Consider the following 124023-nt stretch of genomic DNA (forward strand, 5'->3'; position numbering starts at 1 on the left):
CAAAAATTAGCTGGGCGTGGTGGCACGTGCCTGTAATCCCAGCTACTCAGGAGGCTGAGGCAGTAGAGTCACTTGAACCCGGGAGGCGGAGATTGCAGTGAGCCGACATCGGGCCACTGCACTCCAGCCTGGCAACAGAGCGAGACTCCGTCTCAAAAAAACAAAAGAATGAAAAGTCCATGAAATCCATGGATTTCTGCCCTTAGTTCTCTCTAAATTGTATTTTGATTTTAAAAGGCCCAAAAAAAGATGCATGGTGTTAAAATTTCAGTTTCAGAACTTAGGATTTGGTATATTTTCAGGGGTAGGAATAGAACCCCATTTCCTAAGAGTTTATAAAGAGTTGAGTAACAGTATTTTTCTAGGATTAAGTGAAGTCCTGTTTGGAAGTAAGTTTGTGAATTAACTATGAATTAGGTATGGCTGGGTTTCAAATATAGGGTATTCTAGTCAATTGAGTCTATAAATCACTTGTACTTGTCAAGCCACAAGTCTCAATTTCTAGTTTGGAAAATATGGTCGCTATATTAGTTTACTAGGGTTGCCGTAACCAAAAACCACAAACTGTGTGGCTTAAGCAATAAAAATCTATTTCTCACAGTTATGGAGGTTGAAAGTCCAAGATTAAGGTGTTGGCAGGTTCGGTTTCTTCTGAAACTGCTCTTTGACTTACAGATCATTACATTTCCTCTGTGTCCTCACATGGTCTTCTGTGTCTCTGTCCTGATATTCTCTTCTTATACAAACACCAGGCATGTCAGATTAGAGCCCAAAATAAGACTTCATTTTACTTTAATTACTTCTTTTTTTTTTTTTTGAGATGGAGTCTTGCCCTGTCTCCAGGCTGGAGTGCAGTGGTGCGATCTCGGCTCACTGCAACCTCCACCTCCCGGATTCAAGCTATTCCCCTGCCTCAGCCTCCTGAGTAACTGGGACTACGGGTGTGCACCACCACACCTGGCTAATTTTTTTTGTATTTTTAGTAGAGATGGGGTTTCACCCTGTTGGCCAGGATGGTCTCAATCTCCTGACCTCGTGATCCGCCCGCCTCAGCCTCCCAAAGTGTTGGGATTACAGGCATGAGCCACCGCACCCGGCCTAATTACTTCTTTAAAGGCCTGTACTAGTCTGTTCTGTTGTCACATTGCCATAAAGAACTACCTGAGACTGGGTAACTTATAAAAAGAAGAAGTTTAATTGACTCACTGTTCTGCAGGCTATACAGCAGGCATGGCTGGGGAGGCCTCAGGAAGCTTACAGTCATGGTGGAAGGTGACAGGGAGGCAGGCACGTCTTCACATGGCTGGCAGGAGAGAGGGAGGGTGAAGGGAGAGGTGTTACACACTTTCAAGCAACTATATCTCCTGTGAACTCTGTCATGAGACAGCACTGGGGGGATGGTGCTAAACCATTAGAAGCCATCCACATAATCCAATCACCTCCCACCAGGCCCACCTCTAACACTGGGGATCACGATTCAGTGTGAGATTTGGGTGGAGACAGAGCCAAACCATATCAAGGCCCTATCTCCAAATACAGTTATAGTCTGCGGCACTGCAGGTTAGGGCTACAATATATGAATTGTGATGAGGGGGACATAATTCAGCCCGTAACAGTCCCTATGGGACTGGTCATATTATAACCTCCAGTGAACTTGAACTTTTTTGGGTCATTATGGCCCTACTCAATGTGGCTTAAGAACACTTAAGAACAATGACAACCTCAAGGGGTTGACACATTACTTGATACTGTGAAAGAATACTAAGTATTTTAATCCCAGAAAAAATATAAATAACTATAATAATATAAATAAAATAATATTATATAATAAATATAAGAAACCCAAGTGCCTCTAGATAATAAATAGCTTAGGCTAAAAACAGAATATTAGGTTACCAACTAGAATAAATGACATTTCACTACTTATTAATTAATTAAAGTTTGTTAAGTGATCCATTAATATTTTTTCATCACCCATTATAGGGCAAGCACTTTGCTTTGCTAGGAGAAATGAATATCTTCTGCCTCCTGTTTCTGAGGAGTTCCTAGTTCAGGATCTCATCCAGATGCAGCGGGATCACATATCTGAGGCAACCAGATGTCCACTGGGCTATCTGCCACTCCCTTCTCAGATCTAAATCATATCTGCTCACACTCCTTGTCCATCAGACAGTGAAAGTTCAATGAGTTTGCCAAAATTTCTGGATATTCCTATCACACTCCCAGTCACCTCTGTTTTCTGCTTCCAGCTTCTGCTGAATTTTTGTTCGCCACTCTCTGTCCTGCAGCTGTTCCTTTTTTCCATGGAGTCAACACAAATGTGGGACACAACCCTGGATTGTTTGCTCTTTCCATGAAAATACAATGCACATGATGCAGCTCTCTGTGGTAAAGTTTTGCTGGCAATTTGATGACAAGGAAGGCATACTGCAGAACCATAGAGCAATTCATCTAAACTTGAATAACAGACTCCCCTATGCTTCAGACTGTTACTTGGGGGTTTCCACCGACTCTAATTTCATTCTATCACTATTTTTTTTTTTTTTTTTGAGACAGAGTCTCGCTGTGTCACCCAGGCTCCAGTGCAGTGGCGTGATCTTGGCTCACTGCAACCTCCACCTCCTGGGTTCAAGTGATTCTTGTGCCTCAGCCTCCTGAGTAGCTGGTACTACAGGAGAATGGCACTGTGCCTGGCTCATTTTTGTATTTTTAATAGAGAGGGGTTTCACCATGCTGCCCAAGGCTGGTCTTGAACTCCTGACCTCAGGTGATCCACCTGCCTCGGCCCCCCAAAGTGCTGGGATTACAGGCATGAGCCGTGCCTGGCCTTCACCACTATTGTGATGAGGACTCTTTCTGCACTCCCTCTTCCTGCTCCTTTTTCTTCTCTCCTCTTTTTCCTCCGTTCTCTGCTTTCCCTTACCTCCCTCATTCCATCCATCAAATTCTCTTTTATTAAGCAAAGCTGCTGAATTCTATTTTGGTAGTTTGCTTCCAAATTCCATCCTTAAGACCTCATCTTCTGCCCCTTATACAGAGTTTCATCCCAAGGTGAAATGCTAGAGCTAGCTAGGAAAAATGAGCTTTCTGAACTAGATACTCATGCAAAGCCATGAAATGTTTGCATCTAAGCAACATAAACGAAAAAATTTGTACAAATTCTGTGGAAGTTTAGGATAAGATGTGAACGTCCTGTAGCCATTTCTGCAAATGTTTGAGCCTTGTCACATGAGGAGGTGACTCTTTCACAGGATCTTGAAGCATGAGAAGGAAGGAGGACCCCCACCCTCACCCATTCTACGTGGAGGGAGTAGCGTAAGGGGATGAAGAACAAATGGCTGGAGCGCAGAGTCCTAGTGGTAGAAGACTGGGAAGTAAAGGGAAGAAAGAGGCTGTGGCTAAATTTCTGATAGCCAGTGTGGGTTTGAATGGCAAAGCTTCAATTAGAGTTTTTATTTGTTTCACCTTTAACAGAATTTTCTGCAAAAGGCAGAGGCAGCTGACATCTTCAAAAGTTTAAGCCTTTCTACAGCAAAACTGCAGCAACTCTATTACATTGAAACAGAAGGATGATGGGAGGGAAATTCCTTTGGGTTCTTTGCTTGTCTATCAAGAGGACATGTAAGTCTCACAGGTTTTCCTGGATTCTTGGTCTAAAGAACGTATCTAAAGAAAAAGTGTATCTAAAGGATACGTTTTTATTAAAAAGGCAAAATCATGATTTTCATGAAAATGAACACGTGTAAAAAAAGCTTTTATTTACTCACCAATTAATGAGATAACTAGTAAGATGTTACAACTGATTCAAAGGAAAATTCAAATAACACACACATATTTAGGCAATCAGGAATGCTAAAATGAATCTTAAATATGGATGCAAAACTGGTCAGTGTTCATAGGGCAGTATTATTATTGGTTGTATTCCAGTGAAAAAAATTCATTTGCATTTCTGTGGACAAGAATCATTTGCATTATTTTTAGTTTTCTACAACTTAGAGAGTTGTAAAATAGCTCAAAGACAATGAAAACTGCAGGCCCTTGTAGAATCAGATAATCTTGAACGGCATGCTACCCAGGAGACACCCATAAGTTTATTTATAACATGCCCATTCAGCATCTTTCACAAGTTGTCCTTACCTTGGTAAATAGGCAGATCATATGGGCCTGCCTTGATGAAATTAGAATAATGAAGTTTTCTGGCTTTTCTCCACTTTGGGGTCAAGTAGTTTGCTCAAAGTTTTCAAGTGGTTGACACAGAATGATACTTTATCTGGGACAGGATCCATCCCATTCTCCCCTCCTGAACTTCCTTTTGTGAAGCTTCTCCTCCTCTATATTCTTAGTGTTCTGGGTACTTTGCTTTGATCAGAGATTTTTTTTTTTTTTTGAGACGGAGTCTCGCTCTGTAGCCCAGGCTGGAGTGCAGTGGTGTGATCTCGGCTCACTGCAACCTCCGCCTCCTGGGTTCAAACAATTCTCCTGCCTCAGCCTCCTGAGTAGCTGAGACTACAGGAAATTTTTATATTTTTAGTAGAGATGGGGTTTCACCGTGTTGGCCAGGATGGTCTTGATCTCTTGACCTCGTGATCCGCCCGCCTCGGCCTCCCAAAGTGCTGGGATTACAGGCGCCCAGCCTGATAGGTGATTTTTACTTAGAATTGCAAATATTTCTTCCCTGAATCTTATCACCATCAGCCCGTGCCTTTCTCTGTCATTATGTTGGGCCAGTCACAAAAGCAAATTTAGATCAATTACATGCTCTAGAAGAGTAACACAAACAACCTTCTTCTATTTTATAACAGTTATACACACTATGATTTATACTCACTATCAATATTTCCATAACGCCATGTAACTAGAAGTAGAATCATGACAAAATAGGTGAAAAAGCCTTTAATGATTTGAGGAATTTTTGCTACTTCTTTTACAATAGCAGTCAAAAATGCCAGTCTGAGGAGTTTGAATTTAATCCTGTGATCCAGTGATCCCAAATGGGCTGTGTCTTCTCAAAAGATGCAAAAGGTAATCCAGTTGGGAGCAGGCAACTATATTACAACTATTTGAATTTTATCTCATACTTTCATTAAAATTTAGTTTTTAAATTTATCTGCAGTAAAATTGAGTTTTTTTTAATTGGTATATAGTTTTCTGGATTTTAACACAAACATATAAGTTATTGCAACCTATTATAATAACATCACTATAATCAGGACATACAACAGTTTCATTACCCCCCTCAATGACGCAAGAGATCATGCCACACTTTTTTTTTTTTTTTTAGACGGAGTCTCGCTCTGTCGCCCAGGCTGGAGTGCAGTGGAGCAATCTCGGCTCACTGCAAGCTCTGCCTCCTGGGTTCACACCATTCTCTTGCCTCAGCCTCCCGAGTAGCTGGGACTATAGGCACGTGCCACCACGCCTGGCTAATTTTTTGTATTTTTAGTAGAGACAGGGTTTCACCATGTTAGCCAGGATGGTCTTGATCTCCTGACCTTGTGTTCCGCCCACTTCGACCTCCCAAAGTGCTGGGATTACAGGCGTGAGCCACCACGCCTGGCCCATGCCACACTTTTAAATTTATATTTGTATATATATAATTTTACAATATGCAAAATATATTAGCAAAGTAATGCATGTTTATAATTTTTAAATAATCCCGTTTTAGAGGTGTGTGCTCAAATGTTTTTACTAAGAGAGGCATATGGATATCAGCTAAACTTTTGTTTAAGAAGATAACTAGGCAACTGAGCTAAAACAGAACCTGGAGGTTGGTGGACAAAGTAGGAGATGATTGTAATTCCTCAGGCAAGATATGCTGAAGGCCTAGACGAATGAATGGCAGAAGAGGAAAAATGGATTTCAAAGACTTCTCTGAGGCGGGGTTGGGGAGGTGTTGGTAAATAGATGTGAGCATGAAGGAGAGGGAGAAATTGAGTTTAAATGTCAGGTTTGCTATATGGAAAGCAGGGTTGGTGGTGATAGCATTCATGGGGAACTTGACTGACTATAGATGGCAGAGCTGATTTATGAAGCTGGGGAGAAACCATGATGTCATGATTTACACGATTTCACGTAAATGATGTGGAATAGTTTAGGTGATGGGATGCGTATTGGAATTCCCTTTTGGATTTATGGTAGATTATTCTAGCCAGTTGGAGCAGGTAAAAGATGCCTAGGCTCGTTTCCTATCTGTCATATAATCACCTCACACTCTTGGAAATGGGCTTTAAAAGGGACATTTCTTAATCCTCCTGAAAAATTGTAGTTCAGACTTTGGCCAATTAAACCTCAGGGGTGCTCTCAACTGGAAAACCACTTGGCACAGGGCAGTCAAGAACTGCTGTTAGTGGGCAGTGCCTGTTCTATCTTAACTCATTCCCTGCTGAGAGGTCAGTGGGACTCCAGCAAAGGCCTGGATATGCGTGAAAAAGGATGAGGGGTGAGGATGGAGAGGTGCATCTGTTCATCTGAGCAGACCCCTGTTTAGCTCTATAGCCAGGTCCGAGGCTATCATGGGCAAAAAAGGAAACCCAGAAGGGCCTTGAGCTTATTTTAAAGTCAAAGTGAAAGACTATAGAGAGAGTCTTAATTATGAGTTGATATCATTTCAGAAACTTTCCTCTTGTAGCCCTTTTGAGCAGTGGTCTCTCATGTTACAGGGGAGGCCTGTACCCCTAGAAGTATGCAAGAAAATTGGATACAGATGTATTCTTTAATCTGAAAAAAAAATAAAGAAGACACTAAGCTTTACTGACACTTATACGTGACTGAGAGCAAGCAGTACACGTGTAGAGTTGATAAATAAGTGTCATACTGGGGATGCCTGGTCAGAAATCTTTAACTGATAAGGCCACATGACCCAAAAAGTTTGGACTTTAATGGCGTATCAGAGAGATGAGAAGCAGGCAGGCTAGATAGAAGCAGATAGGTTTTTGCAGATGAGAGCAGAGGGGGCAGTCGGGACAGTGAGATAAAGAGGAAGAAGTAGAGGGGATGGTATTTAGGAGGTAGATTCTACAGGATTTGGTGACTGATGATTGATGAATTTTGAGTGAATCCTTGATAAGACACCCCTCCATGAAAAACAATTTTGTCTTCTTAGTGCTTCTAGAGACCTGCCATCATTTCTGTGATGGCAAAATTATCTACCTAGTTATTTATCAGTCTTTTTCCTCTCTCCAAATGCCTTTGGAGTTGTATCTCCAGTAATTTAGTGGATACTAAATACATGTTGCTATGTGAATATTACATGAAATGTTTTAACAGCTCAAAAAATGGAAGATAAACTTTTTTGTTTTCCTGAGATAGAATCTTGATCTGTTGCCCAGGCTGTAGTGCAGTGGCACAATCTCAGCTCACAGCTCACTGCAATTTCTACCTCCCGGGGTCAAGCGATTCTCCTGCCTCAGCCTCCTGAGTAGCTGGGACTACAGGCATGTGCCACCATGCCTGGCTAATTTTTATATTTTTAGTAGAGATGGAGTTTCCCCATGTTGGCCAGGCTGCTCTCAAACTCCTGACCTCAGGTGATCCACCCACCTCGGTCCCAAAGTGCTGGGATTATAGGTGTGAGCCACTGCACCTGGCCTAAGAAACATTTTTGAATTAGAGAGTGTTCTTGGCTAGACTCTGTGGCTCACGCCTGTAATCTCAGCACTTTGGGAGGCCAAAGAGGCAGGATTGCTTGAGCCCAGGAGTTCAAGACCAGCCTGGGCAACATGGCAAGACTCTGTCCATACAAAAAATTTTAAGAATTAGCTGAGTGTGGTGGTGCATGTCTATGGTCCCAGCTCCTGGAAGCTGAGGCAGAAGGGTCACTTGAGCCTGGGAAGTTGAGGCTGCAGTGAGCCATGTTTGTGCTACTGTACTCCAGCCTGGGTGACAGAGCAAGACTCTGTCTAAAAAAAAAGAGAGAGAGAGAGTGTTTCATACAATTGTAGGTTTTTATTTCAATAAAATAATCATGCATTATGATATGATGTGGACTCAGGGATCTTAACACCAGCCTTAGGATTCTGTATTACAATTTGGAAATTACTAGGCATTTGTCAATGACTACTGTTTGAAATTTACATGGTGATAAAGGACATTATTTTACTACCTGCAAGTATAAGAGTCAACATTAACCATGGGAGTTATTTTCTCCTTACGAAAATATAAAAGTCAAAATTAGCCCTAAAAGTTATTTCCAAAGCATTTCCTTTTGAACATGCGAGGAATGCTGACTATTCAACAAACAGTAGTTGCATAAAGAAGATTTTTGGTCCCATGATCTGGCTGAAGCTTTGCACAAACAGCTGCTTATCTCATGAATGGAATTTCCTGTTGATATTCTTGCAGGCTAATTGTTCATCAAAAGTACAACAAATGTCAACAAACATCAGAAACGTGTTACATCTTAATATTTAAGAGACAGCAGAAATAGTTCAGATGTTTAACTTGGTTGAGCTTAAAAGGCAAGAGTGCAATCTTTAGTTCTTGTCACAAACTAGTCTTGACGGGATTAATGCTATTCGCATAAACCATTTGTTTTAAATGCCCTCTTCCCTGTTAATTCACAACAACATATGGCTTAAGATAGCACAGGATAAGGGAAGAAACAAAACTGTAACTTCAAACAGCATAGTTGAAAGCACCTTTGTTCTGAATGGATTTCGTAGACTTTTCATCCCAACTACATGTGGAAATAGATTTTTTTAGAATAAAAATGCTTCAAATGGACTCAGGCTGGGCGTGGTGGCTCACACCTGTAATCCCAGCCCTTTGGGAGGCCAAGGCAGGAGGATCACTTAAGGTCAGGAGATCAAGACCATCCTGGCCAACATAGTGAAACCCCGTCTCTACTGAAAATACAGAAATTAGCTGGGCATGGTGGTGCATGCCTGTAATCCCAGCTACTCAGGAGGCTGAGGCAGGAGAATTGCTTGAGCCCAGGAGGTGGGGGTTGCAGAGAGCTGAGATCACACCACTGCACTCCAGCTTGGGTGACAGAGCAAGACTCCGTATCAAAAAAAAAAAAGACTTTTAAATCCTGTGGCAGCAACCACAAAGACATCCACTTGTTTCAGTGAGAGGTGGGTTTCCTAGGGTGGAGGTCCCAGAAGTAGGAAGTAATATCACCAGACCACCAGGGTTCGGATCAGAGGTGAAATTTAGAATCAGTAGAAACTTCCTGAAACACAGACAACAGATTTTTTTTTTTTAAAGCATTTCCAGGTTTTTGTCTTTTTTTCTCTCAGTGAAAGTAGCATTTTGCACTGAGGTGCTGTTTCAGGAAGGTGCTCAGGGAAGATATTTTAGTACAGCACTCCGGACTCCTTCATAATACTAATCACGCCCTATTTTCCTTTCCTTAGCCCTAACAAACTCAGAATGCTGAAACACTGGAAGCCAGCTACAGGTCTTTTTCCTTTCTCTTCCAGATGGTATGCATCTTGTTCCTCTTTCAGACACAGGTGAAAATGGAAGTTTCTAGAAACTGGAGTTTCCTTCTCATCTTGTTGGCATCTTCCCCTGGGGAGAGGGATAATACCTTCACAGGTACTGGGAGCCACTTTTTGGGTGATAAGGAGGGAAGTTTAGTTAGCCCCGTCTCTGCTGTCTTGTCTATTCCTGTACAGTTTTAGGCAGGAGATGTCTTCATTGGATATTTGTGTTTAGTCTTTTTTTTTTTTGAGACACAGTCTGGCTCTGTTTCCTGGGCTGGAGTGCAGTGGCACAGTCTCAGCTCACTGCAGCCTCTGCCTCCTGGGTTCAAGTGGTTCTCCTGCCTTAGCCTCCCGTGTAGCTGGGACTACAGGCACGTGCCACTATGCCTGGCTAATGTTTGTATTTTTTTTAGTAGAGATGGGGTTTTGCCATGTTGCCCAGGCTGTCTCGAACTCCTGGGGCTCAAGCACTCTGCTCACCTCAGCCTCCCAAAGTGCTGGGATTACAAGTGTAAGCCACCATGCCTGGCCTGTTTAGTTTTTTTTTTGTTTTTTGTTTTTTTGAGACGGAGTCTCACTTTGTCGCCAGGCTGGAGTGCAGTGGCGCAATCTTGGCTCACTGCAGCCTCTGCCTCCTGGGTTCAAGCAATTCTCCTGCCTCAGCTTCCTGAGTAGCTGGGATTACAGGCGCCTGCCACTACGCTTGGCTAATTTTTTTGTATTTTTAATAGAGATGGGGTTTCACCACATTGGCAGGATGATCTTGATCTCCTGACCTTGTGATCCACCTGCCACGGCCTCCCAAAGTGCTGGGATTACAGGTGTGAGCCACTGTGCCTGGCCCTGGTTAGTTTTAAGAACCCCCAATTCTGTGATGATAAGTACTCATAAACCACCACTACCCTCTTCCCACCCCGGACAAAAGTAAGACAAGTGACTGAACGTGGAGGATGGCATTAGCTACAGGTTACTGTCTGTCAGTCATGCTCTGTGTTTACACATAGTGCTTTTATTCTTCAGTATAGCTGCATTTTCTGGAGTAATAACAAAGTCTTGTCAATCTGCGATACAGTCGTAATATATGTTCATGAGTTTAACAGACATTTAGTGAGCATCCTTCCTCATGTGCTCTGCTATAAGGGAGGTACAGGGTGAGTAACAGGTTTTTGCTGCCCGCAATGCACTTGAAATAGGAAGATGACATAAGGAAGGCGTTGGCAAACTATGGCTCAAGGGCTAGATCTCAGGACACCACCTGTTTCTACAGGCTCTGCTAGCTAAAGATATAAAGGGTTACAAACCAGAAGAGAGTATGCAGCAGCAATTTATATGATCTGCAAAGCCTAAAATATTCACCGTCTGACTCCTGACAGCCAAAGTTTGCCAACCCTTGACACGAGGACTGTAAAGCAAGGTAGAATATTTCAGGATCCCTATCAGGAGTGGCTAAAAGGCCACTGGAGTGCAGAGGAGAGAAACACTACTCTGAATGCATGGGATCAAAGAAAGGTCTGTGGATGGAAGGAGTGGGCCATAAAGGAAAGGAAAGGTGTGTTTCAGTGAAAGGATATGGAACAGAAGCTGTTCCTGAGTGAGGGAAACAGAAAAAAAGAGCAAATGACCAACTGAGTGCTTTACCGCACACTGGGATGCCCAGGAAAGCTCTTAAAATGTATTCACGGTCGGGCGCCATGGCTCACGCCTGTAAGCCCAGCACTTTGGGAGGCAGAGACGGGTGGATCGCCTGAGGTCAGGAGTTCGAGACCAGCCTGGCCAACGTAGTGAAACCCTGTCTCTACTAAAAATACAAAAAATTAGCTGGGTGTGGTGACGGGTGCCTATAATCCCAGCTACTTGGGAGGCTGAGGCAGAAGAATCGCTTGAACCTGGGAGGCAGAGGTTGCAATGAGCCAAGATTGTGCCATTGTACTCCAGGCTGGGCAACAAGAGCGAAGCTCTGTCTCAAAATTTAAAACAAAAAAATAAGTAAATAAAACAAAATAAAATAAAATGTATTCATGTTGGTCAGGCATGGTGGCTCACACCTGTAATCCCAGAACTTAGGGAAGCCAAGGCAGGAGAATTGCTCGAGGCCAGGAGTTCCAGACCAACCTGGGCAGCATAGTGAGACCCCATCTCTACAAAAAATTTAAAAAATTAGTCCAGTGTGGTGGTGTGTACCTGTGGTCCTAGCTACTCAGGAGACTGAGGTGAGAGGGCTGACTTGTGCCCAGGAGTGTGAGGCTGCAGTGAGACTCTTCCTGGGCAATAAAGCAAGACCTTATCTCTAAAAAAATAAAATAAAATAAAATATATTCATGCCAAATCCTAAAATTGAAAACAATGGAAACAAATCCACCTAGCTGTATACCAAGCTGGAAACATAGCCACACACAGAAATAATTATTTCATGTGACTTTTGACCTCAGTGCTCTGACTAGACACCCCTCATAGGAAGTATTGTGGGAGTAAAAAGAACTGCAAAGAAATCTTAAGCTTTCCTCAGTAGTTTTATTAGGAGTTGTAGGGCTGGCATGGTAATTTTGAAATTCGTTTGTTTGTATTAGGAGATCAAGCAAATTGGGTAAATATATTAATTGTATTAAAAATCAAGGTTTTGGGTATAAAAGAAAAGAAATACAAATTAAAAAATAAAAGGCGTGAAGAAGGTTAAATTTTAACTGGGAGTATTGGTACGAATCTGTAATTTCAGTGTATGCATAGCTCCTAGTTCTTGATTTAAAGTGTTCATCTGTGCATGTATTCCTAATCAAGGAACCTAGAGGTGATGGTGTCCAGTAGCCACGAGATACCTGCTGCCCAGAAAGGGTTTCTAAAGGCTATTAAAAGGAACCAGATCTCTCGGAGAGTGGCTGATCCTAGGCTTGATTCAAGGAAAGTTCAAGGTGAGAATGGGAATCTTACCGTGCCAGAAAGCAAAAAAGCGTCAAAAGCCAACGAAGTCATGTTGAAAGGTTAAGGACTAGCTTGACGGCCTTCCTACCAGGGAAGTATTTTAGAAGAATTTGAGCATTATTAAGAATGATAAGTGTTAGTGATTGTAAAATGTGGAGTAAATAAAAATACCTACGTCTGTAGTTATAAAAAAGAAAGGAAGAATGAGAAAAGGAGGAGGTCTGGAAGTGACTACTGTAAAACTCTTTCCTCTAGAAATGGGTAAGGAGGTGGAAAAATTAGCATTTACTCTGCCTTTATAAACCAATCAGTGGTTCATCTCAAGTTGATGAGGAAATGCTTTTCATCATGGGAGAATGCCAGCTAAGAAATATAAAGGATGACAGAATTTAAAAACAATTATTCAACTCTCATATGCTGTGGGGAGAAACACAAGATGGTCCAGCCACTGTGGAAAAGAATTTAGCAGTTTCTTATGAAGTTAAACACACATTTACTAAACAACTTAGTGATTCTACTTCTAAGTACCCAAGTGAAATGAAAACTTTAGTTCACACAAAGGCCTGGAAGAGAATGTTTCTACGACTTTATTTGGAATTGCTCCAAACTGAACACAAGCCATCTGTCCTTCAATTTGGGACTGAATAAACAAGCTGGAATACAATGGAACACAGTGGAATACGGTTCAGTAATAAAAAGGAAAAAACTGCTGATGCATAGAACAGCATGGAGGGATCTCAAATGCATTGTGCTAAGTGAAAAAAAAAGAACCAGACTCAAAAGGCTGGACAATGTATAATTCCAGGTGTGTGACATTCTGGAAAAAGCAAATCTAACGGGACAGAAAAAAGATCAGTGGCTGCCAGGGACTGGGGCTGGGCAAAAGTTGATATGGAGGAATTTGGAGGGGATAGTGGAACTGCTCTATATCTTTTTTTTTTTTTTTTTTTTTTTTTTGAGATGGAGTCTTGCTCTGTCGCCAGGCTGGAGTGCAGTGGCACGATCTTGGCTCACTGCAACCTCTGCCTCCCAGGTTCAAGTGATTCCCTTGCCTCAGCCTCTCAAGTAGCTGAAGCTACAGGCATGCACCACCACTCACGGCTAATTTTTTGCATTTTAGTAGACACAGGGTTTCACCATGTTGGCCAGGATGCTCTCGATCTCCTGACCTCGTGATCTGCCCACCTTGGCCTCCCAAAGTGCTGGGATTACAGGCATGAGTCACCCCCTCTGTATCTTAATGGTTGTGGTGGTTACATGAATGTATATATTTGTCAAGACCTGAAAAACTACAGAACAGAGGGTGAATTTTTACTGCCATTTAAGTTATTTCTTAATAAAAAAGTAAAAATATGATCATTTATTTCCATTTCCAACCAAATAATTATGTCAGACAAAGTCATCAATGGGTGGCAAAACTACTAGGTGAAATTTCATTGGGGAAACAGTATATTCATGTGCCAGACTATCACAGGTTCCTGGCTAATTGCAAATAAAAAAACGTATTGTAATGGAAAGATACGATGGCCATTACTTTCATCAAGGGATTAAGTTCAGCATCACTAATAGTATGACAAATGGACAACATGTATTATCTGGTGTAATGGGAAGTACCCATCTCCTATGAATTGTACTTGCCTCAAATGCTTAATCTGAATATAAATTCACTAGACTTAAACTTCAGTTTACAGGACCAAGTGGGAAAACACAAGTTAAATGCCACCATGAAGAGACAGTCAGACCAAGATAGATTGTCGACTATTCTATAAGAGAGCTGTCGGCCTGGGCGTGGTGGCTCATGCCTGTAATCCTAGCACTTTGGGAGGCCCAGGTGGGCAGATCACGAGGTCAGGAGATTAAGACCATCCTGGCCAACATGGTGAAACCCCGTCTCTACTAAAAATACAGAAATTAGCTGGGCATGGTGGCGGGTGCCTGTAGTCCCAGCTACTCGGGAGGCTGAGGCAGGAGAATCACTTGAACCTGAGAGGCAGAGGTTGCAGTGAGCCGAGATCTCACCACTGAACTCCAGCCTGGCAACAGAGCAGGACTCTGTCCAAAAAAAAAAAAAAAAGCTGGCTTGGCCTGTTTAAAAAGTCAAAACAAGAAGTAAATAAGGTCGGGTGCGGTGGCTCATGCCTGTTATCCCAGCACTTTGGGAGGCTGAGGCAGGCGGATCACCTGAGGTCACGAGTTTGAGACCAGCCTGGTCAATGTGGTGAAACCCCGTCTCTACTAAAAATAAAAAAGTAGTCGAGTGTGGTGGTGCATGCCTGTAATCTCTTCTCTTATTGTTAAATAGTTCCGTGCTTAAACTTAGGGGTCAAATGTCATGCCTGCAAATTATTTTCAAATAGTTCAGTTGTATCTGTCTTCTATGTGTCTATCTATCTATCTATCTATCTATCTATCTATCTATCTATCTATCATCTATCTACTTACCCATCTAGTGTATTGCAAAATATTCACAATTATAATGGATCTACAGATCTGCATGTATTATATGTCCAATTCTTGATATTAAAATTTTTTATAACAAAAACTAGGGAAAAAATTAATACCAGATGCCACTCCAGACTAAATAAATCAGGATGTACTGGGGACAGGACCTAAGCTGCAGCACTTTTAAAAAGATCTCCAGATGCGTTTTTTTAAAAAAAAAACAAAAACATAAAATGACCATTTTATTTGGCTCCTGGATTCTGTTGGTCGGGAATTGAGACAGGGCAAATAGGTGATGATTTGTCTTTGTTCCACGATGTCTGGGGCCTCAGTTGGGCTGTGGTGGTGCCTGGGGTCTGGGGTCGTCTTGGATGTATCTTCACACACATGTCTGGCAGTTGAGCCTGGCTGCTGGCTGGAACCTTAGCTGGGCTGCTGGCCAGAACACCTCCCTGTGGCCTCTGCATGAGGTCTCCCTGCAGAGCCTCCTGGTGATTTTAATGTGAAGTCAGAATTTTCCCAAACTTGAACAATCATTAGAATTACCTGAAGCATTTATTAAAATTCAGATTTCCTGGCCAGGTGTCATGGCTTACGCCTGTAATGCCAGCAATTTGGGAGGCCGAGGCGGGTGGATCACCTGAGGTCAGGAGTTCAAGACCAGCCTGGCCAACATGGTGAAACCCGTCTCTACTAAATATATAAAAATTAGCCAGTCTTGGTAGCGGGCGCCTGTAGTCCCAGGTACTCGGGAGGCTGAGGCAGGAGAATCACTGGAACCCTGGAGGCAGAGGTTGCAGTGAACTGAGATCGCGCCACTGCACTCCAGCCTGGGCGACAGAGTGAGACTGTATCTCAGAAAAAAAAAAAAAAAAATCAGATTTCCCGATATCTTTTCTGGGTCTGGGGTGAAGCCTGTTAAAGTTAAAACTCACCAAAGTGTTTCTAAGAGAAAGGGAAGTTTGAAAAGTGTTGACCTAGGGCGTCAGCCCCGCAGTTCTTTTAAGGTTCCAGATCTGTCCAGACATCATGTACCAACTACCACAGAAAATGGGAAATGTCACATAATGCTGTTCTATTTCTGAAACTTTGTCCCAGACTATTCCTTTGATTTCTAATATATCTTGCTGCCTACAGCGTTGTCTTTTCCTTTGCTATGAATATGATTCTCCTAAGGTTATTTATGTGGGTCTTGCTGCTCTAGTTAAAACACTTGTCTCACTTGACTATGCCTTTGGAACTTCCTTAGGCAAGACATGATTTTTTCTTTTCCCTTTTTTTTTTTTTTTTTTTGAGACGGAGTCTCACCTTGTTGCCCAGGCTGGAATGCAGTCATTGTAATCTCCACTCAGTGCAACCTCTACCTCCCAGGTTCAAGTGATTCTCCTGCCTCAGCCTCCCAAGTAGCTGGGGTTACAGGTTCTTGCCACTGTGCCTGGCTAATTTTTGTATTTTTAGTAGAGACGGGTTTCATCATGTTGGCCAGGCCAATGTTGAACTCCTGACCTCAAGTGATCTGCCTGCCTCGGCCTCCCAAAGTGCTGGGATTACAGGCATGAGCCACTGCGCTAGGCCAAGACATGATTTTCTAGGCATGGAAATTAAGATAGTTTTGAGGTAAAATGGGAGAGAGAAAAAGAAGCTAGGTCATATCAATTCTTGAATGCCAAGCTGGGGAGTTTGACCTTAAGTCAATATGCAGTGGTAATCCAGAGAGGATTGGTCATGAATTCAAAAGGATCAGGGATGTACATTCAGAAAGGTCATCAGGAGCAGTGAAAGCCTAGAGGCAGGGAGAACAGACTAGGGCCTAGGAGAAAAGTTATGGAGCATTTACCAAGATGGCGCCAATCTCAATATTAAGGAGAAGATGGATCTGGGACACGTTGTTTAAACATCCCTTACAGACCAGACCGTCATCACATTCCTTGGCATCATGTTGGTTTATAAAATAAAATGAATCAACACTTTAAGAAGAAAGACGACACTGCTGATTTCTAAGCTCCACTCTGACTGGGTTCTGGGCTCGTCAGTGTGTATTTGAGGTGATCAAATGAGATGAGACTCTTCTGCTTGCCTTGTTTCCTTTTTAGCCAACAGGACTCAAGCTAAGCTAAGCTTTGGATCTGTGGACATTTTCCTCAGTAGTGTGATTCCCCAGCCAACTGAGCCTCCTCTATAACCTAAAGCCAAGAAAGACCTTCTGTCCCCAGATTAGAATCAAGAGATGGACTGTCTTCCGGGGAGTTTCCCAGTGGTATCTGTTAAGTGATTACCTAGATATATGGGTGTTTTTTTTTTTTTTTTTTTTTTTTTTTCCTGAAACGAAGTCTCACTCTGTCGCCCAGCCTGGAGTGCAGTGGCACGATCTCGGCTCACTGCAGCCTCTGCCTTCTGGGTTCCAGTGATTCTCCTGCCTCAGCCTCCTAAGTAGCTGGGATTACAGGCACACGCCAGCACACCAGGCTAATTTTTGCATTTTTAGTAGGGACGGGTTTCACCGTGTTGGCCAGGCTGGTCTCAAATTCCTGACCTCAGGTGATCCACCCACCTCGGCCTCCCAAAGTGCTGGGATTACAGGAGTGAGCCACCGCTCCCAGCTGGGTGTTTGTTTATGTATTTGTTGTAAAGTTCTACCTACATTTAATGGAGGTACAGTTTCTGCTAGTTATTCAGAAATAAAGAGCAACTTCTAGATGAATCCAGGACAGGTCATCAAATTACAGCCCACAGCTGAATAAGGCCAATGCCTGCTTTTGTTAAAAAAAAAAAAGCTTTCCTGGGTATAGCTGTGTTCATTCTCATTCTCACGTATGGTCTATAAGCTGCTTTCAAACTACAAAGGCAGAGTGGAGTTGTTGCAATGAAGGCTGTACAGCCTGCAAAGCCAGAAATGTTTACTATCTTGTCTTTTATGGAAAACATTTGCTGACCCCTGATCCAGGAGACTGGCTTTCTCATCAACTGATGGTGTGGTCTCCTGCATGTTGATGATGCTGAAGGACAATGAGAGGATTGAAAACTTCTTTATCCATTTTCTTTTACGTCTTGAAAGTCCAGTTGGGAGAGACTTGGAAATTTAAATTCTCCTTTTTGTGTGTTTTCTTTTTCTTCTTTTAGTTCTTATTCTTCTTTTAGTTACTAGATTTTTATATTTGGCAGAACTACAGTCAGGTCTCATCTGTGATTTGTGGTGCAGCAGTTAAATCCATGGGCTCTGAAGCCAGATTGCTCATATTCACATCTTCACAACTCTGCTTACTCCCCGTATAATCTTGGGCAAGTTATTTGACTGCTCTATGCTTCAGCCCCAACTGTACTAGTAGAACCTGCTGTCTATGGTTCTTGGATGAAATGAGTTAATGCATGAAATGAGCAGGACAGTAAGTAGCTGGTGTACAGTCAATATTCTGTAAACATTAGCTCTTATTAGTATTGATTTGATATAGGGTCGTCTACAGCCAACATTCTTAGATGAAAGTGCTAGCATTCCTCTTGTCAATGATGACTTATGCTTTAGGCAGGAGGAAAAAATCTGTTGTATGTTGTCTGAAATCAGAGAGCCCTGAAATCAGACAACGGATTTCACGTCTTCCAAGTGTTTCTTAAAGTGTCCTCTCTGGACTAGCAGAATCAGCATTCCCTGGGAACTTGTTAGAAATGTAAACCATGAGGTCCCATCCAAGAGTTACTGAATCAGTTACTGAATCTAGGGATAGGAACTAGCAGGTGGTGTGCTGGTAAAGATTTAACAACCAGCTCTCCAGAAAGCACATACCCTCAAGTTGCTGATTCCAGTGGTTTAAATTCTCACACTGTGACTGATTGTAAGATATCAACCTGCTGTTATTGACTGCGGAGTTGGGAAGAGGTGTGCACAAGAAGCTCTCCTGAGCTGAGAGGAGGAGCTGGCTGCAGCACACCGCTGGCCCAGCCATCTGTGCTTCAATAAGCATTGAGCCTGTGGATCCCCAAAGAGCATGCTCACCTCGAGTCCTGAGAAGAGAGTACATCAGAACCTGGACTTTGGCACTAGAATTTCTGGGTGCAAATTCAACTCCAGCACTTCCTGACCTTGAGCAAATGCCTGACATATAGTTAAGCATAACTGCACATTGGTTGTTATTATTATTGCTCCAAATGCATGTTTGCCACAGCCAACCAACACCTTCTCAAATCCTAGGAGGGGCTCTAAGACCTTTACTGCTCCCCGGGGCCCCTAGGGAAGTGCGTGAGGCTGCATTTTGCAGTCAGATCTGTAGTACTACCCCAAGAGCTTTGGTGTGTTGTATATTGTGCCTCACAGTGAGTATGTATAGTGGAAAATGGTTTTTATTCTCTCGTTTTATATGTCAATAGTAAAAATAGGCAACATCAACAGGGGGATTTACAGAGTCTTATTCTCAGGCTGGGTTGGGGTCCAGGATGTAGGCAGGGTGGAGGCTCATTTTTGCACTTTAGTAACAGAAACTACTTAACTACTTTGTTTAAGAGGGGAGAGGGCATCTAACAAATTATTATTATTATTATTATTATTATTATTATTATTATTATTATTATTTTGAGATGGAGTCTCGCTCTGTTGCCAGGCTAGAGTGCAGTGGCATGATCTTGGCTCACTGCAACCTCTGCCTCCTGAGTTCCAGTGATTCTCCTGCCTCTGCCTCCCAAGTAGCTGGGACTACAGGCGCCCACCACCACGCCCGGCTGATTTTTTGTATTTTTAGTAGAGACGGGGTTTCACCATGTTAGCCAGGATGGTTTTGATCTCCTGACCTCGTGATCTGCCTTCCTCGGCCTCCCAAAGTGCTGGGATGACAGGTGTGAGCCACCGCACCCAGCCAACAAATTCTTATAATTCCAGTTTCCACCACAATAAAATAGCTAGACTGTGTGTGTCAGGTTGCCTTGCGGGCAGAGAGGCCAGGATGGTCAACATGAAATCTAATGAGGCTTCTTAAACCCTGCTGAGCTTCTCACCCAGTGGCCACACTCACACCCACAGTTCTGATCTCATCAGCATCTATGCTGGTCTTCCCTCCTGTGTCTCCTTCATTGCTGTTTACCAAACCAGCAGCCACTCCTCCTTCTTCCTTGTGAACACAGCCCTGATTTTGTTCAGACACCATGAGAAAATGTGCTCAGGGAAGGTTTACCTTCATCCAGTTGCAGGAGTGGGCTCTGATTCCAGCACTGTCTGACAGACCTTCCTGGGTGATGGAAACGGTCTAGGGCTGCACTGCCCATTATGGAGACCACTGGCCCCACGTGGCTACTGAGCACCTGAAATGTGGCTCGAGTGACTGGGCAGCTGAATTTAATTTAATTTAATTTTTATTTTGTTTTGAGCTGGAGCCTCGCTCTGTCACCCAGGCTGGAGTACGATGGCGCTATCTTGGCTCACTGCAACCTCTGTCTTCTGGGTTCAAGCGATTCTCCTGCCTCAGCCTCCTGAGTAGCTGGGATGACCGGCATGCACCACCATACCTGGATGATTTTTGTATTTTTAGTAGAGACAGAGTTTCACCAAGTTGGCTAGGCTGGTCTCAAACTCCTGACTTCAGGGGATCCACCCACCTCAGCCTCCAAAAGTGCCAGGATTACAGGCGTGAGCCACCACACCCAGCCTAAATTTTAAATTTTATTTAATTTTAATTTAAATCTAAATTGCTTTATGTGGTTAGGAGCTACCACGGAGATAGCACAGAGGCTCTAAACCATGATAATTTCACTCTCCTTTGCCAGGTATTGGCTCAGACATCACTGCGTGGCCCAATCCTGACCTATAGGCTCTGACAAAGGCATGAGGTCTGGGAAGGAGTTTTCTCCCTGCTACAGGAGAGAGATGCCCAGGAGAGGCCCAGGTCATTCTTATCCCTTGCCTTGTCCTCTCCAGCACTTTCCTTCCTGTCCTGCCTACTGTCACGTGTGGTGTGAAAGCCTGCTGCCTTGGGAACGAACTTGTGACAATGAGGGGATGATAAAAATAAATAAAGATGACAAGAACTAACACTCATAGTGCTTAATACATGCCAGCTTCTCCTTAAGCAGTTTATAGGTATTAACTAATTTAATTCTAACAGCAACTCTGGAAGGAGAACTACTGTTCTCTCCAATTGACAGAGGAGGGAGCCGAGGCTCAGCGAAGTTCAGTAATTTGGGGAGTTTCACAGAAAAGAAGCACCAAAGCTGGGATTTGAACTCAGGAAGAACCATGGCAGAGGCTGTACTCCTCACTGTTACGACATACTGCCTTTCTAGAACCAGGAGAATTGCAGAGAAACCGCATAACCCTGGAGCCATAAATCCCTAGACTTCTTGTTGCGTGAGATAAACACACATGGTTATGTTTGAAGTCACTATCAGTTGGATCTCCTGTGAGCTGCAGCCTCAGACATCCTGAGTGATACCAGTGTCTTTGAATGTATCTCCTTCAACCTGGGTACCCGACTACAGGAGTCCACTGAATCATTCCTCTATCAGGGGCTAATTCACTGCAGACGTGGGTTAGGAAATCATCCCAATGTCAAAGAGAAACAGTCCATCTAAGGCAGGGGAATGCCGATGTGGCAACACCCAGTGCTGACACCCACAGGAGGATCCCATCTGGGCCCCACCCCAGAACTTGCAGCAAAACTCAGCTCATTGGCATCTGCCCGTTATCTCTGATTCTGAAAAATAAAGTCTGTCCAAAGGCGTTGTGAGAATGAGAAGTTCAAAGGCACAGGGAAGCTTGAAAGCCATCTCTAGAAGCCTGTGGCACATACCTGTAATGTTTCAGCCCTCATTATTCATTATGTTCTCATCATGTAGTCAGCTCTGGGTTTCCCCAGTGCCCCAAATTCTCTCTTTGGTGACTAAGAATTTAGGATGACTTGCCATTGGATTTCACCGAGTAGGGTGTTCATCTTTCCAGGCTTAGGAAAATTTGGAAACATATAAATGCTTAATCCTTTCAATCAGATGCAAAAATGGGCTCAATAGAATAACGCTGAGGACCACCTGTCCAAGGTAGTGTGACACACTTTATATTGGGGACACAGCAGGCTCTCGTTAGAGGGCAGTTGCAGGAATTGCCCATAACTGTCCTTCTTCCTTGCGCCAGGGTGGCCCTTTCTTTCTCCCAGCTTCCCACTGCCCATCTCCCTCCCCGACCCTGGCGTTCCCTTCTTACCACATCCCAGGATTAAGTAGGACCTAGGCTGCAATGGCATGATGAATGGGATCATCTAAGAGGAAGGAAGAACAAATCTAAGTGGCAGAGGGTCCCAGGGCCCACCTCTCGCCACAGTCTTCATTTACCCCTTCACTCACTCAAAAAAGAAATACTGAGCACTTACTGTGTACAGCACTGGAAAGACAAGTAGAAAAACTATTTTTTTTTCACATGGAGTCTCACTCTGTCACCCAGGTTGGAGTGCAGTGGCACGACCTCGACTCACTGCAACCTCCACCTCCCAGGCTCGAGCAATCCTCCCACTTCAGCTTCCCGAGTAGCTGGGACCTCAGGCACACACCATCATGCTGGGCTAATTTTTTGTATTTTGGGTAGAGATGGTTTCACCATGTTGCCCAGGCTGGTCTTGAACTCCTGAACTTAGGAGATTCACTCACCTCGGCCTCCCAAAGTGCTGGAATTACAGGTGTGAGCCACCATGCCAGCCTGAAAAACTCTTCCTGGAAGAAAATGCAAACTGTTTGAGTATCCCTCTGGGGTTTTATTTCTTAATCTTATTTCAGTATTTGCTATATTCAAAGAGCTGGCATTATCTTTAGATCAAAGCTAGGAGACAAATAAGTTAGGCGTCATTGTCCCATTTTTCATAGGAGAACATGAAGACTGATGTCAAGCAACTTTTTCGTGGGATGTGAGTAATGGGTAGACTGAAGCCTCAAACTCACGTCTTCTGACTCATTTATTTTCCGCTGACATGTCTCACCCCAGAGGCTGGCCTGGGCAGGACCAACCACTGCAGGCGTTCACACTGTTCTGAAGTGGATTCTCCAAAGTTCTTTTCACCCAAGCCCCCTCATCGTGGGGAGAGGAGGGGTTCACTGGCAGCCCCCTGCATGATCCCGCTGGTTAGTCTTTGAAGTAAAAAGCCTTGAGATCAAAGGAAATATTTTGTTGAACTCAGCTATTCGTCCTTGATCTGCTAAAAACCTTAATTTAATTAGCAATATAAACTTTGTAAAGACTTCACTTTCTCAACTTGGTTCAACTTATACCTTTCTTTTATTTGGAAGTGAATAAGGAAGAAATAGGGAAGAAACAAATAAGGAAGAAAAAGTATCTAAAATATCTCACATAAGACATGGACTATGCAATACTTCTGTCTCATGAGTATTTTTCAGTGGTATTGACCTAAATGTTTATACTGATCCTCCAATGAGTAATAAGTTATAGTGGGAAATATTTTGGACAGAATTGTCTAGTTGTGCTTTAAAAAGGCAAACTTCCCAGATTCCTTGATGTTTGAAATCATAGCATTTTAAGAAGGAGGGTGCTAGCATTATGACATATTCCTTAAGTCAGGTGCTTTATATATGTTTGAAGAATTCAATTCTTACAGGAATCTGTGACATAGGTATTCTTTATAGTTTTCAAAAGAAAGCAAGCAACAGTCTCATGGTTGCACTGTTTAGAAGCATGGAGCAAAGATTTCAATCCACACTGGCAGACGCCAAGCCCTACTCTGTGTTAATAGTTCACTGTCCTTGTAGAGCTGCCTTTATTTATTATTATTTTTTTTAAGATGGGGTCTTGCTATGTTGCCCAGGCTGGTCTTGAACTCCTTGGCTCAAGCCATTCTCCCATCTTAACTTCCTGAGTAGCTGAGACTACAGGTGAGTGCCACTGCACCTGGCTGGAGCTGCCTTTAGAACTTCAAAAATCATCTGGCCTTTTTTCCCTTATGTCAGAGCAGAAGAAAATGAGGCCCCGGAACTTAAAGTACCTGTCCATTCCTGATGGAACAGAGAAAAAATTCAGGCCACTAAGTCTCCAGATGGTGTTCTTTTCCCTTGCACTTTTGTAGATGGTCAAGAAAGAGAAGGTTTGTCCCAGGTGGATGCAGGCTACTTCCAGGGTCCTTGAAAAAACTCATATTAGGTTGGTGCAAAGTAATTACCTTATGTAATTAATGTGGGTGTGTTTGTGTGTGTGTGTGTGAGAGAAAGCTGTGCATCCGCCTCTGTGTGTCTGCATTCATTTCAGACAAACATCTGCCCTAAGCATTTGTTCTAAGGAGGATTCCACGTGCAAGTCGGGAAGCCGCTGGCCAAGATTTCAGGCCCTCATCAATGTCATGCCAAACCTATGTTTGCTGTTATGTAGATGTGGTCAGTATTTTGGGGCAGTCATTTGAGTTCATCGAATCCCACAATGGGAGGTTTCAAATGACTCTGGTTATAAATGACATGGCTAGATGGGGAGCTAAAATTGGCTGCCACTGCCTGCATTTTCTCCTTTCAGTTTTCACCTGCTAACAGAAAACAGAAGACCCTGGCAAGTGACTGTATAATTGTTAATACTGATGATATAAATTCACTTTTTCTCCACTGGTCCTTGTGCTTCAAAAGAGAAAGAAAGGCCAGGCACAGTGGCTCATACCTCTAATCCCAATGCTTTGGGAGGCCGAGGTGGGAGGATTGCTTGAATCCAGGAGTTTGAGGTTAAAGTGAGCTGTGATTGCACCACTGCACTCCAGCTTGGGCGACAGAGCAAGACCCTGTCTCATAAAAAAAAAGGAAAGAAAAGAAAGGAAGGGAGGAAGAAAGTCATGCTATACTTGAGAAATTCTCAACCGATAAACCAACGTCTCCTCCCACCTCAAGAACAGGCCAGTTCTGACTTCCTCTAGAATTGTCTCCATTGATTCACCCAGAGATGATCTCCCATGATGCGCTTTTCTTTAAACAATCTGAAATGTAAACTTCCATGGCTTGTCTGGAGTTTCCAGAAATCAAATGTTATTTCCACCACCCCTCCCCCGTCTCCCACCACTCCTGCCACCACCAGCATTTCTTTAGCTGGGAAATTTTTAAGCTTCTTACTGGAAGTTGCTGCCATGTGGTTAAAATCCCCAACAAGTAAAATGTGAGCTTGGCATCAATAATCAGTTTTGTTTTAGAGTCACATTCATAATAGTAAGTTGCAATGAGACTGACTCCTTTTTAACTAGGCTTCTAGTGATTTCCCTGAAATCTAATTGAAATTTTGAATCAAGGAAGAATTTCATAAAACCAATTGTATGTAATTTGTACTGAGAACTGTTTTGAGTTCCAAAGTAAGAGGAAATATGGAGGAACATGCTCCAAATCTTGTGCAACACATTTTAACGTATCCTTCTTTTCTTTCTTCTTTTTATTTATTTTTTTAAAAATGAGGTCTTGCTCTGTTGCACAGGTGGGAGTGCAGTGGCACAATCGTGGCTCACTGTAGCCTTGAACTCCTGGGCTCCAGTGATCCTTCTGCCTCAGCTTCCTGGGAATGCAGACACCTTCTGGCAAGCCTGGCTAATATAAAAAATTTTTATAAAGATAGGATCTCACTATGTTGCCCAGGTGGGTCTCAAACTCCTGGTCTTAAGCAGTCCTCCAGCCTTGGCCTCCCAAAGCTCTGGGATTATACATAGGAGCCACCAGACCTAGCCCTTTTCTTCTCTTTTCTCTTTTCTTCTTTTATTTTTGTCTTTCCTTCCTTTCTTTCCCCTCTTTCCCTCCCTCTCTCCTTTCTTCCTTTCCTTCCTTCCTTCATCATCCACTGAATATAGTGGCCAAAATGAGTTGACAATTGTCGAATGTTGAGGCAAGGTGAGGGGTGTACAGGGCATCATCGTTCTTTTCTCTATATTTTTGCGTGTTTGAAACTTTCCGTAATAAAAAAGGAAAAATGGAACAGTGGCCAAGAGAAATGATCCTGGCTTGAGTATTAGGCTGTTCTTAGCTTGAAAGAACCATTGCAGAAAACTCAACAGAAGCAGAAATTACACACAGTTCAAACTCACTTTCCTAGGAGGCTTTTTTTTTTTTTTTTTTAAGAAGTATTTTGCTGGAACCTAAAAACCACACTCCCAAACTGTTTCAACATGATCCCTCCTGGCAGGAGTCAGAGATGGCTGGCGTACAAGACGGTTGAGAAAGCCCATGACATACAGTTAGTGGCTGGTTGAGATAGTTTCCAAATATAAATAAACGGTTGGAGGACTGGAAAAATAGGCAGAAAGCAGTGATTCTGACATTCGTCACATGGCTGCCATACATGACCTACTTTACCTGAGAACCAAAAATCATGTTTTAGGTTCTTCCACATTATAGTTCCTACATGTCTTGCTGCTTGTGGGGGAACTCCTTGCCTGGCTTCTTCAAATAAGCAGAATGTACAACCATGCTTAGAGCAGGCTGCTATTTCAGATTTTCCAGGGGAAAAGAGGAATGTACATTAGGCAGATTATTCTACCTCCCTAGTCATGCCAGGGTAAGCTTCCTAGACCAACTAATTCTCCTTCAAGGTCTGGCAGCTCCCAGCTCCCAGCTGCCAGGGGGCCAGGCAGAGCTCCTTCCTCCTCCACCATCTGTGGCCCCAAAGATTCCCCTTCCACCGGGGCTGGCGACCAACTGACCACAGGCTGAGTGCTCCAGGCCCTGGCAGCTCAGAGGACGGGGAAACAGCAGTACACTTGTGGCCCCCTGGAGTCTGTCCCATCTGGCCTACCATCCTGTCATCTCCAAGGATCACCCAAGCTCTGGCCAGGCTGGTAATCTGTCTCTTTTGCACGCCCTTGCTCCCTGCTGCTCTGTGGGGCTTTCCCACGGACTCCCGACTCCTCTTTTACTCCCATGGCAACCCTTTCCATCGGGCTGTCTGGGATTCCTGTTCTTCGGTGGATACTTCCTTCTGTGTCCTCAGTCTCAAAGAATGCGCACCCTAGCTGAAGTCCTACTCTCTCTAGAGTATCCTGGCTTCCCCCTTTTCACATTTCATCTACTGGGTTGGGGACTCATTTACACCAATACTCGATAATCGCTTGCAATCTATGACTCTTCCTCCTTTTGGAAAATACCCCTGCTCTGTAGACTGCTTGATATTTAAGATGTGTGTGTGTGTGTGTGTGTGTGCACGTGTGCTCGTGTGTGTGTACATAGTGTTAAGTGCTCCAGCTTCAATATCCAATGATGTGGGTTCCAATTTTGGTTTTGTACTCACTAGTCTGTGAGACTTTGGTCAAGTTACTTTTTTGAAGGCTTTTTAACTCTTCTATAAAATGAGGACGGCAGTACTTCTATAGCATGGGGTTGTTGTGAGGATTACATAAGAAGATCCATATGAAGTGTCTAGCACATTTTCTGGTGTAACTCAGTCGATGTTAACTATGATCACATTGGGCTGCTCACTTGCCTTTTCAAATCCCCCACCATTTGAGAAATGTCAATGTTCTTTGGCACCACACAGCCTGCTCCTGACAGTTCCCAGCTTCCTTAACTCTGGGGCATGCATTTCTACCACAGGTCTGCCCCACCTTCTGGCAACAACCTCCTAATGTATCTGCTCCTTCTCCCTGCCTGGGTCACCTCCTTCCTGTCCACCATGTCCTTGTCTCCCTGTAGCACTAGCCTGGGACCCTCCGACCTCAGCCAGATAGTCTACTTTCACTGAGACTTACACAGTTTGTGGTGTGTACCTGATTCATCTTGTGTGAATGTCATGTTTATCCTGTGGTTATATTTTTCATAATTCTTCCATTATAAGGATCCATATGGGGCTGAACCACTTCCTATACCCCACCCGCATTCCCACAAGCTGGATCGCATGTGAAGAACCTGATAATCTCCCTCTCATCTGGAGATTTGGTCTTAGTTCAGTAATGCCCCTGATCCAGGGAGTTAGTTGTCTAGGACACAGACTTGGCAGGGAGGTGAGGTGGCACTTTTCAGTGGCCATGACTCTGTAGCTGGGACGCAAGGAGGCCACAAGGTGATCTTGATCATGTGAATCAAGCCTGTGAGCTTGGGTGAGGGGTGGAACAGGGCCTGTGAGCGGTGGACACGCTCAGCCGTGTTTCCGTGCCTCTGAGTTTTAGGCTTGTTAAATTTTCTTGATTTTCTTTTGATTTCCCTTTCTCCTTTCTCTAGTACCTTTGGAAATTCCAGTCTGTTTCACTTCTGCTGAAACACAGCAAGGATAAGGGATTTTGCCCTGGTGCGGCTCTGTCTTTAAGATGACACTTATCTTTGGGAGGCAGAATGCCAAGGGCAGAGGTAGTCCGACCGAGGGCTGTCTATGGTGATCCCCCACCTGTGGCACACAGGATGCCCAAGTCAGCGAGCTGAGACCTTCCTGCCCCAGGGACGTGTAGAGCCAGGGAATTTGGGAGAGAAGATTTGGCTTGGCTTGTGCCTTATCTTCCCCATCATTCTGAGAGGTGAAGTGGCTCTTTCTCAGAATGTGGAATGGAGAGGAAGGAAGATTCTTGTGGTTACTGGAGAATTAGAACACGACAAGGTACTCGCTCCATTTTGTTTGAGGTTTTATGAATTCTCAAAACATCAGAGGCATTTCTATCAAAAAAAAAAAAAAAAAAAAAAGGTCCCCAAAAGGCAACCCTTGATTGACCACCATTTTGGAGGATTTATTCATTCTTGTCTTGTAGGTGAATAATAAAGAATAAAATATAATTGTGTAATACTTTAAAAAGACTATACAGGGAGTTGGGAGTCTGTCCACCAGGCTCTGCTCACTCGCTGAAAGGCAACATGATTTACTATAAGATGCTTAACTTTGCTCTATATTTCCTGAGGTTTAAAATAAGATTTGTACTTATCTTTTCCTTTAAACTGACATGAACAATAAGGGAACATTTATGTCAAATAATTTGAGCAACTCAAGGGAGCAAAGTGCTTTAAAAATGCCAACCGGACTGTGAAGTTTTTAGGTATTTGAGATCTACAAAATGGACTGGAAAAAATAATGGGCATGTCTCCAGAAATCACCAACAGCTGTGCGTTTAAAGATAAATAAAAATAATATTTCACATTGAGAAATTGGAATATCGGGGTTGAGTAGACAGGAAAATAGGGAAGAAAAGGAGAAGACACAGAAAAAAAAAGCCTTAAAACTTTGTGCTTCAGCAGTTGAACCTCTCTTGATTATCGTTCCCAGAATTCTGTTCTACTTTTTCCATTTGTTTTTTGTTTTTTTTAGATGGAGTTTTGCTCTGTTGCACAGGTTGGAGTGCAGTGGCACGATATTGGCTCACTGCCGCCTCTGTCTCCCGGGTTCAAGTGATTCTCCTGTCTCTGGCTCTGAGTAGCTGGGATTACAGGCGCCCGCCACCATGCCCGGCTAATTTCTGTATTTTTAGTAGAGACGGGGTTTTGCCATGTTGCCCAGGCTGGTCTCGAAATCCTGACCTCAGGTGATCCACCCACCTTGGCCTCCCAAAGTGCTGGGATTACAGGCGTGAGCCACCGTGCCCGGCCTACTTTTTCGAAATTTTGTCATGAGTTTCCTAGGGCTGCCATAATGATAGGACTACAAACTGGGTGGCCTAAAACAACAGAGATCTATTTTCTCCAATTCTGGAGAACAGGAGTCTGAAATCAAGGCAGGCCTGGTTCCTTCCGGAGCTCCTTCCATCTCTCCCAGCTGCTGACAGTCCTTGGTGTTCCTTGGCTTGTAGACGCATCACCCCCATCTCTGCCTCTGTTGTCCCGCAGCGTTCTCTCTGCATCTCAGTGTTCGAATCTCCTCTCCTTATAAAGACAGCAGTCATATTGGATTAGCGCCACCTAGTGACCGCAGTTTAACTTGAGGACAACTGCAAAGACCCTCCTTCCAATAATGTCACATTCTCATGTAAAGAGGGGTTAGGACTTCAACATATTTTTTCGGAGGAGACATACAATTCAACCCAAAACACTGACCAAAACTTCGCTTTCCCTGGGCGACCCCGGCATGGCAAGTTCTCTGTGTGAATAAGGCAGTGGTTGTTTAACAGGCGTGCCAGGAGGCTCAAGGAGCAGGGGCTACAGGGACCTGCATTGTATTGTAAGTGCCATGAGGGTGCCTTGTTGTAGTTTCTTTCCTGGGTCTCATCACGCCTTCTCCTAGCTCTCAGTTGCTCTTCAGCTTGCAATCCAAGAAATGTATTTGTAGTTTAATGAACAAATCAAATACTTCAAAAAATGGGTTAGTTTAATCTTAAAAAATCAAAGGCTTTAAAAAAGGGATCACAATGCATGTTTGTAGCTTCTTGCATTCACCTTTATCTTTCCTCCTCCATCTGCTACAGCCACAAGGAGAGCATCCGTTTGACCTGTAGTCAGGGAGCGCTGCTAAAGGTTATATCTTCACTCAGCTGCAGTCAGCTGGTGACTGCAGATGCATTATGAAATTAAATGTCCTCCTATTTTAAAGCTTCTACGAGTCATTAAAATTTTTTTGTTTATAGATATCATCAGGAGTGGCAGGGTGGGAGGAGGGTAAGGGAAAGAGAAGAGGATGTTTTCAGCTGAGCAGAGGAAGCAAAGTTTGACATTTACAAGACCCGCATGTTATCTCTGGCTTGACCGTCTTGGTTCACATTCTTGTGTGGGTTCAAGTTTCCTGAGCACATGCATATTGACCTTAGTAAGAGGCCAACTCTGGATTGCCACGAGTCAGCTAACTCCTGCTGCCAGAAAATTGATTTTTTTTCTTCAGCAAAAAGTGCCTTGTGCAATTTTTGCCTAATCAGGTCTGAAAAATAGTGACCTCTCATTTTGCAAAAACAGTTCACTATTGACAATATTAATAAAAACACGTGAGTTTACATAAAGGTTTTGAGTCTATTTCTGTGTGCTTTGACTGCAGTGCCTCCTAGTGGACACTTTTTATGCTATACAAGTTTCTCATGGTTGATCAATATTCACAGAAATGTTAAGAATGCATTTGAACAAACTCATTGTTTTCTACAGTATGTTCCTCTTTTGTTTCTTGTTAGGTTTTAATTTTTCCCCAGCTAAGGTTCACTTCAATACATGACCAAATTGTGTCTATGTATAATCCTCTGATTGTTCACAGGAAATTTTCTACACTCCCCTCTTCCTCATCTTAGGAGAGAATAGAGATAGAATAAAATGCGTGCATGAGGAAGTTGCCATAAGAGCTTTTGAACTGCGGTTGGTAACATGATATATGTATCTGGAAAACTAGAATGCTAAAAATACCGCAATAATGAGGCTTTAAAACTAAGATGATTATGACTTAAACATTTAAAAGCAGGGTAGGAATATGAACTCATTCAGCAAGAGTTTGACATCTATTCCATTCTAGCAGGCTTGTGGCAAGCATGTGGGGAGGAATGGCCAGTCCCCAGATAAAGGCCACCTGCTTGTTGCTTTGCATAGAGGTGTCCTGGCCTGTGACTTTATCCCCAGATGATTCAGTGAAGACAGGCTCTCCAGCCGCCCACATGTTCCCTCTCACTGTGGATGTAATTGGGGTTCAGGTGAAAGTCCTCACCTCACTTCCTGGTGTTGTAGCTTCAGGAGTCTGCCGGGCAGCAAAGTCAAGTGAGTTGAGCAAGGATTGTCTTGTGTGGGGCACAGCTTTGGAGGGTTCTGAAGGCTCCTTGAAAGTGACTGTAAAGCTATGGCAGAGATTCCCAGACTTTGAGATTTTACAAACAAGCCAAGAAATAAAGAAAGCTTTTAATGGGATTAAAAAAAGATGCCCAATTTAAAAAACAACAAACTTTTTTCCCTGTAATAGCATTAAAAATAAACTAATAATGGGCCGGGTGCAGTGGCTCATGCCTGTAATCCTGGCACTTTGGGAGGCCCAGGCGGGTGGATCACCTAAGGTCAGTAGTTTGAGACCAGCCTGGCCAACATGCCAAAACCCCGCCTCTACTAAAAATACAAAAATTACTGGGCGTGGTGGCGCACAGCTGTAATTCCAGCTACTCGGGAGGCTGAGGCAGGAGAATCGCTTGAACCCAGGAGGCAGAGATTGCAATGAGCCGGGATTGCGCCACTGCACTCCAGCCTGGGCGATGGAGCAAGGCTCCGTCTGGAAAAAAAAAAAAAAAAAAAGAAAAAAGAATAATGAAACAACTACCATCACCTACCATCATTGGTTCATAAAAGAAAGAATGCTTTAACACAAAAGACAAGGCATAATTTTAAAAGCAAGGACATTTCTTCCCAGGAGAACATGTTTTATGTGAAAGGTATATATGCATGTGTAATACATATGAATATGCATGTATATACACGTACACGCACACATTTGTCCTTTTCTTTCATTTCACCACGAAGCAAAGAATAGTTTCTTGTGAACTGGCAGTTGTCTGTGGACTGGCATTTGGGGACTGATGTGAGAACTTCGTCCCTGAACTTTGACGTTCTCTGGTGTGACTTGGAGAATGCCTCCACTAAGTTATTTCTTTGAAATCAGGACTCAGGACTAAATTGTTGCTTTAGGAGAGCTTTTGCCCTCTTGAGTTACAGAACTCATTCCCTGCTGGCCTCAGCTTGTGGTAGAGAACACGTGAGAAGGTCAAAGCTGAGAGGCTCTTGGGAGCCACAGGACCTAAGGGGTCTGCTGGTTAATCCTCCTAATTTTGTGCAGAACTGTACATGATTATTCCAGACAGATGGGAATGTGTCCGTATGTTCAGAACCTCAGAGGAAGGATTCCAAAGCCTCCCTAGACATTGCATTCTAATGCTCAGGAATGCTTGCTCTCACAGAGGAAATTTATGGACCTTAAGACAGCCATTTAGAGCCAGAACGGGCCTAACATGACTTGGTTTGAATTTCCTTTTATTACAAAGTTGATAATCAGCCTTGATGACACAAAGGACATGCAGGGGTTCACTCATTTTTGGGGAGACCAACACTATATGACCCACGCAGCCTAACACTGAAGGCTTGCACAGGGAGCCTAACACTGCAGCCTTGAACAGGGAGCCTAACACTGCAGCCTTGAACAGAGATGCACATCTCAGATGATGGGCGGGCCGGGTTCGGGTCTCCTAATGTAAAATCACACTTAACCCACTCCCTGAGATGATACAGTGATTCATCTCGCACCTAACCCCACTCCCTTGAGATACAGGGATGCATAATTTCACAGCTAATCCCACCCCCTGAGATGCAGTGCTAACTGGTGAATATCCCCCCTGCCCCACATTTGAGCTGAGGAAAAGTCAACATTTCCTTTCCCGAGCGCCTTCACCTGATGGGCTTGTACCATTATTTTATTTTCCAAGCTTTCTTTTAATCATGCTTGAACTTTTTTTTTTTTTTTTTTTTGAGACGGAGTCTTGCTCTCTCACCCAGGCTGGAGTGCAGTGGCGCGATCTCGGCTCGCTGCAAGCTCCGCCTCCCGGGTTCACGCCATTCTCCTGCCTCAGCCTCTCTGCGTAGCTGGGACTACAGGCGCCCGCCACCACGCCTGGCTAATTTTTTTGTATTTTTAGTAGAGACGGGGTTTCACCGTGGTCTGGATCTCCTGACCTCGTGATCCGCCGGCCTCGGCCTCCCAAAGTGCTGGGATTACAAGCGTGAGCCACCGCGCCCGGCTGAACTTTTAATCCTTTATTTAATGGCCTTATCTTTTTTTTTTTTGAGGTGGAGTCTTGCTCTGTCTCAACCAGGCTGGAGTGCAGTGGCGTGATCTCAGTTCACTGCCACCTCTGCCTCCCGGGTTCAAGAAATTCTCCTGCCTCAGCTTCCCGAGTAGCTGAGATTACAGGCGTGCATCACCACAACCAGCTAATTTTTGTATTTTTAGTAGAAATGGGGTTTTACCATGTTGACCAGGCTGGTCTTGAACTTCTGACCTCAGGTGATCCACCCGCCTCAGCTCCCAAAGTGCTGGGATTACAGGCATGAGCCACTAAGCCTGGCCTAAGGCCTTATCTTAATATTTAATTGTTTGATGTTTTTTCAACTTTAATTCCATTTTCATGTGTCATTCCAAATATGCACAATATTCTAATGCTCAGCTGATACTGAGCATTTACACAATGCATGCATTATCCTACTCTGCATGTTAAAAGTCTACACATCGTCTTACTTGTATATATTTGTTGTGTACCTTTCAATTTGCTTTGTTTTGTCTTCCTAACCTTTGAATTGTTATATATCTGGGCTATTTAACTTAGTTTGTTGGTTTTGGATAATGTCTTTATAGTGGGTTAAGTGACACCATTTCAAAAGATACGTCCAGATCCTAACCCCTGGAACATATGGATGGTACCTTATTTGGAAGAAGGCTCTTTGCAGATATAATTAAGGATCTTGAGATGAGGAAATCGCCATGGGTTATCCTGGCAGGCCCTAAATCCAATGACAGGTGTCTTTATGGGAGACACACGTAGGAGAGACAAGCCAAGGAGAAGGTGATGTGAAGACAAGGCAGAGATTGGAGCAATGCGGCCACAAGCCAACGAATGCTGACAACTGCTGGAAATGCTGGCAGCTACCAGAAGCTAGAAGAGGCAAGAGTTGGATCCTCCCCTAGAGCCTCTAGAGGCAGTGCAGCCTGCCAACACCTTGATTTTGGACATCAGAAGAGTACATTTCTGTTATTTTAAGCCATCAAGCTTGTATTACTTGGTTATGGGAGCCACAGAAAACTAATATGCTGAGTATCCAACATTCCAAGGCTGTGTTCAATACATTTCCTATAAGGTGCTAGTCAGTCATTACTCCATTATTTAATAACTTCTTCCCTGCCTTTGGGGTCACGGGTCTTGGTCATTTTGCATATTCTATTCATTACATTTTATTGGCCAGCTTATGGGCTATGTCTAGAATTAGAGACTTCTGTCTCTTTACCAATCAACAAAAAAAAATTGGTTTATTTACTTATTTTTTTTTTTTGCGATGGAGTCTTGCTCTGCCGCCCAGGCTGGAGTGCAGTGGCACGATCTCAGCTCACTGCAACTTCCTCCTCCCAGGTTCAAAAAATTCTCTGCCTCAGCCTCCCAAGTAGCTGGGATTACAGGCACCCACCATTACGCCCAGCTAATTTTTGTGTTTTTAGTAGAGGTGGGGTTTCACCATGTTGGCCAGGCTGGTCTTGAACTCTTGACCTCGTGATCCACCCGCCTTGGCCTCCCAAAGTGCTGGGATTACAGGCATGAGCCATGGCGCCTGGCCTAAGAAATTGGTTTATTTCTAATTCATACATTTTGAAGCAAAAGCCTAGAAAATGTATAGAACTGAAGAGTTTGACATCTCAGAAGGAAATGTGAGTCACGTGAGGGTGTTTTTGAGCATTTACACTCATTGTACTGTTGTCACAATTAGTGTGTGGTTGGGAGCTGGGCTTGCTGGGTGGGAATCCAGCTTTATCAATTGGCTGTGAGCAAGTTATTTATTTTCTCTGCCTTGATTTCCACATTTGTGAAATGGGTACAATATAATTGTACCAAATTGCAGGGTTATTTGGTGAGGATTAAGTGAAGTGATATATGTAAAGTTTTTAGAATGACACATGGGACATAGTGAACACTATAGAAGTGTTAACTAGTGTTCATGTGTTTATGCTTAAACATCTAATTAGTGTAAAAGCTCCTTAAAAATGGAAGGGTCTGAACTTTTATAACTTTAAATTATTTCCTTAGGCTAAAAGAATTAAGAAAGTGCTCCTAGGTACATAATCCTTGGTAACCCTGAAAATAGAGTTTTAAGTAGAATTATATATACTTGGATGAGTAAGAAATGACATGCCCATAAAGCCAGTATTAATTATGCTTTATGTTGTTGATAGCTATAGTTAGCAGGCAGTATGACAAATGTCCTCCCTTATTAAACCAGCTACCCTGTCTCATTCCTTAGTCCTTTGCAGTATTTCTCAAATCTATTCCATCATTTCAATTCAAAGGTGAATTGATTAATCTCATTTAGTCCATTATTACTTCATTCTAGCACTATTGTAAATCTTCATGGAACCCATCCCCATATAACTATTTTCCCTTCAGCAGAATTTTGAGCACAGCGTTCTGTAGTCCCCAAACCTTGTGAAATTCCCCAAGTCTACAGCAATGACCTCAAAACTTTTTCGATTCTGCATACATTCAGTGGGAAAAAATAGTGACATGCCATATAAATAATACACAAATGCTATTATACTAATCATACATACTTGATAAAACACATCACAATAGAAAGTTTGGGAAATGAGTTTAAGCTGAAATGGGAAGTATTTCCAAATGTCTCTAGTCGTGGTGCTAAGACCTATCATCAGCTACCCTTTCAAGGCACATTTTGCACTTAGGGTGGGTTTTCTCTTTAATAGCAGTGGATACAAATCTGATTACAGTGCATCTTCCTGGTAATTTAATTTTTTTCCAGTGTATTGTTAGAGGTGAGGTGATCACTGTTGCCTTTTTTTGAAATGGAGTCTCGCTCTGTCATCTAGGCTGGAGTGCAGTGGTGTGATCTCGGCTCACTGCAACCTCTGCCTCCCAGGTTCAAGCGATTCTCCTGCCTCAGCCTCCCGAGTAGGTGGCACTACAGGTGTGGGCCACTATGCCCAGCTAATTTTTGTACTGTTAGTAGAGATGGGGTTTCACCATGTTGGCTAGGCTGGTCTTGAACTCCTGACCTCAGGTGATTTGCCGACCTCAGCCTCCCAAAGTGTTGGGATTTTGGTTGGGAGCCACTGCACCCGGCCCATGTTGCTTTTAGCTCAGGCTGAAACGTAGGTGAGTCGGCTCTGCAAATTTCCTGTTGCTTCTCTGTTCTTGCTCTATTAGTACTAATATTAAGTTCAACGTGTAATTTATTTCCAGGAGTCTTTTTAAGCCACTTGTCCATTTTTTGAGGGTTAATTAAGCTAACACATGAGCCACGTATACTGCAAAACAGGACAATACATGGGAAGTAAGGGGTGGGAAAGCCTGTATGTGAGATGGTCAGTGAGTGTATAAACTTATCCCCACTCCCGTCACCCACACCACTTTGGGATAGATTCATACACTCGCTGACCATCTTACATACAGGCTGAGTGAAGATATAATGTCAATTGCTATAATTAATGTTGACAAAACAGAAGGCCCAACCTGCTCTTGCTGTCTGTCATTTTGTGCACCTTCAGTGTGGACCTGCATCTCTTTGGGGAACACTCAAAAACTTTTTAACCTGACTTCTAAGACCTTTGGAGCCTGGACTCCATCGACCCTTCCTGGTTGGATTGTTGAACAGCTCCTGTAGGACCCAAATTGGACAAAAGCAATTAGCGATTCAGTCCAAACAGATTGCTCACTGTCTTCCCTCTCAGCATGGCTTGTTTTTGCCTCTAAGAATTCTTTGGCCTGACCTTGCCGTGTGTAAGTAGAAAGTTCTGCCTTCCCAAGGAAACCCAGGGCCGATCCTCCCGCTCCACAAAGTCTTCCCCTGTAACCTCAAGGCGGCAATGAGCTCTTCTCTCTCTGACTCTGGAATTATTTTTTTTGGCAATTAGTCAAACTGCCTGGTGAATTGTGTTCTATTTTTGTCCTTAAAAGTTAAACTTTTATTATTCTTATTCCCTTTTTACATGCGGGTGTCTTATCTCCCCGGCTAGACTGGTAATTCCTTGATGATGAACCTATGTTTTCTCTTTCTTTTTAAAAAATTAGCTTAAAAAATCAAGGTAATATGTATATGTAATTTAAAACGTTATCAGTACAAAGGAGCTTATAATGGAAAACACCATTCCCCTACTCGTTCCTTCCCATCTTTCTTTTTGCTTTCCTTAGGGGTATGGCCTTGCAATACTTAGTTGGTTTTCCTGGCAAATTCCTCTATATTTTACTGCTCTTTTTCTAATTTTTGATTTGTCACTTGTAGACATTGTTTACTGAATTTCTGTTATGCGATATAAGCATAGGGTGTTCCGATAGCTCTCCCTCTCATCTCCCCTTCCCTGCTTTTCAGCCTTGCATTTTCCCAATATGTTGCAATTTGTTGTTAAATTACTAGTCAGGATTTACATTGTTATGACTATATAAATATGGTTTACCACTGAGCCAAGTAGGGTATATGAGCTGATTCCTTTTTACAAACTTTTGTTGTTCCTGAAGTTGCCACCTTTTCTCATGTGTTTTGTTGTCTCTGAAAGTGTAGTTACTTCTTATTTCCAAGTGTCTATCAGTATCAGTTTCCAAATTCTCAAATGCATCATAATCTTTTGGTTTAATTGATCTGACCTGGACCAGCTCTTGTCTGGACTGGCTGTGCTGTTGTTATGCTGGGACTTCCTTCTGATGCTCCCTTGTGTTGGACACCCTCCTTTTTGATTCTATGTCTCTCTTCTCCTTGGCTTTGACCCCCATTCTGACAGTCTTTAAAAGTCTGAATATGTCTATTCTATCCTTTCTTTGGATGGATAGATTGGTTGGGTATAAAATACTAGACTGGCTGGGTGCGATGGCTCATCCTTGTAATCCTAGCACTTTGGGAGACTGAAGTGGGCAGATCATTTGAGCGCAGGAGTTTGAGACCAGCATGGGTAACATAGCAAAACCCCATCTCTACAAAAAGTACAAAATATTATCCAGGCATGGTGGTATGCTACGGTCCCAGCTACTCAGGAGGCTGAGGGGGGAGGATCACCTAAGCCTGGGAGAGTCGAGGCTGCAGTGAGCCATGATCATGCCACTGCACTCCAGGCTGGGTGGCAGAGCAAGACCCTGTATCAAAAAAAAAATCTAGATTGAGAGCAATTTTCCTTTAGAATTTTGAAAGTCTTTATCTTTTTACATCTAGTATGGCCATTCTGATTCCTGATTCCATTTGTTTGTTTCCTCTCTGGAAGTCTTCTGCATCTTTTCTTTATCTCCAGGGTCCTGAGATTTCAAGATGGTGGGCTTTCTTATGATCTTTTTATCCATTCATTGGGCTTGGCACAGAGTGTGCCTTTGTAATTCAGAGACTTGTGATCCTCGGTTCTGGGAAAAGTTTGCTACAATCTCTTTGATAATTTCTTCTCTTCTGTTCTTTTTCTGGAATTTCAGAAGTGTTGGACCTCTTGTTTTGAATCTCTGCCTCTTCTTTTCACTCCTGTTTTCTATTTCTTGATATTTCCATTTTCCTTTCTAGCATTTCTTCCATATTATATTCTAATCCTCTACTGAAATTTATATCTTGGTTATCACATTGTTAATTTACAAAGAATTTCTCTTGCTTTCTGAACTTGTTTCATGTTTTCCTGTTCTTATTTTATAAGGATACGTTCTTCTTTAATAGCTCTGAGGGTATTGATATTATGTATATGTATCTCCAGTTCCTGTATTGTCTATTTCCTTTGGAGTCCTTCCCGCCAGACGTCTCTAGCTCAGGTTGCAAGTTTTCTTTTTTTTTTTTTTTTTTTGAGATGGAGTTTCACTCTTGTTGCCCAGGCTGGAGTGCAATGGTGCGATCTCGGCTCACTGCAACCTCCCCCTCTTGGGTTCAAGCCATCCTCCTGCCTCAGCCTCCTGAGTAGCTGGGATTACAAGCACCTGCCACCATGCCCGGCTAATTTTTTTTTTGTGTGTGTATGTGTGTGTTTTTAGTAGAGACGGGGTTTTGCCATGTTGGTCAGGTTGGTTTCGAACTCCTGACCTCAGGTGGTCCACCTGCCTTGGCCTCCCAAAGTACTAGGATTACATGTGTGAGCCACCGCACCCAGTTGTAAGTTTTCTTAAATGCCTGGTAATCCTTGGCTGTCCTTTTATAATTAAGACTAAAATACATAAAAGCAATTTGCAAGTTTGGGCAGAGCTTGTGAAAAAGTGGGTTTCCCAGTAGGTGCAAAACATGTTTTGGCTAGAGAGCCAGCTGGCCTCTTCATTAGGGAACCTGGTCTCCAGAGAAGGCTCCAGTATCCTATTGGTGGGTATTTTCCTGGTTATAGACTTCTGGGATCAGACTGTGGAAAATGGAATGGGCACTCTCGCATCAATAGGCTAAGGTTAATTTCCCCATTTTCAGGTCTGCGCCTCAATCTCCCTCCTCTGTGCTTATCAGTAACAAACAGTTGGACTGGTGCCACTTGGAGTCAGTTTCTCCAGACATGTTTCCAGACAAGGGTGGGAGTCAGGTTGGAGGTGCTTGCCTCTTGAACGATTTGGAGGGAACCCCTGCCTCTAAGTCCTGGACCTTGGAGGGCTTCTGTAGGTGACAGGCTTTCAGACCCTCCAGTGAAAGAATTACAGTGTAAACTGTCTTCTTCTTCACTCAAGGGCCCAAATGAAGGAATATTGCTGTGAATTATCTGAATGGGTGGAGTCTGTGGTGCTTGATCTGGGTGGAAAGAATCGGTGGGAACTGCAGCTCAGAATCGACATCACTCAGGACGTTTTTGTTAACATGCAAACATTCAAAACTGTATGAAAAGCACTAAGTTGACATCAATTTGAAAGTACATTTGCATTCTTTGGGACCTTAGAATGCATCTCCATTCTTGACATTCAGCTATGTCAAGGAGATTTCAAAATAATTCTAATTTGGCACCAAATAGGCCTGGCTCTGTTACCCTTCCCTAGCGCAGATAGGGCAGTGTGCATTTTCCTTTCCTAGGTGCCAAGAACTCACTATCATAAGTGGAAGAAGACAATCATTCAATATAATTGAATCAAAATTTAAGAATATCTTAGGTTGAGTAATTTCTTCTTACTGGTTGTATTGAGCAGTCAAAGAAATGTTTACCTTCTGAACTGTAAGAGGCCACAAAGGCAGAGTTGCAGTGCCAGGGAAATTAGTGCTAGTGGCCCCAGAAATATTCTGGAGCACATGCGTCCCATGAATTGGCACTTCATCCTCTGCACTTCTCACTGCCTTCCATGGAGAGGATATCGTAACCTCTTTATTGGACTCTAAATCTCATTTTAAATCTCTGAATTATGCCAATACCTTGTAAGGGAAATTAGATAGTTCTACATGGGCTTTTATCCTCAATGTGGCAGATAAATTGAATGAATGGTGATCAAGGATATTAATAACTTAATATGTATTCATTGCTTAATATATACCACACATGGGGCTAAGGATTTTAGAGATATGAGCTCACTTATTCTCACAGCCACCATATATTGTATCAGTTAACTTGGACTAAGTAATGCCTCAGTTAAAAAATAGTCCCCAGATCTCAGAGGCTCACAGCCGTTCATGTTTACCTCCCGCCCACATGCCATGTCCATCGTGGGGCTGTGTCACGGAAGGAAGCGCAGCATGTGGGTGGAGATTGGTAGTCTCAAGGCAAAAGGAAAGGAGTGATGGCAAGCTAGGAGTTAGTTCTTGAACTTCTGTTCAGACGTGAAACACATCACATATCCCCTCAATTCAATGGCCAAAGCAAGTCACAGGGTCCCTCCTGACCTCAATGGGCCAGGGAGGTTTTATCCTACTTCTTGGAAGGGCATCTCAAATCCCATGGCCACGTGTGGTATCAGTGGATGGGGAAAGCATAGTCCTCCACCAGGGAGGGGCAACAAATGTTTTGGGTAATACAACCCCCCACAGATAGATACTGTTATTCTCCCACTCTACTGGTGAGGAAAATGAAGCAGGGTAAGGATGGCGTCCAATTCTCAAACTCTATAAAGGAAGCAATTGATTTGAACACCTAAAAGACTGTATAGATTTTATCTAATTCAAATGCAAGCAAAGCAAAACAGAACAAAAATACAGTGTCAGGGACATAATCACACAGAAGCATCAGAATCAAACCCCATATATCACTTTTTTTTTTTTTTTTTGAGTCAGAGTCTTGCTCTGTCACCCAGGCTGGAGTGCAGTGGTGCAATCTCAGCTCACTGCAACCTCCGCCTCCTGGGTTCAAGCGATTCTCATGCCTCAGCCTCCCGAGTAGCTGGGATTATAGGCGCCCACCACCACACCCAGCTGATTTTTGTATTTTTAGTAGAGATGGGGTTTCACCATACTGGCCAATCTGGTCTTGAACTCCTGACCTCAGGTGATCCATCCGCCTCAGCCTCCCAAAGTGCTGAGCCACTTTGGGAGCCCGGCATATAGGCGTGAGCCACCACCCCCTGGCCTATATGCCACTTTTAAAAAAAGAACAAAAATTATTTTTCACCTGAATTTTCAATATCCCAGGGTGTAGTAAGGGGAAAAAAATCAAATATTAAGAAATTCTCTATAAGGAAAAACACCAAGGGATTTCTTTTCAAAAGAGCCAACCTAAGGCTGAGTGCGGTGGCTCATGCCTGTAATCCCAGCACTTTGGGAGGCTGAGGCTGGCGGATCGGTTGAGGTCAGGAGACTTGCCTGGACAACATGGTGAAACCCTGTCTCTACCAAAAATTACAAAAGTTAGCCAGGCATGGTGGCGCATGCCTGTAGTCCCAGCTACTCAGGAGGCTGAGGGCAGGAGAGTCACTTGAACCCCGGGAGGCGGAGGTTGCAGTGAGCCGAGATCGCACCACTGCACTCCAGCCTGGCGACAGAGCGAGACCCTGTCTAAAAAAAGAAACAAACAAAAAACGAAAACAGCCAATGGAATTTTATCTGACTTATACAAATGAAATTCAGATTCTAAAATCAAGAGTCCAGACACCTTAGGTGATCTCAGAGAAGATCCTGTTTCATATGGGGGATTCTCTAGTGTTTTACATTTCTCATGTGACTTTGAAATTTGCCAAATGTAAGAAATAGCTGAGAGGCAGTAAGTATTGTTATTTTAAGGGGAAATCTTTTCTACGAGAAAATAGGAACCCGGAATAAAAAGCTCGTGGAGTTTGGCAGGAAGAACAACCAAGAGGAAGGTGAAGATGCTGAGGTGGAACCCAAATAACTATGTCCGTTTAAGCAAGTTGAATTTACAGACTTCCCAGAAACTATGATCCTACCCTACATCCTTTTGCGGCCCCACGAGAATACGTAAGACATTTAAATGCTGTCAAACTGGAAAGAGTATTTGCAAAACCATTCCTTCTTCCCTGGATGGTCACTGAGACGGAGTCAATTGCTTGGCAAAGCATCCAAGGAGCCTGGCTCCTGTCCTTTCTGGGCCATGTGATGGAGAGGTTAGAATTTGGAACCTGACTCAACGGAAATGTGTCCGTACAATACAAGCACATGAAGGCTTTGTACGAGGAATATGTCCTCACTTTCGTGGGACTTTTTTTTTTTTTTTTGAGACGGAGTCTCGCTCTGTTGCCCAGGCTGGCGTGTAGTGGCGTGATCTCGGGTCACTGCAAGTTCCGCCTCCCAGGTTCACGCCATTCCCCTGCCTCAGCCTCCCGAGTAGCTGGGACTACAGGCGCCCGCCACCACGCCCGGCTAATTTTTTGTATTTTTAGCAGAGACGGGGTTTCACCGTGTTAGCCAGGATGGTCTCGATCTCCTGACCTCGTGATCTGCCTGCCTCGGCCTCCCAAAGTGCTGGGATTACAGGCGTGAGCCACCGCGCCCAGCCTGGACTTCTTTTTTTTACACTTGGTGATGACAGGACTGTGAAGCAGTGGGAATTGGAGGGACCAGGCTATGGAGAAGGGGAAGAGCTTTTGCATACGGTATTAGGGAGGCAGCGGACACTGAGATTGATCATCACTGGAAAGAAGCTGTTTTTGCCACATGTGGACAGCAAGTAAACATTTGGGATGAACAAAGAACTAATCCTGGCCAGGCGCGGTGGCTCACACCTGTAATCCCAGCACTTTAGGAGGCCAAGGTGGGTGGATCACGAGGTCAGCAGATCGAGACCATCCTGGCTAACACAGTGAAACCCCGTCTCTACTAAAAATACAAAAATTAGCCGGGCGTGGTGGCGCGCGCCTGTAGTCCCAGATACTTGGGAGGCTGAGGCAGGAGAATTGCTTGAACCCAGGAGGCAGAGGTTTCAGTGAGCCGAGATTGTGCCACTGCACTCCAGCCTGGCGACAGAGCGAGACTCCGTTTCAAAAAAAAAAAAAAAAAAAAAAAGTTCACTTAAAAGTCATCCTGGGCTTATTACTTATTACACAGTAGAAATTAGCCAAGCAGGCGACACTGTGTTTTTTTAACAAGTCTGCCACCTTGTGGTTATTTGGAAAACCAGACTGGCAAAACCAGAACTCTGCAGTGCCTTTGCTTCCACACATATTTAATGAGTGTCTAATATCACAGTCACCAAACCCTGTTCTAGGCCCTGAGCTTACAACAGTGAATGAAATGGACAAGGAGCCACACTATTCTGGAGTTTATATCTCATAGCAGAAGAACATGTGTGTCTAAGTTAGTATTTGGAAACATATCCCACCTTCATCAACCTCTTAACCTAATAGCCTACCTACGTGTGAGCCCCTCTTCCCTGTCATTCTTTCTCCTGTAGGTGGGCAAAATACCCCTGTTCCTATAAAGCCCATCCCTTCCCTGTTTCTATTCCCTGGACCCAAACACACCTTGCCTTTTCAAGGACTCAAGGACTTTGCATCTGTATCTGGCCCCTCTTCCTCCAACATTCAGCTCCCTGGCCCTTGCATACCCATCAGCATATACACACGCTCTCAAAGCCTTCATTACAAAACCTTTTCCTTAATCCAAAATTCTCTCTAGCTAATGCTGCATTTCTCTGCTTCCTGTCACAATCAATAAAACTTCTGGAAAGTTTCGTCTGTGTTCACTGTCTCCATTCCCCTCCACTCGCCTTAGCCCAGGGCGTCTGTTATCACCACTCCCGTGGAACCTGTCCAGCGGGGACCACACACCATCCCCATCCCCAAAGCACCCCTCAGTCCTCACCCCACTCTGTCCCTCAGCACTGAACACAGCAGACTGCTGCCCTTGCCTCCTTCCAGCAAGCCTTTGTGGCTCTCAACTAGCAGCACCCTGTACCCACTACCATCCTCTCCTCATGATCGCAGGGCTGGCTGTCATGGTTCAGCTCTCCTCCTCCTACACGCCTTCCACAAGCATTCTAGAAAACGGCCCCTCCTGAGAGAAAGCGCTATCTGGAGTGACCTTACTCTTTTTACCCCTTATGCCGGCAAGCCCTGCATCTGCCCTGTTTGTTGCTGAATTCCCAGCACTCAGGAATAGTTTCCAGCGTTTAGTAGGTGACCCAAATTATGTTTAGTTGGCATATGTTTAAAATTCATGTTGCAGTAGTGGCCACCCCATCCCATCCTGGTGTAGGGGTAATCTGGTATTTCAAAAACAGAAGCAGAAAGGCGTTGAACTAACTGGAGCAGCATCTTTGGCACTGAGAAGATCCTTTAACCTCAACGTGTCTTAGATTCTCAATTTATAATATGAAGAAATTGGACTACAGTGGAGATGACAATGACGTATCAGCTTTGGGGTGAGATCAGATTAACTGGCAGTAGAATCTGGGGCATAGTATTACGAAAAACTTTTTAGCCACAGAAAGAATGCTTTGATTGATTGATATTGATTGGTTATCAATACCTACCCCGAATGTGGGAGGGGACTTGGCTGTGTATTTTTGGACATAGTTTCTTTCAGTTCTAAATTTTAAAGAGTGTTTTAAAAAGCTTTTCAAAACGTTGTTTCAACTGAATTTAATTTAATTTAATTTTTTTTGAGATGGAATCTTGCTCTGTCACCCAGGCTTGAGTGCAGTGGTGTGATCTCTGCTCACCGCAACTACTGCCCCTGGATTTCAGCGATTCTCCTGCCTCAGCCTCCCAAGTAGCTGGGACTACAGGTATGTGCTACCATGCCTGGCTAATTTTTGTATTTTTAGTACAGACAGGGTATCACCATGTTGACCAGGCTGGTCTCGAACTCCTGACCTCAGGTGATCCGCCCGCCTCGGTCTCCCAAATTGCTGAGATTACAGGCATGAGCCACTGTGCCCAGCCTCAGTTGAATTTTAGAATTGAACTAGACAAACTTTTGAAGGGTTCTCAACATGTAGTGATATAATAAAAATGAAATCCAGACTCAAAATTATTAAACTGCAGTCTTCAGGAATTAATCTAAGATAATTGAAAATAGATCGGCATCTATTCATTTAGCCAGGATTCATCTGCTATCCTATATCATGAGGCAAAAGTATTATATTGTAGAATATTAAAAAATGTCCCATTCAGAAAAATGTCGTGCACTAAACCTGGCATTTATTCTGCTTCCTATTTCATTTCCTTTTATCTCTATGCCTTTTAGTTGACTGACATTACTTGCTTTCTTTCCCCCATTTTGCTTCTCTACAAGGAGATAATTCCAGATTACATTGGCAGATATTTCAAGCTATATTTCAATTACTAGGATATTGTGAAATTCATGAGATTAAAATAAAATAAACCTCAGAAGGGAGTATAAGCCTCTCCTAATGGAAATCGGGATTAAATTCAAATGTCATCACCGTATGTCACAAATGTTTTGAGTGGATGAAAAAAACAATGAAATGTATTTAAATACATGAAAAAATGTACAGAGTTAACCTTAGTGAAAAGAAAAAATAATGATTTCAGAATGTGGAAATATTCACATGAAATTCTGCATATGACCTGTTAAAAAATTAGAGAACTCTGTTTTCTCCATTTATTTGTTGCTCCCAGATAATTTCCTGAGGTAGATAAGATAATACATATTAAAGCAATTTGAGTTATTTGAAAGGAACCTTCAAACTCACATTATTATAGTTTAGGAGTGATTTTAGCAGGAGCAAATTATTAATGATACAGATCAGGAATGGGCAAACTGCTTCCCTTGTGTCAAGAGTGACCTGCTAGGTGTTATGTAAATAAAGTTTTATTGGAACATAGCCATGTCCATTTGTTGACACATTGTCTATGGCTGCATCCTGATACAGTGGCAGTGGTGGGTAGTGTCAACAGAAATCTCATGGCTTGCAAAGCAAAATATATTCACTATTTGACCCTTTATGAAAAATTTTGCTGACTTCTGCTCTAGATTATCAGCATCTCTATCGGACTCTGTATTTCTGAAGGCATGGACTCTGTGCTTAAACTTAGTTTTCAAGTGCTCTTAAAAAAATATGTGCCATGGCTCATGCCTGTAATCCCAGCACTTTGGGAGCCCAAAGCAGGAGGATCACCTGAGGAGTTTGAGACCAGCCTGGGCAACACAGTGAAACCCCATCTCTACTAAAATACAAAAAATTAGCTGGGTGTGGTGGCAGACGCCTGTAATCCCAGCTGCTTGGGAGGCTGAGGCAGGAGAATTGCTAGAACCCGGGAGGCGGAAGTTGCAGTGAGCTGAGATCCATCACTGCACTCTAGCCCGGGCGACAGAGCAAGACTCTGTCTCAAAAAAAAAAAAAAAAAAAAAAAAAAAAAAGTTAGAGGTCAGGCGTGGTGGCTGCTCACACCTGTAATACCAGCACTTTCGGAGGCCAAGGCGGGTGGTTCACCTGAGGTCAGGAGTTTCAGATCAGCCTGGCCAACATGGCGAAACCGTGTCTCTACTAAAAGTGATTCCAGTTACTTGGGAGACTGAGGCATGAGACTCGATTGAACCTGGGAGGTGGAGGTTGCAGTGAGACAAGATCGAGCAACTGTACTCCAACCTGGGCAACAGAGAGAGACTCTGTCCAAAAAAAAAAAGTCAGTACTTTTGAGATTATCAGTTAAAGACAACATTAAGAAATATAATGACATGGCTGGGCCTGGTGGCTCACACCTGTAATCCCAGCACTTTGGGAAGCTGGGGCGGGTGGATCACCTGAGGTCAAGAGTTTGAGACCAGCCTGGCCAACATAGCGAAACTTCATCTCTACTAAAAATACAAAAAAATCAGCCAGGCGTGGTGGTGGGCACCTGTAATCCCAGCTGCTTCAGAGGCTGAGGCAGAAGGGTCGCTGAAACCCAGGAGGCGGAGACTGCAGTGAGCCAAGATTGCACCACTGCACTCCAGCCTGGGCGACAGAGTGAGACTCTGTCCCCCTCCAACCCACCAAAAGAAAAAAAAAAAAGAAATATAGTGACAAACACAAGTTTATGCAGTGGGTGGCATTTTTTATACCAGTAGTTACATATGTCCTTTAGGCTCGTTCCACTTCCCCACCCTCAGGTGGGGTTTTCAGCATCCTCATCCCAGAAGGAGCTCTGGAGGCTGAGGCAGGAGAATTGCTAGAACCTGGGAGGTGAAGGTTGCAGTGAGCTGAGATCGCGCCACTGCACTCCAGCCTGGGCTACAGAGTGAGACTCTGTCTCACAAAAAAAAAAAAAAAAAAAAAAAAAAAGAAGTCAGGGCCGGGCGTGGTGGCTCATACCTGTAATCCCAGCACTTTGGGAAGCCAAGGTGGGTGGATCACCTGAGGTCAGGTGCAGGTGTCAGGTCCCTGGTCTTCCAGTTCAGATCTCCTCCCAGTGTTCCCCAGGAGCCACTTGGGGTGCTTCTGCATGGATCCAGGGGGTTGCTGGGGAACAATTGCCCTCCTCCTGGCCCAGGGTGCCTCTTCCTTTCTCTGTGCTTCCTGCCTCTTGTGCTTCCCCCCAGCAGTTTGCAGGCCCTTGAACAGGTTTTTTTAAATAGGATTTTTAATTTTATTATTAATTTTTAAAATTGACAAGTAAAATGTGTATATTTATGATGTATACAACATGATGTTTTTGATGGATGTATACAGAAAATGTGAAATGGCTACATCAAACTATTTAACACAGGCATGGCCTCACATAGTGACTATAGTTAGTAACAATATATTGCATACTTGAAAATTGCTAAAAGAATAGATTTTAAGTCTTCTTATCCTTCAGAAGATTTGAAACAGCTACTAACAAGACGTGGGGTGTCCATTGTTAGAGTCCCACCGTGCCCTTCCAGGCAGAAATGGTAGCCATGATGCTGTGGTTCATGACTATAATTCCAGCACTTTAGGAGGCTGATGGGGGTGGATCACCTGAAGTCAGGGGTTTGTGACCAGTCTGGCCAACATGGCGAAACCCTGTCTCTACTAAAAATACAAAAATTAGCCAGGCATGGTGATGCCGGTAGTCCCAGCTACTTGGGAGGCTGAGGCAGAAGAATTGCTTGAACGCAGGAGGTGGAGGTTGCAGTGAGCCAAGATCGCACCACTGCACTCCAGCCTGGGTGACAGAGAGAGAGAGAGACTCTGTCTCAAAAAAAAAAAAAAAAAAAAAAAAAAAAAAAGAAATGGTGGCCAAATATAAACCAGGGTCTTAAACTCAGAAGCTGGAGGAGGAAGAGGACGAGGCCCTTAAAATACAAGTATTTCTTATTGTTTTTCTGCCAACACAATACTTGAAAAGTCATTTTTTGTTCTGCAGTGTTTGGTTAAAGTTCAACCCAAAATGTCTGGCATTTAGTGAAAGGAATCTGGGTGGAGGGGTCAAGAACTCCCTAATATCCATTCCAAAATCCTCCAGGAGACTGGGGTCCCCAGGTTGAAAAGCTCTGCTTGAGATGCAAGAAGGGAGGCAGAATCAGAAACTGAGATGTGTATGTTTTGAAGAAACCTTCCTTCCCCAGTGGAAAGGCTGACACTGACCAAGGACAAGCTTCTAGCTCCTTCCTTTCACCCTCCACCCCATGGAGGGAGAATCTCACTGTCAACTCCAGCACAAAGTTGCCTGTCTGGACAACATTATTTTTACCTTCTTAGAAAAATGCTTTAGAAGAATTATATGATGGTCTCTGCCCTTTGAAGGTTGATATATGTATTAGTTCATTTTCACACTGCTATAAAGAACTTCCCTGAGACTGGGCAATTTATCAAAAGAGGTTTAATTGACTCACACCACTGCATGGCTGGGGAGGCCTCAGGAAACGTGTCATCATGATGGAAGGGGAAGCAGGCACGTTTTCCATGGCAGCAGTCGAGAGAGAGAGCAAGAGAGGAACTACCAAACACTTATAAAACCATCAGATCTCATGAGAACTCACTCGCTATCACAAGAACAGCATGGGGGGAACCGCCCCATGATTCAGTCACCTCCCACCAGATCCCTCCCTCAACACCTGGGGATTACAATTCTAGATGACATTTGGATGGGGACACAAAGCCAAACCACATCAATATAATATGTGGCCTGCCGAGAAGATTTATTTATCTCTAGTAAAAATATTCACAAAAAAATTGACTTTAAGAAATTTAGGCTGGGCGTGGTGGCTCACCGCCTGTAATCCCAGCACTTTGGGAGGCCGAGGCAGGTGGATCAACTGAGGTCAGGAGCCGAGACCAGCCTGACCAACATGGTGAAACCCTGTCTCTACTAAAAATACAAAAAATTAGCCTGGCGTGGTGGTGGTCGCCTATAATCCCAGCTACTTGGGAGGCTGAGGCAGGAGAATTGCTTGAACCCAGGAGGCGGAGGTTGCAGTGAGCCGAGATCACGCCACTGCACTCCAGCCTGGGTGACATAGCCAAACTTTGTCTCAAAAAAAAAAAAAAAGAAAAAGAAAAAGAAATTCAGTATCCCTTACAAAAAGGGATACATCAATACATCCCTCTTAAAGTTAACTGGTAAGATTTGCCCTTCCTGACACATTGGAAATATTTTCTTTTATTATAGGAGCTAAATAGTGCACATTTTAATTTTTTTCTCTTGACTGCCAGGAAGCTGAGAGCTAAATTCCTTGCACAAACATGGCAATATACTTCATGTTTTCCACGATAACTCTCTATACCTTCTATCTTTTCAGATTCAGTACTTAAGTTTTTTTTTTTTTTTTGAGGCGGAGTCTCATTCTGTCTCCAGGCTGGAGTTGCAGTGGTGATCTCTGCTCACTGCAACCTCTGCCTCCCAGGTTCAAGTGATTCTCCTGCCTCAGCCTCCCGAATAGCTGGGATTACAGGCGCCAGCCACCATGCCCAGCTAATTTCTGTATTTTCAGTAGAGACGAGGTTTCGTCATATTGGCCAGGCTGGTCTAAGAACTTCTGACCTCAGGTGATCCTCCAGCCTCGGCCCTACAAAGTGCTAGCATTACCGGTGTGGGCCACCGTGCTGGCCTCAGATTCAAAACTTAGTTCTTGTTTTATCCTTCCCTTAATGGTCCTATTGGTGGTGCTATAGAATCAGCTTCAGGGCACCATTTTCTGAGTGTGTTATATGAGTTGGCTAAGGGCTTTACATACTTTTCTTATATAATCCTTAGAACAGCCCAAGAAAGCTGGTAATATTCTTGATTTCCAGATGAAAAGATTAAGGTAAGAGAGATGAAGGAATTTGCTCAAACTCAGGAAGATAGAAAATGGAGGATTTTAACTTCCATTAAAAGGTTAGGAGTTTAACCCCTTACTGTCCTCTAGCCAAGGTTGTCCACTTAAGCACTAAGATGTACTATCTCCCTAGTCTTGTTCCAATGGAGTTCAACGTGTGTGGAAGAGAACTGATCTGTAAGAACCAAATCAATTTTCCCATTTAAAAAATGATTGTTAAAAAGATGGACAGTTTGGCCAGGTGCAGTGACTCACACACTTTGGGAGGCTGAGGAGGGTGGATCACAAGGTCAAGAGATCGAGACCATCCTGGCCAACACGATGAAACCCCGTCTGTACTAAAAATACAAAAATTAGCTGGGTGTGGTGGTGGGTGCCTGTAGTCCCAGCTACTTGGGAGGCTGAGGCAGGAGAATTGCTTGAACCTGGGAGGCGGAGGTTGCTGTGAGCTGAGGTCACGCCATTGCACTCCAGCCTGGTGACAGAGAGACTCCATTTCAAAAAGAAAAGGAAAAAAAAAAGATGGACAGTTAGAGGACTTTTATCCATAGAACTGATATTAACCCCTTTATAGGAGACTGAGACGGTTACAGTAGACCAAACCTAAACAGTGTACCAACAATGGCAAAATAAAGTCTAATCTTATCAGCAATTAAATATATGCACCTTAAAACCATTTTATACCTATAAAAAGTTGTAATGGGGCTGGGTGCAGTGGCTCACGTCTGTAATCCCTGCACTTTGGGAGGCTGAGGCGGGTGGATCACCTGAGGTCAAGAGTTCAAGACCAGCCTGGCCAATATGACAAAACACTACCTCTACTAAAAATACAAAAATCAGCTGGGTGTGGTGGTGGGCACCTGTAATCCCAGCTACTCAGGAGGCTGAGGCATGAGAATCGCTTGAACCCAGGAGGCGGAGGTTGCAGTGAGCCGAGATCTCGCCACTGCACTCCAGCCTGGTGACAGAGAGAGACTTCGTCTCAAAAAAAAAAAAAAAAAAGTTGTAATGGTCAGGCATGGTGGCTCAAGCCTGCAATCTCAGCACCTTGGGAGGCTGAGCCAGGGGGATTGCTTGAAGCCAGGAGTTTGAGACCATCCTGCGCAATAAAGTGAGACCCCATCTCTACCAAAAAAAAAAAAAAAAAAAAAGTTTTAGGATGCTTTGCTGTTGAGGCTCTTGGTTGCACTGAATTTGTTTGATTTTATTGAAGAGCAAAAGTCATAAAAATCAGCATAGCCCTGATTCAGCAGCAATGCTGTGTCATAGAAGATCATTCAGAGATACTGAACACACAAAAAAATGTCATATGAAAAACAACTTTGTATTAGTGTTATGGGCTCATCAATACAAAAAGTAGGTTAATATATGAACAGAGAAGGTAGGGGCTAACTATAGGCTAAAACGTTCTTTTCCTGTAAGCGTTAGTCATTTGATCAATTACCTCAACATGAATAAAGCTAGAGAGGGGTTTCCTTTGCACTAGAAGTAGACTGGAGACCTGCACCAGGGGTGGAATATCTTTCTATTTGCTCTGAGGTCAGAATGAGTGGAAATAATGCAACAAAGTCAAAGGAGAAGTGCTAGGGTTTTGGCCTCATTCTTGACTCACGTGATGTCACTCGTTGTAAGATGAAGAAGCAGAAAGACGTGGAAAGCAGATGTATGTTGTTAAAAAGAGTCCAGGGGGTCCGGGCTTGGTGGCTCACGCCCATAATCCCAGCACTTTGGGAGGCCGAGGCAGGCGGATCACCTGAGGTCAGGAGTTCGAGACCAGCCTGGCCAATATAGTGAAACCCAGTCTCTACTAAAAACACAAAAATTAGCTGGGTGTGGTGGTGAGTGCCTGTAATCCCAACTACTCGGGAGGCTGAGGCAGGAGAATTGTTTAACCAGGGAGGTGGAGGTATCAGTGAGCCAAGATAGTGCCACTGCACTCCAGCCTGAGCTACAGAGTGAGACTCCATCTCAAAACAAAACAAGACAAAACAAACAAACAAACACAAAGCCCAAAAAACAGCCCAGGGAAGGTTGATAAGAAGGCAGGCTTCAACCAGTGATTTCTTAGCCCTGAAGAGGAATCCTGAGCAACTCCTAAAATTGTATATTCTGATTACCAAAGTAACAAATGGTCATTGCAAAAACATTTGTTCAACATAAAATGTTATAACATGGAATGAAAGCTCAGCTGTCCTCTATCCCACCTCTGAAATGACGCCATTGCCTAGCGAGATCCACTCTTAGCAGTCTGGCGTATTTTCCCATGTTTTTGTTTATAACATCAATGGGACAGTCTCTACATACTGTTGGGCAACTTGCTAGAGGCATCTAAGAAGTTGGTTTTGACAACTTCCCTTGTGTTTGATTTTGATAAAACTAATACCTTAATTACCATGAAATTGCTTTTCTTTTTCTGTCCAAGTTTTTCCAGGAACACTGAGGCTTCAAGACGGTGACCATGATTTTCTTGTCGCGTCAAGTACCCTGCTACATCATATGTTCATCTACCACATTTTCGTATATGCCATTCCGTTTCCCTTAAAACTACTGACACAGTAGCTGGGTTTTGCTTGTTTGTTCAAACCTGGCTCTCTTATTTCTTATCATTTACTTTCTTCCTTTGGAGAGAAATCATTCTGAGTTGAACTTATCTGAGTAGGAGATTCCTAGGCTTGAAATGCAAGAGGATTATGGTATCTGTTTGGGAGTCTTAGGGAGTTTATCAAAAGAGCAGAGTTAGGTAGACACTGGAATTTGGTCCGTATTTGCACTTTAGAGAAGTACGCAAAGCAGCATCCCTTAATTTATTTACTTATAGTAAAAATGTGCATCCTTTGCATTCTGGTTAGCAACTTGCTTTTGCACTTACCAATTTATTTCGGGCACCATTCCTTGCACTGAAGTTAAAGTAGAAATATTCTAATTATGGTAAGGGCTGATCTGAGAGTAGAAGCAGGTGGTGCTGAGGAGTGGACGCGGCACACATTATTTAACACTAGGATCTCTACGGGTCTCCATTATTCAAAGGTGGAGCCAGGTGAATAATTGTTCTACAACATTCTTTATGCCATTGTAAGGTAACTTGTTCTCTGACTGGTTTAATGGGTGATTGTGGGGGAAGGGTAGCCAAGGAATTAAGGACTGTTTTCCCAAGACTGAGCTTGCTATGCCATAATCGCCTCCCTGGTGTCTGTAGGAACAGGTAGGCGCTGCATGGAAAAAGCCCTCACTGCTTAGGAGGCTATCACCTTTTTACCATTGGTTTGTTACAGGGAAGGGTCCCAATCCAGACCCCAAGGGAGGGTTCTTGGATCTCGTGCAAGAAAGAATTCAGGGCGAGTCCATATAGTACATTGAAAGCAAGTTTATTAAGAAAGTAAAGAAATAGGCCGGGCGCGGTGGCTCACGGCTGTAATCCTAGCACTTTGGGAGGCCGAGGCGGGCGGATCACAAGGTCAGGAGATCGAGACCATCCTGGCTAACACGGTGAAACCCCGTCTCTACTAAAAATACAAAAAATTCCCTCGTAGTGGCAGGCGCCTGTAGTCCCAGCTACTCGGGAGGCTGAGGCAGGAGGTCAGGAGAATGGCGTGAACCCGGGAGGCAGAACTCGCGCCACTGCACTCCAGCCTGGGTGACAAAGCAAGACTCTGCCTCAAAAAAAAAAAAAAAAAAAAAGAAAGTAAAGAAATAAAGATGACTACTCTGTAGGCAGAGCAGCGGCATGGGCTGCTTGGCTGAGGATACTTATAGCTATTTTTTGATCATATTTTAAACAAGAGGTGGATTATTCATGAGTTTTCTGGGAAAAATGTGGGCAAGTCCCGGAACTGAGGGTTTTTCCCCTTTTTTGACCATATAGGGTAACTTCCTGATGTTGCCATGGCATTTGTAAATTGTCATGGCGCTGGTGGGAGCAATGAGGACAATCAGAGGTCACTTTCGTTGTCATCTTGGTTTTGGTGGGCTTTGGCCAGCTTCTATACCACAACCTGTTTTATCAGCAAGGTCTCCAAGACCTTGCTGTATCTCATGCTGTGACTCGGAATGCTTAATCTCCTGGGAACGCAGCCCAGTAGGTCTCAGCCTTACTTCACCCAGCTCCTATTCAAGATGGAGTCGCGGTAGTTTAAATGCCTCTGACAATTTTATGTATTTTCTTAATAGAAAATGCTGGGCCAGGCGCGGTGGCTCACGCCTGTAATCCCAGCACTTTGGGAGGCCGAGGCGGGCGGATCACGAGGTCAGGAGGTCGAGACCATCCTGGCTAACACGGTGAAACCCCATCTCTACTAAAAAAAAAAAAAAAAATTAGCTGGGCATGGTGGCAGGCGCCTGTAGTCCCAGCTACTTGGGAGGCTGAGGCATGAGAATCTCTTGAACCCGGGAGACGGAGGTTGCAGTGAGCCAAGATCGCACCACTGCACTCCAGCCTCGGCAACAGACAGAGTGAGACTTGTCTCCAAAAAAAAAAAAAGAAAGAAAAGAAAATGCTGGTGACTAGAAATGTACTTTGGGACTGAAAGGATAGGCAGAGGAATTACAGTCTATGAAAGGGAGAAGGGTTGGGAATGAGAGCTATTCAGGTAGACAGGATTGTTTTTATCTGCCTCTCATCTTGGGCAAATGTTCCTAATGTAGCATCAAGGCCAGGCCGTCCCTTCCATTTCAAGTCCGATGCTTCGTAGTAAACAAATGTTTGCTCAGGTTTCCCAGCTATCCTTTTACAGTACATGAAGAGGAAATTAAATAGGGAAGCAAGGTTAAGTCATTTTCTTCCAGTTACTTGGTGTGCAGTAACAGGGAATGCAATTCAAAATCACTGCTTTTAATCTTTGACATACCTCTTGAAACTATTGCCTCAATTTGTGTTATAGTGGAGAATGTGGTTAATGAAGGGCTTGGCGCGCATTGTGCGCCGCAGGCCCTTGTTAAAATTTCTCCATTAAATTTTGTGCCTCCAAGCCTTTTGCCCTGCTGAAGATACCTTAAGCCACAGGAAGAGGCAGCTTCCCTCTGCAGCATGCGCTCTTAGAAAAAAAAAAAAGATCAGGCATTTTCCAACTGGGCAGCAACTTTATGCTCATTTAAACCTGGGTTTCTCAACCTTGCCATTATTGACATATTGGCCCAGAATGACTGTCGTGGGGTTGTCCTGTGTGCATTGTGGGATGTTTAGCAGCATCCCTGGCTTCTACCCACTAGATGCCAGTAGCATTTTTTCCTCCTCACCCTTTCACCTACCATAGTGACAACCAAAAATACCTCCAGATATTGCCAGTTGTCCTCTGGATAGCAAAATAGCCCCTGATTGGGAATCACTGATTTAAACAAAGGAAGTCCTTTCACTTGGCTGTGTGAAAGGTGAGGTTGTAATAATGGGTAGGGTTGGGGTAGAAAGGAAGAAAGACGAATATATAGATTACAATATTTCTTTTGGTTAAAAAATTATAAATATATTTAAGAGAAAAAAAGCTGTACACTTTCATCTGTAATACTGTCTGGCCTTTTGCTTGCAATTTGCAGATAAGATTCTGTAAACAAATTGCAGCAAGTTGGTCCTCCACCAAAAACTTACCAGTAGAGCTGAATTTACTTTCAAATTCTCTAAATGGGTTTCTGAGGGTTTGGATTAATGCAGTGGCCTTGAACAGGAAATATCCAGAAAGATGTCAAGCAAAGGTGGCTAGAGTAACACTTGGGTGACACTACTGTCACCATGCTTCTGATTCATTCTTGTTCTACATCTTTTATTTGAGATTTTAATCCTCTTTTTACTATTTAAGAGGAAAGGATGGGGAACTGAGAAAGATGCTAGGCCTTGGTGGGTGATGTGGGAGGTGGGGAGAGGGAAGATAAGAGTGAGGTTTTGAGGCTTGATGAGGTCTGTATAATAATCTATTGTAGGTGTCTTAGTTGACACAATAGATATGATTTGAAAAGCTGAACGCACATGGAAGTTTTTGTAAACTGACTAGTAATTTCAGTGACAATGAGTCCATTATATTGCAAGCAATGACAAATCTTTTAGAAAAAAATTAGTTATCATAGAATAATTTATCTTTTGGATAATGATTTTCATAATGCAGGTTATGCTTCCCTGGAGAAAGTTATGCAGGCAATTAAAAATGACAATGGAATTCAGTTTATAACCGATGAACTCCAGCTTTGTCAAAAATAAATGCATTCGTTCCATTTGGAGAGTAAAGCAGTCTTTTTTTCATGAGCGTAATAGTGAAGGCTAATTAAATTTACCATAAATTACACCCTTAACATTTGTTCCCAAGATCATTAGTCTATAATCTAAACAGACACATTCACAATAGTTAATGTTAACAGTTTTCTAAAATTCAGAACTTTAAAGGTTTATTCATTTATTCCCTAAGCATGTGTTTAAAAATATGTTTTAAAAGCATACACATTAAAAATGTATGATGTTAGATGAACAACTAAAAATTAGACTAAAAACATCGCCAAATTGGATTTTATATAGTAATATAGTTACATTGAGAGGTAACATTTTGGCAACCATTTGCTGCAAACCTACAAATTCTGTAAAAGCTTCTAAAGATTAATAGCACTATCAGTCAGTTGCATCATTATGTCATTGAAGATGAATTCTCACCCTCCTTTAAAAAAATTTAAAAAAATGTTTTAAGAGAACAACTAAATCTGATGGAAGACAAAATTAAGGAGACCTGCAGTTCTCCTTGTTGGTGTAAGCTTTTGCCTCTGGTTTCTATGGTAACCCGTGATCTGTATTCCAATCACACCTTTGAAAGGTTTGTTTTCTCCATCATGAAAATTTAGCTGGAAGCACTTAAGGTACTGAACATTAATTTTTATGTTGTCTTTTTTTTTTTGAAAAATTGGAAAAAGAGAATAGAGAAGGAAGATAACACCCATAGGCTTATACTGCAAATACAATGAGGAAATCTATTTGCTAATTTTAAGATGTTTTACATGCCTGGAAGATCACAAGGATAAAAACCCTGAATGCTAAATGAACAAGTACACAGCTCCTCTAACTCAGGAAATGTCTTGAGCATAACAGTGCAAATATTCATCTAATTCGATAGGGTAAAAACCTAGAGACTTGCTCGTAGAGGTTGAAAGAAAATTTAGCTCAGTGGTTTTCAGCCTGGAGTGATTTTGCCTCCCAGGAGACATTTGGCGATATCTGGAGACATTTTTGGTTGTCACAACTGGTGCTGGTGCTGGTGGTGTGTGTGGAGGGTGGTACTGGCTGCTAGTAGAGGCCAGCAATGAATGCCAGACATCCTACAGTGCATAGGACAGCCTCCCACAACAAAGAAATATCTGGCCCCAAAAGAAGGTGGGAAAACCTGCATCCTCCATTTAGCTTTATAGATGGTGTTGGTGTGAGGGAAATAAATATTCAAAAGAATTAAAATGCTTTGGAGGCAACCTCATTTGTAATTTGCTTCCCTGGTATTTTACTACACTAACTTTTTATTTCACTTTAAATGGCAGAAAGAGAAACAGGAAAAAACAAACAGTTCCCGCTTTTTTCTTACCTTTGGTTTAAATTTGAACATTTCCAGCTGGCATGCATTAATCTTATTTGGTGCTGCCTCTTATGACCTGTAAATGTGTACAGTAGGGTCGTCAAGTGTTTCCACTGCAAAATCGCTAGTGCAGTTGAGTAGATATTGCCACTTTGCTTAATTCAAATATGTAAGTTAAAGTTATAATTAGTTAATTTTCCTGTTAAGTGAAAATGCACTTACCTTTCCCCAGTTGAATACAGATGTACTTGCCTTTGACGTCTGCCTCCCTAAGTATGGTTACAGTTTGTCACTCCGGTTCTGGAGGGCCACCCTGTCCCTGAATTCGCGCCCAGGTCATGAGGGCAAAACCATCCTGAGGACAACCTGCAACTCAATCGATTTTTTCTTGGCTGGGACGCAGGCGAGTATGAAAGCGATCCAAACACAGCCAGAGGGCGCCAAAATGCCGCAAATAAAAGTTCCAAAGGCGTCAACTGGCTTTTGCGGGAAGGTAAAATTGGCTTTTGTCTAATCAGAGAGCTACCGTTGTCAACGATGTCACGTTACGTTATTTTTGTATGTCCCTCTTGCCAACAGGTAAGCAAAGTGAACGCATCTTCCTACCCCGGTGGCTATTCTGTGTCCCGGTGCTAAACCAAGTGTCCGCCCCCCAGGGCACCCGGACAAGCCGCAGTTGGCCCTAGATTTGACTCGAGCGCTCGCGAGCAGCAGCGTGCGGGCTGCCTCGGCCAACCCCGTCTTCTTAATATTGGTGGCCTCCATTAAAGCACAGACATCAAAAACATCGACGGCCCTTTTACCCTCTTCTCTTCCCTCCTTCCTCTCCCAAGTTCCGAGTGCATCCTCCGAGGGGCGACGTCTCTCGCCCCACCAGCTGGACCTCGGCGACCGCGCCTGCCCCGAAGCTGCAGCCTTCGGGGCTCAGCCCCGCGGGTGCGGGTGCAGGTGCGGAGCCGCCCAAGGTGCGCAACTCGTTTGCAGTGGCGCAGCCGAGACGCGCCTGCAGCTGGGGCTCACCCCAACCTCGCTGCCCGCCGAGGTAGCGGAATCGTAGTCGATGTCGGGAGCGGGCTGGACTGGGGTCTGAGAAGGGTAGCTGGTGCCAGGGGGTGTCATTCATCACCTCGAGGCAGCTCCCTAAGTCTGAGCGAGAGCCCGAGCACTTCTTATCCAACGGTTCCAAATAAATGAGGGGGGAGAGAGAGAGAGACAGAGAGAGAGAGAGAGAAGCCCACGGACAGCCCAGGCGGCGCGGCGGGGGAAGGGGGATACAGGAATGGAGGAGAGGAGAGGGGAGGCGGAGGGGGGATCTGAATAGAGGGCAGTTAGGAAACGTTGGCGGGACACAGAGTTGGAGGGGAGGGGAAGGGAGGTGGGGGGAAGGGAGAGACCAGGATGGAGGATAGGAGAGAAATGGGGGTGACTGTGCTGGAGGGGAGGGGAGGTGGGGGCCCAGAGCTGGGGGGAGTCAAGGGGAGGCGGGCGTGTCCGGGCTGGAGGGGAGAGGGGAGGGTCTGCGCCGGAGGGAGGGGAGGGGAGGGGAGCAGAGAGAGTGCAGGGGGTGGGAGCACGGAGCTGGAGGGAGTGGAGGGGAGGCGGGCGGGGCGCGGTGCTGGAGGGAGGGGAGAGAGGCGGGCGGGGAGCGCGGGAGGAGGGAGGCTGGGCGGGCGGACGCGCGGGGGGAGGGCACTGGGCAGGAAGGGGAGGGGGAGCGAGCGCGAGAAATGCAGAGGCTGCAGCGGCGGCGGCGGCGGCAGTAGCGGCAGCGGCGACGACGGCGGCGGCAGCGCTCCAACTGGCTCCTCGCTCCGGGCTCCGCCGTCGAGCCGGGAGAGAGCCTCCGCCAGCGGCCAGGCACCAGCCAGACGACGCCAGCGACCCCGGCCTCTCGGCGGCACCGCGCTAAACCAGGGGCTGCGCAGGCACCCAGAGCCGGTAAGGAGGCGCGCCCGGTGGCCCCGCGCCGCCGCGGACCCGGGGGCCTCCGTCCCCCACCGCGCTGGGCCCCGCCCCGCAGCCCACAGGCTCTCCCTTCGTGCAGCGGGCAGCGGGAATGTGGGCCTGGATTGGACGGCAAGGGCCTGGGTCCCTCTGTGAGGGCTCCGTCGCACTTCGGGGATCCCGGGTGATGGGGGGCCCAGAAGTGGGAGGCTTCAGCCGCTCGCGTGGTGGAGGGGTGAGGGGGGTGGCGAGGTTGGTAAACGGAGCTGGGGGGAGGGGGCTGTCGGGGAGAGAAGCTGCGGGTGACTGGAGGAATTGCCGAATGCGAAACCCCCTCAGTACGTTGAGTCCCGGGGAGACGGTTCTGTGGGCTGAAGGGAGTGCTTCCGTCATCGGAGCCCTTACCAGCCTTGGAGAAAGCGCTCGGGGCGAGGGGCGCAGCAGCCAAAGATGGAGGGTGGGGGTGGGGTGGGGCGGGCGGGAGTCCGGGGAGAAAGAAGATGGGGAATCTGGCCCGATCAGAAGGAAGTGGGTGGCTTTTTGCTTTGGCAAACGAGTTTTCTGGACCCATGGGACTCCTGGATCTTGATTCTGGGGCCAAGGAATACGAGGTTCACAGGGCGACGAGCACTCAGAAGCACCTCCCGAGCAGATCGGAGCCCCAGGCTCGTCCGTGGCGGAATTGCCTTCCCACGAACCCGTGGGCTGCCTCGGAGCGGTTTGTTTTTTCGAGCCTTTGGTTCCAAGAATGCGCCAGGCGCCTCCGCCCTGGGCCCCGGCCCCGGCCCGGGGGGTGTGGGCTTGAACCTGACAGCGCGCGGCCCTTAACTGGGCTCAGCCGCGCTGGGAGCGCAGGGTTGGGGTTGAGCAGCTTTTGCCCAAAGCGCTAAAGCTGAAACCCGGCGCCCGGTTCCTGCTCCCCCCGCCCCCCGTCCCCCCTCCATTTCCAGAAAAATAAAAATTGCGGAATCCTGGATCCGATCGCACGCACAATGCGCGGCTGCAAACCGCATTCTTTTCATGAATATTCATCGAACGCTTGGCCAGGCTCCTTATCTGCTTCCCCAGAGACATTTCCGCCTTGAAACGAACTCGGTGGACAGCCCTTGCCCGTGTAATTCTCACTCTGCTGAAATTAGCACAGCGCACATGGGTGCATTTTTTAGTACCTTGTACAGGGTTGACACACCTCTGTCTCCCCCGCGACCACTCGCACTGTGGGGCGGGCTAAAACCCAACACTAGCATTGAAATGGCCTTCTGCTATAGGGTTGTGGACCGACCCCCCCCCCCCCCCACCACCTCCCGGGATTACAGCCCGGGCCAACAGACCCCCAGTATACTGCAGGCAAAATGAATGAATCGGGACTGTAATTACCTATTCCTTTGTCTTGGCCTCGCGCATGCGCCGGAGAGCAGGGTGTGGAGGGCCCGGCAGCCCCATCCCATCTCCATCATCAAGCCACCCACTCCCCTCCCGAGCCGAGGAACAAAGGCGTTTGCCCTAAATGTTGCGGGAAACCCTTGGACACCAATGACAGTTTTTCCCGCCTGTGTGTATGTTTCTTCTTTTCCAGGCTGTCTCTCATCTTTTGCTTTCTTGCTGATTTCAACTGACCAAAATTAAGATTTGCCTTGATGATGATGAAGGCAAATTGTGGATTAAATATTTTGTACCCGCACATTGCTATTTTCCTTTCTAGTACTGTTCATTGTTCTATTTCCTGTAACATATCTTACTGCAGTGAGGGTGGCTTTCTTAATTTGCATCAATTAACCGTTTGACAGATCTTTTTCGGTCATTTGATTAAGGGACGATGGCCTCAAAACTCAGTGGGCGTTGCCTCCAGTGACACCACTTGGGGAAAATTAAGACATCTTAGCGTTTATTCGAACAAGATGGCCTACAAAAACCGGAGAGAAGAAAATGATTACCTTGTCAGGATCCTAATCCTTTCTGTTTTCTCTGGACTCCGACCTCATTGTTTCATTAAGGATTCCAAAAGGCGAATGGCGTCCAGATGGAAATCTACTGATGGGGGGAGAAAGAAGGCAGTCGCTGGGGTGAAGCTGGTTGATTAGGTTCGCAATGATTCCTTTTTCCCCATTACCTAACAGAAGCCATGATATACCTTTGATGGCTGATTTTCTTTCAGATGATCTGTTTTCCAGGTTATGGCCATTTAGATTTATTTTCAGGCTAGTTTGTTTTTACCACACAAAAAGGGACTTATCGTGTATATCAAATAGCCAAATATGATATTTTTTGCAGTGGTAGGTTATGTTTAACAGGGTTTTATGCTTAAGTACTGTCAGTACATCCTGGTGGAATAACACGTGGCAGCAATGGAAATCATCTCTTTTGTCCTTTTTGATAAGAACTTGATATTGACCACGTTCAATATATCAGGGCCCATCCACTGGCTTGGGTGGCTGTCTAGCTGTCTTCTAGGTGGCATGGATTGTACCCTCTGTACTCCTTAGTATTGAGTAGTTTATTATGATTTAGAGAGCTACGTTCTTTTTTCTTTTCCTTTAGGTTGTGTTTTTGGCGAGGGGTATGTTGGAATATAGAACAAATTCAATAGCAAATATATACCAGCATGTCCCAAATTCAGTAAATCTTAGGTTTTTGAGTGAGATAATATTTAAATCGATTTTTAAAAATTATTACAGAATTAAAAAATTTCTATCAGTTCGCTTATTCTTTTAGCCAGCTAGCTTTTTTGCCAAGCTTTAGCAGGTAGAGAAATTGAGCCTTTTGATAAAATGCACCAACAATGACAGTGGCATTTCTGTTCTTTAACTGGTACTCAGTCTGCCATTGTGACGTGTAGAAGAGAACCTTATCTCCCCACATCACCCTAGTTTAAAGGTCCAATGGGAGAGCACTAAACATTTAGGCTGTCTATCCTTGGAGGCCTCTTCATAATCCTGAATTTACTAGGATCCATAATCCTCCTGGATCTTACGGTGCAAGAGGTGATGCGTTCTGTCTCCTTATTTTTTAATTTCACAATTAAGAACAATTTGAAGCCATTTTCATTCCATGGTCAAGCGGAGTATGACATCAGAGAGAAACTTTCATTTGGAGGAGATTTGATCACTCTAAAATGGAAGACTATGATATTCATGGTAGTTTTGTAAAAATTGCAAAATCCACACCCATTTTTAAAAACAAGGTGTCATGTATATACACATGCACACATATACATACTTGTTTATACACACTCTAAAATCTTATGAATAACTTGAAATCACACTGGTTGGTATAGAATATTATTTTATAGTGCTTTGATACTGGTCTTTGGAACAATCAATTTCTGTCTTTCTAAATATGTGTTTGAAAGGGAAAGCCTAGCAAGTCTATTAATAAGCTCACTTCCCATTTATCCCAGTGTACCTGGAGCATTAAGCTAAGACGTTCATCCACAGGCTTAAAAACTTACATCAAGCACTACTGAACTTTACAAGCTGGAATAAACAATGCCTACTAAATAAAAGATTTATAAAATTGTTCTGTCTTATTTTTGTGATCTCTTGTAAATGTTTTTTTTTTAAATATCCAAAGAAGACCTGTGAACTATTATTTGTCAGAAGCAATTGCCCTTGATATCTGATTCTGTTGAAAAGAAATGCTTTGATTTGTCCAGACCTTTATCTTAATGTAGTTTGTACCTACTTATTTCACACCTTCTTTCTCTTCTTAATGATGGTCTTAGCTGGTACCCTGGAAACCAGGTAACTGCTGGGGAAGAACGCTGAGTAGGTATATAGACAACTTGAATATTCTCTGAAAAAGGGTATGGAATCTTTATTGTTATAGCAAATTTTCTCTATATCTAATCCTTTAGATTTATTGTATCTCTTAAGACGTTAGATAAGCCAGTGAACACGAGCTTTTCTGTTTGGCTTAATTACAGTGGACAAAGATTAGGAAGTAACTGTGAGGTTGCAAATAGAATATTTTGAAAGATAAAGTACTCTTTATGTGTTTTGGGGCAATGTTTTTGGAGTGGTTTCTCAGGAAATAGTGTAAAGACACTGGATTTGAAGAATCTAATAATTCCTATTTTGGGGTTATAATAAGAACTACATATGATATCTAAAAATGACTAAGTGTGGAATGGCTGGCTCTTAAGGGCTCCTCAACCTTTCAGTCTCAATTAGCTAGTGATATCAATTACACTGAAAGTGTTTTCAACAACTGAAAGTGTCAATCAACACTTTCAGTGCAATTGACATCACTAATTTCAGTATATTCAGCTGTATTTTTGTTCCAGCTTGATTAATGAAGCCCGGGGGACCCCAGGAGTATTAAGTTAGAAGTAGGATGTCTCAATCCTAAAGGGGACCAAATATCATGGTTCCTGTTTTCTGTCCTTGTGTTTGTAGATATTTGAAATTATGTATTGTACGGGAATTAGCCTGAAAGTGTATTTCATGATATCAAGATGGCCACCTTCCTTGATTCCCCAGGTCTGCTTATACTTATGTAACTTAAGAGGTGGCATTTAAGTTCTCTTGAGAAAATACAAGGGTAGTCTTGAAACCACAGCAGTGCCCAGCCTGCCAAAGGAAGGCTTTTGTGAAATGCCTTTCCAGCCACAGCCTTTGAGGCAGACATCTAGGTAAGTGTCACATGAGAACAGATGTCTGGTAAATGCTCTCAAGAGTAAAAATGAACCATACAGAGTCCATTTCTCACCAGAATATAGTTCAATTGTAATTTTGAGGAGCCACAAGCCTAAGAAGGAAGCAGTGTGATTAAAACAGCATTCTCCTTTTCCCTCTAGAAGTCAGAAATGGGATGAAATAGGAGGCAGAGAGAATGAAATAGTGTGTTTTTCTTCTGCACCCTAAGGATTTAAATAACATAAAAAATTATTTCTTAATGTTTTACAGACTTTCCATACTCAGTACATTTTTGAACAGAAACAGGGAAAGCTGAGATTTTTTGACTCAACAAGGCCGTCAGTGCTGAGAGGTGGTGATTGAGCAGGCTTGGAAGTCTAGGAATACATTCCTGAAAGCTTTAGAGATTTAGAAATAGAAACCATCTGCAAGCACCACAGGGGCCCAGGGCGTAAGGAAACACTTCAGGATAATATAGGAAAATGGTGTGCAGTGGAGAAGCAAAGCATTTACATAATATTTTCCCCTTATCACTTAAGCATTTTGTGAACTCTTTTTTTTTTTTTTTTTTTTTTGGTTCATTTTGAAGGAGGCAGGACTGGACTTCATTGGTTTGTGTTTTGAACTTCTGTTTGAAGTAGATATTTCAGCAATTTGTACGTTTGTAGGGAGTATGATATTTAGAAAGCATGATTTGGAGGGTTAGGCGTGGTGGGGATGGACTTTGGAGCCACAGCACTGGTTCGAATCTTCTCTCAGCCATTTACTGGTTGTATGATCAAGGTAAATTGCTTACCTGCCTCAATTTTATTTAGAAAATGGGGATTGTGATACATGGTTACTGTAAGTATTAAACAAAATTGTCACGCCCTTAGGACAATGCCTCCTTATATTCAGTGCATCTTTTTAACCACAGTCACTATAAAGGAGTGAGAATATCAGTTTTCTTTACTGCATCCTCCATCTATAGCTATTCATATGTTTGTTTCAAAGAGACCATTATTGCAAGACAGGCTAATGGTGGTGCCTTGCTCAGTAGGTAGAATATAGAAGTCTGTGGTTTAGAAAAGTCCTCCAGGTGTGGTTAGGAATACCCTAAATCCGTCAGCAGTTCATGTGGACTAAGTTTCCAAAGTCCACAGCGGGTAGGTTAATACAACCCAGCCTCCATACTGAATTTGTATTTTTTTAATTGAAGGAAAAAAATGAAAGTCCTTGGAACTTCAGAGACAGGATTACTGCTTTGATATGTTGAGACCTGGACTCACCCTGATGAGCTGTATGACCTTGGGTGTAGATATAATTCATTTAGATTCCTGAAAATCCTTAGCTTTGTTGTATCTTGAATCAGATGTATCATTAGCATTTGAAAGAAGTCTAAGTCATTAGTACTGAGGTTGATAAGCCAACTTAGGTATTTTACATTCCATATTAGTCCCACTACCTCCACCCCGCCCCTGCCAAACAGGCATCACCTGCCCACCGCCTCCATACCTGGAATAAAACTGAAGGTTGTATTATGTAGGAATGTAAAGATGTTGTGATCTATTGACAAATCTTTGGAAGGAATTATCCCTGTGGGGACCTTAGTAATCAGGAACTCTGAACAACAAAACAAAAAAGTCTTCGGAATTTCAGATATTTGGGGTGGATAAATTCTGGAACTGGCCTTAACATTTCAGACATTTACTTCAGGGATATGCCGAAGGGATTTGCTTTTGTCCTTCTGGACACTTTGTAGTTGAGCAAAGGTAAATTCACTCTCATTTTGGGTAAATTGTTGTTTAACAGCTTCCTTAAACAGGTTTTTGTATCTTATGGATTCTGGAGGGAAATCATATATTTTACTTTATCTGTCAGGTGTTCACTGTAAGGAAGGGGATTTTAGATATAGTGGTTATGTCTTTTAAAAAGTTTCCTAGGATTTCAATCCATGTCTGATGGAGCTACACTGTACTTCCCCTAAGCCTTGGCCATTTTATCTTAGGTAATATGGACTCTTGAGGAGGGGAAAAAAAGGGGAAGGGGGCTCTTGAATAAAATGGATAACCTTTTCACATATTGACATCTTCAGTATTAATTTAGAGAGAGCGATACTAACTTCTTCAATGAAAAATTACTTATGGAAGAGATCCAGTGTATAATTTTAATATTTCATCAGTATTACGCTAAATTGCTTGTAGATTAGAGGTGCTTCTTGTCATAGTGAATGGAGGCTAATACCTTAAGTCATTCCTTTCTAGTATGATGATTGTGCTTGCTCTCACTAAGGACTATAAATGTAGATTTGGTTGATACCTTCATGTTTCTCCTTGTACATTGCAGATGGAAATCATAACCCCAAATGTCTTACTTACCTGCAATTTTGCTCTGAGATATGGACCAGGTTCTAGTAGACCCTCTGCCACTGGGTAGTTAGTGTTGCCTGATTAGAAATAAACCAAGTCCTGCCTAAATTTGTCAATCTGTTTTGTTCTGCGTCCACGCAGGATTCATTTACAGAAAGCCAGTGGCTGCTTTTAACCACTGTCGAAACCTCAGTCCTTTGTAAATGCTTTCCTTGGAGCAGAAGGTTTAAAAGCTCATGACTAAACACTCATTTTGGAACTCAAAAGAATCTTAGAGAAGTTAGTGGGTTGCTCAAGGTCCCACAAGCTGCTTATGGGCTGCGTGGAAACCTAGGTTATTTCCCCATAAAGCCTCACTCCTGCTGCCCCTCTCTTCTGAGAGAGAAGCAGAGAATGTCTAATTGAGTCACTCTTACTCACTGTCTGCAACGTAAACATTTTTTTCTACTATTTTTTTTTTGTACCCTAGAACCATTAAAAAAAAAAAAAAACAAAAAACAGTCTGGATCCTATATCCGTCTCATGATCTCCCTCAGAGGAGACCTCTTCGGCCTTTTAATACACCACACATGGCCTTTTAATACAGCACACATGCCCCAGGGGGCTGCTGCAGTCACTACTTGCTGCCACTTCATCCACAGGCCATCTTCCCCTCAAGTTACCCCTCTCTGCTTCTTACATTATGTGCACGTGGTTTCCTTTATATGCCAAAAAGTATATGGCATGCACTAAAATAACTTTCTTCATAAAACTAAACTTTAGTTTTTCTAAAATTTAAATTAAATCCTTGTTTTTCTCCCAAAATGCACAGTGGTTGGGGGTTGGGGAGCTGGCGATGGTGGGTATGTGTTTGAAAAGAACGCCAGCTGGCTTTAGACTTATTTGGGGGCTATAGAGCAAGCGGAGCAGTCAGGCATCCCACCCACCCCTGAAATGCTCGGGGCCCTCTTGGCAGATCCAGTGTGACGTTGTTGTGGCAGGTGGTGGATGGAGAGCTTTTATGCCGATTTCTAGCGTTATCTGGCTTATTGGTTTGAGAGCTGCATACAATGGGATGTTTAATCTTTTTGATTTAAAATTACCATTTATAGTATTTGGGGTGATTTAGAGGATTTAAAAAATCTGTTAGATTCTGAAGTAGTCCTTAAAATATGGAACTTAAGTGCTCAAGATGCTAAAACACTTTCTAAAGCATGCTATTGGGATGTTTGAAACTGATGTTAGTAAATGTAAACTGTGTGCATTTGTGTTTGGATAATCTGATAAGTTTAGTTTTTGATGAGATACAATTTTAATTTCACATTGAAAATGATATATTGAGGGCAATAAGGGGAGCTTTGAATTTACATTTTCCAGAGAAACCCACAATTAATAGGTAACTTTTGTTTTCATAATGCTTTTAATTATTACACTTATGTAGGTTCAGAAATGGATATATTCCTAAAATAAACCCAAATTAAAACTTCTTTGTCTTTTTAAAGAAAAGCTGTGGTTCTATTAGAGAAAAATACTTCTTTTTTAAGTTTATGAAGAAATACATGTTAGATAAAAACTTTTCCTGGTTGAACTTTCTAAATTACAAGTTTCCTGAATTGCTTGGCAAAGTGATTTTGAAAAGACCCACTTCATTTTTCCTTTGACAGTCTATTCAAAACACCATTACCACATAGACTAATACAATAACCAAGGTAAATAGTAACAAGATCTAATGGGGGAAATAGTGTATCAAAAGGGGGAAAACAGTATCCACTGACAGAGAGAACTAGCTGTTTCTTAAAGAGACAGAGAAGAAAGGTTTCCTCAGAGTTGTTGGGTCTTCATAGGATGCTCTCCTGTCCTTCTCTGAGCTTGCCTTGGAAACTGTAGAGGCTGTAGGAATATTTTCTGTCTTTAACGCTTACTAATGTTCTCAGCTATTTCAGCAGAGATCACAGTGTCTGTATTTTCCTTAGGTGTAAGATGATTGGAGAAAAGGAAAATGTAGAGAAATCAGATTGACTTTAGGTGGACAGGCAGAGAGTCCTGGAGTGACTTCCCACTCCTTAATTCTGCAATGCACCCAGAAGGCAGGGTGAGGTTAGGTGATCACCTGGGTGATCTACAGCCACTGTTACTATGATTAGATAAATCATATTTAATCAAATGATTAAATAATTACTATAGCCATTATTACTATGATTAGAAAAAGTGTCCTGGAATCTTCTCTGAATAACTCATTTTTCTTTTTTTTTTCTTTTTTCATTTCGCTCTGTCGCCCAGGCTGGAGTGCAGTGGCGCAATCTCAGCTCACTGCAACCTCTGCCTCCTGGGTTCGAGCGATTCTCCTGCCTCAGCCTCCCGAATAGCTGGGATTACTGGTACCCGCCACCATGCCCAGCTAATTTTTTTGTACTTTTAGTAGAGACGAGGTTTCACCATGTTGGTCAGGCTGGTCTCAAACTCCTGACTTCGTGGTCCACCTGCCTTGGCCTCCCAAAGTGCTAGGATTAGAGGCGTGAGCCACCGCGCCCGTCCTTTTTTCTTTTTTTTTTTTTAGACAGTCTCACTCTATCGCCCAGGCTGGAGTGCAGTGGCGCAATTTCTGCTCACCACAAACTCTGCCTCCTGGGTTCAAGCGATTCTCGTGCCTCAGCCTCCCTAGTAGCTGGGACTACAGATGTACACCACCAAGCTCGGCTAATTTATATATATATATATATATATATATATATATATATATAATTTTTTTTGACAGAGTCCCGCCATGTCGCCCAGGCTGGAGTGCAGTGGCACGATCTCGGCTCACTGCAACCTCCGCCTCCCAGGTTCAAGCAATTCTCTTGCCTCACCCTCCAAAGTAGCTGGGACTACAGGTGCCGCCACCACGCCTGGCTAATTTTTTTGTATTTTTTAGTAGAGACGGGGTTTAAGTATATTGGCCAGGCTGGTCACAAACGCCTAACCTCAAGTGATCTGCTCGCCTTGGCCTCCCAACGTGCTGGGATTACAGGCGTGAACTACCATGCCCGGCCAATAACTCGTTTTTCTAAGGAAGAAAGAAAGAATCTCAATTAACAATTGGTGATGACAGTGCCTCCCAAGGCTTCTCATAATCACCCAACCTCAGGTAAACAGGGTGAATGCCACTCTATTGACAGGAGGTTTATTGTGGCACTGGGTTTTCCTCAGTAGCCCTGGTGATCTGTTGTTGAGAACCCAAGCTCAGATTTCCCAAGGCTCACCCAACTGGACTTTAGAAACCTGGTTCCAGAATTTTCAAATGTTTGGTTTTCAGACAAATAGTAACAAGTGTTTGTACCAATGTTCTCCAGAAGGTTGTTAAGACAAGATTGATAATGCTTCCCAGGTATGTGTTTCTTTTTCTGACTCACAGCTGCATGTTACTAGTTTTCCTCATCTGACCTGATGATTGACTGATGGAAAGTCTCATTGAAGGTTTGGTTATCCTTTCATTGGTAGAAGAGAAAAAAAACAGGACATAAGTGGCTTATTCCATTCACCTCTACTTTTCTATTGTAACTGGATTTATTTCTGCCATCCAGACAGAGAGCCTGGGCTTTGATTTCATCTGTACCAAAGTTTTCTGGGTGGGCAGGTACAGGGAGTCACCATAAGAACTCAACTGACCACAATGCAGAGAGAGGTAACTATCCAATGGAATGGTAACATGGTTCCACTACGACAAGAACTGTAGTATTAAATGAAATGAGTTCTTAATGGGAAAGGAGTCCTGTGAATATTTCTAAGTTGTTATGTTTGACTTAATTAACTCTTAAATGCAGGGAATTTAACTAAAAAGTGAATTTAACAAAGAAGTGAATTTAAAAGCCAACAAGCTTCATATCTCTCCACCTCACCCCAAACCCGTGTTAATTAGCCCTTCTTGCTTAAATCAGATCGCTTTGTTGAACTTTAATGCTGTGACTAGCAATGTATTCTTTGACCATATCCTTGTTTCCAGCAAAAAATACTGCCATGTTAAGGGGAGAAGGAAGTGATGGATAGAGGGACCAGTTGGCAGATTGGGACACATGTACACACACTATTCCTTTAACCTGCTTTCTTTAGACCCGTAGTTCCTACCTGTGAGTCTCATTTCTGTATTGATCCGCATTGGCTAAGCATACAACTAAAGGGGAATTCTTTGTCTTTTCTTCAGTGAGCTAGCCAGGAATCTCAGAAAAAGGGCAAAGAAGTCCAGAATGATGTAATGCTGCAAAAAATGTTACTGCTGTTTCTAAGGGGAGTGGAAGAAACCCAAGCCAGTTTTGAGTTGAGTAAGGGGGTGAGAATTCAGGGATGTATACCTATTTAAAAAAAAACCAAAACTCTTAGGATATCACACAGTGTGGCAAACCAGCAAGCCCTGACCTGTTAGCAGTTGTTTGCATAGTTTACCAGGTAGAGAAAGCATCCACAGATAGAACCAAATGTTTGAGGACACTAACATGCACTGTAGTTAGTGTGAGGTTTAATTGGCTGGGGACACATTTCCATTTAAATCTGACTCTGATAACACATTTAACTACTTCCCTAGCTAATTACACAGTTCCAGGCTCGAGAGAGGAAAAGGCACCTGTAAGCAGTGGGATGTCTTGTTAAATAAGGTTTGAAAACCCTTCCGAAAAGGAAGAAATGGCTGTACTTGGGGACGTTTGAGCATAGTAATTGTGCAGCCTTGCTCCTGGCTGAGGGGAGGGGAAAGAAAGCCCTTCGTTTCTGCTCCAAGAAGTGTTCAAATTCCCCTTATGTGGGCAGAATTTTTGGTAAGTACAATACAGGAAGCAAAACTGCATTGTTCTAGGTCAGCAGTCAATGACCTCTTTTTTCTGAGCCCCTCTGTTCCCTCCTCACTGTGTGTTCAGGGGACAAAAGCACAGAGCAGGAGAAGAGGAAGGGAAGTCTGGGAGAGGCTGGGAAGATGCACCCGCATTAACACAAGTTGGGGAGGCACCAATGCTCTGCTCCTCTGTCTACTCAGGCTGCCATAACAAAATAACAGATGGGATAACTTAACCAAAATATATTTTTTCATAGTTCTGGAGGCTGGAAGTCCAAGACCAACATGTTGGTAGGGTTGGGGTTTTTTTTGTTTTTTGTTTTTTTTTTTGATGGAATCTTGCTCTGTCACCCAGGCTGGAGTGCAGTGGCACTATCTTAGCTCACTGCAACCTCTGCCTCCCGGGTTCAAGCAATTCTCTGCCTCAGCCTCCCAAGTAGGTGGGATTATAGGCGTGTGCCACCACGCCTGGCTAATTTTTTTTGTATTTTTAGTAGAGATAGGGTTTCACCATCTTGGCCAGGCTGGTCTTGAACTCCAAAGTGCTGGGATTACAGGCGTGAGCCACCGCACCTGGCCCAGACTTGAGTTTTCTAAATCAGAATGGAATGATCCTGGGGAAGCTCATTTTAAAATCTCCTACCCAGAGCGGCAATGGTAGAGAGCCCTTCTTGTTCTAGACAGAAGAGTTGACCAGATGCCACTTTAAAGTCCTATTCTAGCATCTGTGCTTTCTGTTAGCGATTCATCAGACAGACTGTTAACGGTGGAACCGATTTTACTGGATAGAGACTTGGGGTTGAAGACAGAAGGCAGGGGCTTGAATAGAAGCAAGTGCAGGAAGAGTGGTGGGGGTTTTGACAGAAAGTTTATGAATCAGTGGGACACCAAGGAAAGGGAAGTGTGTGTCGGGAATCATGGGAATCCTCCATGACTGTAGAAAGCAAGGCTAATGAATTTTGGGGCCTTTCCAAGCAACAAAACAAGTAGTGATACTTACAGGGATTCTTTCGAGGGGCATTCTCAGCAAGTGTGGATGTGGGTATGTCTACACTTAACCCTTTTGAGAGGGTCTTTTTTATTATTATTTTATTTTATTTTTTGAGACAGGGGCTCACTCTGTGATGCAGGCTGCAGTGCAGTGGTGCCATCTCAGCTCACTGCAACCTCCACCTCCCGAGTTCAAGTGATTCTCCTGCCTCAGCCTCCCGAGTAGCTGGGATTACAGGTGTATGCCACCATGCCCGCCTAATTTTTGTCTTTTGTTTTAGGGGAGATGGGGTTTCATCATGTTGGCCAGGCTGGTCTCCAACTCCTGACCTCAAATGATCCACCCGCCTTGGCCTCCCAAAGTGCTGGGATTACAGGTCACTGTGACCAGCCCGAGAGGGTCTTTTTAAAACAGTTGACGACTTTTAGGTGTACCCTGTCAAGTAATTCAGTTATTGCTTTCCTGGCTCAAATTTAAGGTCACATTACGTAACTCTGGCAATACAAATATTGCCTCACGAATCCCCAGTGAAATTGGGAATAACAATTTAATTTTACTACACTAGATAAACAAACCACCGGTCTTAAAAATAATTGAAACTTGATGCTATTTAATGTCTTCTATAAAAACTTTCACTGGTTAATTGTTTTCTACATAAAACATAGGATGTAAGTTATTGTAGAATTTAAAAATTTTAACTCTTAAAATTTATGCAGTGTCTATTTTCAACGCAATGTCAGTGAGGACCTTTAGCACTCACTTTCCTGGTAGATAGCACCTTCTTCCAATCATGCCAGAAAACTAGGCTTGTCTCCTGGAATTCCCCATATGGCCTCCTTCCTGGGTAGTGAAACTCACATATGTCCATTTCCCTCTACTTGAAGCCTTGAATCTAGTGGAAGCTTCTATCCTCTCCTGGATCACTGCCATAATACTCTCCTAAATCCAAGCATGGCATTCCTCTGCTTAAGATTTTAGACCTAACTCTCCATTAAACCTGGAATAAAATGCCAGCTCTCAGCATGTTCACCTTCTATTTTCGTCTCTTACCTCCATTCCTACACACTCTCTCACCCACCCTCTTCAGCCATACCGACAGCCTCTCAGGTCTCCCAGGGCTCCAAGCCCATGCCTATTGTTTCTTCTGACTGGAATATTCTTTTCCCCACTGTTAAAGTTACTCCTAGTTCAGGTCTCAGCTTAAATGTCACTCTTGCAAAGATGCTCCCACACCTCCTGGCACTGGGCATTTTTGTCCCTGCATTTGCCAGAATTGATGAGATTATGTAATGTCTCTGCTCCTCTAGATTAAAACATCCAGGAGGCAGGGATGTGTCTGTTTTGTGGACCCATAACAGTGCCCTATAACAATTTCTGATCCATACCAAGCACCCCATGTCTGTTCAGTGTTGAAGGTTGTCTACAGTACATTATGTTCATGGAGAACACGTGTTTGGCAGCTGAGTTGACTTCCATAAATGGGCCAAAATGTCACCTCATCAGTTGTGCTTACTATGAAGATGAATAGCTGATGAACTCCAATTACAGTAATTATTCTGTTTCCAGGCAATAACCTTAGTAGTAATTGTTCTAAAGCCCTGAGACATTACAAGTAATGAGCACTAATGGCTCATGCATCTGAGCGTCCTCCCAAGGTAGAGTCTGAAATGAAAAATGAAGCTGTGTATTATTTGAGGGAGACAAATAGTATTACATTGTGGGAACCTTTCAGAAACACAACACGATGAGTGAAAGCTGAGGATATTGTGGTTACACTCCTCGTGTGTCCTTCCAGGTTATTGAATGCTGTCGGTCTGCTTTGGATCAATCATTATTGAACAACTTAACTGAATGCATTTTAGTAACAGCCTTTGTGAAGTTGCGAACATCAGGCCCCTAGAAAAGCAGGTGGCTTGAAATCTTTACACATTAGTCAATTATAAACCTAACGAAGTAAAACTGAATTTAGCTCTAATTCTGCGCTGTGACTACTTACTCTGCATCGTGAGTTCTGCGAGGTTGGGACCTTGCTTTGTTCATCTTTGGATGTCAGTTTGTAGCACCTAACTGAACCTGTGGTCCAGTAAAGGGCTGGATACGTGGAAGGGCATGTTTCATGGCCATGTGGCATCATGCTGTGCAAATAAGGCACATTTCAGAATGCTGTCCTTTTCTTTACTTTCACATCTAGGAACCAGCTTGTAAGGAACCTTTGGCAAATATCACCGTGGATTTTTCTTTTTCTTTTTTTTTGGAGGAGGAGGTAGGGGCACAACTAAGACATCATTTGTGATTTACTCCCCCTCCTCTTCCATGTCACATACCTCTTAGTTGGTCAATATTCACCTTCTGCTGTCTCATTTCTGAGACATGAGACAGCCATCGGCCTTAGTTTTAACTAGGATTATTAGAAATATTTTTGTGTCCATCTTGAGATCTCTCATCAGATCAGTGTCTAGTTTTCTTTTGCTGATTCTTATTGATGGAATTCTTATTAAATAAAAAAAGTTTGTAGCTTTTCACAATGGTATGAAATTGATTTCTAAAGTAACCTGTAGTTAAATAATAATGCAGGGTTCCAGTAAGCATGTCTAGTTCTAGCAATACAATTTACTCATTCCAAAACATTTCTGGATGTTGATCCTTTATTTGCAAAATTTTTATTTTCATAGGCTTCTGGTTTGCACATTAAAACTATAGTTGTAGTTGAGGTGATGGTAGGGGTCTTTATTGTCTATACCTGTGAGCTGGGTTGAAATATAAGACATTCTCATACCATCTCTATAATCTATGCCATAAACACTTGGCACTTTATTAAATCAATACTTGGTCTGAAGATTGTCTCATTTTAAATGAATTCAGCTCATGAATTGGCCAGTGGCAACCTCTTCAGCTGAAACTCCTATATCTCCTTCCCCTTCTTCATGTTCCTCCCCTTACATACAGCAGATACTCCCTGGGTAAGATCTGAAGGAGGTGGCTGTGGGTCATCTAGTCCAGAGGGCCATGTCAGTGTTATTTAAGTCAGGTAGTAGAATGGGAAGGGCAGTTTGCAATTAATTTTTTAATGTTTCGAGTCTCTAATGCACCATACTGCCTCCTGATTTCTCACAGACTTACTGTATGTTTTGTTTGGAAGCCTTGGCTCATCTAGTAGGTTGTGTACTTAGCTGGAATGACACGGTATCGATGGTTGAGCAGCAATTTATGACACAGATGAGTAACTAGGTGACTGATACGCCTTTTGATGTGTATTTCCAAGTAGATGATATTTTCTTTTTTTTTTTCAACCTTCTGATACGATTTGCTAGTTATGGTGATGGTGTCATTTTGGTTTTAAAACTGGAAAATACAGGCCAGGCTCAGTGGCTCACACCTGTAATGCCAGCACTTTGGGAGGCCGAGGCGGACGGATTGCCTGAGTTCAGGAGTTCTACACCAGCCTGGCTAACATGGTGAAACCCCGTCTCTACTAAAAATACAAAAAAATTAGCTGGGCATGGTGGCGCATGCCTGTTGTCTCAGCTATTTGGGAGGCTGAGGCAGGAGAATTGCTTCAACCCAGGAGGTGGAGGTTGTAGTGAGTTGAGATCGCGCCACTACACTCCAGCCTGCATGACAGAGTGAGACTCAGTCTCAAAAACAAACAAACAAACAAACAAAACAAAAAAAACTGGGAAATACAAACAAGCCCAAGGAGTGATTGGTAGATGTTTAGATTCTACCATTTCTCAACTTTAGGAAATGTCTGTGTGGGTCTCAGTCTTCTGCTATTGTAGGCACACACCATACTTCAACTGTATGAAGATTATTCTATTCCTGCTCTATAAATATGTTATTGGATTGGATGAGCAAGATATACACTTATGCATTTGAAACCATAAGTAAAAAAATATATATATAGTTAAAAGGTACAAATAATTGCTTTTGTGATGAATTTGTTCTTTAAATGAAAGATCAGTGGCATTTGTAAACGTATTTCTCAGATAAAACTTCCTAAAAGTGGTCCAAGTGGCTTCAAAATGCCAAGAATATGTTGCAAACTTGTTTTTCTGTATACAAAGGAACAGCTGACATGAGGTTTTTCTACCTTGTGAATGCAACGTGGGAACGTACAAACCACATTAAAATATTGCCAGAATTAATGTTTGTTTATTGATGGAGTTGGGAGACACAACTCCTTTAAGTAGCTTACAATGGGTGAAGGCAAACAAGGAAATCAGTAATTACAGCGATGCAAATGTTGGTCTGTAGATACATGGGGTAGAGATATAAACAGCAGGTAGTCATTAAGTTTACTACTCTGATCAATTATATTCTTTTTCTTCAATGTGTCCCTAGATCCACCTCTTTTGCCTGACTAAGCCATGTGAGATATTCCAGTTCAATTGGCTATTATTTAAAGAGTTTTATGTGACTATCACTGTAGAGGATATGGAAGAATTCAGCATCGATTACATTTAGTTCAAAGGTCTTAATCACTAGATAGAAAAGAGATTCACACATCTTAAATTTCCATCAAAAAGCAGGTATTTGGGGATTAGAAACTGAAGGAAAAGATTTCCAAGAGTAGCTAGTTCTTAAAACCCAGTAAGACTATGCTTTAGCTCTTGAACACGGTGTTTGTAGTTACTGTCGGACTCCTTGGGGAAGTGTCTTCTGCTGGGGCTCTCACCTGACAGGCTAACTGCATTAAGATGGGCCACTCAGCTTGAGAAACAGGAAGAGTTGCTGTTGCTCCCGTCTGCTGTTTATATTTTTCTTTTTTTTTTTTTTTTTTCCGAGACTGAGTCCGCTCTGTCACCCAGGCTGGAGTGCAGTGGTGTGATCTTGGCTCACTGAAAGCTTCGCCTCCCAGGTTCACGCCATTCTCCTGCCTCAGCCTCCCGAGTAGCTGGGATTACAGGCGCCCGCCACCAGGCCGGGCTAATTTTTTTTGTATTTTTAGTAGAGACGGGGTTTCACCGTGTTAGCCAGGATGGTCTCGATCTCACGACCTCGTGATCAGCCTGCCTCGGCCTCCCAAAGTGCTAGGATTACAGGTGTGAGCCACCGCACCCGGCCTACTCTTTATGTTTTTTCATATGAATTACATTTCCTTACATGCCTATTCAGATGTTGATGTTACTTTTGCTCAAAAGTGCTCCTTTCTCTTGACTCCTGAGTTGCAAATAGCTTACCAAGGTAGCTGGGACTCTTGACCATGATGTTTTTTAAAATGAAATCTGTCAACAAACGAAGGGCAGGATTGGTTAACTAGTATTTTATCATTCCTCTAGCCTTCCTCCTCCAGCTTGATTTATACTAACCACCAGCTGAAATTGATGATCATTTCTCATGACCCCACAGGGAGATTCCTTGGATGTAGGAACTCTGCCTGATTTTTGTTTTCCTAGACTTTCAGACACTACTTGGCCCAGAGTAATTGCTCTTTATGAATCACTGCTTTAGTCCAAGCTTGTCCGGTCCTCTGCCCAGGACTGCTTTGAATGTGGCCCAACACCAGTTTGTAAACTTTCTTAAAACATGAGACTTTTTTTTCTTTTTTAGCTCATTAGCTATTGTTAGTGTATTTTATGTGTGGCCCAAGACAATTCTTCTTCCAGTGTGGCCCAGGGAAGCCAAAAGATTGGACACCCCCACCCTTGCGTTTAGTCTTGAAGACTATTCTACCTTGGGGGAGAAAAGCAAAAATGATTTCTTATTACATGTATTTAAACCAGCATTTACATTTGTAGGGATCTTGGGCAGGTTATCCGGAGAGCGAGTTTCTTTTCTTTTCTTTTTTTTTTTTTTTTGAGACGGAGTTTCACTCTTGTTGCCCAGGCTGGAGTATAATGGCGTGATCTCGGCTCACTGCAGCCTCTGCCTCCTGGGTTCAAGCAATTCTCCTGCCTCAGCCTCTGGAGTAGCTGGGATTACAGGCACCTGCCACCATGCCCGGCTAATTTTTTGTATTTTTAGCAGAGATGGGGTTTCGCCTTCTTGGTCAGGCTGGTCTCCAACTCCTGACCTTAGATGATCCGCCTGCCTCTGCCTCCCAAAGTGCTGGGATTACAGGCGTGAGCTACCGTGCTCGGCCGAGAGCTAGTTTCCTGATTGATAAAATGTTCACTCCTTGTTGATATCCTCTCCTGTGTAGTTAGATGGCTACTGAATATATCCTGAGAGCAGGTCCTAAGAGTTTATTTTTCATGTTATTGTTGGAAAAAAAACCCAGAAATATTTTAATAATAGGAATTAAAGATATGAAGACCCTGATATCTGAAAGCTGAGTGGTTCAAATATGGTGAGCAATGCACTCTTAACTAGACCCATATCTTAAGGGAAAAAAATGTTTTTAGTAGTTTTCTTGGTATCTTCTAATCTTCAGAAAAAAATTCTTAATAGGCAGTCTTGATGTAAATAAATCACAATTCTGTATATTTAAAAAGCTGCTTGTGCTACTGTGTCATTCCTCTGGAATTTTCAAAAGCTGAGATCTTTCTGTATACTTTGAAAGCTAATGAAATCTACCAGCCCACCGGGTAGCAAACAACCAAGAATTCTTGATGGAGGTATTGTAAAGAAAGGTGGTAAGGCGGCTGGGCGGGTGGCTCACGCCTGTAATTGCAGCACTTTGGGAGGTCGAGGCGGGCGGATCACGAGGTTAGGAGATCCAGACCATCCTGGCTAACACGTGAAACCCTGTCTCTACTAAAAATACAAAAAATTAGCCGGGCGCAGTGGCGGGCGCCAGTAGCCCCAGCTTCTCGGGAGGCTGAGGCAGGAGAATGGCGTGAACCCGGGAGGCGGAGCTTGCAGTGAGCCGAGATCGTGCCACTGCACTCCAGCCTGGGCGACAGAGCGAGACTCCGTCTCAAAACAACACAAAACCAAACAAAACAAAAAAGAAAGAAAGGTGATAAGGCTATCTAATGAAGGACCCAAAGAACTCTCACTGAGCTCACCCAGAATGCTTTTCTGGATTGAAGCACAGACTGAGAACCTGTTCTTAACGTCAGTGACTTCGGTATGGCTCATTTTGAAGAAAGAAAACTGCCTATATCTATGGTTGACTTGCACACATTACAGGTCTCTGGAAATAAGATGCTTAAACAGGTTCTACAATCTGGTTCTTGCTAGGTGCCCTGACATTGCTTTCTTTTTTTTTTTTTGGGGTGATGGAGTCTCGCTCTGCCACTCAGGCTGTAGTGCAGTGGCTTACTGCAACCTCCACCTCCTGGGTTCAAGTGATTCTCCTGCCTCAGCCTCCCAAGTAGCTGGGACTTGCAGGCATGCGCCACCATGCCTGGCTAATTTTTGAATTTTTAGTAGAGACAGGGTTTCACCATGTTGGCCAGGCTTGTCTTGAATTCCTCACCTCAAGTGATCCACCCACCTCGGCCTCCCAAAGTGCTGGGATTACAGGCATGGTGTAATCTGGCCTGTGTCCGGCCCCTGACATTGCTTTCTAAAGTAAGATTACCTGTAGTTCTCAGTGTTCGCCAAGCATGTATGAAACACAACGTATGTTCAGAGGCTGTTTAATTACATAAATGCTTATTTGGGGGATTCTTGTTCTCAGTGGCCTTCTCTCTTTTGGATGGATATACACAGTTTGATTGGCACTGGTATTGACACTTTATTTGGTTTGTGACTTGTTTGTCTGGGTGCCTATTAATATATTTTTTCTATTTAAACTGCCCTCTTTTTTTCAGTACAGCACTGGACATTTTCTTTGAAATCTTGCAGAATCATTTGGTTGTCTTCCTCATCTCAGCTGTCTTATGCAGGAAAAGTGGTCACTGTTCAGTCAATTCAGTCTGCATAGCTGGCTATCTGAGTTTTTTTTTATTGAAACCAAAATAAAACTTCAAAGAAACAGAAGAAGCTGAGCCTCATTCCCCTCCCTTTCAACTAACACCTACTGATGTTTAACTTGGAAATAATTTGATGTTTATTTGATGAAACCTGTAGTTAAGTGTTAATGGAGACTAACGTCAAGCTTCAGAACAGTGAGGCGAAACCTTTAGTATTGTGTGTCTAGCATTTGATGCAAGTGCTCTGTGGAACCCATGGAAGCTGGGATAAAAATGCTCGCCTGATCCCCAAATAGTCTCATCTGAATGTACTGAGGCATCACCGCATTCATTCCAAATGTGAACCTGACCTACTTTTCCCCTTCATCTCCTGCCATCTCTTCCCTAGTTTGTCATCTTTTCCAGCACCACAAATGGTTCATACTTTCTGATAAATATCTGATGTATGGCATCAATTATATGACTATTTAAACATGACTCATAGTGAACTGTATTTAAATATTGATATGACTACATGCGTTTTCAAAGAATATGTGGAATGTTCTTTTTGAGTGTCAGTTATTAATCACCTGTTTTCTGTTCAACTTTGGTTATCTTCAGTAAATTTTAATATCTTTCCCTTCATGAGGACTTCCCAGCTGTCTGATCAATGGGTAGGAAAGGACAGTTGGTTCAGTGCTTGCTCATGTTAGCCCTGTAAGAAGACAGCTCAGTTTAGTTCATCCAATAGTTGGGGAATAAAACCACACAATTCCCTTCCTTACTTGATATCAATCAACACTTGACTAAATCTTATACCCTGTCTTCAGCTGTTTTTTTTTCTTTTTTTGAGATGGAGTCTTGCTCTGTCACCCAGGCTGGAGTGCAGTGGCATGATCTCAGCTCACTGCAACCTCTGCCTCCTGGGTTCAAGCGATTCTCCTGCCTCAGCCTCCCGAGTAGCTGGGACTACAGGCCCCCGCCACCATGCCCGGCTAATTTTTTGTATTTTCAGTAGAGACGGGGTTTCACCGTGTTAGTCAGGACGATCTCGATCTCCTGACCTCGTGATCCGCCCGCCTCAGCCTTCCAAAGTGCTGGGATTACAGGCGTGAACCACTGCGCCCGGCCCAGCTCTTTTGTAAAGAAAGCCTTGGCAAATGTGGAAATTCTCCCTATTCACTACGGTAAATAATTCTTGAGGTCACTAAACTCAGGATCTAAATAAAACAGATCAATGTGTTAGTACATGGAACAGAAGGCCATATTTTTGGTGATAACCGTTGACCCCACACTCACCCTGGGGTCTTGGTGTCAATGTCAGGATGTGTTTAAATACCCTAGGCTGTCAATCTTGTAATACAACTTTGGTTATCTTTCTTCTAGAGCCTTGCAAAGTAAAGCTGATCCTAGTTAGGATCCAGTTAGGAATTTGGATATATGTGTTGTATTTGCATGTGATACTGCCCTTCATTTGAAAACACAGGCTTAAATTAGTGAAGTAAAACTCTTCTAGTCTGGATTACCCCCAAAATCTGTGAATTTGTACTAATTTAAAATCCTCTTTGCTAGTAACTGTTGTAATGAGGTCTTTGGAAATTTTATCCTGGTAGCAGGGAGGTGTTGCTTCTTTTCATTTGTCTAGTTTTGTAGTCAGAACTTTTTATAGAGATGTAATTTTAAAGTGACCCTGTGCTATGGTTTGAATATATGTGTTCCACCAAAATTCCTATGTTGGAACCTAATGCCCAGTGTGATAGTATTAAGTAAGAGCTGGGGCCTTTGGGAAATGTCGAGGTCATGATTATTCCACCTTCACTAATGGGATTAGTGGTCTTATAAAACATGTTGGGAAAAAAATAAAAATAAATAAATAAATAAAGAACAGGTTGGAGCCCAGGAGTTTGAAGCTGGGGTGAGCCGTGATCATGCCATTGCACTCCATCCTGGGCAACAGAGTGAGGCTCTGGCCGGGCGTGATGGCTCACGCCTGTAATCCCAGCACTTTGGGAGGCCGATGTAGGCAGATCACCTGAGGTCAGAAGTTTGAAACCAGCCTGGCCAACATGGTGAAATCCTGTCTCTACTGAAAAATACAAAAATTAGCCAGGCATGGTGGTGGGCACCTGTGATTGCAGCTCCTCAGGAGGCTGAGGCAGGAGAATCACTTGAATCTGGGAGGTGGAGGTTGAAGTGAGCCGAGATTGCGCCATTGCACTCCAGCCTGGGTGACAGAGTGAGACTCCTCTCAATAAAATAAAGTAAAATAAAATAATAAAAAACAAAGTGAGGCTCTGACTCTTTAAAAAAAGAGAAATAATGTGCCCACTTCATCAGCACATATACTAAAATTGGAACCATATAGAGATGAACATGGCTGCTATGCAAGAATGACAGTGCAAGTTTGTGAAGCGTTCCATATATTTTGAAAAATAAAAAAGGTTGAAAGGAGTGCCCTAGTCTGCTTTTGTCTTTGATCTTGGACTTCCCAACCTACAGAACTGTGAGAAGTAGGTATTGATTCTTTATAAATCACCCAATCTAAGGTATTTTGTTAGGGCAGCAGGAATGGACTAAGACACCTACTAAACAAAAAGACAAAACTGTTGTGATTTTGATCTTAAGTTGGAAACATAAAACCATCGTTACAGAGAAGGCAAAACTAGGCAAAGATTTATTTTTTCAATGGCATTGTAAAATATTTCATAATCTCTTTTAATTGTAACATTACAAAATAACACCTTTTAGTCTGCTGAGCACAGGCTTGCCTAGTGCTTACCATGTGCCAGGCAGGCCACATTCTAAGCTTTACACAGATTGACATTTTACTTTTTTTTTTTTTTATCTTGAGGGAGAGTTTTGCTCTGTTGCCCAGGCTGGAGTGCAGTGATGTGATCTCGCCTCACTGCAACTCCCGCGTCTCAGATTCAAGCGATTTTTGTGCCTCAGCCTCCTGAGTAGCTGGGATTCTAGACATGTACCACCAGGCCCGGCTAATTTTTGTGTTTTTAGTGGAGATGGGGTTTCGCCATGTTGGCCAGGATGGTCTTGAACTCCAGGCCTCAAGTGATCTGCCTGCCTCAGCCTCCCAAAGTGTTGCAGTTACAGGAGTGAACCACTGCGCCCGGCCCAAAGATTGACATTTTAAAATACAGCAGCTAGATGAGGTGGATTCTATTATTATCCCATTGTACAAATGAAGAAACTGTGGCACAGAGAAATAAATAATAGGTTACGTAGCCAGTGTGACCCAGAACATCTTAGTTCATGTTGCATGTCTCTCATTTGCTGGAAGCATATCAGTCAACAAGAAAATTATTGTTTTGCTTCCAGTTTGAGTAAGGTTCCTGTGACTTCTTTAAGTGCTGTATATTTGCTGCATTTGCTGGGAGTGAACGAGGCCCCGAAGCTTTCGTAGATCTGTGCAGGAACTGGAGTGAGCCAGTGTGTGCCACCATGGGTGTCCATCGATGTTCTCTCCTCCTGTCCCTTCAACTGTGCTCTGCGGGAGTCAGGCCTGTGGGGACAGTCAGGCCTGTGGGGACAAAACAGAAGCTCCAACCAAGAGCTGCAGGATTTAAGGACAAGGCTGCAAAACAAGTACATGGAGCTGGCACACAAACTCAGGGCTTTCTGAAACGCAAACTTCAGCGTTTAATTAAATGGGGGTAGGAAGGGACTCTCAACCGAGATACTGAACTGCACTGTGTCTCTACAAAATGCGAGTGTCCCACATTTTAAGGGTGAATGGATGTCTCTAAAAGAAAACACCTCTCTCATTCATGTCTATTCTGTATGCTTTTTTGATTGGCTGAGAAAGGAGTGAAATCATGCTCTCCTTTCATTCCCCTCCTTCGACTAGGAAGGCGTTCTTTGATGCACCATTAATAGTGTTAGCAATTACTCTCAACCATAGTGAATGTGTAACTCTTGTTTTCATTTAAATTTGATCAATGACTCAGTTGTTATTAAAATGCGAGAAATAGTAGAAGTTTTTGTATATATACACCTGTGATGAGTGCGGGTGAGAATGGTCCTGTGGCTTTATTTCTCTTTTTTGTTCGACTTTATTTTTTAGATCAGTTTCATGTTCACACGAAATCGCGTGGAAGGTACGGAGGTTTCCCATACAAGTCTTGCGCCCCCCCATGCATAGTTTCCCTCATTATCAACATCCCCCAGCAGAGTACATCTGTCACAATTGATAAACTTGCATTGACACATCATTGTCACCCAAAGTCCTTTGTTTACATTAGGGTTCCCTCTTGGTGTTGTACCTTCTATGAATTTGGACAAATTTATAATGACACGTATCTCCAATTAGAGTAGCATAATTTTATCTCTTTATAAATGCTCAAGTTAGGGCTTCTTATTTTAATTTAAGGGGGATTAAATGATCGTAAGTGCATTTGTTACGTCATTGTGCTTATTAATAATCTGTTTAAAGTATCTGTAATGCTTTGTGTTATACCTTTAAACAACAGAAAAGGTTGTTATTTGTAACAGTACATCCTTGCTCTGCGTGCTAATGTCCTTGAGGAGTCGAAGTAAATCTAGGGAAAAAAAAGTCAATTCAGTTTTTAAAAAAAAAAAAGGTAATCGTAAGCATTTTTTTTCCTTCTGAAAGGATTTCTTTGTGTTTGGGGGCAGGGAGGACATGTCTTGAAATAAGTGAACATGTGCTTGTGAAATGTTTTTTAAGCGCTCTCGTCCCTGTAAGTCTGTGCCTTTCTGAAAATCTGGGTATGAAACCAGATCATGTGTGTAAAGGGAAAGGGAACATTCTGGAACACCTGTAGTCTGTTGCCCCCAGCAGGTCGACATGCTAACATGCTCGGTGACAAAAGGGCATCATGATAAAGCCACTGAGACTTAAATTCTTGCTTTTTTTTTTTTTTTTTTTTTTTTTTTTTGAGAGAGAATCTCATTCTGTCGCCCAGGCTGGAGTGCAGGGCTGCGATCTTGACTCACTGCAACTTCCATCTCCTGGGTTCAAGCAGTTCTCGTGCCTCAGCCTCCTAAGTAGCTGGGACTATAGGCGTGGTGCGTACCACCACGTCCAGCTGATTTTTGTATTTTTAGTAGAGACAGGGCTTCGCCACATTGGCCAGGCCAGTCTCGAAGTCCTGACCTCAGGTGATTTGCCTGCCTTGGCCTCCCAAAGTGCTGGGGTTACAAGCATGAGCCACCACGCCCGGCCCCTTCCAACCTTCTTAACTTCAGTTTCCAGTGTCTAACTTGACACTATTGATGTCTGCCTCTTGCTATGAATTAGCAGAAGGTGAGGACTGGCCAGGCACAGAGTAATGCCTCCATAAAGATTGGCCGTTCCTGCCATTCTCCTGCCTGTTCTAATCGAGATCTCTGTTTCCTTTATAGCATTCACAACACATAGTCATGATTTTATTTGTGAATTTGTCTTACTTGTTTTTGGATTGTGTCTTACCATATGATCTTGTTGTTGATGAACTTGTCTTATTTATGTGTGACTCTCACCATTTCCCTTCCTAGTCTGTCATGGAAGCTCTATGCCTCCAGACCTTGTGTCTGTCTCCCTAACACCCTGCACCTTGGTTCTCACCGAATGCTTGTCCACTGCCAGCAGAAAACAAAGCACTGCTGTGTCCCTGCAAAGCACTGCAGCTCTTGCCAGAATGTTCATCGTGTGTGACTTTTCAAGTGCAATAAGTCCGGGGTACTATGTGAAATTGGATAAAGATAATTTTTTTGCAAATATATCCTTACATTGTAAACTATCAGCTAGAGTCGAAGTTTTCTAATTGACATTTTAGGTTCTTAAATATTGGAAGATAACTTAATTTCGTGAGAGTCTATACACGAACATATTTCCAATGTATACCTTCTTGATAAGATTATACGCATTGTACATTCTCAGAATCTGGAGGACACAATAATTAAGTGAAAGGTGGCTTTAACACCATGTGTGCTTTTTCAGAGAAGTCAATCAGTCCATGCCAGTGTAATGGGATCTGCTTATAAGTGATCTACTTTAACATCAGACTTGATTCTCTATGGTGTCACTTTTTGTTTGATTTGTTTTGTGTATATAGGCAACAATGATATCAAACCTCAAACATAAATAAAACATAATAGTGTTTTCCAGTATCAGGAAAACAGATTCCTTAAGGATCCCTAATGCATGAGTGTCTAGGGGCCTAGGTTCTAGTTAGTAAACTCCACTAAGTTGAGGATCTGAGACTGGGCACGGCCAGAGGAATCCTGGGAGTCATCGTTTACAACTCTGCATTTTAGGGGTGAGGGAGCTCATGACAGAGGGTCTGGGTGTGACCCATGAGCACACTGCCGTTGTTTACATCGTCAGACTTAAGAGTTCTATTTTAACCTTCATGGGACTTGATAGGAGGGAAGGCATTGAATATATATTTGTGTTTATGTGTATCAAGATACTATAATTATAGTTTTTTTTTTTTTTTTGAAATGGAGTCTTGCTCTGTTGCCAGGCTGTAGTGCGGTGGTGCGATCTTGGCTAACTGCAACCTCCACCTCCCGGGTTCAAGCGATTCTCCTGCCTCAGCCTCCTGAGTAGCTGGGACTACAGATGTGTGCCACCATGCCCAGCTAATTTTGTATTTTTAGTAGAGATGGGGTTTCACCATGTTGGCCAGGCTGGTCTCATGATCCACCCGCCTCGGCCTCCTAAAGTGCTGGGATTACAGGCGTGAGCCACCATGCCCGGCTGATACTGTAATTATAATTTTAAGAAATGTCCTTAAACATCAGTGTTGAACTGGGACATTTTTTTCCCTATAGTGGCTGTCAAATAATTTATATTTAAAATTATTTTTGCTTTCTCCCATTTTGAAGATGGAGTTTTATGTTATAGTTGTTGATATGACAACATCTTATAAATGCTAAATCTAAATGCCAAATGTATGATATAATTGTATTCAGGAGACCAAATCTATCAATACCACTTTGTTGTTAATTTATTTTTAAAAATAAGCACTCTTACCTCAGCAATTTAATAAGAGATTAATGATAATAAATTTTATAGGCCTTTAAAAATTAGTAGGCTCTGTGTAGAAAGTTACTTTTTTTTTCTCTTGGCAGAAAATCTCAGTTTTTACTGTTTGGGTCACTTTTTTAAAAAACAAAAACATACAGAGAAAAATTGCTGGAGTGGCCGAAGGAAAAATATAGAAAGGGATAAAAGAAAGATGGAAGAAGAAATTGAGGTCACAGTGAATAAATACATTGCTCAGGATAACTCAGGGGTTAGCAGAAGCCCCAGGATTCAGAACCAAGTCTGTATAATGCCTGAGCTTGTGTGCTGGATTTCATGGAGTCAAAACCTAAAACTAGGGGACAGTAGGGCATTGCTACTAATAAGTCGAATAATATCAACGCATGGATAGAGAAAAAAAATCAAGAGAATTCCAGGAAAAAAAAAACCACCATGGTTAGATGTTTTCTAGAATTTTCTATAATTATTGGAGAAGGCTTCTCTGGGGTATTTGGAGGAGGTCTTTCAGCCAGAAACAATAGCCACAACTTGTCCCAGCTGTGGGATGTGCTTGGCCTCTTTAAAGGACAGTTGAGATTCTCGACAAGAACCCAACACTGTAAAACAAAAGACCTGGCCGGGCGCGGAGGCTCACGCCTGTAATCCCAGCACTTTGAGAGTCCAAGGCGGGTGGATCATGAGGTCAGGAGTTCGAGACCTGTCTGGCCAACATGGTGAAACCCTGTCTCTACTAAAGATAAAAAAAAAAAAAAAAAAAAAAAAAAAAAATCAGCTGGGCGTGGTGGTGCGTGCCTGTTATCTCAGCTACTCGGGATGCTGAGGCAGGAGAATCACTTGAACCCGGGAGGCAGAGGTTGTGGTGAGCCAAGATCGCACCATTGCACTCCATCCTGGGTGACAGGGCGAGACTGCGTCTCAATAAATAAATAAAAGACCTTTGGAAATGTGGAGACTCTAGACTGCAGGAGATGTGGCCGCCCTGAAAACTGGCTGAACTTTGTTAAATACAACTCATGATTAGAGGAATGAATAGTGCTGTGTTTTGTGCCAACTCACATCTCTGTGACTAGAAGCAGGCTTCTTAGGATATTTGTAACTTGAAGAAATCTGGAAGGACCTCATTCTCTAATTGCCCATTTTCCCAATTTGCTTTACAAATCCTTCTGTGGAAAGTCTTTTTGAAAATAGCATTTTTGCTCCCTCTTAGCCTCTGGGGTTCTGAACACTTTGGCAGTGACCATTGAGAATCAGCCTGCCTTCCATCAGTTACCTTGTATCACCTTATAAAAGTCATTTGGCTGTTGCAGTGTCTCACACCTGTAATCCCAGCACTTTGTGAGGCTGAGGCCAGCGGATTGCCTGAGTACAGAAGTTGAAGACCAGCCTGGATAACATGGCGAAACCCTGTATCTACAAAAAATACAAAAAATAGCTGGGCATGGTGGCACACCTGTAGTCCCAGCTACTCCGGAAGCTGAGGTGGGAGGATTGCTTGTGTCAAGGAGGTAGAGGCTGCAGTGAGCCGAGATGGCGCTGTTGCACTCCAGCCTGGGCGACAGAGCCAGACCCTGTCTCTAAATAAATAAATAAATAAATAAATAAGTAGATAGATAAATGCCATTTGGATTTCTGAAAGCAAGGTTTATCTTTTAAATGTCAGTTGGATTTCTGAATCTTGGATTCTTAAAGTTCTGAACATGTAAAGTATAGGCCACTGGATCTCGGAGCTTTTTATCCAGGTGCCCAGAGGCTGAGAAAATGCCCCATAGGTTCTATAAAGGATGTGGATCCTGACTTCATACAGGTCAGCAACTACGTTACTGTGTTTTTATCTGGTTTAGAGGATGGGAAACCATCAGTGTTATTATTATGCCTTCATTCAATTACGGAAGAAATCGGTTGAATACCACACTGCCCAATGAAGGTAGTTTCTGTATATTTTCAGGCTTTGAGACTGATCTGAAGTTGTGCCTCTAACCACGAATGCTGCTTCTTCAGAAGGTGCCAGTGGTTGGGGGTCAGTTTTGATGTGGCCTATGAAGTTCCTGGCCCAGCACTTAGGCCTGCCTTTCAGGACATAACCCCTCCCCTGGATTTAAGAAATAGAATCTCTTTCAGTGTGAGACAGCGGCAGGAATGAAGTGTGTTTGTATCCGTGTGCTGGTGCTTCGTATGTACATTTATGTTGCGTCTTTAACTTAGAAAATCAGTAGACTTTATGTTATGAGAATCAGAGGATAGATGCACTGCAGAAGATGAGAAAATATTTAGCATTTTTGTGGTCTCTCTTCAGCAGTGCTTCCCCCTTTCCTGGAAAAGGACATTGGTGGCCAGAGAAATTATGATTCTGTTTGCATCCTAGGCCACCATGGAGTTGTCTTATGTGTAGACTGGCCATAGCCCAGGGTCATCCCTCCTCTCTCCGTCTTGTTCTCAGTTGCTTATCATCATTTCCATTCAAACACTTAAATATTCCAGATCTGGGATAGTGGGCAGATGGTTTCATGCTATTCAATATTCTAGTAACTATCTTTTCAATGGTTACCTGTAGTCAGTCACATTGTCAGAATTCTCCCTTCAGCTATAAATGTGACAGTCCCTTGGCTCACACTTAAATTTAGTCCAGTGCTTGTAAACTGTTGAAATTAAAGGACCTGGTTGATACCTAATGTCTGTTATCTGTAGTAGCCTCTGTCGGTAGCTGGATGTGTTCATTTGATGTGAAAACAATTACGTCATAGTTGAGAATAAAAGAACTTTTTTCAGCATGTGCTGTTGCTGTGTGCTGGATAAGACTTTTGTAACTAAAAATTTCCCCAAATGTCAATACATACATGGTATTAATTTTCTAGTGGACTATGCTGTGTTACTTTAGATAGAGAGGCTACTGCTGCAGAACCATCAGAAAATATCTGTTTCAGCCCCAATTGGACATGACTCTCGGGTATGCCGTTGTTTAATAATCATTACATTAGACGGTTCAATGTTTATCCAAAGATTGGACATTCTCATTGCATACATTTGAGGGTTAATAAAACCAAGTTCAGACATTTCAGTATTCTTTTAAACTCTGAATGATGTCCCCTGTAGAATGTGAATTATTTCCAGCCCGAACTATAGCACCATGTCCTAAAACATGCATATTTATGGGTGCCTACAAGATGGCACAGAATGAGTCAACACCATAATCTCTTAAAAAATACGTACCACACTGCAGTTGCGCTTGTTGATAATTTAAAAAGCACATTTACATGTGGTGCGCCTGTTCTAGCGCTCCTTGATTTCCTTCTTCCCTTTGTACCACCATTCCACGGGCTGTAGCGTCCTTTAAGTATGGAGGCCCTGCTCCATGTCATAGTAACCATCAACACACACTCTCATCCCCAATTAACTGTAGTTTGCAAAATTATATATGTGTTGCATTGTAGAGGCTCATTGGCATAAGTATTACTGTAGGCAAACACTTATTAAAATCTAGAGGTCTTTTTTGTATTTTGGTGGCACTATTTTATTTTCTAAGATCTCAAACTTTTACACTTTCAGGGCCCTTGTGAGCTCAGATCCCCTTATTCTGTGCCTGCAGGGCCCAACGCAGGAACCATCCCTGTTGTTGGCCTTGCGTTGATGGTGGGCCTGTCCTGTGTGGGGTGCAGTAAATGTGAGTCTTCCTGCAGCCTTCTTGCTTTCATCCAGAAGCAAATTTGGTCAAAACAAGAAGCCATCTGCTCCTCTCTTGGGGATGCCTGTAGCAGCAAGTCAGGATTTTTATCTCCTTGGATTGCAACATTCAGGGCCTTCTGCGTGGTAGATCCGTACTGAGCTTTGGGGCCAGCAAAAGTCTAGATGGGTATGATTAACTGGTGAGGAATTTCAGAAGCCAGATGCAGTTACTGTTCACACCATGAGGCTTTTCCAGTCACATTCAGTCAATGCTAAGGCATTTTCCTGGCATACTCTTTTTTTTAACCCTACCTAAAATCACGTTTTAGGTAGGGTTAAAACCCTTTGAGTTTTAACCTTTTGAGTTTGAGATCTCAGAAAATAAAATAGTGCCACCAAAATACAAAAAAGAAGACCTCTAGATTTTAATAAGTGACCACACCTTTTTACCTTTTTTAAACTTCAATTTAGACTGTGTTTTTTTCTATAAATGATTTTTTTTTCTGTAGTAACATTTATCTATCTTTGCATCTTCCGACTTTATTAATTTTTCTTCAACCCACAACTTGATCTAACTCTTTTTCTTGACCATTTGTAAGGCTTCTCATTCTAATACGTTTTAAGGATTTCCTTATATTTTTACCTATTGCTGACACCCTTCTTGTTGGTGCTGTTTTGTCCACCTATACTGAGGTACACCATTGATTTTAATTTTTTTTCTTATTCTTGTTTTTAAGACTGGAGTCTTGGTCTGTCTTCCAGGCTGGAGTGCAGTGGCATGATCTCAGCTCACTGTAACCTCCGCCTCTTGGATTCAAGCAATTCTCGTGCCTCAGCCTCTCAAGTAGCTGGGGTTACAGACATGTACCACCACGCCGAGCTAATTTTTGTATTTTTTTTTAGTAGAGATGAGATTTCACCATGTTGGCCAGTCTGGTCTCAAACTCCTGACCTCAAGTGATCCGCCTGCCTTGGTCTCCCAAAGTGCTGGGATGATAGGCGTAAGCCACCACACCCGGCCCTGATTTTAATTTGAGGCATATTCCACTTGACTTTAAAAGGTCACTTTGTTCTTTACAAAACTTTGCACTTCATAAAAAGTGTGTTCTTTGATGAACTTGTCTATTCTGAAATTTTTAGCATTGACTTTATGGTAACTATTAACAATCAGTCTAATTTTTTGTTACTATTTATTTTTTACAGCATCAATATATAATTTATGTGGAGAAGTCAATGAGCAGACTTGGCATTTTTAAGTGATCCTATTCTCCAAATACTGGTCATTGAGAAAAGTTTGAGAGATGATCATAGGGGAAGGGGTCACATAAATATTGTATCGTCAAATGTATTGAAATTTATTTTTATTTTTATTTTTATTTTAGTTTTTTGAGACGGAGTCTAGCTTTGTTGCCCAGGCTGGAGTGCAGTGGCCTGATCTCAGCTCACTGTAAGCTCCATCTCCTGGGTTCACGCCATTCTCCTGCCTCAGCCTCCCAATTAGCTGGGACGACAGGCGCCCACCACCATGCCCGGCTAAGTTTTTGTATTTTTAGTAGAGATGGGGTTTCACCGCGTTAGCCAGGATGGTCTCGATGGACTGACCTCGTGATCCGAAAGTGTTGGGATTACAGGCGTGAGCCACTGCGCCCAGCCGAAATATTTTAACCTGAATTTTTGATGTTTGAAGAGTGGTTTTGAGAAATCTACATGCTGTTAGATTTAGATTTTGCTGCATAGAACAGAAAACCTAAAACTATAATGGCTTACGTGAGAGAAAAGGTTAACTCTTCTTATGTTAAATTCCAGAAATGGGTTCTAGGGCTGATCTGGTAGTTGAGGAGTGTGATCAAGTTTCCAGATTTCGGATATCTGAAATACCCTGATTTTATCATTATACATTGTATACAAGTATCAAAATGTCACATGTACCCCCAAAATATATATCATGATTATACATCAATACAAAACCATTAAATACTCCAAATACCCTGATTTTATCATTACACGTTGTATACAAGTATCAAAATATCACATGTACCCCTAAAATATATAAAATGATTATACATCAGGCCAGGTGCGGTGGCTCACGCCTGTAATCCTGCCACTTTGGGAGGCCGAGGCGGGCGGATCACGAGGTCAGGAGATCGAGACCATCCTGACTAACACGATGAAACCCTGTCTCTACTAAAAAATACAAAAAAAATTAGCCGGGCATGGTGGCGGGTGCCTGTAGTCCCAGCTACTCGAGAGGCTGAGGCAGGAGAATGGCGGGAACCCGGGAGGCGGATTTTGCAGTGAGCAGAGATCGCGCCACTGCACTCCAGCTTGGGAGACAGAGCGAGACTCCATCTCAAAAAATAAATAAATAAATAAAAACTAAAAGTAAAATAAACTAAAAAAATAAGATTATACATCAATACAAAACTATTAAATATCCCAAATACCCTGATTTTATTATTACACATTGTATACAAGTATCAACATATCACATGTACCCCCAAAATATGTAAAATGATTTTACATCAATACAAAACCATTAAATATGTGTTAAAAAGATTTCAGACTCATCTCTCAGCTCTTCCTTCCACAGTGTGGGTTTCTGTGGAAGGGTCCAAACAGCGGCTGGAGCTCCAACTATCTTTATGTAGCAGCAGGAGGAGGTAGGGAAGAACAAAAGCTTTCTCAGAAGGCCATGCAGTATTTCAGCCCATATTTTGTTTTCTAGCACCTAGCAGTGGAGTTATGAACATATTTTAGTGGAGCATAAGCATTGGATGTGAGGGTAGCGGTGGTGGTGGTGAAAGTTGGTCCAGAAAGACTCCCACGTTTCTGGCCGGGCAATGGGTTGGATGTGGTTCTAATCTCTTGGGAGGGAGCACAGGAGAAAGAAGGTTCGGGTAGGTGAGAAAGGTAGTGATGAGCTCACCTGGGGAAATGTTGAGTTCGAAAGACATCCTGTTGGGTCAATTGTAGACCACTGTGTGCATGAGTCTGAAGCTCAGGAAATAACCCAGTGGGCTCTAGAGTGTGGACAAAGAGTGCTCAGCCGCCCAGAGGGCTTTCAAAACCCTTCAACTGGATGGGTCTCCCAGCAAGTGCACCGAGACTGAATTGATGAGCGCCAAGGATGACAGCCTCTTGAACCTTTGGAGGAAGTCATGGACAGAGGGCAGAGGAGAGGAGCTTAGGTTGGGACTTGGAGATGAGAAAGCTAGGTCTAGGGAGAATTAAAGGGAAGCTGTGACTGGGGAGTAAGCTCATGATAAGAAACAGCTGTGTTTTCTTTAGCTTCATTTTTGCCATTTGGCTATTATTTTTTGGTATTATGGAAACGTCGCAAAGATGAACATTCTAACTTTAGAGATGGGCAGGCAGGATGTAATCAGAAGGGCGCCACAAGACCATGTCATCTGCTCAAGAGGGAGCATTTAAGTCTTTATTGTCTTATTTAATTTTTATAAATCCCCTGTCATGTAAAGGTATTATTATCCCTATTTTGTGCTTGTGAAAAAACAGGCTCAGAGGTTAGGTGACTTGCTGTGTGCCATGCAGCAGAAAGGGATGGAACTCTTGCTTGACACCCAAGCACGTTTCTTGGAGCTGTTCTCTGTGGATGTTGTGCCTTGGCACCACACCTCCTGGGGAGTTTAACCTGAGTGTCCAGAGTTTTTGACCTGGTACGTGCTGTGTAGCAACCTGTCTCTTTGCTCTCAGGCAGAATACATAGAAGAAGGAATTAGAGTTAAGAAACAAAAAGACTATCTTGTTTCCCAATCTTAAAAAGTTCCCATGTGACATTGTTTTTCACTGATAATACTGTTGCAAACCAAAAAGTGCCTGATTAATCTTTGCAGTATCCTTTAGACCTGAATCACACTCTCATCTGATTATAGGAACTGAGTCACTGGTGAAGTACGTTCATCTAAGACTCTGGGTAGGGGTCAGTCAAGTTTTTCTTAAAGGGCCAGATAATAACAAATACTTTAGACTTTCCCAGCCATGCAGTTTCTGTTGCAGCTCCTCAACTCTGCTCTTGCAGTGTGAAAGCACTTACTGATAATAGGTCAATGAATGGCTGTGGCTGTGTTCCAATAAAACTTTATTTTCAAAAACAATCAGGCAGCCCAGTGTACCGACCTCTCCTCTAGAAGAAAAGACGAATTCTAGAATTTCTAGCGCATAATCTGGCAAGTAAAATCATCTGACAAAATCATAAAATAATCAATTGGTTTTTTTTCGTTATTTTCAAAGTTCAAAATATTTAGTTACTTTAAAAAGGACTTATCTCTATAATGATTATTTATTTATTTATTTATTTGTATTTACTTTTTTAAGACTGGATCTTGCTCTGTCACTCAGGCTGGAGTGCAGTGGCGTGATAATGGCTCACTACAGCCTCACCCTCCTGGCCCCTCCCAGTAGCTGAGACTACAGGCGTACGCCACCATGCCCAGCTAATTCTTTGTGTTTTTTGCAGAGATGGGGGTCTCACTGTGTTTCCCAGGCTGGTCTGCAACCCCTGGACTGAAGTGATCCTCCTACCTTGGCCTCCCAAAGTGCTGGGATTATAGGCATGAGCTACCATGTCTGGCTTATAATGATCTTTTACAAGTGTAATGATGGTTTTAGGAGAACAGATGCAAAGTATGACATTAGATTCCCCACTTTCTTCTCTATTGTTTTTTTTCTGTGAAGTCTTGCTGGAATTCTGATTAATCATGGTCCTTCCCAATCTCTCAGAATGACGCATATCTTTCAAAACTATTGTCTTAATCATGAAGACCCTCAATTACCAAATTGAGAAGTTTATGTTGCTTTGACCACCGTCTGTGTGCATCCAGATGAATGGGGTTACAGACTGGAATCTGTGATCAAGGGAGAGCGTGGATACTCGCTTTATTAACAAATTTACATGTGTTTTACTCACCAGTAATGAGAAGACTACCAACACATTCAGGAGGCTTTATGGAACAGAAATCCTTAAACATTAATTACTATATCTAGTGTTTTTATTTGTGTTATGCAGAAGATGTACGTAGCTATTTTGGAAAACCATTATAAGTAGAACTTGCATGTTGATAGCTTTAGGATGTGTTCAGATTACAAATCTCCATTTGTACTATACTCGAGAGTTTTTGGTAATTTGAACTAGACTAGATCTTTAAGGGAAAAGATATATATATTTTTTTCTCAGGGAACAAACCAGGAAAACTTTAGCAGCTTGAAGGTAAATTAGTGTCGATTATGACAAATGAGAATAATTAATTTGCAAATAATCAAAAGCAGATTCTCTTCTTTTTAGCAGTTAGTTCTCATTTATTTGTAATTGAAAAAACAAATATCTGCTAACATAATTGTAATTCATCTTTTGTGTTCATTTTTAAAGTGCCTTTTCCTTTCCAGACAAGCTGCACTCGTGCATGGCAGTGTTACAAGGGTGGGCTTGTAGACTGAGTTTGGGAAGTGCTATGAATCTCTTAGGATCACCTACCACAATCAAGATTGAATAATTCCAAGTAAAGGAAGACACTTTTGCCTGACTTAGATGATGGTTCGGATTCTAGCGTAGTTTTTTTGAGAATGCAGTTCTGTCACTTTCACAGCTATGTTACAAACGGAATAAGTCTGTGTGAATAAGTAAAGGGAGGTAAGTTGATAAAAGCATTCAGTTTGCAACGGATCTGCAGTGTATCATGGTGCTCAATAAAATTTTTGAATAATCACATTTATGTATCAGATTTTAATTGGAGAAGATTTGCAGATCCCACCTTTGAATCATTACAAAGTATGAATCCTGTCATCTAGAATACTGAAATTTAGTATGTACCATGCTTAGGACTGATCCGAAGACATTTTAGGTTTGAATAAGAAAAAGAGGCAAAGAGGCCCAATAAAAAACAGAGAGAGTAAATCTTAAAGCACCATCTATGTTGGATATCCTTATTGCAAGAGATCCCACATTGGACAGATGATTTCAGTTGACACCAAAGGAAGTAAGAATTTTCTGAGACTGAGGGGTATCTTGGTAAATGTTCCCTCTTTGCAGGTGGTCGTAGATAATTCAATTCACCCTCTGCTTTCTTCCAACTGACGAAGGCGTAGCTTTGATATTTTCCCCTCTTCATGTTACGTGATCATTTATTCTAACTGGCAACATTTTCTTTCTTTATTTATTTGGACCCATTGTTCCAAACATGTAAAAGATTTGGACCTGCAAATCTTTCTATATTAGTATTTATTGTATTAGTGTTTGAGATACCTGGAATTTTAGAGATGAAGTGACTCAATCCATTTATTTTCTAGAAGAAATCTTAGAGATGTGAGGGACAGGTGTAGGTTCACAAGAGCTAGGACATGCTATTCTAACAAAAATCCTCCTTCCCTTTGGTTCAATTTTTAATCTATTTTAGGTCCTTCCATTTCACATTAATGACATAGTAATCTACCCACTTAAAACTATAATAAGTTCACTAGGTTTTTTTTTTTCCCATTAAAGCAGACTCATGAGTCATAGTTTACTATTACTTTCCAAGCTTTTATTCTGTATTTTCCTTAACATCTGAGAATCATGTGGAATCTGTGGTACCTGTGCTAATCTGAAGCCACTATGTATTTTGAAACCTCTTGCCCCACGTTGGATGCCTGGTTTCAATCAGGAAGTGTTGCAACGTGTAACACATCACTCACCGCTCTTGACGGTGTTATGGGGTAGGAAGTTGTGGGGGTGCAAGCCTGGCTGTGGACATAAATAATAGAACATTCAGAATTATCACTGAGGCTGAGTTTCGCCAGCTTGTATAAATCAGGTAAATTTGCTCATGTTAGATGCATCTCTTTCACTTCCACCTTCTGTTTCAAGTTGACAATATATTTGCGTTTGACTCTTATTAAGACACTATGCCTTTCCTCAAACATATCTGTTGCAATTTCATTATTGCTTAAGACTAATGCTGTCACCAGTATATTTCATTTAGCAATGTCCTACACACCAGAGTAGGTTTCTAGACAAAGAACTGCAGATACTCACATGAAGGAGGCATGGGCTGAGTGTGTAGGGTAGAAACTTGGTCTTTGAATCAGAAGGAATTTGCACCTAGCTGAGGGAATCTTGAAGTGTCCTCTTGTTGACATCTGAGGTTTCACATGCTCCTCATTTGTCTAGTATCTGCATGACTTGCCTGCACCCCACTTTTTTGCAGCTTCTACCTTGGCCCGTATCTCAGAGCACAAACAATTTGAAGGACATTCCAAGGAGAGTCCAGAAGACTTCGTTAGGAAAGATTTAGGAGCCTGCCTAGTTCTTTTCTACTCTAACTCTTGTGGAATAGATTGATTTTTCTGTCTTAGTTTATTTGTTAAAATTGTTTAAGCCACACTGTCAGAATTTAGCCCACAGGCTAGCATTGGCTCTGCTACCTTTGACCCTTTTAAGAGTCATAGTTTTCCTATGATGTAGAATGGAAAGATCTATGGGCAGTCAGGGTCGACCTTTGGGTGCCCTGCTTCTAGCGCAGTGCCTGGATGTTTGTGTCATTTCTCAAATAAATAAGTGAATTTGAGTGCTCAATAGAATCTAGTTGTGTGTATACATTATTACTGCACGTTTGTGCAAAAACTAAAAACCATAGACATAAAGGATACAATTCCAGTCATTTATCTTAAAAATGAAATAACCAACCCTGGGAAGTTAACAGTGGCTTGTTTAATGTCAGCAGCTAGTTTAGTGGCTGTAATGAGATTCAATCCCAAGTTAAATGGAAATCGTTTAAACATTCAAGTTTTAAAAATCACGTACAATGAATGATGTTGGCTGCTTTCCTAAGGAGAGTGATTCTCTAAGCCTATAGGAAAAAAATTAGTGGTGGCTGATTTGTGGCCTGAATTGCATGCTAAGGTTGAGGAAGGATCTCCAGTAATTCTTTGCTTTACTTTGTGTTTGAATATAGGATTTTATAGCTGTGGGTGGAAAAAAAATATTTCTAGGGAAAAGGGTTCCTGATAATTTAACTGAACCCCAAACAGGTGAACTGGGTGAAACAGAATATGGCACATGGTCCTTTGTCACAACCTTTCTACCTAACCTAAAGCCAGTAAGATGGAAATAGTTTGGAAAAGACACCATCTGCTGAGGTTGCTTTAAATAGAGTCTCTCCTGGGACTTAGAACAGATTTTTTTTAAAATTTTTTTAATTTTTTATTATTATACTTTAGGTTTTAGGGTACATGTGCACAATGTGCAGGTTTGTTACATATGTATCCATGTGCCATGTTGTTTTGCTGCACCCATTAACTCGTCATTTAGCATTAGGTATATCTCCTAATGCTGTCCCTCCCCCCTCCCCCCACCCCATAACAGTCCCCGGAGTGTGATGTTCCCCTTCCTGTGTCCATGAGTTCTCATTGTTCAATTCCCACCTATGAGTGAGAACATGCGGTGTTTGGTTTTTTGTCCTGAACTCATCATTTTTTATGGCTGCATAGTATTCCATGGTGTATATGTGTCACATTTTCTTAATCCAGTCTATCGTTGTTGGACATTCGGGTTGGTTCCAACTCTTTGCTATTGTGAATAGTGCCGCAATAAACATACGTGTGTATGTGTCTTTATAGCAGCATGATTTATAGTCCTTTGGGTATATACCCAGTAATGGGATGGCTGGGTCAAATGGTATTTCTAGTTCTAGATCCCTGAGGAATCACCACACTGACTTCCACAATGGTTGAACTAGTTTACAGTCCCACCAACAGTGTAAAAGTGTTCCTATTTCTCCACATCCTCTCCAGCACCTGTTGTTTCCTGACTTTTTAATGATGGCCATTCTAACTGGTGTGAGATGGTATCTCACCGTGGTTTTGATTTGCATTTCTCTGATGGCCAGTGATGATGAGCATGTTTTCATGTGTTTTTTGGCTGCATAAATGCCTTCTTTTGAGAAGTGTCTGTTCATGTCCTTTGCCCACTTTTTGATGGGGTTGTTTGTTTTTTTCTTGTAAATTTGTTTGAGTTCATTGTAGATTCTGGATATTAGCCCTTTGTCAGATGAGTAGGTTGCAAAAATTTTCTCCCTTTCTGTAGGTTGTGTGTTCACTCTGATGGTAGTTTCTTTTGCTGTGCAGAAGCTCTTTAGTTTAATTAGATCCCATTTGTCAATTTTGGCTTTTGTTGCCATTGCTTTTGGTGTTTTAGACATGAAGTCCTAGAACACATTTTAAGGCTCATTCTCCCTTTTGATGGTTTCTTTGGAGACATTTTCTGTATATACTGGACGCAGGCATTTGTATTCCTGGTTGGCATTCATCTTTTACCAGTGTGAGGAGGCTGTTTTTATCATTGTGAGATTTATTAACATTTACTGGCTCTTAGAATCTACAGATTATATAACAGATGTTGCAGGCTATGACCTAGAATTTAAATATTAAAAAGTGATTAAAAAACAAAACAAAACAAAAAGAGTGATTCTTTTTATTATAATTGAATCAATTCCTGTTGTTTACCTGTGTTGAATACAGTAATTGGTCCCACCAATCTTTTACTTAATCTTGAAATTCAGAGTTACTCTCTATTCTACATGAATGGAGCTGGGAAATGGTTTTAGGTAAAGGAAGGTAAAATGTACTGAATACCTACTGTGTGGAGTGAGCTGAACTATATCCTTTACTGCAAATATTCCATTTAATGCTAACAACCACCTCCCCTTCTATTTTCTTCTGTAGGCAAGGTTGAGTTCACTGAGGCTGACTCCCTGCCCCCGGTCACATAGCTGAACGTGGTCTCTCATCCCCTTGCCTATGTGCTTTTTTTCACAGAGTATATTGGATCGAGACCCAAAACTTATTGGCAAGCCATCAAAGTTCCGCTTGAACTAAAAGAGGAAAACCTGTTTTCTGAAATGTGAACTTTAATTACATAAAATGGAGGCTTCTGAAAACAGTATTGTCTCATAGGGCAGGCTATAAACCTTGAACAATGGAAGCCTCATGTTGTGTAAGAAAGGAGCTTACAGAGCCAAACAGCACCGTTCCTGTGTTTCCCCTGCCAGTGACAGGGGCATCTGGGGTAGCAAGGGGACTGCCCAGGGCCTGGTGTTGGCATCAGGGGTTCTCGAAATTGCTCACACTGCTCTTGCTTTTCCATACAGGCTGCTTATATCTTGCCTCCTCTGGCTAAACCGTGGTACTAACAAGATGGTAGTTGGCTGCTGGGGAAATTCTGATAGGGAGAATAAGTCTGGATCATTCTAATTTATTTGTGGCTCTGGTAGCAAAGAGAACTCAAAGGCAGTATATATCTCTATAGCTGATGAGATTTCACTGGGGCCAACAGCACCTGTTCTATGCACACTCACTTCTTGGTTAGACCTGGCTAGGTTTTCTGCTGTGCTTGTTTTTAGCTTTGTAACCAGCAGTAATCACATTGGTCTTTGGGATTTTCATGTTTCAGGTTTTACAGATGATGCAAAAGCATTAGTTGATTCAAAGTCACTGCAAATGCTATGTATATGTATTTCTCAACATGCGGCCCCTGCACTACTTGTTTCGGCATTACCTGGTCAACTTGGTAGAAAACAGATTCTTAGGACTCATGCTGAGCCCACTAATTAATCTTTGGAAAGAGATAACACTCCCCCCATCTGTATTTTTAACAAGCTTCTCAGATGATTCCTGCATATATAAATTTCACTCCCACTATTAGTCACGTTATACAGAAATATTGGCAAATAAGAGGTTGAAGTGACTTTGTTCTGAGTCACATCATGAGTAAGGGGCAGTTGGTATTGAATTCTAGTTTGTGTTTCATCCCTGAGTCTGGGGATGAAATGCATTATCTCTGGAATTCCATGGGTGGGGACAAATACCCTCCCTTATGTTTTTAAATGTCACAGCCCTCTGGGATTCACACCTTGGGTGTTGCCTTGTGGCTCAGTGCCTGTTTTTTTAGGTAGCTAAAAGGCTTGGATTTGAAGAAGGCAAAAGTGTGGAGCAGAAAGTGAGCATGGACAATTTGGGGTGAAGCATTTGCCTGAGAAATCTGGGGAGATACATTTGAATTTATAAGGAGGGGCTGGATGACAAACGTCATTGAAAGTCACACTATGCTGTTTGAACTCAACATGGCAGTAGATCTGGAAATGGCACAGTGCATATGTATTAGTCCATTCATGCTGCTGATAAAGATAAACCCAAGACTGGGCAATTTACAAAAGAAAGAGGTTTATTGGACTTACGGTTCCACATGGCTAGGGAGGCCTCACAATCATGGGGGAAGGTGAAAGGCAAGGAGGAGCAAGTCATGTCTTACATGGATGGTGGCAGGCAAAAAGAGAACTTGTGCAGGGAAACTCCTGTTTTTAAAACCATCAAATCTCGTGAGACTCATTCACCATTACAAAAACAGTACAGGAAACACCTGCCCCCATAATTGAATCACCTCCCACCGGGTTCCTCTCAGTACACATGGGAATTGTGGGAGTTACAATTCAAGATGAGATTTGGGTGGGGACACAGCCAAACCATATCAGCATTCTATTCATCTTTGGATTGAATACATTCTTTTATTAATTTAGCAAACATTTACCAAACCCCTGTTAGTGCTGAACATGACAAAGGAAAAAGCAAATTCTTTGTTTAGTATGTCAAAGACGTACATAAAGGATTTTAGAATGGTTTTCACTAAAAATCATTAAAATATGAAATAGCATTAGGACTGAAAATACTACTTTTGCTGTTGGTGCCAAAAAAAATTGATACATTAAAATGTCAATATGTAAGAATTTTAGGTGGTCATGAAAAAGTGTGAACCAGCCTTTTATTTTTGGAGACAGGAACTACTGGAAATAAATTGCAGTTATTTCTGGAGTAGGCAGGCCTCCCCTCTTCTCCCTAATCACCAGCCTGTCTTTGTCAGGTGGCCACATTGATCGAGCCTGTCATGGCTCGAATCCTGTCATGGTCTGTCCAGTCCATTAAGAAGCAGCAGAAATATCTCAGCTGCTCTAATTGTTTTCCTTGTGCCTTATTTTGAGCTCTGTTTGGAGAATTCTAAATTAGTTGCGGTGATATGATCTATTAGTTTCCTGGTCTATGGAAGAGAGAAATGGTACAGAAATGATCTCTGTAGTTTGCATTTCCTGAGAGGGTTGTGGTTCACTTACTCCCTTTATTGACCAAAAGAGCAGGTGATTCATGTAAAATCATATGTTAGGCTGCAGTAACTGGGGCTTTTGAAAGGACCACCCGTTAAGTGCAAATAAGTAACAATGTGAACACACAGCAGACTCTAAAAAGCATATTAGACTATTGACGAGAATGAATAATGCATGTTTTCTGATAGTGTTTGCTACATGTGGCAGGATGTATTAAAAAAGAAGAAAAAACCCTCTGCATTAGTGTCTATGCAGTCAACCTTTACATTCAGGGAGAAGTTTAACTATTATCTGCCACCTTTATAGAAGCATTATCAAGTCAGGGTTTTATGGTTAAATCTTGTAGAATCAATTAGGAGATTCACCTTTAAAAATTGGTTTGTACAATATGCACATAGTAACAAAAGAAAAAAAAATCTTGACAATATCATTGCAGTGATTTTTGCATTCTGGTCTTTAATTATGTGATAAGTCCCAGTGGCAGAGAGTTTGTGATCATGGATGGTGCCTGGAACTTGACCACGTCTCATTTAATGAATGGAAATTTCAGTTATAATTTAGCTTATTTATTTTTTTCTACTGCTAGTGAAAGGTAAGTTACATAACCCAACTTACAGTCATGGACTCTTTCATCTTACAGGTTTATAATTTGAAAATTAGATGTTTCAGTCTGTAGATATTTATCAAGTACTGTGATATTTATCAAGTACCCATTGTGCACTAACAACCATGAAGCAAAATCTTTGTTCTGAAGCCTCAGATTTGTGTTGAATAAATATTGAAGAAACGCCCTAGGTCAAGATTCAAGTGAAGTCAGGCAAGCCTATTTTACTGCTAGAACTTCGAACACAATACAACAATATAAAAGGGTTAAGCAGGCCTGGCCTGGTGGTGGCTCACACCTGTAATCCCAGCACTTTGGGAGACCAGGGTGGGAGGATTGATTGCTTAAGCTCAGGAGTTAAAGACCAGCCTGGGAAATATAGTGAGACCCCCATCTCTAAAAATTTTTTAAAAATCTATTTTATAAATAAAATGTAAAAGGCTTAAGCAATGATGATTTAGATGAATGACCAAAGATGAATGGTTTATCTAAAGACCAAGACCAGATTGCATAGTAAGGACACAATAAGAAGTTCTTAAGAATTAAGGTTCATTTTTTTACATTTATGTAGTGAATACACGTGTGGATGCTGACTGTGCATTTCCTTATCTCAGAAGCTCCTAAAACTATTTATAATGCAGCAAGCCTGTTTGCTTTACTTTTGCATACAATAAGACCTCTCCAGGTTTAGTGGTCACTGTGGCAGTTCTTCAGCATTTTAGTTGTTGAAATGTCTGCCCCTTTCCCAGTACTTAAGAAATCCTAAGTGTTGTAATATGAGAGTACTATGAAGGTAATGACTGCAGAATGAAATACTGTAAGGTAAAGGACTATTTCAAAGACACATGATCTAATGTTTACTGTGTGGCGGTCTTGTGGAGCCATTACTCTGGAATAATTCAGATTTAACCATATTAATGTAAAAGAGGGCATGTTGAGTTGGAATAACCATCAGATTTGGAATTTATCTCACTGGCTTCTCTCCCTCTCCAGTCTGCGTAACAAAGTGTTCCACTTCAACAAACATCTGGACTTACCTTTCTCAATCTCCCAGATCTTTGCCCTGTCAAGATTCCTCCCTCAACTTTCCACTTTAGTTTTGATTTTTATCCTTTGTCTCATCCCATCTTCCCATAGATATTTTCAGTTCTTGCAAATCCTTGTGAACAAATAAAAGTCTTGCCAAAATTGCACGTTTCTGCCATTACCAACACTCTTTGGTATTGACCATTGTGGCTTTCTCTTCTGGCGCCTCGTGTGCTCTGTGAGCCCTTTCAAAGAGGCAGGTGTCTTCACTCCTTTATCGAAGTGACTCTAGGGTCCGTTGTTGACAGCCCATCACCGGATCAATTTGCGCCATCTCTGTTCTTATCTTTTGTAACCTTTTTATAGCAGCATATGCCTCCTCCAAGCTGCTTTGTAAAATTTTCTCTTTTGATTTTTTGAGACATCATCTTTTCCTTTCTAACTCCTACAAGAGCTGTTTTTCTGCTTTCTGTCATCTAAGTAGAGATATTTTCCCTATTAGGCAACCTTTATAGATTTAGAGTCCATCTTTTCTCACTCCAAGTATATGAGAGTCCTCTCCTTCCTCTTAAATATCAATAGGGTTTTCTAATAATCTCAGTTGAACATTTCCTCTTTGTTCCCTTTGACATAAACACTTTGCATTTCCCCATCCTCATCTGTAGAAAGCTTATTTGTTCTTCAGGGCAACTTATCATGATGGCTAAGAAACCTTAACGTTAACCTGGTTGAGTGAGCCGGAGTGCCTGCATTCACCTCACACCTCCACAAATAACTGGTTGGTTGATCTTGGGCAAGTTGTTTATCTCCTATGTGTCTTAGTTTCCTCATGCTAAAGTGGGGATAGTAATAATTCCTCCCTCGTAGAACTGATGAGATAGCTAATGAGTCGATATGTGTAAAGATAAGTATCAAAACAGTCTTATGCTGAGTGTATATGAAGAAGTATTTTTTATATTTCTACTGTCTCAGACTCTACCTTCTCTATAAATCTTTCTGATCCTGATCTCAACTAATCGTCATCTCTTCTGGTGAAACTATTGCTTTTCCTTCTCTTGATAACGCTTGACTTACTCTCATTTATATTTTAATTGTCTTCATATGTCTTCTCCCTCTTGGCTAGAGTAGGTCTTCACTCACTTATGTTCCCTGTCACGTCTTACACCTAAAGATATTTTCTCACTAAGATCAAATCTTTTTTTTTTTTTTTTTTTGGGGTCTTGCTCTGGTGCACAGGCTAGAGTGCAGTGGCTCGATCTTGGCTCACTGCAAGCTCCGCCTCCCTGGTTCACGCCATTCTCCTGCCTCAGCCTGCCGAGTAGCTGAGACTACAGGCACCTGCCACCACGCCCGGCTAATTTTTTTATATTTTTTAGTAGAGACGGGGTTTCACCGTGTTAGCCAGGATGGTCTCGATCTCCTGACCTCATGATCCGCCCGCCTTGGCCTCTCAAAGTGCTGGGATTATAGGTGTGAGCCACTGCGCCCAGCCCTGATCAAATCTATTTTTCTAGATTAATTCTGAACATCAGAAGTTCTTGAGATCACTCTGGTTGTTGACTTTTACAAATTATATTTTGACAGAGTCTCATTGTGTATCTTTATGGGGTACAAAGTAGTATTACATTTTTTTTTAAACATTTCTTTCCTTTTTTAATAGAAACAGGGTCTCACTATTTTGCCCAGGCTGGTCTCAAACTCCTGGGCTCAAGTGATCCTCTTGCTTTGGCCTCCCAAAGTCCTGGGATTACAGGCATGAGCCACCGCATCCCAGCTGGTATTACAAGTTTTGAATAAAATGTGGTAAGATAAAATTAAGGTAATGAACATCCCTCACCTCAGATGTTTATGCATTTTGGATTTTTGATGAGAGATCCCCAAAGACCCTGTGCCAGTGCGTCTGTAGGGCTAGACTGGGCTTCATGAAGAATAATGGATGGGTTTCTTGTGATTAATCTTCTTTTGTATTAGGGACTTTCTGACTTTGTAGATCCAACTCATCTGAATCACCTCTTTGGGAAAATTTGGTTGTAGAAGTATGAGTGTGTGCTAATCTGCATATGTGTACTTTGTTCCCTCAAGTTTGTTGCATATCTTTATCATACTTTTTTACAATGAGGAACATTTTTATTGTGACAAGGTAATAAATTATCTCGAATGTTTTCTCTAAATTTTTACTCATGATATTTCAAAGGTTTACTTAGAAACTTAGACATGGGTTGGCAGCTCTTACAACAGTTTCCTCTCCCCAGAAGACATCTGCATCCTCTAAATGATGGGGATGTTATTAGAATTGCTAAATATGAGCCTTGGCTGAATCAGACACCGACAACAATAATTTCAACAATGGAAATTGCCACCAGGCACTGAAGACTTGACAAGTCACTGCGACAGAGCACATACTGGTTGGAATACTAAAAATACACATGGGCTGCATTACCTTTATTTCATTTTCCTCTTTTAGAATAAAAATTTTGACCTTTTAAAAGAAGAGGGCCAGTCATTTGTTGAAAATAGAAATTGCTGGACATAAATATTTTAGATTTCTTTCTTCTGATAGTATTGAAAATACTTTGTATGTGTTGTGCTTTTTTATTGTTTGTAAATTCTTTTCTTTATATAAAAAAGAATTTTTACCCTCTTATTCCAACATTTGCTTCAGGTAGGTTTGACCAATAACTTGGATTCTTTCCACTTACGTAATTATAAACCCAACTTGTTGGTGATGGATTTGCTTGTAGATGCAACTCAGTTGTAACTTTGTGTTACTTAAAAAAAATTGTTATTGGATTGGCTGGTGTATAATTCTTGTTAACCTTTGCAGCTCTGAATTAGTAGATGACAGTTGCTTGTCCAAGGGTACACAGTTAATATGCTGCAGCCACATATTGAACTTTGTCTTGAAACTTTGATTCATTCCCTGCATGTTTGTAAGCAGATACATTTTTTTCTGATTATAAAATGGAAACAGAATGAAAAGGAGATGACTTCTTGTCTTGATTGCATGATGAAGCTGCAATCAAACCAGAAATAACACTCCAGACTCTGACACATATTGTTGCATATTTATGTTGGGTTTTGCTATAGACTTGGAGCCATCTTCTCCATTGTCATCTGTCTGATCTCATCCTTAATAACTGTATTCCGCTGGTTCTTGATGAAATGGTTAATAAATCCAAATTTGCATTTTCAAAGTAGAAACTTTGTAGTGGATAGGGCCTTTGTATGATTCAAACTGCCCTATATAGGAAGTGCTTAGATATTATAATAATGCAAGGAAAGAAGATATAAATAGGAATGGCATGTAAAGTAGTGAACATAGTAACTTTCGAATCATATGGAGAAATTTGATATCATTTTCTTATTTTATATGGCAGTTAATATATGCCAGTGATTCTTATTACATTACAGAACCATGTTGTTGTTCATTGACAGAGCAACGTAAATGTAAAAACGTGTTAATGAAAAATCAAATTGGAGATACCATGGAGCACGTGGTAATTATGGGAAGGACCCAGTGCATGTAACCTCCTTGGCTGGGGGGTGGATAACTCCTGGAAATTGTGTCATTGTGCAAGGTTGCATTTTCTGAAGAAGGGCAATGGTATATTGGGGGCTTGCATTTTTCATCCAAAAACCATTTCATGCAAAGACTTGAGTAACATTAAATAATGGATGTAACCAACAAAGTGCTACTGAAATGAAGTTTCAACAGTCCACAAATGGTGAGCATCTGCATATCAAACCTTCTAAAATTAAGTATATAGGCTGAGATAAACATTAGCATTTCATTACCAATAATTTTGCTTGCCACCAAAATGCAGAAGGGCTCTTGAGAGCTATTTGGATGACCCTGGTCTCTGGAGGGCATCTTTTGGAAGCCTGATGGCATGTCATCACTTAGACCTGCCACAAGGCACTGAAATCCTCTTAACAGTGGTAATGATAACACTATTGTTTTTCCTACTTTATGCTCCTTTTGAGCCAACATTTCTCCCTTTCTTGCTCTCCTATATCCAAACAACCTGTTTAGTGTTTTATTTAAAGGACTAAAGAAAGGAAGGAATAAATGATAGTTCTCAGAAACCTCACATTTCATTGCAAAGCTATTAGAACAACTTCCAGCTCAAATGTTAATTAGATACCATTCTGATATGTAGGGTTGTGTCTTTAAATACTGCAGAAGTCTTGACCCAAACCCAAAGAATGCATAGGCAGCAGGGCTGACCCATGCGTTTTCACTTGGTACCAGCAAAGGGACTTGAGAACCCTTAGTCACTGCAAGAGGCAGAAGTGTCTTCTATTAAGGACATAATAAGTCCTGCTGAAGACTAGGTCAGCTTAGTGACTCCACTTGCCACAGCAGTTGTTGGTCAAATTGGGTTCCTCTGGTAGCACCAGAGAGCAAGGGACACTACCCCCTTGGGTTTCCCGATTCATACACCATTGCTGTCACTTTGCGGCAGAATGGAGGTAACGGATATTTTCACTCTGGTGTGTCTCTGACAGTGTCCTGCTATAGAAGTTTAAGGAACAGTATATGTGGCTTCAATTTCCATAAGTTAAAAATGCAGGAAAAAGATTATGTCTGGAGGAGTAGATTTTCAGAAAAAGCAGTTTTAAGGAGGATGAAAAGAGAATTTATTCAAAATGAGAGGCGTTTTCTCTGTTCCTTCCCCACCTCTCCCTCCCTTGCTTGCTCTGTTCTGTCTCCCTCCCTCCTTATTTCATTCTCACTCTTGCTCTTGTTCATATAAGAGTAATGAATCTTTGCCTTATTGTGTTTGAATTCACCATGACCTCCTTGTTGATATTCCTAAAGTTGGCATTAAAAGCTATATCTGGGGTGGGGCATGGTGGCTTATGCCTGTAATCCCAGCAATTTGGGTGTCTGAGGCAAGCTAATCACCTGAGAGGTCAGGAGTTTGAGACCAGCTTGGCCAACATGGTGAAACCCCGTCTCTACTAAGATACTAAAAATACAAAAATTAGCCAGGTGTGGTGGTGCACAGGTAATCCCAGCTACTCAGGAGGCTGAGGCACAAGAATCACTTGAACTGAGAGGCGCAAGTTGCAGTGAGCCGAGATTGTGCCACTGCACTCCAGCCTGGGCGACAGAGCAGCGAGATCCTGTCTCAAAAAAAAAAAAGGCCATATCTGACCTGGAACTCTTTCCCAATGTAGGAACTCCAAACATAATCTTTCAAAACGTTGCCTGTGGATAGCTCTGTAAAAATGGTGATACACCCTGGTTTCGTTTTGTTAAGTGGTTGTATTGCACTAGAAATTTGGGCCTGAGAACTTTTCCCACTTTGTTTTTCTCAACGTTTCTACGTAACACTAAACTGAATATCACATTAGTTTTCAAGAATTGTGATTAGCCCTTGTGAGATTGATTTAAACTGTATTTGAAAGGATAATTTAAAGTATCTGTAGGCTGATACTACTTAGCATCGCATAAAAGGAAAAGATGGTTTGGTTATTTTTAGGAAGCACGCTTGCTCAAAGAGATTGGGCACAGGGCAGGTCTTGCAAGGCAGGACCACCAGTGGTTGGTAGATGACCCATCAAAAGTAGGTAAAGGGGAAACAACTGAGTGTCTTCCACAACCAGGGCACTGTGAACTAGTTCTGCGTGAGTGAAGCTGATGAAACCTGACTTTTCTGACAGTTAAGATGCTATCTGAGATGTCTTCAGTGAGCCATTCCATCCTGACTCATTCCTTAGAGTTTACACTTTATTCTGAAAAGATTTTCTAAATATAATTGAAAACGTTAAAAAACATTTGCTTTAATAAATATTTGGATGCCATTTTACAATTTTTATTTGTATTTTTTTCCTTTTTTTTTTTTTTCTTTTGAGACGAAGTCTTGCTCTGTCACCAGGCCCCAGGCTGGACTGCGGTGGCGCGATCTCATCCCACTGCAACCTCCGCCTCCCGGGTTCAAGCGATTCTCCTGCTTCAGCCTCCCAAATAGCTGGGACTATAGACGTACGCCACCGCGCCTGGCTAATTTTTGTATTTTTTAGTAGAGACGAGGTTTCACCATGTTGGCCAGGCTTGTCTTGAACTCTTGACCTTGTGATCCTCCCACCTCAGCCTCCCAAAATGCTGGGATTACAGGCGTGAGCCACCGCGCCCAGCCCTTTTTTTTTTTTTTTTTTTTTTTTGCTTTTTACAATTTTTTTTTTTATTTCTAATTTTCAGCAAGCTTCACATATTGAAATGATATATGAAGACATCCAATCATAGTAATAGCAGCTGGTTGTCAATTTAATCTTTAGGGTGTAAGATGATATGTTTTTATGACAGTGATTAGCAGATGTATTGAACTCTATTGATAATACCACTTTTTTTAATCTTGCATTGCATTTTTATTTAGTGCCAGAAGCATTCATAAAATTATTTTTCCCCGTAGGAAGAGAATGCACTTTAAGTATCTTCATTTTACTGATTAGGAAATTTGAGATCCAGAGTGGGAGGTAACCACTGAGTCTCATAACACTTTGTTGACAGTGGAGACCAACCCCCAGCACACCTACCGTTTTTAGCAAACTTCATACTGAGTGCTAGGTGGCTTGTTTTTGACACAAGTCAAACAAATAAAATATTTCATAATTTATTTTTTTCTTATATGGCATTTTGCTGTCTACTCTTCCACCTTTATTTTCTCAAACTGAAAGACTGAATTTTAATACAGTAGGTTGTGCTAATGGAGTGGTTTAAGGTAAGAAAAAATATAAGTGCGTATTAGGAAAGTTCTGGATGAGTTGGTCATGTCAGCAGCCAAATCATGGTTGTTTAGTGAAATTATTTGCTATTAAGTGTGTACAGAGGGGATCATATTATAGTTTGTAAGAACTGTGGTTGTTTAGTGAAATTCTTAGCTATTAAGCATGTACAGAGGGGATCTGGACTCAGTGTGTCCTGTGGATTCTGTGTACAAAATAAACACAGCAGATGATTTGAATGGATAAGGAATATCTTCTGTGTTCCCTGACAGGCTTCCTGGAGAAAAAGGAACAAGCAATTGGAAAACTTGGTAGAGGAGATTGTCTCTATTACAGAATGTCTTCATTATAACATCAGATTTCAAATTATTTCTCACCTTTACTCTCCCAAAGAAATTTTCATATTAAATTTAAGCTCTCAATAGTGAGAACGAGTTTACTGCTTTCTTTTTTTTTTTGGGTTTGCTATTATAGCAATGCATAGGACTACATATTTTTCCTATAAATAGAATTTTCTGTAAAATAAGAAATACTTGTTAGCTCTAAGACTCAACAGAATTGTTTTAATTTGCTTTGGAGAAAGAATTAAAACCTATTTTTTAGGCCATATGTTCGTTCTTTATTTATTGATTTTTTAACCAGGTCCTCTGAAGAAACTAAAGTGTAGTTGTCTCTGAGGACAAAAACAAACAAACAAACAACAACAAAAAAAACTTTACCTTACCTTGCCTACCTAGCTATGAAGTTGCTCTTTTATGGCCTTCCTAGGCATGAAGAAGTTAGAGAAACTCGTCTTTAGAAGTTTCATGAACGTTCATAAATGTATACTTTTATTTATTAGGGAACAAGATTTGCTGCCAATAAACAAAAGAAAGATTTGTGTCAGGACTGAATGAGTAGTTTAAGCTAACATCAATTATAGGAAGTGAGACTCAGAAGGTGATAGGTATGTATTCCACAGATGCAAACGCTTTTTGAGTTTCCTGGCAGGTGTAGGCAAAAAAGGACCAGGCTGGTGTGATGAGTAATCACCTTCAACCCTCCCTCTGACCTTTTCAGGCCTCCCTCTGATTTTCCTGCTTTCTAGCCCAGGTTGCTCTGATCAACTCACAGTGCTCGAATAGCACATTCTCTTCTGTGTTCACCAAAAAGCAGAACTTTAACACATTTATTCCAGAATATCTGTTTCTAGCCAGATGGGATTAATTAGATGGAGGCTTGGTTTTATAAGGTGGAAGGGAATAAAACTAGTCAGAAGATAGTTGTGTGGGATTTTAAAGATGTAAGTTAGTATCTCTGTTAAGCTATTTGACATCTGATAAAAGAACAATATTCTTCTGTGGGAAGTGGCAAAACAAAATGACATTTGACAATGTTAGCTTCTCTCATCAACATGGTGTGTTTAGCTTATTAGCCAAGATAAGGTGTAGACCAGGTTTTTACCCTTTACATATGAAATTTGAGGCATTAAATGAGTAAAAGAATTGGGATTCCTCTTCCATCTTGGTGATCAAAACACTTTTCTCTTGTTTCCTTGGACCAAGTGATGAAGAGGTAGTGAGGGGACAGCAAAAAATGGAATTACATTTCTTCTCTTTCTTTATTTTTATTTTTTGAGACAAGAGTTTTGCTCTTGTTGCCCAGGGTGGAGTGCAATGGTGTGATCTCGGCTCACCACAACCTCCACTTCCCAGGTTCAAAAGATTCTCCTGCCTGCGCCTCCTGAGTAGCTGGGATTACAGGCATGCACCACCACATCCAGCTAATTTTGTATTTTTAGTAGAGACGGGGTTTCTCCATGTTGGTCAGGCTGGTCTCGAACTCTCGACCTTAGATGATCCGCCCGCCTCGGCCTCCCAAAGTGCTGGGAATACAGGCGTGAGCCACCGCGCCCAGCCCCCTCTTCTCTTTCTCTGACCACTCCAATACTTGTTCTAATTGGGAGGAATGGATTTAACTAATCTTTGGTTTTTATCTCTGTGTAGAAACTGATTTCTTGGTAGAATGGACTGTTAATATATTTAAAAAGACTCAAAACCTCTTAGAATCTTAAGTATGTAAAATATTCAGATCGAAGAAGTAGAGATTTTACCTTTACAATATGGTGACAACAGATGACTGTAAAAACTTCTTTTTCAAATAGAACCAGCAGGGGCATGCATGGAACACATATACCAAACATCTTCCTGATAACATTAAACATTTTTAAAAGATGTTAAATGTTCTTTTCATTGTGGTGCTTCAGATTCCTGATTCTAGAACTTGTGTGTGTGGAACCTGTGTTCTAACTATTCTGTTGGAATTTAAAAGCAAATAATTATCTAAGAATTTTCCAATTAAATGATGGGGGAAGGAACTAACATTTTTGCAGGCCCTGGAAATGTAAAATGTTGTACTCACATGGCCTTACGTTAAATTCTCATGAAATTGACATTTAAAAAAAAATTTTATTTTAAAGGAAACGGAAGGACAATGAGATTAAATAACTCGCCCAAGGATTCTGGGTGGGTGTGCTGTGGAGGTGGGATTTTTATACTCTGCCATGACCCAGTGTGCAAAGTCTCCTTGAAATTCAATTCTTGTCCAATATTTACCAGATTAAACTCAGTGGAATTCCTCTCTCTACTACTGTTTTGTTTTGTTTTGTTTTTTTGAGACAGAGTCTCACTCTGCCCAGGCCATAGTGCAGTAGCTGATCTCAGCTCACTGCAACCTCCGCCTCCCAGGCTCAAGCTTCCCCAGTAGCTGGGATGATAAGTGCGCACCACCACGCCTGGCTAATTTTTGTAATTTTTGTAGAGATGGGGTTTTGCCATGTTGGCCAGGTTGGTCTTCAACTCCTGACCCCAAGTGATCCACCCACCTTGGCCTCCCAAAGTGCTAGGATTACAGGTGTGAGCCACCACACCTGGGCTTTAAAGGACAGCTCCAGAATTTGCTTTTTTCTGACATGTCATAACAGAGGTCGGTTTCAGTGTTTGGTTAATACATAAACATATAGAGCTGAGGTCGGTGCATTCAGCATTGGTCTGAATTTTGTTGCTGTGCTGCTCAGTTTCTAGTGAATTTCCTAATTGTGGAGAAATGCAAAGTCAGTCTCAGCCTTTTCAGTGACTTTTTTAGTTGAAGTGACTTTCAGCATGGATTGTCTGTTGCTGTATTTTTTTTTTAACTGCTTTATTTTAATCTTAGAAGTTCCAACTTCTAACTTTCTATACCAAATGGTTTCTTTCAAAATTAGAAGTAACAGAAATGAATGAAATTGGCTGGGCATGGTGGCTCACGCCTGTAATCCCAGCACTTCGGGAGGCCGAGTGGGCAGATCACCTGAGGTCAGGAGTTCAAGATCAGCCTGGCCAACGTGGTAAACCTCATCTGTGCTAAAAATACTAAAATTAGCTGGGCGTGGTGGCAGGCTCCTGTAATCTCAGCTACTCGGGAGGCTGAGGCAGGAGAATTGCTTGAACCTGGGAGGCGGAGGTTGCAGTGAGCCGAGATTGTGCTGCTGCTGCACTCCAGCCTAGGTGACAGACTGAGACTGCATTTCAAAAAAAAAAAAAAAAAAAAAAGGAAAGAAAAGAAAAAGAATGAAATCATTAAACTGTGTGCTCGTTGCTTTCTCTTGGTAAAAAGCTTCTCTGGCAAATAGGAAGATGAAATGTTGAAAGGCAGAGGATACTCGAAATACTGAATTTCTTCCTTATTCCCTCAACACCTGAGTTCTGAGCTACCCCAGGTGGCACCATCCTTGTAACCCAGGCGCATAACATTCCTGGGCTGAGAGCTTTGCCACGTTGCTGGCTTCTCAGCGGAGTTCCTTCTATCCCCTCTATGGTGCCTTCCTGCCTTACTGAATTTTGCTGGACTTGGCCTTTGCTCGTAGTACAGCTCCACGAACTCAGCTAGTAGGATTTCCTTATGGGTAAAAGGAGAATGTGAATGGCATACTACCCCATGGTGCTGTTGAGATTACATATTTTATGTAATATATTTATGAGTAGGATTGTGCTTGATACCTAGGAAACGGTTAATAGATGTTGTAGGCAAGGTCTTCACCCATATGGTCTTGGGAAATAATGAGACAATCCTGCTTTTCGAGGGTTCAGGTGGGTCCTATGAGCCTCCCTCTGATACCTCAGTAGAGGTAAATTAGCAAAATGCCAGGGGCGTTAACTTTTTTTGAAAAACAAACTGGATTGAGACATATTTTCTTACTTATAACTTGATTATGTGTGTTCATTTTTGACCCAGAAACAAATCGCAGCTGGGCATAAAACAAAGAATAGAATGTGGCCTTAACTATGTGTCAGAAAAGCTAGTTTTAGTAACTCAGATTTTAGGTTTGTAACCCAACATGACTTTAAACCTCTGGGGATTGCTGTATAGAATTTCATGCTGTGGGTGTCAGAAAGCAGCACCCCCTGTTATACTTACTGTACCCCCTATGTTTGCACTTTATCTTAGCGTCTGTAATTTCTAAGTTGGTGTATGGGTTTCTATTACTGGATTGAGAGAAGATCCTAAAGGCAGACCTGTTAGGTTTCCTGTTTCTTATTTAGCTCAACCTAAGGGACCCAATGTATCTTGAAATACCAGAGCTGAAATTATATTTGGTATAGGCCATTCGTGCATACTGACTAATTAAGAATTCAATGGAAGAGTTATAAACTACAATTTAAAATATTGATCCAGTTTATTTCTTTATATTTTCATGTACTGCTGTGTGATTGCTTATAGGATGAAAGTGTATTTAATTGTATTTTTCACCATGTATGTTTGTTTCTACTTTTAAGGGAGAAATAATCAAAAGTTAAATCCAATAGAGCCTGTCTGAAGCAGATTATGACCAATTGCCACTCCCTTTTCTAAAAAAAAAAGGACATGTAAGAGAATCTTAGGTAACATCATAAAGACCTTTCTTGAGAATACGAATAGTATTTTAGTCAAATTTCAGTTTATTGCTTTTCTTTTCCCCCAACTACTGAAGTCATTCCAGATAAGAAATTAGCATATAGAATGGTGAGAAAAATTTTGACTGAAGAATTCATTTTCTTCCACCAAAAATTTGACTTTTAATAAGATAAACGTAGGTTATTTCACTGTCATGAATCTTGATTCCAAGGGGGTAATAAATAAACAGCAAATCTGTCTCTTATAAATGAGGGATGTATATATTTGCAAAGCTGGCAAAGGAGTGTGTACAGTTCTGCCAGTGGATCTAACCTGGGCAAAACCAGGTGGTCCCCCCTGCTCTCTCCTGGGCTTTTCTCATTTGTGGGACTAACGAGGATAGTGTAATGTGATTTCTGCCATGCTTCATCCAGGAAAAGCAACCAATTTTCTTTGCAAAAGCAACATTTCAGTGGATTTTCACTGATGTGTGGTGACAGAAAAATGGACCTGAAGGAAAAAAAAACGCACCGAGAGCCTGTTTAGCTCTGGCCGTGGTTCTGGATGAAATTTATTATTTATAAATTTATAATTTATTATTTATCTGGCTTAATGCTTGGTTTTCAGGGGAGAGAATTTCAAGATTCAAATACAAATCAAGTTTCTTGTGCCAGAACGAAAGCGGCAGCCTCAAGATAGTTGTTAATGACCATTGAATGTGCATGTATAGTTTGAATTCTAACCAGGAAATTGATAATGAAGAACAATTTTATGTTACTATGGAACTATTTTTTTTAAGCTGAAAATACCTTGAAATGAATTTATGTCAGACACGGCCAGCAGGAGACACTTGCTTTTTCATAACTGCCCCTGCTTGGTAAGAAGATAGACTGAATCCTGTTTACCTTACCTGTTTGAAGATGTGTTTGCTGATATAACACACACATATGTAGCAGAGAGAGTTTGTAGTTTGAGATTATTTTCTAGAAATCTGTGATTTGTGCTTTATTACAGCTGTGCAGTTTCTCCAGAAAGCATTTTAAAATTGCAACGCCTTTCTCTAGCTCTAGCCTGGGTCTAAGATGGCTGCCCCTGCCATGCTGCACACGCCTGTTCCACGCTTGGTGTTTCATCAGACATGGGATGGCAGATGAAAAACAGATAGTGCTCCTCCTCTCCCGGGTTGACAAACTTTGCCTCTAATTACTGATTCTTTGATCTCAGCTTATTATTCCCTCAACTGGCTATGATTAGAAGCTCCACAACTGAGCTCCTTCATTTCTTTTCTTGACACATTGTTTTAAAAACTCATTTAAAATTATTGCAGAACTCACTTAATTGCGCTCCTTAATGTTTTTGATTCTTTTTAAAATGTTTAACTTTTAATTGTGTAATAACAGTGTAATATAATAATGTAACTGATTACCCGGCCATGGTGGGTACACCTGTGGGCCCAGCTGTGCAGGAGGCTGAGGCAGGAGGATCCCCTGAGCCTAGGAGGTGGAGGCTGCAGTGAGAAGAGATCTCACCACGGCACTCCAGCCTGGGTAACACAGCGAGACCCTGTCTCAAAAATAAATACATGAATAAATTGAATTTAACTGTGCCTAACTATAGTTTACCATGCCACCCCTTTGGGGTGTGCAGTGCAGCAGGCCCAGAACCCCTTGCTTTGCAAAATGCAGCTTTTTGTGGTCCCCACACTTGCCTAGTAACCGCCGTTTTGTTTTGTTTTGTTTTGTGTTTGCTTCCAGAACTCCAAGATGGGAGGCAAGCTCAGCAAGAAGAAGAAGGGCTACAATGTGAACGACGAGAAAGCCAAGGAGAAAGACAAGAAGGCTGAGGGCGCGGCGACGGAAGAGGAGGGGACCGCGAAGGAGAGCGAGCCCCAGGCGGCCGCGGAGCCCGCCGAGGCCAAAGAGGGCAAGGAGAAGCCCGACCAGGACGCCGAGGGCAAGGCCGAGGAGAAGGAGGGCGAGAAGGACGCGGCGGCCGCCAAGGAGGAGGCCCCGAAGGCGGAGCCCGAGAAGACGGAGGGCGCGGCAGAGGCCAAGGCTGAGCCTCCGAAGGCGCCCGAGCAGGAGCAGGCGGCCCCCGGCCCCGCTGCGGGCGGCGAGGCCCCCAAAGCTGCCGAGGCCGCCGCGGCCCCGGCCGAGAGCGCGGCCCCTGCCGCCGGGGAGGAGCCCAGCAAGGAGGAAGGGGAACCCAAAAAGACTGAGGCGCCCGCAGCTCCTGCCGCCCAGGAGACCAAAAGTGACGGGGCCCCAGCTTCAGACTCAAAACCCGGCAGCTCGGAGGCTGCCCCCTCTTCCAAGGAGACCCCCGCAGCCACGGAAGCGCCTAGTTCCACACCCAAGGCCCAGGCCCCCGCAGCCTCTGCGGAAGAGCCCAAGCCGGTGGAGGCCCCGGCAGCTAATTCCGATCAAACCGTAGCCGTGAAAGAGTGACAAGGACAGCCTATAGGAAAAATAATACCACTTAAAACAATCTCCTCTCTCTCTCTCTCTCTCTCTCTCTCTATCTCCTCTCACTCTCTCTCTCTCTCCTCTCCTATCTCTCCTCTCTCTCTCTCCTATACTAACTTGTTTCAAATTGGAAGTAATGATATGTATTGCCCAAGGAAAAATAAAGGATGTTGTCCCATCAAGGGAGGGAGGGGGTGGGAGAATCCAAATAGTATTTTTGTGGGGAAATATCTAATATACCTTCAGTCAACTTTACCAAGAAGTCCTGGATTTCCAAGATCCGCGTCTGAAAGTGCAGTACATCGTTTGTACCTGAAACTGCCGCCACATGCACTCCTCCACCGCTGAGAGTTGAATAGCTTTTCTTCTGCAATGGGAGTTGGGAGTGATGCGTTTGATTCTGCCCACAGGGCCTGTGCCAAGGCAATCAGATCTTTATGAGAGCAGTATTTTCTGTGTTTTCTTTTTAATTTACAGCCTTTCTTATTTTGATATTTTTTTAATGTTGTGGATGAATGCCAGCTTTCAGACAGAGCCCACTTAGCTTGTCCACATGGATCTCAATGCCAATCCTCCATTCTTCCTCTCCAGATATTTTTGGGAGTGACAAACATTCTCTCATCCTACTTAGCCTACCTAGATTTCTCATGACGAGTTAATGCATGTCCGTGGTTGGGTGCACCTGTAGTTCTGTTTATTGGTCAGTGGAAATGAAAAAAAAAAAAAGTCTGCGTTCATTGCAGTTCCAGTTTCTCTTCCATTCTGTGTCACAGACACCAACACACCACTCATTGGAAAATGGAAAAAAAAAACAAAAAAACAAAAAAATGTACAATGGATGCATTGAAATTATATGTAATTGTATAAATGGTGCAACAGTAATAAAGTTAAACAAAAAGAAGTAATAAAGACTATTGGGTTTTTTGTTCTGTTTGTTTTATTTCTCTAGTCCCCCTCAATAACTGCTTTATCAGAGAACAGAGCACTGTGTTGGCCATTTTTCTGAATATATTTGGATAGAAGTAAAAAACAGACCATGGACGGTGGATCACGCCTGTAATCCCAGCACTTTTGGAGGCCGAGGTGGGTGGATGGCTTGAGCCCAAGAGTTGAGGACCAGCCTGAGTAAGACAGTGAGACCCCACCTCTATTTAAAAAAAAAAATTGTCAACATTATTTGTTGAAAAAAATAGGGCAATGTCAGTAAACTATCTCAGAAGAAGTTAAACTGAAAACTTACTGTGTCTATGCATATGCACCCTCTAAAAATGTAACTAATTAATTTACTTAAGAAGAAGAAAGATTTTGAATAAAACACGTTAAAAGACAATAGATTTGATCTTGAAGGCTGGGAAAAAATGAATGACAGGATCTTATAGAAACCTGTGTTTGTAAATTGTGGCATCACTAATGGTTATTCTGTTCTATCCCAACCCCTATTTTTATTTTTAGCATATTCATGGTAGAGCCAGGAAAGGCAACCTGAGAATTGTGCTGTGAGACAGCAGTGATGTGGAAGCAAGCATGGAACTGGCTTTTATGGTGACCGGATTTCAGTCCTGATTTTGCCACTAGTGACTTGGATGGGTTTTAAGTCACTTCCAACCTTCCCAGACCTTCCTTGCTTTACCTACAAAAGGGTGTAGCCTTTATGATCTCTGAGGCAAGGTCCCGTTTAATGGTTTGAGTACATACCCGGTGACAATTTAATGTCACGATGCATAGGTATGCACCGACTGATGGGATGTCTCTTCCATGTCTTGATTTTCCAAAACTCACAGAGTAATGAATAACAATTTCATAGATTAGAAAACTCTGACATAGGAAATGTCCTGTGGAATGTGTGAAGGCCAGTGTAATGGAATTGATTCTCAAAGGGACATTAATGACGCAATGGATTCAGACGAACCTGGTTCCATTCTTACAGGTTACATTACACATGGTTAGATAAAAAAGGGAAAAAAATCTTCTTTGAGTATTTTGGGAGTAGCCTATAGTCTGTCTCTCACCTCACTGGGAAAGAAAAAGTGGTGAAAGTTAGTATTACGTAAATATGTCCGTTGGGTTCAATTGGTATTTATGATTATTTTTTGGCACTTTGGGTTCTTGTTTCTATAGTGAGATAAATTTGAATTCTTAATGCTTGAAAGCACAGCATACAAGAAATCTGTAAACACAGTAACCACCAGGCAACTGTTTTACATAAGAAAAAAGAAGGGGAATGTCCAGGTTATTACCCGTGTGTCCCCGCATATACAAAATAGCTTGGGGGCCGATGACGGTGATGGAGTGGTTGGAGTGGTAGAAGATTCAGTGAACCGTGGAGGACATTTATATAGCTACTGATTAAATGCCATGCATTTGTTGCAGAAAAATGTGCTTGGTGGAAGTAATATTTTATATACTCACTGTCTTCCCCACTTCCCCTTCTTCTAATAAAAAAATGCTAAGCTTTTTGGTAATTAGAACAATCAAATTAGCCTCCCAGATTAGCATTTATTACTATAAATTGCCATTTTCTGAATAAATGAAACAGACATTTTTCTGAATTTATTTGGAGTTGCACAGTAGGAGAATTAAAATCTGAGCTATATATATTTATTTTTCTTTTTTCTAACTCTATTAGGTATTGAAGCAATTAAAAAGTGTTAGAAATATAGTCACCAAAATGTTTAAATCAGAATTTTAACTTAGCCATGGTTCATGACATTGAATTTTACTGTACTGAAGAAAAAAACTTGAGCTGTAGTTTGAAGTTGTATATGCAGCAGAAAATGTAGTACGTGTGGGAGTAACTGGCTCAGCCAGGAAGGGAGCAATGTTGGGCCATGTTAATTTGGATTAACCTAGATTGTTTTCACCTCATGAATGATTTAAAATGAAGAGAAGGGACTGCATAGCCTGTGCTGAACAGGCAAGTCAGAACCACTGGGGAACTTACCGCATATTTGCGTCACTAACTCAGGGATGTCCGTCTCCTCTATGAAGAATGAAGGGTTCCAGGGTCTAACGTTCATTTACTGGGTGCCTTTGTGCATACTGCAGGGAGGAAACTATGAGGAATCCAGAGGAACTTGTACAGGGATGCCAGGTTTGTCCCTCCACTTTGAAGATTCTTTTCGGTAGCTGATGCCGCCTCTGCATGATGGGAATGGACTCTGGTCCCCAAGAGCTGGCATGTGCCATGCATCCCAGGATGGCCCTTCCTGGTCTCAACCCTGAGAGAAGGCCATCTTCAGTCTGTTCCTGGCAATATGGAGGCAGAGGCGATACTGGCACTCCCGGAACGTCATTCCCCATTCTTGGAGAATCTCCTTTCTCTCTGGAATCAAGATGTAGGTCTAGTGGACAGTAAGGACTTGGTTGTCAACTACTTGTGCTGACAAGACCTAGACATACTTTAGCTGGGTAACTTCTTTACCAAAGTTGGGTAAATTATTAGGTACCAGCATAGCCAAGAGTACTTACTGCATTGCTAACAGGAAGTTTGTTTTCATAAAGCATCCTGGGACTTTAATTTTCCTTGAATGAAACATCATGGTATAACGAAACACAGTACCTTCACTGAAACATGCACATACTAGTTGGTGTCCATGATCAGAGCTAACTACAGGACACTGATCTTAAGTGGTTCTTTCATAGATAGAAGGCATATACACATCCAGCAAATTTCAGTCAGGTTTCATCTATGAAAAAAACTTATTTATGAAATTTCCTATTTTGATGTTTTCTGGTTTCTTTTCTCAAGATTTATGGGATTAATCTCCATCCTTTTGATTTCTATTCTGCTATTTGGGAAGGTAACTGGAGTTATTTTGAGCTTTGTTTTAGCTAATTTGCGTAATAATGAAAACTGGATGCTCAGGAGGTAATCTTAAAAATGTACCAAATGGCAGTACCACTAGTAGTTGTGAGATTAATCAGGTGAGCTTTTACATTTATCCTCATAAAAGGAGGCACAATTTGCTTGATTTGTAACTGACACTGATTTGGTTTACTAAGTAGTTAATATTTTAAATATTTAGCTCAGAGAGTGCTATTTGGCCAGAGTGTCATGTATTCTCTCAATGCTATCTCCTCGCAGAAAAATTAAAAGGGCAATGTAGGGAGTTTTTCATGAAGCTATGTTTCTTTGATTTTTTTTATAAATGCTGTCTCTTACCATGATCCTATATGCTTTCTACTGTTTCTTTTTGTTTGTTCGTTTTTAAATTTTTTTTAGAGAGAGTCTCACTCTGTCACTCAGGCTAGAGTGAAGTGGTGCAATCATAGTTCACTGCAGCCTCGAACTCCTGGACTCAAGCGATCCTCTTGCCTTAGCCTTCTGAGTAGCTAGGACTGCAAGCAAGCACCACCAGCTCCAGCTACTTTTTTCTTTTCTTTTTTTTTTTTTTGTAGAAACTGCGGTCTCACTATGTTGTTGTCCAGGCTGGTCTCCAACTCCTGGGTTCAAGTGATCCTTCCCAAAGTGTTGTAATTACAGGCCTGAGCCACCATGCCCAGCCTCAACCTTTGTAAGGACAAAATTTATTAGTAGTGTATAAAATCTCAAAGTCCAGGGAATCATTGATTTGGTACATTTCTCCAAGTTTCCTCTGTCTTCATTTTATTAAAAGCATTATTCATTCT

At 42.3% G+C, this 124023-nt stretch overlaps 1 protein-coding gene and 1 non-coding gene across 2 annotated transcripts; both read left to right on the forward strand.

The window, feature by feature from the left end:
• Positions 1-60056: 60056 nt before the first annotated feature.
• BASP1 (brain abundant membrane attached signal protein 1) lies at positions 60057-120299 on the forward strand. Its single transcript, XM_003263150.4, has 2 exons — positions 60057-60328; positions 118684-120299. Exon 2 carries the CDS (start codon positions 118693-118695, stop codon positions 119374-119376), a length of 684 nt encoding a protein of 227 aa, XP_003263198.4. The 5' UTR covers positions 60057-60328; positions 118684-118692; the 3' UTR covers positions 119377-120299.
• LOC115835623 lies at positions 83190-83294 on the forward strand. Its single transcript, XR_004030658.1, has one exon. It is a non-coding gene; the product is annotated as a U6 spliceosomal RNA (small nuclear RNA).
• Positions 120300-124023: the final 3724 nt, after the last annotated feature.

This window comes from Nomascus leucogenys, chromosome 6 (genome assembly GCF_006542625.1).
Source record: "Nomascus leucogenys isolate Asia chromosome 6, Asia_NLE_v1, whole genome shotgun sequence".
NCBI classification, from domain to species: Eukaryota; Metazoa; Chordata; class Mammalia; order Primates; family Hylobatidae; genus Nomascus; species Nomascus leucogenys.

What these genes read in the sequence shown, in the direction of transcription:
- BASP1 (XM_003263150.4), top strand. Translation starts at nt 118,693, where the DNA reads ATGGGAGGCAAGCTCAGCAAGAAGAAGAAGGGCTACAATGTGAACGAC.